Source organism: Culex quinquefasciatus, chromosome 3 (assembly GCF_015732765.1).
Source record: "Culex quinquefasciatus strain JHB chromosome 3, VPISU_Cqui_1.0_pri_paternal, whole genome shotgun sequence".
Lineage (NCBI taxonomy): Eukaryota > Metazoa > Arthropoda > Insecta > Diptera > Culicidae > Culex > Culex quinquefasciatus.
In genome coordinates this window covers 161,448,660-161,574,397 of record NC_051863.1, presented here as the reverse complement: position 1 = coordinate 161,574,397, position 125,738 = coordinate 161,448,660, and the positions used below count along the sequence as shown (strand labels likewise).

The 125,738-nt window shown below is 36.5% G+C and overlaps 4 protein-coding genes across 5 annotated transcripts; 3 read left to right on the top strand and 1 right to left on the bottom strand.

Annotated features, from left to right (window-relative positions):
* Positions 1-10,102: 10,102 nt before the first annotated feature.
* Positions 10,103-26,762, top strand: LOC6037309. Its single transcript, XM_001847183.2, has 4 exons — positions 10,103-10,638; positions 11,211-11,318; positions 25,368-25,450; positions 25,650-26,762. Exons 1-4 carry the CDS (start codon positions 10,630-10,632, stop codon positions 25,738-25,740), a joined length of 291 nt encoding a protein of 96 aa, XP_001847235.1. The 5' UTR covers positions 10,103-10,629; the 3' UTR covers positions 25,741-26,762.
* Positions 26,763-34,742: 7,980 nt separating this feature from the next.
* On the top strand, positions 34,743-41,521 carry LOC6037310 (peptidyl-alpha-hydroxyglycine alpha-amidating lyase 2). Its single transcript, XM_038263674.1, has 5 exons — positions 34,743-35,028; positions 35,494-35,796; positions 39,762-39,934; positions 39,999-40,499; positions 40,565-41,521. Exons 2-5 carry the CDS (start codon positions 35,563-35,565, stop codon positions 40,857-40,859), a joined length of 1,203 nt encoding a protein of 400 aa, XP_038119602.1. The 5' UTR covers positions 34,743-35,028; positions 35,494-35,562; the 3' UTR covers positions 40,860-41,521.
* Positions 41,522-45,839: 4,318 nt separating this feature from the next.
* Positions 45,840-115,399, bottom strand: LOC6037311. 2 transcript variants are annotated; one of them, XM_038259606.1, is made up of 7 exons: positions 115,036-115,399; positions 110,033-110,198; positions 65,950-67,335; positions 58,730-61,026; positions 47,149-48,267; positions 46,556-47,086; positions 45,840-46,494 (listed from the first exon to the last, which is right to left on the bottom strand). In XM_038259606.1, the coding sequence occupies exons 1-7, from the start codon at positions 115,069-115,071 to the stop codon at positions 46,108-46,110; spliced, it is 5,922 nt and encodes a 1,973-aa protein (XP_038115534.1). In that variant the 5' UTR covers positions 115,072-115,399; the 3' UTR covers positions 45,840-46,107. The 2 variants fall into 2 exon arrangements, with proteins under 2 accessions (XP_038115534.1, XP_038115535.1); XM_038259607.1 differs by lacking the exons at positions 110,033-110,198; positions 115,036-115,399 and adding an exon at positions 67,447-67,560.
* Positions 115,400-121,437: 6,038 nt separating this feature from the next.
* On the top strand, positions 121,438-123,110 carry LOC6037313 (ATPase ASNA1 homolog). The gene is made up of 3 exons (XM_001847187.2): positions 121,438-121,575; positions 121,639-122,261; positions 122,336-123,110. The coding sequence occupies exons 2-3, from the start codon at positions 121,649-121,651 to the stop codon at positions 122,767-122,769; spliced, it is 1,047 nt and encodes a 348-aa protein (XP_001847239.1). The 5' UTR covers positions 121,438-121,575; positions 121,639-121,648; the 3' UTR covers positions 122,770-123,110.
* The last annotated feature ends 2,628 nt before the right edge of the window (positions 123,111-125,738 follow it).

Below are 125,738 nucleotides of genomic sequence, written 5' to 3'. Positions count from 1 at the left end.
CAATTGAAAAGTGTGATACGAACCATTTGAAAAATTGTTAGCAAACCCTACATTAACATGCAATTGATAGAACAGTTACTAAGAAGTGAATGCAGCAAAATTTTAAATGATGTTAACAAATATCAGTCAAAGAAAAAAATATAATCTCGCATTTTTTTTTAAATTCTGTATTTTTCAACTAAAACTTGTTTAATTTTATTTTATTGTGATATTTTCTTTAATTTTTTTTAGCAATAAATTACCTAATAGCAACGAAAAAAAACCTAGTAGCAAACATTCTTGTAAAAGTAACATCAAGTGGAAAAAGTCGTATTTCCCTTTTCTTCCGGTCAATGATTTAACCGGAGGAGCAAAAAAATTGATTGAAAAATTGAATTTCATCAGAATAAAGAAAAATATTGAGTTAATAGATTGCTATTTACTAGATAATCTAAAAAATGTTTATCAATTTAAGAAAATAACTTAATTTAGCAATATTTTCATGACCTGTAATAACAGTTTAATCATTATTTAATTGGATATTTAAAACATATAATTGTATAAGAAATTAAAAGAGTCATGCTTGGTTTATTCAACATTCAGTTAATATTTATTTGTTAGTTTTTTTTTCGATTTAGTTTTTTTTATCTTTTAAGTCACTTTTTAAGTACACTTCACCTGTTTAATGTTTACGATATTTGATTATTTGCGTGAATGGCTCCCGTGGAAATTAAAAAAAAAATGTTTGTTTTCTGTTCGGATTTTTTATAGCATTTTGAAGATTTCGTTACAGATTAAATTATTTATGCCTAATGATTTTAAATTTAGTTTTTGAAAAGTGAGATGAATACTCAAACTTTTCTTATAACCTAATAGAGTTTTGGAGTTTCTTTAAACTATGTTAATTAAGTTCATTTTGTTGTAATTGGTATTGGATATTCTAACAATGGATTTGGCAAGCGAATATAAAAAATACGGATCTTATTATTTTGGCTAAGAAACCCCTATGAGCAATTCTTTACAAAATCTGTTGATTTCGACCATTTTATTTTTTTGTATTTTTTTTATTTGGCTCCAACTCAAACACCAAAGACGCCATTTTGTGCCATTGGTTCATCCCTGTTCATCCATACAAATCTACGTACAATTTTGGCAGCTGTTCGAAAATCTGTAACTTTTCAAGGAATTTTGGATTGATTTGGTGTCTTAGGCAAAGTGTAGGTATTGATGACAACTCAGAAAAAAAGGAACACGGAAAAAATTGGTGATTTTTTAATTAATTTTTTCACAAGAATTAAATTTTCAGGCATTCGTTTTTTTAATTTTTAATTTTATTTTATTGTTTTTGGGGACAAAACCCCCCATTTTTAAGCCGTTTAAAAGTATGAACCAAAATTTGCCGACAAGTTATGATTATTTTTAAAAGTGATTTTTGTAAAAAAATAAAATCTTGAACTTAAAATTTGTTGACCTCATTTTTTATGTAAAACAAGCTCTTCCCGGCAAACTTCGTCCTGCCCTTTTTTGGTTCCTGACGTTTCTTGCTTGTTTGCTAATTTAGCCTCCTGTGATCAAAATTTGATTTTACGCAGCTTTTACCATACAATCTACAGATTTTCCAGAATCGGTTCCAGAGTGGCCAAAGTTGTCATTTTTTGGCTTAAGAACCTTCTTTGAACTTTTACGAACCCAACGCTACAAAAAGCATCTCGATACGACGCTCCGTATGGAACTGATTCGCGTTCGAACAAAACCGTCGAAATTTTTTATATATATAAAATATAGATATAGATGGATTTGCAATCGAAAAGTACTTTGCATTTTTTTTTATTAAGTGCGCCGTTTTGAAGATAAAGCCATTTAAAGTTAAATTTGGTGTGATAAATTTTGTCCGATAAATTCCAGTTTTTTGACTTTTAGAAATAGTGTCCATGATTGTCCATTCCGGATAATATTTTTTTTCGAAATGTTCAGAAAATTTCCTACTTTCTTACAACACGAGATATCTTGAATTGCAAAAGTCAAATTTTTAAGGAAAATCCATAAATACCCCAACAAAATTCGAAAATTGTGCAAATATATGATTTTTCATGTAATTTTGCCCGCTGAATCTAAATCTGTCCTTAGAATTGAGCCAAATTGTCAACAAATCGATTTTATGTTTTTTTCGGGTTTGAATGGTAGTTTTACATACACAGCAAAACAAAAAAGTTGAATTTTGGAATGTTCAAAATTTGGTTGGTTGAATATTACCCATTTTTTGAGTAATATTACTCTCACCTATGTGAACCTCATGAATAATCATCAGAAACTTTTGAAAATTCACCAATTCCTGATTTAATATAACTCATTTTTTGACACAAAATCTTTAAAATGGCTGTAACTTTTGATCCTCAAGTCCAAATTGACATGTCAAAAAATAATTTTTTTTTTCCAGAGCTCTAAAAGTGCCCGAATATCACTTTTCAATAAAACTTAAACCCGAATTGTCACGTTCAAAAAAATAATTTTTGAAGGTTTGCTCAGATGCTTTCAATAAATTTGGTCGTAGAAGGCGTAGATTACGAGATACAATTTTGGTGTCTTCGACAAAGTTGCTTGAATTGGCAAGCCAAACAATTTTCTTGAAAACGAAAAAAATCCCAAAAATATTCCTGAAAAGTAAGGCTTACAAAATCACCCTAATCGTGAACCACCCTTAATTTCAACCAAACCAAAAGTTGGCCCTATTCATTTGCAACAATTCTTCTGAAGACACCAAAACTCCAAAACTTCACCAATTTTCGGAATATCCATCATCCACTAAATTTTTCGATCTGGACCACTGTGCACTGATTGCTGAGATACAGCGGATAAAAGATAAAGAAACAGGAAAATTGTTTTAAAAGTCTCACCCAAACGACCCTCCATTTTATAATGTCGATGTCTCAGCAACTAATGGTCCGATTTTCAATGATAAAATATGAAACAGTCGGGAAATTTTCCGATCTTTTAGAAAACAATATTTTTTTAATCAAGACTAACATTTCAAAAGGGAGCAATTCCATGTCAAATAGGGAATCGGTTGTACCCGACCCTCTCCGATTTCAATGAAACTTTGTAGACATGTTATCCTAGGCGTATATAAGCCATTTTTGTGTATATGGAGCCAGTAACACTCGATAATGACATTTGAGAAGGGCCTAAGTGTTTTCAATATTTTTGTATTTCGTAATTTAAATACTGCTGAATCTCGAAGCCGTTCCATCGTATAAAAAAGTGGTCAAAGACAAACTTGTAGGAAATTTGACGGGCTTTCCGAAAAAAATACACTGAAACAAAAAAACACTCCACTTTTATGAGATTTTTTGATTTTTAAGTGTAAATGTTAAATTTTAAGGTAAGCCCACGATTTCTTTTCGCTCAAATTTTTGTGAAAATAGCCTCCCAAGTAGCACTCATAACTTGTCGACTGTTGAATAATAGTTAGACAATTGTTTTTGATAAACATAGGAGAAAAAATCTGAACATAACTTAAATAACAGTTTGTTTCACTGCTTGTATAACTGACTTATGTAACTATCGTGTTTTGTGCCACAAAAGTGTTAAACAGTCAACTTCACTCTTTTCCAACAAAACACAACATAGGAAAAATTCTCACCTTTTTGGAGGGTTCCATCCAATTTGCTGATTTACACTGTTTAAACTACTTATGATGGAACACTTTCGATAAAAACTTGCTTGCTCACTTCCGTTTGAGGTATTTATCACTTGATTTTAGTCGAAAACGCTTTTTATGAGCTGTAACTAAACGTCAAAATCCTAAAATGCCATTTTGCTGTTCCCTCATCTGCATTGTTTTCCTCGAAAACAGTTTGTTGAATAAGAATAATATTGCACTGTTTGTTTCACTGCTTATCTAACATTGTCATGTGACGGCATCTTCTGAAAAATGGGCGTGTCCAACCATTCTATAAATAACCTTAGGTTTTCTCGCTTTGTTACACAAATGTTATCGGAGAATAGGTTATATAACTGATATTCAACAAACATATTCAACTTGACATTGCGTGTTGTTAGGTGGTGTAAATTTGTACGTGAGGTATTTAGAGTTTCAATAATGTTTATTTATCGAAGATTGCAATAATTTTTATTGTTGACCGATTATTTATAAACGTATCGCCGGCAAAAGCTACAAAAAATTATCAGCTTACGGAGTTCATGATAGAGAAAACAGCAAATTAAAATCACACCAATTTTCAATGTTACTCCATGGTACGGTAATCGAAATGACAGTTGAAACGGTTTGTTATAACAAAGTTACATAATGGAGTTATAACAACTGACTTGAAACAAACTTATGTAACTTTATTTCCAATGACAGCCTTTTCTGGAGTTAAGTTGTATGGCTCACTGCAGTATAACAAAGCTGACAGCAGCCTTCTTATTGACGTTTAGGCCAACTTGTTTACTATGAAACCTCGCGGAGAGATGTGGAAGCGCGCCTGGATCTGCCGTGGAGATAACAACAAGTCGTCGAAGTAATCGGATCAAATCTTGGGAAAGACGAAGTTCATCAAAAAATGAAAATCTAAAAGTTCGCCATGAAGAGGGTTTCACAAGAATCACAGTTAGAGAGTGCGAAAATATTATTTTTTTTTTCATACAATTTCAATTTTTTTCTAAATAAATCGGGCAGAAATAAGCGTACCAAAATAGTCACACATACTATTCATATTGGCTTCGTCTTTGATTGAAATTCTGATAAGATCTGTTTGTTTACATGTAAGTTGGATAACGGTTAGACAACTGTTTTCAATGTATCTTTCCTTTTCAGTGTGCGCTTTGATTTGACAGCCCCCTTTTTTTCGTTGAATCTCTTGTTAGCTAGCACAGTGTTGTCAAATACATTTGTACAACTTACTCTGATAACTTGCATATTATTCTGGCAAGTTATACAACAGAAAAAGTGCGCTTTTTCCAATGCACAGGAGTTGTAGAACAAGTTGTGGTAACGAGGCCGTTCGGTTATACAACCAGTTTGGAAATACGTTTATCTGACAAAGTGTGTTGCTTGGGCTAAGATGTTACAAAAAGACTCACGAAAAATGCAGGATGGAGCAACTCACCTAAAAAAATACAAAAATCATTTACTGAAACTGTTTTTTTCAAAAGTGCTCTAAGCGTTAAAATTTTAAAAAGCCGAATACGGGAATCGATTTTACAGACAATATTACATGAAAGTCTCCATATTGATCTTTGTCCTAAGTCCAATCCTTGTGAAGTTACAGCGGTTTTAAAAATAAAAATGTTGAAAAAATAGGTTTTTTGATGTTTTTTGGTAATTTCTATATGACTGACTTGATTTTTCAGTTTCGAAAATATTTTTACCGAAAAGCTCGTCCAATTTCCCATAAGTTTGTCTTTGACCACATTTCAATTGGATGTATGAGCTTACTAAAATAAATGCTTTCAGGAATAAACAATCATGGACACCTTAAAAAAAAAAATCAAAAACCGTAATAAAAAAAATGATAAGTGTTGTTGTTGTTGTTAATTTATTTATTTCTGGCAGCTTTAACCTTCTTGGTCATTCGCTGCCCTAAATGATAAGTACTTTTCGATTGCAAATTCGATTTTAAATAAAAAAGGAAGTCATTATATTTTAAGTACAAAAAATCACTATTTAAAAAAATCATAATTCGTCAGCAAAATTTTGGTCCATACTTCGGAATGGTTTAAAAGATGCGGGGTTCTGTCCCCTAAAACATTGAAAAAAATGGATTTTGGGAATTAGATTTTTTGTGTTAATTAAAAAATCACAATTTTTCGTCCATGTACCTATTTAATCTGAATAGTCATCATCAGAATCTACAACTTTGCCGAAGACTTGGTGTCAATCAACCAAAAAAAAAAATCGTGAAAAGTTACAGATATTGAAATATTACAAAAATGGTAGGTACTTTTGTATGAACAGCTGCCAAAATTTTATGGAAATTTGTATGGGTGAACCAATGAACCAAAAATGTCTTCTTTGGTGAAGTTTGAGCCAAATCAAAAAATTGCCCCAGTGCCAAATTTGAGCCAAATCGGTTCGCTATTTAGACAGTATAATGTTTTGTTCATAGAAAATGTTATGTTTATGTTACTGGTAGCATGCAAATTTGTGGTCACCCTATCCTTCAATCCGCCAGTACACCTATAGTTGCGCTACAAAAGGATTGCGATTGCTTTGTGTTCATTACGCCAAACAGCTCAACGATGGTTTCAGTTGATTGAACCTTTGCTGACCCTGAACCCGGCCGGGTGTCATCCGGATGAATGGATAAAATGTAATCTATGATTAGACAAACCCCGTAATTATCAATGCGCTTTTCGAGTTGATCAATATTAATTCAACTTTCAACCCAACTTGACATTCGTTTGATGGTTGCATTTTTGGCACGGTTCAAATTGTTGGCACTCAAAACTAACATCGGCAATGTTTGATGTTGCCAAATGATGCGGGAGGATTGTTTTTAAGCGGGCATTTCAAATGAGCTTTTTTGCTACTATTTTAGTTATTGAGGAGCAGCTCGTGACCCGAATTGAAATGCAGCTCGATAGCTGAGTGCTTAGTTTTTTTGTCAGATTTACCAATTCTCCCTCGATGGTGTGGCAATCAATCAATCAAAAAGTGATTTCATTTTTTTTCTCTCTCCAAAAAGAGGAAACATAAAAGCGACAGGCTTAATTGCACTCGTTGTTTGATCCTTTGATTGTTCTTAGGGCGAAGTGTTGCGCAAGATTTTTTTTCCACCTGTTTTGTGACGCACGTTGAAAAGTTTCGCATTTTTTCATGCGTCAGCTGGTTTGAAACGTTTTTGTGTGATCAAGTTTAACAAGCCAGCATTGATACTTTTTAGAAGAGTTTTTTTTACGCACGCTACAGGCTCGTTCTGGTGAATAGAAGTTGTGAAAAATGAAAGAGTTTCTCGATTAACCTAAGAAGATGTATGTAACATTTAGAAGGATAAATGAAAAAAATGGGAATGCTATTAAACAAATTTGCTGACACCTTTTAAGAAAGCCAATTCGTTTGGTTTATCAGAATAAGTAATTTTTCATTATAGTTTCTTCGCTTATAAAAACCCCATTTGATTTCAGAAATTTTCATAAATACTATAAACTTGAAATCTGAAATCTGATTGATTTGATGCCGTAAGTCGCCGTTTAGAAAAGTTATCAATTCTAGAGTGTTTTTAAAAGCCCAATAAACACAATTTTAAATTTTTGCTTTTTAGTTTTTTTTAAACCGCCTTGAGTCACCGTGTATTCAAAACACCCAAAATGCAAAACACAAACATTTTGTTTATTGGACCTTAAAAAAAACCTTTGCATAAATAAATAAATTGCGCTAAAAAATATTGTATGGAAACGCTTAGTAAACAAAAAAAAAGATTTGAAAATTATGTTAAGTCGAGAAGATCCATGGGAAATTTTAACATTGAAGATTGTGTATGACTCAAAATAAGTTATTGGTAAAAAATGGGTTTTACAGAAATAACGTGTTTTCCCAAATTAGGTGCACACAAGCTGAACATTATTTCTTGAGCTATTTTATAACTTTGGGTAACATCGGTTAACATTTACCCATTCATACTCGAATCTGAAGTTTGTAAGAGAAAAATACGAAAAAAGGCATAACAAATCCAATTTACTTACAGTTTTGTCTGTATTCTTAACTCGGTCCTGAAAAAATATTAGTAATTTTAAAAAGTCATTTCAGAATGAAAAACATTTTTTTCACGAACTTCTGGCTCAGGTATCAATGGGTTAATCCAAACCAATTTTGCTCATAATTTGCACAGATCTGGAGTTTTTTTAAAAGGTCCAATAAACCAAATTTTCAGTTTTTGCATTTTAGGTGTTTTTCAATACCCCTGACTCACGGCGTTTTCAAAAACACCCAAAAAGCAAAAACTGGAAATTTGGTTTATTGGTCCTTTTCAAAAAAAAACTCCAGAGATGCCGTTTTCTGCTTGTTGAGCATGGCTTCACTTTTCTGGGCACCCTAATGGTGGTTCAAGTTAACGTATTGTTTGAAAATAAAGTACCGTAAACCGGGATGACTTTGATAGGATTTCAATTTATTTTTGGATTATTTTCTAACTGTTAAGGTTTTCCTCATGATTATTATTTTTTTTAAACTTGTACTGTGGTAGGTCACGCAAAGTCCATGCACATTTAAAAAAAGTTACGTTAAAAAATCTCAGTTCAAAATCCGGGGTGACTTTGATAGTCATAGTTTTTCCTCTTGAAATCAGATTTAAGGTGCTCAAATTTTATTTTTAACGCCAAATACACCATCACTAAGGTTGCTGATATAGTTTTCAAGAAAAAAAAGTTTATATTTAGTTAACTAAGTTTTTAAGCTTTTTAGCAAATACATATAAATTTTAAGAAAAAATGTTAAAATGTCAGAATTTTGCCTGACATTCGTTTAAAACTATTTTTTTAAAAAAAATTATCGATTTATATTACTTTTTAAACTGAATTGGAAGCATGAATCACATTTTAAGTAGAATTTGCCTATAAATTTGGATATTTTTTATGTTATGTTTCAAAAACTTATTATATTTATTATTAACAAACTTATTTTGTTTTTTACCAGTGGAAAATTGTCCAAAGAATCCGAAAATGCATTCCGTTTCCGATTCAAAATCATGTTCATTGAGAAAATTATGACACTTTGAGAAGATTAAAATAATGCTATTAATCAACTTTTTGTTAACTAATAGTTAACTAATTTTTTAAACTTTTCAAAATATTGAGAAAAGTTTTCTTGAGGTACCGTAAACCGGGGTGACATTGATAGAATTTCAATTTATTTTTGAAATATTTTCCAACTGGTAAGGGTTGTCTTATGATTACTATTTTTAAAACATGTACTAGGGTAGGCCACACAAGGTGCATGCGCTATTTTTGAAAATAAGTGTTTTCAATAGTGTTTAAAAAATAGTTGAAAATTTATTTCAGGGTGACTTTGATAGTCATAGTTATTCTTGTAAAAATCAGATTTAATGTGTTCAAATTTTATGTTTATTTCAAATGTACCATTACTAAAGTGTCTGAGACGGCTTTTAAGAAAAAAAAAATCAATATTTATAAATAGTTGTTGGAACCCTAACATCTCTAAGTTTTCAAGCTTTTAAACAAAATAACAAATTGTTAAATCAAAATTTTGCCTAAAATTCATTAAAACTAGTTTTCTTTATAAAATTATTGAATCGTATTACACTCTAAACTGAAATCGAAGCAAGAATCAAAAGTTTTTACATTTTATATGACATTTGTTCTACTGAAAATGCCTATAAATTGGGAGATGTTTTTGAATTATGTTTCAAAAACACATAAATTGTCCGAAGAATCTGAAAATGCATTCCATTTTCCAATTTGAAATCATGTTCATTTAAAAAATCATAACACTTTTTGAATATTAAAATAATGCTATTTATCAACATTTTCTTAATTATAGTTAACTCACTTTTAAAACTTTTCCAAATTTTATGAAAACTTCTTCTCAGAGTACTTTGAATACTTCTCTATCACGGTCAGAATGATTCCATACCATTCCGTACGATTTTTTTTGTGACTATTCCGTCCCTGCTCTGGAGGAATTACTAGTTTAGAATTACTAGACTTTTGACACTAAATATTGAAATGCAATTCCTTTGTAAACCATCAGTCTATCCCCCCTTACTTGACGTGAACTGTCACTTGAGCAAAAGGGATTGACTGCTTGTTTACAAACGCCGATTCGCCCTATTGAACTATTACTACGGAGTTGATCAAAGTAAAATTGCCATCAGAATTGTTAAATCAACCCTCTTCTTTGATATGGTCTGACATAAGTGTTTTAGAGCCGGCTGTATTTGATTTTGATGGAGACGCATAGTGTTTCATATCCATACCAACTTTATCAAAGCTTGAAAAGCTTTCAAGTTTCTCCCCAATCGAGCTTTTGATTCTCTCTCTTTTGCCACAACAACAAAAACTCTTCGAAACTTTTCGTGTCGCATTTTCCGACATTCCATTTTCTCTCTCTCTCTCTCATCATTTTCCCGGCCGAAACTCGGTGCTTCTTGTACATAAAACACTGCGAACCGGGTTTCCCAGAGTCAGTGACGTCGAAGTGTTCGCCCCAAGAAGCTGCCCTCCTTTCGGGAAGCAGTGTCTCCTTTTCGTGTCCGTGGCGTGTGTGTGTGTGTGTGTCTTTTCCGTATTATTTTCACACTGAAAGATTACAATATTTCAATCCAGCGCGTGATTTCTCTCTCCCGTTTGTGTCCTGCTCGAACTCCTTCCCTGTTGCTTATCTGTGTCGTGTTGTGTACATCATTCGGATCTCTTCGTCGTCGTCGGATTTGTCGCCATTATCAACAAGTTGTTGGATTGATTTTCCTGTGTTTTTTTTTCTTGTGTTGCTGTGGAAAAGCGCTGAACTTTCAAATATTGTCATCGCTGCCGACGGGAGATAGATTTTAATCAGCAGAAGCAATTTCCGGTTTCGGTCAACTTGACTTGGAGTGTCCTTTTGGCAGGACCCTGGGACGAGGGTTTCGAACCCAGCTTAAGCCACAGATTTGCACTTCTTTTTTCACTTTCTTTTTTTGGTTGGTGGATGAAAATATGAACAAGGTAAGCTTTAAGTGCTTGTTTTTGGGTTGAGGACCTGGCTTTCGGGGTGAAAAGGGTCACCCATTGAAACCGTCTTCTTGTACCTGGACGGTACGAGGAAGGGAAGGGAACGGGACTGCCGAAGCCTTGAGGATGCCGAGTATCGATCAGAATGCTGTGATGGCCGTTTCAGGCTGGAATGTTTCTATAGACACATGATACGTTCTATCTGGAATAACATTTGGGAATGTTCTATGGAAAGTTTTAGAAGCGGTAAAAATTTCAAAATATGAATAAATGCAATTGAAATGTTTTGATAATAATAATTTTAAAAAATGATCAAATTAAACCTTTTCTACTAGTAATTCCTTATGTACAGCATCCTCACCAAAGGCACTGCAGATCATTAAAAAAAAGTCATAATCCCGGGTTCTCACCCGTTCTCTATGTGTTCGTCGGCATGTGGCTCACAGCCACACACAGACAATAATCCTTTCCGTACGTTGTTTCCGGTTTCCTCTTGGTGCTCAACCGACAACCCGTCAACGTCAACCGTCAACAATTGTGATATCCTTGGCAAATGCTCCATCTAGATATGGGTTGCCTTCGCGGTGTTTGGCGCAATATCGGTGCTGCCCGCGAGTGGTCGGATCGTCAAGCGGAGCTACTCGGACCAGAGTGTGCGCGGATATCTGACGGAGGTGAGAATAATTTGATGGTCGGTGACAGTCTTGGGACTTATAGATATATCTGATTTCATTATTATTTTGATTAAATGTTCATTAAAATACGACTCGTGAATATTTTCAAAGGGATTTATAATTAAATGTTTTAAGCACTTTAGGGACATTTATGCTATGGAGATACTCTGTGTCAACATTTAACATTAGGAATGAGCAGGACGAACTGCTTGTTCTTACTTCGACTTTGGCCCATTTACATTGTTAGGCTTTTATTGGTTGAAACCTCAGCCAACTAAAACCTGAATGTGAGTTTCGAGAAATCGTGTAATGCCAAAAACTTTTGACCAGTATAATATTAAAGAGCGTCCACGAGCAAAGCATACCCATCTCGCATCGACCTCACCAATCTGCCTGAAATTTTCAGGGGTTGTTTGTACATATAAAACGAGCATCTGGCCAAAATATGAGCACTCTAGGTTAACGGGAAGTGGGGCAAATCGGGATAAAATGTTTGAAGGTTCAAAACGTCAAAAATCTTTAAAAGGCTATAATTTAGGCAAAATTCAATTTAATTTCAAAATTCAAAATGCATCTGAAAGGACTTAAAAAATGCAACAAAATGCAGGAAGAAGCATCCCAATTGGTTAAATTAAAAGGGAGTTATTGGCATTCTAGTGAAAAAATAGCATAATTTTCAAACTCAAATAAAAAAGTGTTCGATCCAGATATCAACTCGGTTCGACCTTTAGCTTGTAGGGGACATCTGAGACTACCATCTGTGATTGAGAACGCTTTGGGTAAGTCAGTTTAACAAATTAAATAGACACTTTTACTTTTAGTGAATTTTTTTAGGGTGTAAATTTTTGCTCGGGGGACCCCTTAGATTTCACAATAGAAACATGCATAAAAATGTTTGTGTTCATCCATTTTAACCCTTTAAAAATGAAAGTTAAAGATGATACCGTATTAACCTTTATTAAATAGCACTGCTGAAGATTCTATATCTCCAAACTAAATTTTATGTTTTTATTTTTTTCTTTTATTTGAATAACAATTTTTCAGATTCCTTGAGCTCATTTTGGAGCTCTATAAATAAGTTTTTTTATAGTATTGTGTTAAGTAAATACCTGAAAAACATGCATTACGTTGTGTGGCGATTTATGGGAAAAAGTTAATCATTTTTATTTTATTTTAAATATGACACAATGGATTCGCTAATTCAAACGGAGCTGCCATTCGCATATTGGAACGCCTGACAGCTGTCAAATGCTTGAAACCACTGGGAAATCGTCGAACTATTGCGTTTGGATGGCAACATCGGTTTTAAAGATGAGCCGTATTGTTGAACTGATTCGGTAGATCCGTGGTAGATTTTCTCTAGTCTGTATAATATCCAACAATGACACATTCGTGAAGTTTTCCGATCTTACTTAAAACAATATTTATTTGTTTTAAATCAATACTAACATTTCAAAAGGACGTAGTATTGAAAGCTGACCCTTTTGTAATGTTAGTCTTGATTTAAAAAATGGAAATATAGTTTTCCCGAATGTTTCAAATTTTAACATTGTAAATCGCACCATTAGTTGCTGAGATATCGACATTAGAAAATATTGGGTTGCTTGGATCAGACATAGAAATCATAAATTTTCTTGTTTTTAAACCTTTGCATGGCAATATCTCAGCAACTAATTAGTTATGGGTCGTATCAACAAAGTTATACAAAGCAAAATGTAGAGAATTTACTCAGCTTTTAATTTTTTTTTAAAAGTGAGCAACTATTTTCAATAAGGAAACCTAAAAATGGCTATAACTTGAAAACGGTGCACTTTATCAAAATTTCACTGAGTACTTTCTGATTACAAATTCGATTTTACGTCGGAAAATCATGTTGAAAAACTTTTTGCGACCAAAATTTTGATTTTTTCAAAAATGATTTGGTCAAAGATTTTTTGCCCATTCAGGAAATTTCTAGTAAGTTGGCATTTGATGTCCCCTAAAACATATCAGAAAATAAAAAAAATAAAAATAGTGATTTTAGCAAATTAAATTTTAGTGACAAAAACTGAAATTAAAAATTAACAAAAAAATTACCGTGTATAATTTTTTTTTAGTGTAGTCCTTATCCATACCTACAAGTTTTGCGAAGACACCAAATCGATCAAAAAATTCCTTCAAAAGATACAGATTTTTGAATTACCATACATTATTTTTGTATGGACAGCTGCCAAAGTTGTATAGAAAATTATATGGACAAACTAATGATGCAAAATGGCTTCTTTGGACATACGGAAGGGTCGGAAGGCACCAAAAAAGTTTCAGCTGGATTAAAAAATACAAAAAATCTCTGAGAATTGAACAGTTGTGAAAAATTGATTGATTTCAATCTACCTAGGTAGTTGCAATCGATGAGATTTTTTCTGGATATTATCAGCTTTGGAAAAATGGTTCCTTACCAGAGCTATTTTGAGTTTCTGGAGGTGTTTTTGAGGTCCTCACATTTATTATATCCTTCAGATATTAAATTAAGGTCCTTAAGATAATGTAATTAAAATTAATTTAAAATAACAATGACAGCAATCAACTTCTAGCCACCCTGTCCAAAGATGCCATCACGTGCCTGTTATCCTCTCCACCGCCAAGCTCAGCTTCTCCGAAATCACTTCAGGCAGACCCAAAACAAGGATGTATCTATTCTCCACACTTTTCTGTCGTTCTGTACTCTTCTCAAGTAGGCATCCATTATGCCCATCTCGTCGCGTTAGAAGAGCCTATTTTTGGCTCCAATGGCAATGACGGCGACGTTTCCACCCTGCCACTGCCTCCCTCCCCCCGAAAGCTCAGCAGCCGGAGATTACCGCCACCAGATTGCGCACTGTTGCTCCGGATTTCGCTCGGGGGACAAACTCATCCGAGTGGAAAATGGCTGGCATTATTATTTGACTTAGTCATTGTGCCTGTTACAAATCTTTTACTGCGAAGTAGGCTGTTGCTGTGTTTGAGCTTTTGCGTTTCCTATGATTAAATAGGGTAAAGGGTTATTGATTGACCTTTTAAAGAATTGGTTCGGTAAATGTTTGAAACAAAAACGAAAATAGATTTTTTCGATAATGCAACAAATTTGAAAAAAAAATGCAAATTTTAACCACTTTACCCTCGCAGCAAAAGTTGACACAAGTTTCTGCGAGAAAATATTCCCGACGCGTGCGAGCGAAGGAAAATGACAATCGGAAAAATCAATTTCCGTTTGGCGTTAATTACGCCTGAATGAGCTCGCTCGCGAGGCGAAAAGTTTATTTGTGAAAGAAAAGTTATTTGCCGTGGGATGGGGCTGGAGATGGAAATTGAAACCTGGTGAAGCGAGCGTTTGGCGGTGCTGGGTGGAGAAGGTAAATGGCAGCCCATAAAACTCCAGAGGACAATACGGGAACAATATGTGAAAGTTAGATTAATTTTTCTCAAAATTTATGCATTTGTATAGTTTTTTTGGAATGATTGCAATCGTAATGTAAAAAAAATACATAGTTTTCAATTATTTTTTTTCTTTTTTAGCATTTTAATTTGACTCTCAAAATTGTGGATTTATCTTAAAATGGTTGATTTTGGTTAAGGAGTTTCTAAAATCTACAATATTTGCACACATTTTCTAAATATTATTCCACTTATTCAATTCATAAAAAAAAAACAAAAAAAAAAAAACAAATTGAAATTCTACAAGTCTTTTGCTTTTTCTTCACATTTTTTCACACCCTGCCGCATGGTGTACATAAGCACGCGCCGATCATAAAGCGAGAATAATAAGACTTTGAGTTTGACGTAAACCACCATCCACCAAAAGGGCAGACGAGAGGAAAATTCGTGACGAAAATGGGATTTTCCTGGCGCGAAAACGTAAGAGAGCGGTGAGATAAACCGGGAAGCGGGAAATTAATGTTTGTGATGAATTTATTGAATTCTTAATTTTATTAGGCAACCGTTCGCTTTCGCTTTCGCTTTCACTTGTGAAAAGGTCGTATACGCCAAATGTACATTGTGACCATAAAGGTTGTTTTTCTTGTTTGTTTTTAGATAATTTTTGTAACTAAAAAAAATCTTGTTTTGAAAATGAATATTTTTTCAAATGATTTGTAGGACACTTTCACAAAATAGTACACAATTTCATGCTGCGATTCCGCGAAGGAAGAACGCAAAAGGATGCTCATTTTGTTGAGGGTTTGTTTTCGAAAGGGGGTCGGTCGAGACGAAGTTTTGATAAATGGGTGGCATACCGACCGGTGTGGGTGGTGGTAGATTGAGGGGAAATATAGCAAACGGTATTCGCAGTCGTTCGTTTTGCGTTTTTATTGGGCAATATCGTCGTTCGGGGCGGGAAGAGAGTGTAATCCTATTATAAAAGCGTTTAATGAGGGTCTTATTGTGATTTAATATTCATGATCACGATCGGGATCAATCAACCTAGGAGGGAGTTATCGAGCACTTGAAAAAAAGATGGAGGTTATTTGAGGTTAGTTAATCAACCACATTGAAGAAAAAATCGGTTCCACGTTAAATCATCAGGATCCACATCATCAGGATTTTTGTGTGGCAAATAGGACCATCTTATCCAAAACAAGATGGTCAAAAAAATGTTTTTTTTTACAATTTTTGTAAAAATTAAACATTTAAAAAAATCAGTCTTCGGGACAGCTGGAACAATTTTAGCTCGCCACATTAAAAAAAAAAGTGAGCCTTCAGTAAAGAACCTAAGACATTTCAAAACCATAGCTGAATCTACATATCTAGAGGTCCTATAAACATATGAATCACAATAGCTTATAGGACTTTTTCAAAATGAGTACACTTTGCTGAAGACATATGGTGCTTTATTTTTAGTTAATGCAGAACATTTGAATATTCACCATTTTATCCACTAAATGCTTTTTAAAGATAACAATAATGCTGCTGCTGTTAGAAAAAAAATCGATTAAAAAATCGATTAAAAATTGTTAATGGCAGTGTACGAGTTTAAAATAAACATCATTGTTAGGTAGCCCCTTACAGCTGGCCGCGCAAAAATGGACAGTTTTGGGCGCTAATGACTTCGCGGGAAAAAAATCCTAAAAATATGGTGTCTTTGGGAAAGTTGTTCTAAATTTAATGAAGGTTCCATATTTGAGAAATGGGACGAATCGGATAATTATGCCGCCTTCCACAGGTAAAAAAGTTAAACAGTTGCTTTTCTCCATACATTTTGACGATTGGAGGGAGGGGTTCCCGTGGTCAGAATGAGCTCAAATTTGGAATTTAGCCTAGTGATGGGTCGATCTTTGATTTCAGGGGGTAGCTCCAAAAAAGGCCGGATTTGGACCACCTTAGTATACATAAGGGATTTGCTTATAAACATCTTACAAGGTCTTCGACCTTGTAAGTGATATTTACCGTAAACCGGGGTGACTTTGATAGGATTTCAATTTATTTTTGGAATATGTTTCAACTGGAAAAGTTATTCTCAAGATTATTATTTTTAAAACATGTACTGGAGTAGGCCACACAAAGTCCATGCACTATTTCTGAAAAAAAAGTTTTTTCTATAATGTTTAGAAAAATAGTTACGTTAAAAATTCTCATTTTAAATTCCGGGATGAGGTAAAATTGTCAAAAGTTGAAATTTTGCCTGAAATTTGTTATATCTAGTATTTTTCATAAACTTTTCGATTTATATTGCCGTTTAAACTGAACTTAAAACCCGAATCACAAGTTTTTACATTTTATATGAAATTTGTTCAACTGAAATTGCCTATAAAATTGGAGATTTTTTTTAATTATGTTTCAAAACATATATTATTTTATATTTACAAAATTATTTTGCCTTCTCCTAGTGGACAATTGTCCAACAAATCCGAAAATGCATTCCATTTTCCGACTCAAAATCATGTTCATTAAGAAAATCATGACACTTTGAGAAGTTGGAATAATGCCTTATATGTATCAACATTTTCTTATTAATAGATAACTAACTTTTAAAAGTTTAAAAGGTATTTAAAAACGTAGGTTTTCAAGAAAACGTAGATGTTTGGGTATCAAAAGATCGGAAATTTTATGCCCTTTCCGATTCCACATAGGTTGACTTGTGAATCGTGGACCGGTTCGGATGCCGGCGGATTTTCCTACGACTTAATTCCGGGTTGGTACGAAATTCCAACGAAAAATCTATTCTATCGATACAAATACCCCCAAAACGGTGTTATACCCACTCCAAAATGTTTATTTAGCAATTATATGGTAATATATTGACATTTAGTTGAATTAAAAGTTTGCAAAATTAAGTTTAGATAAGATTTATATAGAATTTCCAGAGTTATATAAACTTTTATACTAAGTAGTTAGTAAACTTTATATTCAATTCAAATTATTTTTTTAATCAGTCAAGGATGCCTATTTGGAGTTGGGAGACTGGATTTATGGTGATTTGTCAACAAATAACATTATTTATGTTAATTTTTTGAAAGGTGTACATACTTTTTTTTGCGCCTATTTTATTTTCGTAATAGTATTTGTTATATAACTTTTTATAGAAATCATCTTTTCATGAGCTTTTTGTAGCAAAATGTTCAGCATGAGTTTTTGAACAAAACGTAGTACTAGGTTCTTGTCAAACTTTAAATTTTTTACATGTTTCATCACAAAATGTGCATAGTGCCCAAGGGGTGTAAATACTTTTTTTACATACTGTATTATGGGCAGTTACAATTTAGTAAAAAATCAAGTGCTTGAGTCGTAAAATCATTTTTTGTATCTAAAATAAAGTTTACGTAGTTGATAAACAATTTTAGACATCTCTCTACATTTGCCATTCTTATTGCCCTGAATTCAGGGATTTGAAAGTTTTTGAACTCTACTCTTCGGTCCAAAATGGATTCTAATTTTGGTTTAAGGTGGTTCCACAAATGGCTTATTTTACGGCACTTGCTTAGCTTATGTTCTAGATCTTCTGTTTCGTTCGGACAATGAATGCAAAAAGCACTACTGATCCGATGTTGCCGGAACAACAGGGCCTCGTGAGGCAGCTTGCCATTCACAAGCAGATAGAACGTGGATTTTTCCAACGACGTGAGACTCCTTGCTCGTACGTTTCGCCACACGCTTCTCCACGATGCTCTGGGGTTGTTCACCACTACCTTCGGGGTTGGCAAAGCTTGCAGAAGATGACTTTCGATGCTGCTCGAACACGGGTTGTCTCGTAGCTGCTGGGGAAACTCTCGAATAGTGGTCCACGTCGGCCGTAGACAAGGGTATGTTGCTGGTAGGGATCCTCCATTGTTAACCTGGCCGTACAGGTGCTCGGCGAAGGGAGTTTCGGCAATCGTACACAGGAATCGGTTGACCAGTAGTGCTCTGCATTTGTGCATGGGAAGATGCAGATTCAGCCCTCCCTTTGCAATAGGTTGACAAATTTGCTCCATTGGAACTCTCAGCTGGCGACCCCATAGGAAGAACCCAAGTTGTCTTGTGATTCTTGCTATGTCTTGATTGCGTATGCTCAACACAGATGCCACGAACCACAGTTTTGAGGTCACAAACATGTTCAGCACGGTAACCTTTTGGATCAACGTAAGGTTTCGCGCTTTATACATCCACATTAGCTGCGTAGTTTTCCGGATCACTTCGTCCCAGTTGAACTGTATCATCTGCTTGTGGTCATTGAAGAAATTGATTCCCAAGATCTTCACACGCGTTTCCATCGACGGCCAGGGTAGGTTTTCGCTGCTTCTTCCTATGTTCATTGCAACTGTTTTCTCGAGGTTGAGGACGGCCCCAGAATACCGTCCAAAGTCAAAGAAGAGTTGTTTGAGTGTTGGTAACTTCGTGTTATCAACCACGATAACAGATATATCGTCGGCATATGCGGTGGAGAGGTCTAGCTGGTCGTTGCAGAGTGTGCGTATTTTCTCCAGCAGCGGGTTCAGATGGAGAACGAAGAGATGCATGCTCATCGGATCCCCTTGCCGAACCGAGCGCCGTATCTCGAACTCTGGAGACAAATGCCCGTTTACTAGCACACGAGAGCGTGAGTGGTCCATGATAGTGCGCAGCAGCTGTATAAGTGCCCTGTTGAAGCCCATATCGTCCATAACCCGAAACAGATAAGAGTGTTCAACTCGATCGAATGCGTGATCAAGATCAAATGATACGAGCGTTCCTTGTATGTGTGTGTGCTTGATCTGGGCAATTCGATCTTTGACGGCAAGAAGAGCTTCAAATATATTCCTTTTGCCGTTTGAGCACTTTTGAGAGGGTGTGAGGATGTCGTGCCGGACCATGATCTCCTCAATTCGGGTTTTGAGTATTCGGCTTAGGATTTTGTAGTCAAAATTGAGCATCGTGAGAGGTCGGTAGGATTTGATAGTATTGTTGCCACCTTTTTTGTGGCACAATACTATAACACCTTCAACCAGCTTCTGGGGGATGTTCCCGTTCAGCGCTTCATTGATCACCAGATTTAGTTGTCTGTGTATTACGTGGAAGGTCCGCACGTAAAACTCTTTGGGTATTCCATCGTTCCCCGGAGCTTTGCGCGATGCACTCGTTTTGATGATGTTATACAGCTGCTCAGTTGTTATTTCCTCCATTACCTGCGCGTTCGGCACCGAGTCAGATGGAATAGCCCGGTTGGTTGTTGCACCGTCAGGATCAGCTACGTCTCCAGCAGAGTACAGGGACTGGAAATACTGGTGAATGTGTGCTTCTATTTCTGCTGCATCCAAAGGCTGCGTCTGGACTCCGTCGGTGATTTTAGAGATGAACGAATTTTTCTTCCTTTTCATCCTGGCTCCAAGTTGAAAGGACGAGATGTGCTCCCCGGCAACGACAGGATCATTAAGACGCTGGTAGCTCGAAGAGAAGTCACGTTGCAGTCGCAGCATCCTCCCTTTAATGTGGTTTATATCGGCAAGAGCATTCGGGTTCAGGTACAAACAGTCATATGCCTCCCTCAGTTGAGCGTACAGGTACTCATTTTCCGCGTTGAATGCACGGAATGCTTCGTTGGTTTTTCTCTTGAAGAAAGTCTTGATGCGCGGTTTTGCGTACTCAAGCCACCAGCTCATCCAGCTGTTATAGTCCCGTCTTTGTCTTGTCCACCAGTTCCACTTATGCTCAAACTCGATTATGTTCTCGTCAGTGAGTGTGTGCGTTCGCATAGACCAGTAGCCATTGCCAGCTGCCCTTCCAAGATCTGGTAAACAGACTCTTGTTTTGTAGACTTTGTGGTCCGAGAAGGAGTTCACATGGAAGGACGTTGTGCGCACCTGTGAGCAGATGTTTGACGACACGTAAATTCTGTCCAAACGAGACATTGAGTTTGCTCGAATGAAGCTGAACTCCGTCCGAGTTCCATTCATAATCTGCCAAGTGTCCTTCAGGTTCATGTTCTGTACAAGGACTCTCAGCGCGATGCTTTGACTGTTTGTACCCGTGGCATCCCTGGCTGACACGACACAGTTGAAGTCACCCCCAACAAGTACATACTCCCCCGCGTTTTGGAGATAGAAAGGCAAAGATTGGTTGAACATACTCTCTCGTGACTGATAGCTTTGGACTCCAGAAGGCGCATAGACATTGCAGATCGTAACGCAGTTGTTGACCTTGAGTGTGAGTATTCTACTGTCCAGGCTACGCTGAACATTGCTCACCAGCATGTGTTGTTTCACGGCAATTGCTGTTCCTCTTTTAGTTTCGTTTACATTTGTGTAGGTGTTGAAGCCAGGGATCGAAAATTGGTTGTTCTCGACCTCTTGCAACAACACTACGTCAAGGTCGAGTAGTCGGACAAGTGTCCGTAGTGCGTTTAACTTGTTTTCGTTGGATATTGCGTTAGTGTTGATGGTGGCTACGTTGTAAGATGTTGTATTTTGCATGTCTACTGGGTCCGAATCTTCTTCGGCCTACCCCTTTTGCGCTTCGGTTTTACAGGGGTGAACCCGTTCCCTGCTGAAGTGCTCAAGTCAGAGATGTCCGTATCATTGCCAGTGTAGCTTGTGTTTTCTCCCTCGGAGATTTCTATGTCTGGAATGGGCAGCTGTGGTACTAGGAACTCAACTCTCTGAGCGAGTTCGGCTGCACTGTAACTCGTTGAGGGGTCACTCAGCATCTCCAGGTTGGGTTGTGTGTTTTCAGGGATCTCGCGGTCAGTGCTCTTCGACGCATCAGCAAGGCTGCTATCAACGCCCTGACCTGCTGGCAGCGCGTTTTCCACAGCAGTTGATGGTTCTTGGTTGTGCGTGTGTGGTCCTTCTGCAGTGGTGGTTTCCATAGGAACAGCGATGAGGTCATCAGCTGCTGGGGCAGCTGTAGGGCTGGTTGGAGAGGCAGGTACTTGTTCAGCAGCTGGAGGGGCAGCAGGGAGATCAGCAGCCAGAGAAGGTGCTGGCGACGCTGCTGGAGCATTTGGAGGCACAGAGGTTTCATCAGATACAGCAGTTGTAGTTGTGTTCTTCCCCTGGTTTTGTGCAGATGTTAGTGTTGTGAAGACCGGCATGAGCGCTGCGGCAGCATCTTCGCCGAGGTTTTGACCTTGGGGCGTTGAAGACGATCCACCAGCTACGCCAGCGTAGCTTTGTGCCAGTTTGAGCCTATTGTTCAGGTCAGACTTCTGCGTCACCAGCTTTTTGTTCTCCGCACATGTCATGCCCGCGTGTAGAACGTTGGCACAATGCTTACATGTGCTGGGCTGACCGAAGTAGCTGACGTATGTTTTTTCTCCGAGAATTGTAACATACGATTTGATATGCTTTCGCAACATCATTTTCACAACTCTGGTACCAGTAGGAGCATTTTTGTAGATGAACTTTTCACCCCAAATAAGCTCCTTTACTGCTAGCACTTCACCGTACTGCTTCAGATGGTCACAGATTTGTTCATTGGTCACGTTTTTGGACAGGTCGTGAATTTTCACTTCCACACCGCCGTCATCCATGCACAGTTTCACTTTGTACTTATGTTTGTTCATTTCCACTTCATGCTTTCCATTGTGCTGCATCACAGTTTCTTGTGCGATCCGCAGCTCGCTGCATTTCACTTGAGCACAATTGAGAGCATGGTTCACTTGCAATCGTTTCACGGCATCGATGCCCAGTCCAAGGTTGTGGTACACAAACGCGTGGATCTCCTCATAGGTCATCCGTTTGGGAAGATTGGAAAAATCGACCCGGAAGGTGTTTTCTCGCGATTTAACCGACGACATCTCGATTTCACGGTTAAAATATCAGGAGGCGTCAGAAATCTTTCTGACATAAAAAAAGGGATGAAAAACGCGAGCGAACGATTGTTCTCGATTCTTAGCTCGTCAAACACTTCTGGGTAATATAATTGATATAATTTAATTATTTTTTCAAATATTAGAATTTTCTCATGATTTGTATGTTTAAAGTGTGTACTGGGCTAGATCACACAATGTCAATGTACGTCTTCTCAAATAAATTCAAAAAAGATTTAAAAATAGTTACTTTGAAAATTGTTTTCTTTCAAAACCAGGGTATCTTTGATAGTTACTGCACACCAATTTCTCATTACTGAATTCAGTTAAATTTACTGAAATCTGCACTACTGAAATTTTCAGTAAATGAAAACTTGCTGAAAAAAAAAACAATTGAAAATTAGTGAAGCTAGCTTATTAACTTAAAAAAAATAATTTAAAGTAGTTAAATCAAATGTTCCAATTTTTCAAACAACAAAATACAAATTTACTCAGAAAATTGTTGTGCTGAAAATGCATTTTTTTTTTAATATTTCAAAAACAGATTAGGTGTCGGAGTCTGAGTCGGAGCCGGAGTCAACAAATTTTGGAAAGCTGGAGTCGGAGTCGGAGTCGGTGTCGGCTAGAGTTGGTAGGCCGAAGTCGGAGCCGGAGTCAACAATTTGTGGAAAGCCGGAGCCGGAGTCGGAGTCGGAGTCGGCTTAACTCAGAAAGCCGGAGTCGGAGTCGGAGTCGCTTGAAATATGGCCCGACTCCGCAGCCCTGTAAAAAAGTACAAAAAATGAAATTAAGAGCCATGGTTTCAACATTTTAATGAAACAAATGTTTTAAAATGCATTATACACCTGTCCAGTTGTTTTGCCATCATTAGTTTCCAAAATATCAAAGTATAGACGAAATTTTTTTTTTTTTTTTGCGAAAAATAAAACTATTGCGATGCTGTACATTGGAATTTCATAAAAATTCCAAACATTTTTAAACAAGCTCAAACATGCTAAATATGATTATCAATACAGAAAAAAGCTTGTTAGATTGTTCTCAGTTGATTAGACTTTTATTTTCATGGAAATTTTGAAGAAAAAAAAATTTGCCCTGTGATTTTTCTGACTAATTTTGAACCAAAACTAGTTTTTTCGGGTGAATAAAAACACTGAATCATTTCATTTGATTGATATAGAATTACCAGTAGGGGAAAGTGGGGCAAGTGTAACAAGCTAAGGAAATGCTCGTTATAACCCATTAAAAACGTTAAAAAACTGTCGGATTTTTTATAATCATCTTATTCCAGGTCTTGACTGAGACTTTGATAGAACAAGTTTTTAAAAAATCCTGTTTTTAATGTAAAAAAATCGTTTTGATTTTTTTGATTTTCCGAACGTTCCACTCAACTAGTGGGGCAAGACGAACAACCCGTTGGGGCAAGAGGAACAATGCATAAAACAACATGTTAATTTGCTAACAATTGAACTGTTATTACTTAGATACATCAGATTAGAATGTTTTTGAAACGTTTCTTTAATTTTTAGATAAAAAAATAATATTTTACTAAAAATTTGATCGTTTTTATGAAAAAAAAAATATTACTTAGTAAATTTTCTTGATATGTATCACTATATTTTGTAAGGACAATTTTTTTTAAACAATTGTTTATCAGTTTTTTAGTACTGTTATGTATTTTTTTTCACAATAAAATGTGTTGTTGCAGCAATTCGTAATTTTTTCCATATTAAAAATCCATGTGGTACTTTTGCCCTCTGAACATGATTTTTTAAAAAGCTCTCAACAAAAATAACCAAAAGCTAAATCATACTTTATAATAGATGCAAGTCATTGGTAGGGACACTACTAATCTAGGAAAAATAGCATTTTGATAAAATGAGCCTTAAAACGAACCCTAAGTCTAATTTTGTACTTTCTCAATATTATAAGAAAACAAAGGTTATGAAAAAAAATTCATTCAATCTTATGCCCAGTGGCGTTTACGCCGTTTTGGCGGTTATGTGGTAATAGAATCAGCTAATTGCTTTGCTAGCAACAATTCCTCATACTGGAAATAATTGAAAAAATTACTGCCGTACGAGCGATTGTTCCTCTTGCCCCATATGGTCGTCTTGCCTCACCTTCCCCTATGTATTTTTTTCTATCGGGACATTTTTACGCATTAGCGTGTTTTTAAGAAAATTTTACCTTAGGGTTAGTTTTTATTTGGGCGTTTCTTTTAAATTACGCGAGATATTGATCTTTGTTTTTATAAATATTGATGTTTATCAAAAAGGCATAATTTCAAGTTTGTGGAGCGTATGGAGAGTGGGGAAATTTGGAATAATATCATTTATTGATAACCCCAAAAGAAGGGACCGTGGTGTAGGGGTAAGCGTGGTTGCCTCTCACCCAGTCGGCTTGAGTTCGATCCCAGACTGACCAGGTAAATAGGCAAATAAAATTTATACCAGCCCTTTTGATAAACCATGAATACTTATGACATTTAATGAGTGTTATTGGTTTATCTTTTGCAGTTAAAATCAAATTAAGCTATTTCCACACACAGTACTTTTTCTAAAAAAATAACCTTACACATCGTATGAATATTCTGATGAGCATCCCATCAAAACATACCAAAGTTCATCTCATTGCGGGCACCACCTTCAAGTGCGAAGTAATTCCCAGCTATAATTATTATCAAACCCACAGCCACCAGCCACTAACCTGCTGACGGCTGCCAAAACCACATTTCCCACGAAACTTTTCTCATAAATCCGAGGCAACGCAATAATCTCACAGCTAACCATCCGGTCCCTTTCTTTCTTCCGTCCGCTCCTGTTAAAATTACACAGAGAACCTGCTGGTGGAACGAAGTCTGCAAGGAGGAATTTCAGCAGCTATTCCGCTGTAGGTGCCCCCAGTGGTCCTATTGCAGGTAAGTTCTAGCAACGGCCAACCACTTTCCGGCCGGCTTTTCCCTCTAAAACAAACAGCACAGACAAGTGGATGAGAACTTTTGATGATTTTTTCAATATTTCAAAAGTACCTGAAATAGTGCATCCAATTGTCTGTGAAACTTGTAAAGTACCTGCTATTTATGACTCCGATTCACACATCTCCCTTTTTCCGCACAGGTCCCCGGGTCGCTACTACAACGCGTACTGCTCCATGACCAACACCGGCTACATCTGGACACAGCCCACCTGGGACTGGGAAACGGCCTAACACACTGCCGGGGAAGTGTCTTCGTTATTCCTGAATTTGTAAGCTCAGCTCATGTTTTTCGTGAAACAGATCCAGGTGTGTTGAAAGGTGGCTAGCACCGGTAGACATGTACTCACAGCCAAAGTTTGAGTTATACTTTTCGGATGTTTTTAGTTATTTTGAATGGTTACAACAATAATAGTTTTTATTTTTGGTAGTTCATTTTGCGACCAAATTAGTAAGAGCATAAACATCATCAGCGAAATATATGACAAACAATGCACATTTGCGCGTATTACATAGAGACCAAATATTTTAGATAGATTTATAGGAAACAAAAGAAGAATGCTGCAAAAATCAGACCATTACCGTAGGACTTGATCAGAGCGTAGGCTAGTGCGTTATATACACATGATATTGCAATTATCATTATTCGTTGAACGATACGTTTCACAAGGTGAAAAACTAAATGGGAATCAACTAATGGATTTAATCAATTGGCTAATTATAATGAACGTTGTAAGAATTAATCATATCAGGCAGCAGATTACAAAAAAATAAAAAAAAAATGTTCAGAAAATATTCAACTTAGCTGTTTTGTTCAACGACATATCTCGGCTTATCAAAGAATAAAACACATCATCGAAAAATTAGAAAAAGAGTGCAAAATTCAATCCAAAAAAAAAATCATTTCAAAAATGTTTCCTCACTCAAAACAAACAATACAAAAAATCAAATCAAAATCTATATCAAAATCCACAAAAAAGGAATGTTTCACTGTGAGTAGAATAGCGTTGAGTTTGGTGGTTATACGCAGAAACAGTATTATGAGTACCCTTGCAGGATGAGCTGGAGACCGTTTGCACTAACGATTATGGCCTATTAAAGTGCAAGCTTTGAGCGCCCTCCCCATGACACACAAAAGAGCCTCAGCAAACGCGTTTGTGCAAGCAAATTATTAAAGACAAAATAAACGATTTCGATTATAAGAAACGATTCAAGTGAAGAGATTTCAAATAATAAATCCATTATATATGCAATTAGGTAAATTGTTTGTCTTTCTGAAAGAAATCTCTTGTTAAAATTGATAAAACTATTTTCAATTCTAATGATATTCGTAGTTAAGTTTAAATAACACACTTTATTTTTTTATCAGTTGGTCTTCTTGGGAGTCCTTCGCTAAATGACATAACGTCATGATTCGAATTCCCGGAGGCTTCGAAACCCGGACACCTCATCTTGTTTTATCAATTATTTAGTTATAAGTTCACATAATTATTGTCAAATCTTTGTCATTTGATGAATTCTAACATCAACTAATTTCAAACATGTTTAGACGCTGTAGCCAATGCTAAAACAATTAAATTAAATAAAAACATAAGTTTACCAAAACAGTGAAACATTTCGCTGAAATATTTCATAGGCGTTCGAAGCACCGGGAAGGCAAAGCTGAAATTTAATGTTCTGATTTCATTAAATTCTAGCAATTGTTATACAAAATATCGATTGTTTTGATGTAAACAGCTTATTTGAAACCTAAAGAATGCCATTCACTTAAATTTCAGTCCAAATTTGTGCTATTCATAAGCAAAATCGAGTGTCCGGAATGTGAATCAAAAGTGTCCGGATTTCGAGTCTGGCATTCTTTTAAAATTTACTGTTTGAACTACATCTTGATGATATTTTTTTATATTTCCAGCTTTTTACACGATTTTTTGCCCGCTCTAATAAAAACGATATGCTACTAAGTGTCCGGATTTCAGATCATGACGTTATCATCTGCTTCCTTCTACACTGAATGACATACGAGTTAACCCGGAAATTTTCAAATTTAACTGAATCTGATTTTGAAAACATAAAAAAATCAATATGATAACAGAGATTTTAATTAATTTCAGTACATTAACTAACCTGTAATGAAAATACCATTGATCACTATTGACTTTCTACAACCCAACCCTGCCTCTTGACGGGCCTCGATCTTAAAAAAATATCAAATTCTAATGTTCATCCAATTTGGAATCATCAAAATGCATTGAAAGGTAAAACTTATGCATGTTGAGAAAATGTTTGGTTTCATGAATTGACTGGTTTCATTTAAATTTATCAGTGTTTTAAAGAAAAACATACACAGAAAAAAATAATGTAAATTTGGAAGCTGTTATTTTGGATGGTTGAATATTACCTCTTTTATGATGTAATTTTACCTCAATTCAGACTGAAAAAGTGACATTACACCAGAAAAGTGGTAAAATTACACATTTCCAGAGGTAAAATTACACCTTTTTTCTGACATAAAAGATGTACCCCTTCCCAGATGTAATATTACCATGATTTTTTTTCTGTGTAGTTTTATGTCGCAGATTATGTTTTACCAATTCGTTGAGACTTAACAGCTAATGGTTTAAGTATTTACTAAAAAATGTATAAAATTCTTAACAAGCGAAAGACTTATTTGGAAATAATGAAAAAAGAAAATAGCAGAAAAATCCAAAACTAAATATTGAAGCTGATAAACATTATAAAAAAAACCTATTTAATGAGATAACATAAAACAAGAAAAGTGTACAGCAGTTCCTTAGGAAGGCTAAAATCTTTCTTTCTTCTCTTTTCTAAAAAAATAAAAGTACTTCAATTTGACTCAAAATTGGAGTGGGGGTTCTTTAGCAGAAATAATTCGACCCTCATTTTTTGCTTCACCATTACGGTGACCTACGTTTGCCAATTTCATCGATTTTAGCAAAAACAAAGTTTTCGTTAAATAAAGGTGGCTCAAAATAACCTCCTGAGCATGGAAAACGGTTAAATAACAACATATATTTGTTTTTTCAGATGAGAAAAAAGAAGTATTAGTTACAGAAAATTAAAATCTAAATTATTTGCTCTACAGCAGCGATTCTCAACCTTCTTCTAGGCTGGTACCCCCTACCGTGTAAATCAAGTAGGCCCGGTACCCCCGTTGAGAATCGCTGCTCTACAGCATTGCCTTGGCGTTCTCGATTCCGAGATTCCTACTCGAAACTAGGTGTCCAAAGGCTTGATTGTTGAGGCAATTGCAAACCTCTTTTTACACCTTAGCTTCCATCCACCCCGGGATTCGAACTGACGACCTTTGGATTGTTAGTCCAACTGCCTACCATCGACTCCATCGAGACAGGACCCAGGGAGACGACTCCTACACCTGGACTGAGCTAACGACCTAACCCTTAAGGTTAGACCGGGACCAACATTTACTTCCCTGTCGGGACATTCTGGGATCGAACCCAGGCCGACTAGGTGCGAGGCATCCAAGCTTACCCCTACACCACGGGTCGCGGAATTGTAAACTACACCTACTTAACTAAATCTGCTTTACTTCTGAACTTTTACAAAATTAAGGCATGATGCTTGATCAATATTTGCAATTAAATTAAGAAGTTTTCATTCATCAACCGGTTTAACGGTATGCAGCAAGGCGAAAACATTACACTTAATTCCATCTTTCGCTTAACCCAAAATAAATTATCCCCCCACGAAGGTACGTACAAGCTTATAATAATATCACCCTGCTGGCTGCACTTTGCCCAGCAAAAGCCACCGCGGGCAGCACTGTCGCTCGGATCCAAAAAACCGGAAAATTAACTGGCTAATGATGTTTTGAGAGGTTTGTGTTTTTGGCAGTTTCATTTTTGACTCCTTGTCCTGTGAGCTGCGTCTCTTGGTTTCTCTTTTTGAATTCTGCCCGGACATGCGCAGATTGGGAAAGGATGATTTATAGGAGAAAGCTGAAACTGTTAACTCAAAGTGGAGCTTTTATACTGGGACACGAAGCATTGGCGGAGAAGAAGATTTCTATTTAAAGTGAATATAACTGAAAAAATTAAATTTGCTCGGACTAGAAATGTATTTAATCACACTCAATAACATTTTTTTTGTATATTTCACATGCCAAGCACGGACGCCAATGAATTTTCCACTTATCCTGCTCTTTTACTGAATTGTAAAGCTTTCTTTTCAAGACACAATATTATGTTTACGTTGTTCGTAACGGAAAACGAAAGGAAGCACGTCGTTTCATTTTCAAGGGGAGAACAGATCATGTAGTATCGTTTTCTGAAGCTTATCGCTAAGCTAAATTTCTTTAATTTTGTTGACACTTGACTAATTTTATATGTTATTTTTTATTTCATTATTTATAAATCGTGTGCATTACAATACTTGCAAATATATATTTTCTAGATTACTTTTTCAAAACCAATGCGCCATGGGTTTCCTATGTACATAGGACCTTGCCTTAAAAATATTAAATATTAAAATCAGTTATTATATTTATTTATTTTTACTGCAAAAAGTACAGTTAGCATTATGTCATTTAAAGTTAGCGCAGAAATTAAAATATGAATTTTTAATGCAATTATTTTCAAATGCGCTATTCAACAAAATTGTATTGAACAATTATTTACTTATTCGTGAATTAGTTCAACGATTGTTATGTTTGTATCTTTTGACTTGTCCATCGATGACAATTTTGATCGAAAATGGTCAAAAACTACCCGAGGCTAAAGCTGGTGAAAACAATATTTTAGGATCAAGTTGTACATCTTTGGTATATTGGACAATGTTGTAGAGCATTAAATTCCCGATCAGAATCTCATTTTTGAGAACATTTGTGTATAAGCAGCGACAATTAAAAAATACACCGTAATTTTTTATTTGAAAATCGTCTTACATCGTAGTTGAATTTGCAATTGCAAAAGACATCAATTGAAATTTGATAATGTTTTTGTGATGTAACCATAACAATAACAATAGTGGAGAAGGTACTTTTTCGTTTTTCGAATTAATTGAATTCTCAACTTGCGATTCCATAATTTAAAGATCAGTGCTCTAATTGATATGGCTTAACCTGGACTGCATTTCCTCTCCCATCGTTTGAAGCACGCTGCATGCTCATAAACATAGGGGCAGGGGGGGGGGGCAGAATGGGCCACCCTTGGTTTTGGGCTTTAGCATGGATTTAAACCAACTGTAAGGCAAGGGTCTTATAAAGGACGTCAAATAACATCATCACACCGAAAACCATGAATGAATTCATTGTATTTTTCGAGTTATAAGCAAAACTGTAAATTTATTGACAAAACCACGCAAATGTTGTTTATTTCGAGTTTCTTAAATAAGCTTTCTCGAAGGTAAGATTGTTTGAAAAAGTTTGTTCAATGTTTATAATGTTATCAGGAGCTATTACGAAGGTAATCAAACAACAACGGAATCTTAAATCAGTTTAGAGGCTTGGTGGTGGAAGTGTTAAATTAAAATCCAATTGGGGGCAGAATAGACCACCCTTTTCCTGCCTTATAAAAACAAACAAAAGTTATGAAATTTTGGTTAAATGGATTATGTCGCTCCTGGTAGGTTCACAAATCACGTTTAATGCAACATTAGTTGATTTTTTAGTTGTTTTGATGCTTATTTGTAAAAATAGTATCTTATTTCAACATATTGAAACTATTTTCAAAAATGTTTGTTTTGGTAAGTGACTATTTTCATAAAAGTGGTCTAACTTCATGGAAACTATGTTAGAAAGGTCCCTTAAATTATTTATTATCTCCCTTCAACGTTTTATTAGAAAAAATGGCTTGTTTTCTAAGGTGGCCCATTCTGCCCCGCACCCAGGAAAAGTAGCCGAAACAAACTTTTTTTTTCAAAGTGGCTCAAAAATAGTTTTAAGCTAAAAATTAACATCCCAAAGCATAAGCCTATTACACTGAATTCATAAATTTGTATGTTTTTCAATGGTTTTTGGCGCATTTCACTTAGGCGGACAATTAAGCTTGATTAATTAACAATAAACCATTAACCTCAAGCTTCTAGTATTTGCTTTGCTGTACAGCGGAGAAAAAAACTAAAATATTTTCAAACGAGCTCAAACATGCTAAATATAATTCGATGCCGAATAACGCATTTTAGATTGTTTTCAGTTTATTAAAGTTTATCTTTATTTTAACTATCTTTATTAAAACTTTTCAGTTTTTTGAAAAAAAAAATCTGCTCCCAGATTTTTCGGATCAATTATTTGTGGTTTCATAAACTTTGATAAATATGATCATCTAATTTATAAAAAAAATATTTAATAGATTGCCTATTTACAAAATTCGTTTATGACCGTGTGTATACGTATCGCAATGCCAAGATTTTGTTTGATTTTTTTTAAGAATGGGCTGTTTTTCTCGGTAATTAACATATTTCTTTGATATAAAGAAACATATCTAGTTATTAAAAATAACAAAAAATATGTTAAATGTTTTTCCTCAACTGGCATGATTCTTCATGAAATAAATAATTTTGGTGGGATCTTAAACATTTAACCATTTCTATCATTTAGAACACAGTTTTGAGTAAAGCACAACAACGTTAAAAAATCTCAACTTTGTTCTGACTCAGAAGCCACTAAAACAATGTTTTAAAATATAAAATAGACATTGGGTAATTCTCTACCAACTCACACGAAATCGGGAAAAGTTGCCCCGACCCCTCTTCGATTTGCGTGAAACTTTGTCCTAAGGGGTAACTTTTGTCCCTGATCACGAATCCGAGGTCCGTTTTTTGATATCTCGTGACGGAGGGGCGGTACGACCCCTTCCATTTTTGAACATGCGAAAAAAGAGGTGTTTTTCAATAATTTGCAGCTTGAAACGGTGATGAGATAGAAATTGGTGTCAAAGAGACTTTTATGTAAAATTAGACGCCCGATTTGATGGCGTACTCAGAATTCCGAAAAAACATATTTTTCATCGAAAAAGACACTCAAAAAGTTTTAAAAATTCTCCCATTTTCCGTTACTCGACTGTGAAAAATTTTGGAACATGCCATTTTATGGGAAATTTAATGTACTTTTTGAATCTACATTGACCCAGAAGGGTCATTTTTTCATTTAGAACAAAATTTTTCATTTTAAAAATTCGTGTTTTAAAAATAACTTTGCCGGGTTATTTTTTAGAGTGTATCAATGTTTTACAAAGTTGTAGAGCAGACAATTACAAAAATTTTGATTTATGGACATAAGGGGTTTGCTTGAAAACATCACGAGTTATCGCGATTTTACGAAAAAAACGTTACTTAATCCACCCTTAGGTGGTTGGTGCCTTCCTCTCATTCAAAGGGTAATGCTATCCAAAATAGACACGCTCGTGGGAAGGTCTTTAAATTACCTATCCAAAGATAGGTCGCATGATATGTTTGGAATACGTTTTCATCTAAATATCTGAGAACTAGCCTCCAAAAAGTGTATAAATAACTCTTAAGTGCTAATAACTTTTGATAGGGTTGTCAGATCTTCAATGTTTTGGACGCGTTGGAAAGGTCTTTTGATTACCTGTTCAACGACGGGTTGCATGATAGATCCGGACAACGTTTTCATCGTGATATCTGAGATCCGGCTTCCAAAAAGTGCATAAATAACACTTAATTGCTAATAACTTTTGATAGGGTTGTCAGATCTTCAATGTATTGGTTGCGTTGGAAAGGTCTTTTAAATACCTTTCTAAAAATGTATAACATGTTGGGGTTTCTTACAAAAACCACCTCTTTTACAATCTTCCGGACTTTAGTCAAAATCGGTTTTTTTAGCATAACTTTTGAAGTACTTTACTAAACTTCATAATTTTCAATAGGGACTTATGGGACCCCAAGACGAATCGAATGAGACCAAAACGGTCCAAATCGGTTAAGCCAGTGCTGAGATAATCGAGTGCATATTTTTTGGTGCACAGACCCACATCCCTACACACACACACACACACACACACACACACACACACACACACACACACACACACACACACACAGACATTTGCTCAGAATTTGATTCTGAGTCGATAGGTATACGTGAAGGTGGGTCTACGAGGTCAAATTAAGAAGGTCCAAATCGGTTAAGCCAGTGCTGAGATAATCGAGTGCATATTTTTTGGTGCACAGACCCACATCCCTACACACACACACACACACACACACACACACACACACACACACACACACACAGACATTTGCTCAGAATTTGATTCTGAGTCGATAGGTATACGTGAAGGTGGGTCTACGAGGTCAAATTAAGAAGTTCATTTTTCGAGTGATTTTATAGCCTTTCCTCAGTAAGGTGAGGAAGGCAAAAAGTTTTGAAAAAATTACTTTTTGCGTTTCTCTTTGTTTCGTCGTCCGTGTCTGTCGCGGGTGACCATGAACGGCCATGATCGATGACGACCAACTTTTTCAAAACTTTTTTTCGTAAAATCGCGATAACTCGTGATGTTTTCAAGCAAACCCCTTATGTCTATATATCAAATTTTTTGTAATTGTCTGCTCTACAACTTTGTAGAACATTGTAACACTCTAAAAAATAACCCTGCAAAGTTAGAAAAAACACGAAATTTTAAAATGAAAAATTTTGTTCTAAATGAAAAAATGACCCTTCTGGGTCAATGTAGATTCGAAAAGTACATTAAATTTCCCATAAAATGACATGTTCCAAAAAATTTTACAGTCGAGTAACGGAAAATGGGAGAATTTTTAAAACTTTTTTAGTGTTTTTTTCGATGAAAAATACGTTTATTCGGAATTCTGAGTACGCCATCAAATCGGGCCTCTAATTTTACACAAAAGTCCCTTTGACACCAAATTTCTATCTCATCACCGTTTCAGGCTGTAAATTATTGAAAAACACCTCTTTTTTCGCATGTTCAAAAATGGAAGGGGTCGTACTGCCCCTCCGTCACGAGATATCAAAAAACAGACCTCGGATACGTGATCAGGGACAAAAGTTACCCCTTAGGACAAAGTTTCACGCAAATCGAAGAGGGTTCGGGGCAACTGCTGTGTGAGTTGGCGGAGAATTACCCCATTCTACGTATAAATCGCAGACAAGATATTTTAATATTTAATTTATTTTTCATCGCAATTAATGAAAGCTTCCTTCGTGACCAACTCTCCCTTACACATCCCTTACCCTGTATTGCTGTATACAAACAATTCACTGTAGCAAAGCCGAGTAAAATCCCGTGTACTGGGGTAGCTTTAGTGGATCCCCCTTCGTTTGAAGCTGCCTCAGCAGCACTACAGTCGTCGTTTGCCAGTGGGAAAGGTCGGACGCTTTGTGCTGCCCTTTCGCCCATCCCCAACAGGAGTAAAAAGAAAGAGCGTGTGCGTGTGTGTGAGAGTGAAGGAAAACATGGAAAATTTGGTGGCTAAAGCTCTCGATTGATTCGGGGCGAGAACACACAACATTTTTCCCGTCGATTTTCGTTTTCCGTTTTACGTTTTTTCTTTGAGTTTTGACCTGTGGTAAGTTGAATTTAGTTTAGCCAAAAGAGATGTGAGTTTGCCTTATGTTCATGTAATGGTGGAAAATCTAAACTCGTGGCATGGCCAGCATTAAAGTGGAGATTCGATGCTTGAAACATATGTTTCTGGTGGCGACGCAGGCCAGCGAGAGGTGGTGTTTTGTCGTCGTCACCATAATTTATCGATTTATTTCACTTATGTTGCGGGAAGGCAGCTTATCGTGTACCAAATACCGCAATAGCTTGCATAATATTGGCAGCATGTTTGGGACGATAACCAGGCACCGTAATTGCGTCGTGTTACAACGAGTGACACATCCTCGTATTGAAGTGGGAAACCACTCACCTGGCAAGGGTCATATATCACCTGGAATGAAAGGAAACTCGAAATGAGGAAAAGCCATTTCCCGACACTTTCTGCCCTTTGTAACAACCCCACTTTACCTCGCTTTACCTCCCTCAACAGCAAGTGTGCAGCACAGTGATAAGAAGGTTTCCGAGTGCCAGAGAGTAGAAGACCACACACATACGGAAGATGATGGCGGCAGCAGCAGCACAGAAGCAGGTTTCAATAGCGGCGGTGATCCTGATGGCGGCCCTGGTGGCCATGGTGACTGGGAGGGAAGTGCCCCAGGCGCTGCCCCAGTACGAGGCCATGGGTTCGCGGTTCGCGGATAACCCGCTGCGGCTCATGAACCAGTACTACGAGCTGATGAAGGCCCGCCGTCTGGAGGACGCCATCAACGAGCTCGAGCAGGAGGAGTATCAGGTGAGGAAATGTTCACTATTGATCAAGAAATTTCATACTGCTCTGATATTCTACAGTAAGTACAATCACGTTTCATCTTTAAGTAGTCTTAGTAAGAACTACTAGTTCTTGCAACTATATATTACTTACTCATGGTGACTCAATCTCTCGGAAGATTGTTTTTCATATATCGCTTTAAGTTAATGAAATTTATGCAATTTTTTTTGTTTTTTTTACCTTTTTCAGAACAGAAAATGACAGTTTTCATTAGATTCTGTTGATGGTATTTTGTTGAATATACTTGTGTTATCATTGATTTTTTTATTTTGAAAATTGTAACATAAAATCTAAAAAATGTAGCGGAGTATTTTTATCTATAAATTAAATGTAATGAAAAGTCGCTGTAAAATAATTTTACAACAATTAGGCCGTTGCAAACATTTCAAAAAAGTTTTTATTCTTCGATTCTAGACATGGTCGAGGAAGGGCAAAAATTAAAAAAATTTAAATAAAAAATGTAGTTACAAGCCAGAATTGAAATTCCGAATCATTTCAAAGAAAATATTGTAGGAAAATTAACAGATTTGTAATCGCTAATTTTAAAAAAAATCCGATTTTACTGTACATCGAAAACACACTAAAATAGAAAAAAAAATTAAGGAGAAGGGATAAAAATTTTGTTAAATATTTGCAATCGCCTTATTCATCTGAATTTTATCAAACTTTGTTTGCCTGAATAAGACTACACTCAACCCCCGGTAGTTGGTCACTTTTTTAGTTTGTATCCCGGTGGTTGGTCAAAGTCAAACTAAAAAGTGACGAGCTGTCACTTTTTACACGGCTTATTAAGTTTGAGGCTCAGTTCATAAAAAGGGTCATTATGACTGTACTTATTATCAAAATTTTCGTAATTGAAAGACGCAACTTTTGGTTCCCAAACATGTATAGGTCATCGCTGAAATTTTAAAGTTGCCGCAGTTTTAGAGAAAAAAGTTGATTTTTTGACTATTTCGTAATTTTCCTGTTTCCTGCAAAAAACTCAGTTTTTATTTTGATAAAATCATATCATGGAAACGTAAAGAGCGGCCGTGGCTGAGTGGTTACGGTGTTCGCTTTGTAAGCGAATGGTCATGGGTTCGATTCCCATCTGCTCCCAACGAGAAAGTATAGGAAATATAAATCTTGAAACTCTGAACATTAACGAAAAATCAAAGTCTCTCGAGTCGAGGCTCGATCCCCCGTCCTTTGGATTGGTAAGCAAAAATGCTAGCCACTAGGCCATCGCGACTTGGTGAGCTATGACTGAAATTAGGAATACTGTTACTATAATCAATTATATACACGCTGGGTCCTTGTCCATTTGACAAGGGTTCGGAAGTTCTAAATAACGTTTGAATCCGATTGGTGCAAACGTTCTTCAGGGCCGAGGAAGGCTATGTCAGATAGCTGGTGAAACGTACGCGTCAAGCATACTTTTCGGCTAGCCATTTTAAGCTCTTTGGTCCAAGACAGCTAAAATTGGATGTCAAGATATGAGACAAATTTATTAATAGCACTAAGCAGGTCATCCTAATGGCCATTTTTCCCCTTTTTTCATTTTACAAAGAATTGAATCATGAGAAAATAAAAAGTAAAGTAAGTAAATCTTTCCCAGTTCCTGAGGGGAACACCCTTGAAGAGTATCGGGGCCGGCATTTACAAAGCGGATTCAGTGGCAATTTCATTCTCAACTTAATGTTAACATGTTAAGGTTAATGATAACATTCCATAGGGTGCCTCCCTAAGGTGTCGTGATAAGGTCCAGTTTGTGACGATACACTACCTTCCCTTTACTAAGCAATCAATTCCAGAAGGGAAAAGATCACCAGTTGTGTTGATCCGAGCCGGGATTTGAACCCCGATCTGCCGCTTACTAGGCGATGGCATTTTTAAAAAAAATGTATCGTCAACAGGAGTGACATTGACAGGATTTCATTTTATTTTTGGAATATTTTTCAACTGGTAAGATTTTTCTCAAGATTGTTATTGTTTAAATATGTACTGAGGTAACACAACAGTGTCAAACAGTGTTAAAAATAATTTGAAAATTCTTATTTTGGTGATTTATTTTTGTTAATATCAGGTGTGCTAATTTTATTTTGATTTAGATTGCAGATATAATTTGAAAGAAAAAAAACAATGTTTATATTTCGTTAACTAGCTTTAAAATAAAATGCTTTTTGACAAAATACATATAAATTTTAGGTAAAATTATTTAAAAATCAGAATTTTGACTGAAATTTGTGAAAACTAGTTTTGTTTAAAAATCGTTTCTAATTGCATTTTAAACTAAATTTAAAGTGCGAATCAAAAGTTATCAATTTATACTTGAAATTTGTTTTTTTAAATGCCTATAAGTTTTAAGATTCTTTTAAATCATGTTCAAAAACACATAATTTTTATTATTTACAAACTTATTTGCCCTTCTTCTAGTGGAAAATTTTCCAAAAAAAACGAAAATTGCATTCCGTTTTCCGATTCAAAATCATGTGTAATCATGAACATTCATCAACATTTCTTAGTTATAGCTAATTAACTCATTAAAAATTTCATTTTTTTTTGAAAAATTCTTATAGAAGTACTTTGAACACTTCTCTACCACGGTCAGTATGATTCCATACTATTCCGACCGTATTTAATTTGTACTCTTCATTTTGCAGAAAAATCTCAAACCTACCAAAGTCATCCCATTTTATAATATTTTATGCGTCATTTTGTGGAACTCGAAAATCAAATCAAATTATTCGCTCTACAGCATTGCCTTGGCGTTCTCGATTCCTACTCGAAACTTGGTGTCCGAAAGCTTGATTATTGTTGAGGCAATTGCAAACCTCTTCTTACACCTAAGCTTCCATCCACCCCGGGATTCGAACTGACGACCTTTGGATTGTTAGTCCAACTGCCTACCAGCAACTTCCCCGAGGCAGGACCCAGGGAGACGACTCCTACACCTGGACTGAGCTAACGACCTAACCCGACGGAAGGCGTGGTCCGACAAAGCTCGTGTCGAAAAATGCCTCCGGGACCGTCTGGGATCGAACCCAAGCCGACTGGGTGAGAGGCTACCACGCTTACCCCTACACCACGGTTTTGTGGAACTATTTGTTTATTTTTTTTTTAACCGGTGCTTTGAAGCCTAGTTTATTATTTTTTTTTTTTGGTTTATGGGTTATAAGATTCTGAGGACCTCTAGTTCGCGAAACTTATCCAAAAATGATGAATACCCAAAAGTATGATTATGGGATATTATTCTTTTAATGAGAAAAGCTTTTTGTGTATTTAAATTGAACTACAGTCGACTCTCTGGCTTTCGATCTCCTCGATATCAATATTTCTCCATCTATCGATGGATTCTTCAGTCCCTTCAATCTGCATACTTCAATTATCTTCATTCCTCGATATTTTCTCTTGCTTGAAGGATCTCTTCCTCGACGGTCCCTTGGATTATGTTTACTTTGAAAATCTCTTCCGGTTGTCAATAATTTCACTTTCTCATGGCATGCATAGACATTTTTCTTGGCGAAACGAAGCTTTGAAGGGTGTTTGACATTAGTTTGTTTTTGTTTGATGGACGTTGCCATGATTCTCTCCCATAGCTGGGTATCAAGAAAAAAATATTTTCAATCGAGTCTTCATTTTGCATCGTTCTGTAAACTGATGATTCTCTTCCTCGACGGTCCCTTGGATATTGACAACAAAACTATCGTGCGCCTCCGTCAAAGTAAGTCATCATATTATTTTGCTGGAGACGCATGGTGTTCAAAGCTTGTTCGATGTACTGAATTTAAGATTTTTTGCTCCAAAATATTTTTTATAGATAACTCGATGCCTCTGTGCTAATTTTATGCTGCCTTCCATCATTATAAATGTTATAATTCAGGATTTATGAGCACTATATTGTGTTAAAAAAAATATTGCTCATAAATATGTAAACTTTTAAATTTTAGCCCGAACCGCTCAAACCCGTCGACACGTCGCACCTGGACAGCCCGCCGAAGCCCCGCGCCGTCGAGAACTGGCCCCACGAGAGTCACGAGTTTGGCCAGGTGACGGCCGTTTCGATCAACCGCGACGGCAACCCGGTCATATTCCATCGGGGCCACCGCACCTGGACCGCCGAGTGAGTCTGCTTTGCGTATTTCTTGTAATTAACACAAATTGATCGAAATTCTTAACATTTTCAGGAGCTTCAACGCGACCAACCACTATCAGCTGATTGCGGATGGACCTATTGAGGACAGTACCATCCTGACGCTGAGTGCGGCCACCGGGGCCGTAATCGACGAGAGTGGCGGCGGGATCTTCTACATGCCACATGGAATGACTATTGACCGAAATGGAAACATGTGGCTGACGGATGTGGCCCTGCACCAGGTGTTCAAGTTCATGCCGGGCCATGACTATCCGAGCATTACGGTGGGACGCCGGTTTGAGCCGGGTTCGACCCGGAACCATCTGTGCAAACCGACTGCCGTGGCGGTGGCCACCACCGGAGAGGTCTTCATCGCAGACGGGTACTGCAACAATCGGTTGTTGAAGCTGAACGCCGCTGGACGACTGATCAGGACCATTCCGCAGCCGCCGGAGTTTCTGTCGCTGCAGGTTCCTCATGGACTAACGCTGCTGGAGCATTTGGATTTGATTTGCGTGGCTGATCGCGAGAATATGCGAGTCGTTTGTCCCAAGTAAGATTTGTTTCTTTTTTTTTTGTAAATCCAAAGATGTTCACAACTGTTTTCTCATCCACCAGGGCCGGTCTGAAAACGACCTTCGGCGAGGGCACCCAAGCGGCCACCATCCAGGAGCCCGACCTCGGACACGTGTACGATGTGGCATCCTACGGCGATCTGGTTTACGCGATCAACGGACCCACGGCCGACATGATTCCAGTTCGTGGCTTCACCATCGATCCCCGATCGGAAACGATCATCGACCACTGGGGCAAGTTCCAGAACCCGCACTCGATCGCGTTCTGCCCGAACGGATCGGCCATGTACGTCACCGAAATTGGCCCGAACAAAATCTGGAAGTTCGAGCTGGTGTAAACTGGGTTAGAGAAAAAAAAAGCACACAACCAAGAACCAAGTCAATCGAGGATTTATTCATGCTGCAGTTTAAGAACAATTCACAGAGAAAAAACAATGTAACCAGCCACAATGTTTATAGAAATAATAACAGTGCGTGGAAAATAGCAACAACAATAATGTGTAAATCATCAAATATTCCAAGCAAACTTGTCTACTGCAAAAAAATAAAATGGTATGTAATATTCATCAAAAATAATATCCACTAAGAAGTAGAATCAAATATCCACTACAAAAAGGGGAATGATGGCAGATGAAAAATGACCACAAAACCATCGTGGTCATCGATGAAGAACGAACAGAGAACTGTAGCTAAACAAAAAAAAAAAACATAAATTTCCAGTCGTACTTTTATACGCTTTTTCCTTTTAAGTTTTCTGAAAACGTTTTGGGGGTCATCATTATATCTCAACAAATATATTATCAGTAAAATGAAAATAAATATGATATATTCCGTTACTGTTTTCCGTTAGATTGCTCGGTTTATGAAACCGGCTAGTATTAAACTCACTCTTACATTCAGCGATTAATCTACACAGTAGTGTTGAACCAATTTGTATCAGTGTTAGACATGTTACTGCAAAATAAAAAAAAAAAAACAAAAATGAAATGTATTTAGACAATGTTGGCGTATCAACTCTTATATTATAAACCTGTACTGTGCACTTCTGCAAGAGAACAAAATACAAAAAACAGAACAAACAAACAGATATCAAATGTCATTAAAAAAATGCTGCTATTATAGAGCAATGTATAATAAACATTTATACGTAGTATACAAAAAAAATGGTTTCAGTTGAATTAAATCACATTTCGTTGGATTTTGGACAACAATTTGTCTGCACATTTTCAATTCATGAAAAGAGAACATCGATTCTTCTTCCTTCTTCTAGGCTGGCACTCTGCAATGTATGTACCTAGTGCAGGTAGATTGTCACTCGCATTGAGATTGAGAGTTGGTAAAGGTCCTCAGAATCAAGTGCAATTCGGGTCAAAAAAATTCTACAACTTAACGGTGCACATCAACCAAATCTTTTGCACCCAGATTTGTGTTACAAACATTTTTGTATCTCCAAAACTATGAATACTATTATGGATTTAGCTCGTAGCTGGATTTTCTGGCATCTTCTCACGGTCATTGGAAACGGTCGTGGATAAACCTAGGGGTTCCCAGTTGGAGTGAAAAAAAATTTGTAGAAAAATTATGGATTAAAAATTTGCTTTTTTATCACTTCTCCGACATCAGGAATAATTGTTTGAACATGCTCGCAATTATTCGGTCGGAAAATATTATTTTTCTTGAAAAAACTTTCATGTTAATTACATGATCACCCCTAATTCTGGCTCGATGCCGCCATCATGCGACCGCGTGCACGAAGAACTCCTTGAAGTCATAACCTGGATATCTACCTGATCAACGACGGTTTATATGGGTGAATTAACCAAGGTATAGCTTCAGGTAGCTTCAGTGGACCACGATGGATACCCTTCGCCATGTTGGATTATTATGGGTCCTCCAGGAACTCCCGGGAGTTATGATCTGATGATCTACCAGATCAACGGTGGTCTATATGGGTGTATTAATCATCCACTGAAAAAAACCAGCATAGCAAAATCAAATGTTTTTTCACGTGAGCTACTCCAAAAACCAACACGATAACTTTACGTGCTTTTCCTTTGACTCTCATATGCTTTTCATTTCAAATGAACGTGAAATTCATTCAGCTCCAACTGATCATTGGCAAACAAGCATTCACTCATTTTTCGCATGGTGTTCACGTGAGACTCAAATGAATTTCACTTGAATTTGCCCCAATCGGCTTGTCCTTTGGTTTTGAAGTGTAAGTCACGTGAGATTCAAATGAATTTAATTTTGATTTGCTCCAATCGACTTGTTCTTTGTTTTCCAAGTGAAATTCACGTTAGTTTCAAATGCTATCGATGACGAAAATTTATCCCAAAGCAAGATGGCCTGTTTCATAAAGTCCGAGCTAGAGCTCGCGTTCTTAATTAGGATTTCTTCCTAAAAAAAAGTGGATTATTTTTAATAATATGGTAAGTAATTCCTAATGACAGAATTCAATATTTAATACTAAGCAGAAAATTTCTAATAATTCTCCAGGTAATCACGGATAGGATAATTTCCGGCGAAACCTAGGGATTCCCATGGAAGAGGACTTTCGAAGACCCCCGTCCAGGCTTGTTCCGGTGTGAGAGAGATCCGCTGATCGTCCAGAATCTTTTTTTAAGTGTGAATCGTTCTCTGAAAAGTGAAGTTTTTGATTAACGCCTAAACTCCCAAGCTCGAGAAAAGGGGGGAATTTCCATACAAATTCCCCCTATTTCTTGAGCTTGGGAGTGCAGGTGTTGATCATGCAAAAGTGTTTGTTAAGTGTTGTTTATGTTATATAAATAAAGGCAAAAATCTAAAAGATATTACATGTATTTTTATTTTACAACCACAAATATAGAATAGACAAAAAATATGCTCTATAAAACCTTCACTTGAAAATGAAAAGAAAATCATTTGGTTTTAATGTGCAATCCATTTCTATCCCATAAATATTTCATGTGATAATCATGTGGGATGACACGTGAGGTTAACGTGTTTTGCATTTGAATTCATCGCGTCTTGCGATGACAAATTTCTAAGTGATTTGCACATGACATTCACATGTAAAGTCGTATGGGGCAGATTCACGTGTGAAACATGTGATATTGCTATGTGACTTTCTTTCAGTGTCGGTATAGCTTCAAGTAGCTTCAGTAAACCACGACCCATAACAATCTAACACGGCGAAGAAAATTGTTTTTTTATTTATTAAATAAAAAAAATGTTTTTATTTTTGATTTTTCTTAATTTTAATTTTTATCCAATTTTTAAATGTTTTTAATTTTTTTTTTATTTTTTTTGTAATTTTTTTATTTTTCTTATTTTTTTATTTTTTTTATTTTTAACTAGTGTAAAATGCATTTTAAAACACTTTTTTCATTTAAATGTGAAGACTATTATTTAAATTTTTATATTTTTTTATTTTTTTGCCCCCCGCCTTGACCTCGGCCAGGGCCGAGGGACAAAAACTTTTTTTAAATATTTGCATTGGCCTAAATTTAAAAAAAAAATACATCATTTTAACTTTTTTTATTTTCTTAAATTTTTAAAACTTTTTAATTTTTTTTAAATTTTCTAAATTTTTTAATTTTGTTTTTATTTTTTTTAATTTTTTTTGTTTTTTATTCTTTTTATTTTTTTTAAATTTTTTTTTAATTTAAAAAAAAATTGAAATTTTTTTATTTTTTTTTTAAATTTTTTCATTTTTTTTTAATTTTTTAATTTTTTTTTAAATTTTTGATTTTTTTAATTTTTAAATTTTTTAATTTAATTTTTTACTTTTAAGAAATTTTGTTAATTTTTTATTTTTTTCATTTTTTTAATTTGTTTAAATTTTTTTATTTTTTTTTATTTTCTTAATTTTTTAAACTTTTAAAGTTTTTATGTTATTAATTAAATTTTTATTTTTTTTTCAATTTTCTTTTATTTTTTAAATCTTTATATTTTTTATTTTTAATTTTTTTATTTTTTTGACTTTTTAATTAAAAAAAAAAATTTATGTCTTTAATTAAATTTTTATTTTTTTTTTCATCTTTTTAATTTTTTTTTTATTTGGATTTTTTTTTAATTTTTTTAATTTTCTTAAAACTTTAATTTTTTCTATTTTTTTTTTAATTTTGTATTTTTTTATACACAAAAAACAATTTAATTTTTTTCCGTGCATGATTCAGTTTTCCGTGCAACATTTCTTTTGCCGCAGTAGCAAACCAGCAGAATAGCGGGTAGCAAAGTGAAATCCCGAAGAACTGAGAGCAAATTTGCTACCGCGACAGGTACCGCAGTAAGGTTGACGTCGCGTGCAAATTTGATTTGTTTCGATGTTTGCTACCCGCGCTGGAGATGCACTAAATGAGATGAAGGCACCAACAACCTGTCTGCCTTTGTGGATCAATCGGATCGCGCACTGGACTCACAAAATTCTCTACAATTTTTATTTTTGGACTTGCAAAGAAAAAAATAAATCCCAAAATGAGTTTTTCTACGATTTACCAATTCGACTTTTAATTTTCAATCGATTGATTAAATTTCCAATGTTTTTTTTAATGTTTTTAGATTTTTGAAATTACGACTTACGTTTCAAAAGGACTTAAATCATTTTTATTATTATCATACTACATAATAATAATAAATTGTGCAAATTTTGAGCCCAATCGGTTAAAGTTCAGGGTCGCTTCTGAGCGTTGAAGATTTAATTGGATAAATCACAAAACTTTATGAGGAAAAATATCGCTTCAGGGTTATTCATTGAATACTTTTCGGATTTAGAGTACAAAGAAGATCAGCGATTTTAACAGCAATATTTTGAATATTTGTTTTATTGAAAACATTTAATCACGAAGAGTCGAAATTTCGGTGGTCGTCACTTCAAGTTCACTTTTTTTACCAACTAGACTTTTCTAAACTAGAGCTGCCCGCTGTTTCTAGCTAATGTTTGATTTTTAAAATTCTTCGTTCCGTTACTAGCTACCAGCAATTATCTTAATCTTAAACCGAGTAAAAAAATGTCTGCTTCTTTTTTTTTGCATCTTTATGGCATTCAGCTCACGCTGCCTTTTTTAAACAATTCCAATGAGATCATTTCGATTTGAGATGGATTAATTTTTTTGCTCGTGTTGTTAGTAAATTTCAAGTCTTTTGTTCAGCTACTAATTGTAATGTTTTATCAAAATCGAAACGGATCAGTGAAAAATAATTTCTTATCTTGACAGGGAGGCACGTTTTTCTTTACAATTGGAATGTATATTTGTTTTGATTCTGGTTTTGTGGAATGCATTTCGGTTTCTAAAAATTATAGAATAAAAATTACCCTATACGTCTACTAGCTATTGCCCCCGAAAAGGGTGTCACTCGTTCGGTGGTCGGACTCGGGACACGAGGAAAAGTTTGCCTTTTCCCGGTCCGATCCTGTCGAAATCTGTCGTTAGGAATGAAAGGCACTTATTGCATTTTTACTATACTATACAACAAGAAACGGCTTTGAGATTCGTTCGTTTGCTTAAAAATTCTTACGCGATGACTTAAAATCCACATTTGTTTCTGCTTGCTGGCAATTCCGTTTAAGCTATTTTATATTGCACACGCGCCGCGTTTCTAAATCTAAATTTTCCACTCTTTTAAAAATTTCACCACCCGATTGAGTTCGTTGAGCCACGCTTTGAGCTCGTTGTTTGTGTCGGCCGAGAGTAGGTAGTTCTTAGTGTTATCACATACTTGCTGATTTTGCTGCTGCTGCTGCTCTTTTTGCTGCTGATGAAGATCGTGACTGTGGCCACTGTCGCTGCCGTTGTGGGTCTGATGGTGCTGCTGCTGCTGGTTGGCCGAATCCGAGTCCTTGTAGCTGCCGATGCCGCTGCTGCTGCAGCTGCCCGTGCCCTTGACGAACACGTCCAGCCGGAAGGTGCGCGGCCGGGAGCAGGTGGCGCGGTCGGCCGGGGTCACCTCGTCGTCCAGGCACTTGGCCAGGTCGATCTGGAGCGTTGGAAGCTGAAACGGATCAAAAGTAGAGTTAAATTTCTGGATTGATTTGAAGTGTTTCCCAACTCACCTTCTCCTGGCACTCTTGCGGGTAGTTCCAAAACTCCAGCACGAAACCGTTTACGCGGCACCAGCGCCGGTTCCAGTCCGTGCGGCCGTTCCGGCCGTTTTCCCCCACCGTCAGGAAGCCGCTCATGTCCGAGTCGACGAAGACGATCTCGCTCTTGATGCTCATGCCGAGACTTCCAAGCAGGTTCGAGCTGTACGCCATCGAGTCGAGCGGAAGGTATTTGAAGTCTTCGACGAGGTAGACCAGATTGTGGTCGTCCCGTCGGCGGACCATCTGCTGGAAGTTGTTGGACGCGGAGTAGTAGGGCGAGTGGCGGAACTGTTCCGCCAGCTGGTCGCTCGGCGAGGGGTGGCCCTTCGAGGGGAGCAGGCTGAACGAGGTCAGCGTGATGAAGCCTTGCGATTTGAAGCGGCTGAACTCGTTGTCGTAGTCGAAGTTCTTGGGCGAGCCAGAACGGTTGAGTGAGAGTAGCTTTGAGGGGCTAAGGAGCTTTGGAGGGCTCGGGCAGGCGCCGAGGATGTTCTTATTTTCCTGAAGAAGACAGAAAATTGTTAGAACTTTGTTTGAGGACATTCTTCAAAAGTCGAACTTACCTTTTTCAGGTGATACTTGCTCTCGAAGCTGTAGTTCTTGGCGTTCTTCCGCAACCTCAGCACAAACACCTCCACCCGAATCTCGTAGTCGGCGTCCAGCTCCAGAAACTTAATCTCACAGTTGCGGAAGTACACGCGATCTTCGCTGCGTTCCTTCGCCAGCGTGGCCTTCACCTGGTTCTTGTACGAACACACCACCACGTAAAAGTAGTTAAACAGCATGTCGCGCACGGCGGCGTCCTTCAGTGGGAACTCAAAGTGATTCAACGCAACAACGCCAACCTTTTTCGAATCGCACGGAACTTTTCCGTTCGCGTTGTAATCGATCTTGCTGAGCTCGTTACGGGCGGCTGTTTCTTTCAGCGTCGAAAGTAGCAACAACCTTTCGGCTTCAATCAGCTCAGAAGAACACTCAAACTCTCGCGTGTTCCGGCAGATCGCCAACGCTTGCTTCAGCTGCTTCTTGGTGTCGCACTGCGTCTTAATCTGACCAACTAGTTCCGCCAAGTAAGCATTGCTCAGCTCAACCAGCGATCCCTCGTTGCTCAGCGATTGGTAAATCTCCTCCGTCTCCGAATCCTCAGCATACTTCCTCCCATAAGCACTCACATCGAACCCCACCCGGTCCCGCTCCTCCCCCTTCCTCGGAGTCCCCCCACCACTCTTCGTCTCGAAATAATTCTCAATCTTCCGCTGCTCGTTCTTGATAAAGTTGCGACTCTTCCGAAACGACGACCTCAACCGATCCTTAAAGCTCCGATAGATGCCACTCCCATTAACCCTGCCCTTCCCGGAAGAAGACGACGGTGACGACGCCGGCGAACTCTCCACCGGCGACACCCCAACCGAATACGCGTCCTCATCCCCATGCCCACTCATCAGCTCGGAAACGTTGTCCGTGTCGATGCTACCCCCACAAACCTCCTCCCCATCACCACCAACCTCTTTTTCAAGCGTCATCGCGTCAACGGTGTCGATTCCCGTGGCGGTTGCGGTTACGTACGCGGCGCCGTCCGATTCCGTGTCGATGGTCCCAATCTCCGAGATGGTGATGTGCTCGTGCAGCGAAACGATCAGCTCGTCCAGGCCGCGGTCTTCGTACTTCTGGAGGGATTCGGCCTAGAATGGGAAAGTGGTCAGCGGTCAGCGATCAAAGTTGTGGCATTTTGTGGGGGGGAGGTAGAGAGTTGATGGTTTCACTACCTCTTGAAAGTGTCTACCTTGGATCAGATGACCGTTACAATAAAATATGCACCGCAACATTGGGGCAAAATGCACCAGGTAAAAGCAGTTTTCACTAGTCACCACTAGATGACACCGCTGTTTTTACAAAAGAGCTTCACAGCGGTGCATTTTGTCCCGATTACGCTTTTTGCAGAAAATTTAATTAAAAATGCATTTTTTATGTTTTTAGACTCATCTATCTTGTTTAAAAATCCTAATGAAAACACAACAATTTAATGTTTTGCAAATATCTCAAGCAAATTTTATACTACGAAGCTCAATTTTTTCCAGCGTGGTTAAGCAAAAATAAGCTTCCAATATCTATGATTTTTTTCCCGGACAATTCTTCCAAATACCGAGAAAAAGAGAGGGTGCATTTTGCCCCCTCTCCCCCTACAAGTTCAAATATGTACAATTCAAAACTCAAAAATAAATTAAATAAATCAAAAATTCTAAATTTTAAAAATTCTGCAATGTTACAATTAAAAACGTTACTTAATCCACCCTTAGGTGGTTGGGGCCTTCCTCTCATTTATATTGTAATTTAGTCTGATATATAAATTATTTTATTTGAAAAACTGCACTTTGCACTTTTTGTCAAGTCTGCAGATTTCTATCAGAGCCTTCATAAGCCAATTTTGCCTTACACAATACTACCATTCAAATTTTCCTTATCTGTCAGACAACAACAGCAGAATCCACCTCCTTCACTTCCATACTGTTACTAAAAATTGCAGTTGCTGAGTTCGTTTTCACACTTTGCGAATTTTTCAGTTCGTTTACGATTACCAAAAAAAAGTGATGGTTGTTTTGATGTCTTTCACTTCACGGTACAGAAAACGTCAGCCGTGATGGATTTTTCAAAAAATATCGTAGTTGTGCCGGTGATGATTCTTGTGAAGACTCTGCTTAATAAATAAGGTAGGGGAGCAAAAATTGTCGCAAGAAAAACCGTTTTCGGAGTGAAAATCCGGCGCGAGTGGCAGAGAACGGTGCCGAAACCGACAGCGGGCCGGAAGTTGCAGCATTTGGCGTTGGGAAGTGTTGATTTCTACGAGAAACTGAGTGCAAGAGGAAGTTGGGAATCGTGATCCACGATTTGGAAAAGAAGAAGATTAAACATTGTATAAGAAAACCATAGAGAAAAAATATTTTTAAGTTGTAAATATAGTTTTAAGGAAAGAGAAAATTTTAAGTGATAAGTGATTTCTGTAGAGTAAGAAGAGATGAGTAACATGCGATTAAGAGGAAGAGGAGGTTCGACGACCGGAAGTGCTGCAGCTGGGGAGTGACTGCTGGAGGCAGCGGAACAGGAAGAAGCAGCGAACAGAACAGGAAGCAGAAAGAGTGTTTCCTGACGGCTTTTTTGGAACCGATCGACTTCGAAAAGGAATTCCCGAAACAGCCCGTGGCGGTTGGGAAAATCCTGAAGGATGCCAAGTTCGCAAAGGCTAAGGAGATCACGATGGTCGGAAGGATGCGGTACAAGATTGAGTTGGAGAAGAAGGAGAACTACGCTGAATTCGCGAAGATCAACTTCGAGCAGCACAACCTCAAGGTCTTCATGCCGAAAAGTAGCACGGAGACTATCTGCTTCGTGAAAGGTGTCCCCAAGGAGTACAACGAGAAGGAAATCAAGCTAAACATCCAGGCTGGAACGGAAGTACTGAAGGTGGAGAGGATCAAGCGGCGAGGCCCAGGTGAGGACGAGTTGATCGATACGAACAACATCAAAGTTACGGTCAAAGGAACCCTGGTGCCGCAGTCCTTGAAAATCTATGGATGTCCGTTCAAAGCCGAGTTGTATGTGTTTCCGGTGAAGCTCTGCACAAAGTGTTGGAAATACGGGCATGGTACCAAGAGCTGCCGAGGTAAGCCCATATGCAGACGCTGCGGAGGAGGACACAAGGAAGAGGAGTGCGAGGGTCAACCAAAGTGTCCGAACTGCAAGAAGGATCATGTGGCAGGAAGCATGGATTGTCCGGAGCGGAAGAGGAGAATGAAGATAAGACAAACAATGATGGAAAAGGGACAGTCCTTCAAGGAGGCGGCGGAGCAATTTCCTAGATCATCCGGGAACAGATTCGAGCTGCTGTCGCAGGAGGATTTTCCGGAGATGAACGGAGGCTTACGTGACGATGACAAGGAGGCAAGCGGAAGCAGTAACAGGAGAAGGACGAGCTACTCGGAAGTGCTAGCGGATGGGAGCAAGCGGAGGAATGAGGAATCGGAGGGCATGACACAGGAAGGAGGACGGTCGGAGTGTATGCTGAGCGTGAAGGTGGTAGAAGAGATTGTGTCTCAGTTCCGGCAGGATCTGCTGAGGCAGCTGAGGGAAAAAACGTGGCTCAAGCCGCTGACCGATCTGAAGGAGGAGATTGAACGCAAGCTGAGTGGGTCAGGCTCCGAGATTGACTCCGATCAGCTGATTCTACAGGTTTACGACGAAATCAAGAACATCATACAAAACACCGCCGCAAAAAAAAGAACACAACACCCCAGAATAGAAGAAGGACCTCAAAATGGCCAGTAAACATCTGAAAATGATGCAGCACAACATTCAGAGTATCAGACCAAGCGATACCAGGGAAGGATTACAATATTACATGGCGACCCAGAACATACAAGTAGCGATTTTGCAAGAAATTTGGCTGAAGGAGAAGGAAACGTTCAAATTGAAAAACTTTTCGATGTTTTCAAAGAGAAGAGCAGAAGGTCACGGTGGAGTAGGAGTGTTGGTGAGAGCAGACCTCAAAGGAAAGCAGATAAAGATGCCGGATTTGGAATGGATCGAAGCGGTAGGAGTGAGGATTGTGGACGGTTCTGTTCCAGTGTCGATTTTCTCGGTGTACATCCCCGACAAGAACAACAGAACGGCAATCGCGGAGCTGGAAACCCTCTTCGGGTGGATGGATCAGGTCAACGGCGAAATTGTTGTGGGAGGCGACTTCAACGCACACAACACTAGCTGGAGTCCAGAATTCAAGGACTGCGCGAGGGGGCGGCGACTTCTTGAGCTGATTATGGATTCGAAGCTGATACTGCTGAACGACGGGAGTCCCACGATGGTGGCAAGGGTAGACGAGAGAAGATCAGCCATCGACCTAACACTGGCTACGAGCGGAATAGCAAGGAAAACAAAGTGGAAAGTGGTACAAGAAGAATTTGGAAGTGCACATCTAACAGTGGAAATCGATGTTGATACGAAGATCCCAGTGGTGTTAAGTAAAAAGAAGATGATAAATAGTGAAAAAGTGATCGAAGCGCTCAACGGTATCAGGCCACAGTTTCTGTACAATCCGCAAGAGATGCAGGAGATCTTCGAGGGAGCGTTAGAGGAGGCAAGCTACGTGGTGAAGAACAAGAAGGCGAACTATCTGAAGAAATGGTGGACACCCAAGATCGGAGAGCTGTACGATGAAAAAAGGGAAGCACTGAGAAATTTCAACGCGCACAAGTCAAGATCGGCGCAGCTGGAGTGGAAAAAGAAAAGAGCGATCTACAAGAGAGAGGCTAGGAAAGAGAAGAGGAGATACACTACGGAGCTCAGCAGGAACATCGATGAAAACACCCCTGCAAAACACATGTGGAACATTGTCAAGGGGATAGACACTGCGCTATCTGGAGAAAGCCGAAGAAACATTTCGTTGTCAACGGAGAAAGGCCAAGAGTTCATGGACTTCTACTTTGGAGACAAGAAAAAAGAGGTCAAATGTCCGGAAACCAGCATGGCGGAGGAGTTCGAGGCGTACGGAGAGGCGATTCAGGAGGCGGAGGTGTTCAAGGTTCTAAAGAAGAAAAAGCTGCACTCGGCTCCCGGGAAGACGGAATGTCTTACAGAATATTGAAGGGACTAAATCTGGACATGAAGGCCAAAGTTGCAGAAATGCTCAACGAAGTGTTCCTGACTGAGGAGATCCCGGAAAGGTGGCGGAAAACGAGGATAAAACCTATCCCCAAGCAGAACGCGGATCCAGAGTTGGTGAGCGCAAAACGTCCGATCAGCCTGATGAACGTTAATCTCAAGATCATCAACGCAGTAGTTAAGGAGAGGATGGAGGAAATTGTGGAAATCAAGGGATTGCTTCCTGAAGGCTCCTTCGGTTTCAGGAAGAACAGATCAGCTTCGACTTGCGTAAACTACGTAGTTAACTCAGTTAAAGAAGCTAAGGCTGCAAAACTGGAGTGTTTGGTAACCTTTCTGGACATTTCCAAAGCTTTTGACTGCGTTAACACGACCAAACTGTTGGAGATTTTAGCCAAAATGGGTTTCCCACAAAAACTCGTGAGCTGGTGCCATACCTTTCTTAAGAGGAGAGTACTGGTGCTGGACACACAGGATGGGCAGATTGAGATGGAAGTCAGCGAAGGGCTCGCGCAAGGCTGTTCAACATCCCCCACCTTCTTCAACTGCTACACGGCGGGACTGCACACTCTGAACAATGAAAATTGCGAAATGGTTCAGTTCGCGGATGATCTTGCAGTTATAGCTACCGGAAGATCACTGGAAGAAGCCGAAGCCAACCTCAACGCCTTCTTGGACAAGTTGGTCTTGCTGCTGGAAGAACTCGAGCTGAAGGTGAACCCAGCGAAATGCGCGGTGATACCGTTCACCAGAAAGAGGACTGACCACCTAAGAATTAAGCTGAAAGGTCACAAGCTGGAGCTGGTCAACACGCACAAATACCTCGGATTCACGCTGGACAGAGAACTGACTCACAGGAAACACATCGAGGAAGTGGTGAGGCAAGCAGCTAAGAAGATCCCTCTTCTCAAGATGCTTGCGGGGAAACGAAGCGAAGCAAATCCACTTACGGTAATGAAAATCGGAAACGCCATTGTGAGGAGCAGACTGGACTACGGGGCAACAGTGTACGGCAGTGCAGCAGAAACAAACCTACGGAAAATCCAAGTTGTCCAAAACGCAGCGATTAGAGCAGCAATGGGGTACCTGAAAACAACACCGGTGCACGTGATGATCTCCGAGACGGGCCAGGTCTCGATGGCCGTGCGAAGGAAAGCGCTGACGAAGCGAGAGATGATCAAAAGCGTGTTTCACCAAGATCCTTTGGCAAGATTCATCCAAAAAACTCTGGACACGGACGAAAGCAACGGTTCATTTCTTTCGACAACAGCCTGGGAAAATGCTGACATAGTAGCGCAAACGTATCCAAAAGACAAGAGCATGGCGGAGCTACTAAGGAGAAGAAGATTTGGAGGAATCGATCTACATCAGGTAATCAAAACTAAGCTCGAAGGAATGGACCAACGGAAAGAGGACATGGCGGCGGAGCAATGGCGAGCGGTGGTAGCGGAATTAACGAATAACAAGTACAGGGAGTACACGAAGATCTACACGGATGGCAGCAAGATCGCAGAAGGGACAGCTTTAGCTTTTTACGACGAAAGGAAGGATTTAAGCCAAGGAGGAAAAGTCAACAACAACACGACCATCACGAACGCAGAACTCATGGCGATCAAGGAGGCTGTAGACTGGTCCAGCAAGCAGAAATATGACAAAACACTAATCCTGACGGACTCGGCGAGTGGATGCGCGATACTAAGAAACACCAAGAAGATAGTGAACAACAGTGTGGCAAGTGAGATTTACAAAGTGCTAACCAAAGAAGAACACAAACACACAAGGATCCAATGGATACCAAGCCACCAAGGGATAAAAGGAAACGAGAAGGCAGACGAGAAAGCTAAAGAATGTGCGAGTGGACCGCAGAACATATTTAATACCTTGACGATGGACGACGCAATCAAAGTAGCAGAAAATGAGTCATGGGATGAATGGGAGAGAGAGTTCGAAAAAACTAGTGAGGAAAAAGGAAAGTGGTACAAACACATACAACAAAAGCCAAGAAAAAAGATCTGGTTCAAAAACCTGATTCTGACGGTAAAGGAGATAAGAACACTAAACAGGATAAGATCTGGACACATGCTAACCAAGGACCGCAGAGCTAGTTGGAGGTGGGAGGAAAGCGGACTCTGTGAGGTGTGCGAAGAAACGGAGAACATCGAGCACATTTTATATGTATGTCCCCGATTCAACAATTTAAGAAGCAAATTCGACGCGTTAGAATACTGCAAACCACTCAAGGAAATTTTCGAGCAAGAATGCGACATGAGTATGTCGCAGATAGCACAGTTCCTGGAAGAAGCAAAAATACAAATATAAAAAAGGAAACAAAACAGCAACATGTGAAAGCCGACATTGCGAGATGGACCAACTATGGTCTCAGCAGTCGTATGACAGAAACAAAAAAAAAAAATAAATAAGGTAGGTGTTGACATTTTTTAAAAATGTGGACAGAAATAAAAATTTCGAGTGCTTAATTACAGCCAAAAACATTTTCTCCCTTTTTCCGAACGGACAAAAAGAGCTTTGGATCAGGTTCGTGATTGGGTACACGGAGTACTCGGCGGAACGGACGGAGACTGGTGGTTGACGGGACGAACTTGGATTCCTTGGTGTCCCAGCTATAGACCAAGGTTGAAAGTGCCGCAAAAGTTTGCGACAATCTGTTGGTGCAGTCGGCGGATTTTGCAATGGAAATGACATCCCGGTACTGGCACCGGTCAACCGACGAAGCTAACCTGCACGTGGTCGTTAAGCCTGGTGGCAAGATGGAGTCAGGGCTCAAACACGAAGATGAACCAACGACACACGCAGTATTTGAATTGATCGGCTGGGATCTCGCCAAGGTCTCCCAAGATAAATGCATCAAGCTGAGGGACACTCCGCTAATCAACACTTCGATGACGCAGATTGATCCAAACAATCAAGAGATTGCAAGTGCGAATCAAGCGCGAGTGTTTCTGAGTTAGCTATCGGTTCCCTGCGTGGCCCAAATAGAAGTGCTTTAATAATGACAAAGTGTAAATAAAAATGGTAAATTTCAGCATAAATCTTGTGTTTTATAATCATTTCAATAAATTCATGTGGTATACCACACAAAACACTTATATTCAAAAACACGAATCAAAAACTGGTTCCGAAAAACCGAGAAAAAAACATTTCCAACCAGTTCCGGCCGAAAGCCGATGAGACTCCGGTCGTTACACAACTACGGGAAACATTCCGGCCCATTCCGGCGAAAATGCTGGGTAAAAGCGTAAAAAAAAACACTCAAAACATGCGCACCACAGAAACGAACCGCACTCGACTGCAACGGCTTTTTAATTTCTTAGAGATACGGCCTCCAAATAGTACATAAATAACAATTAGGTACTAATAACTTTTGATAGGGTTATCAGATCCTTGATGTATTAGGCTCATTTGAAAGGTCTTTCGATTATCTAACTAACGACAGGTTGCATGATGGACCCTGACATCATTTTTACTAAAATATCTGAGATCCGGCCTCCAAAAAGTGTATAAATAACACTTAAGTGCCAATAACTTTTGATAGGGTTGTCAGATCCTTGATGTCTTAGGCTCATTTGAAAGGTCTTTTGATTATCTAACTAACGACAGATTGCATGATGGACCCGAACATCATTTTCATTGAAATATCTGAGATCCGGCCTCCAAATGTATAAATAACACTTAAGTGCTAATAACTTTTGATAGGGTTGTCAGATCTTCAATGTTTTGGGCTCATTGGAAAGGTTTTTTTAATACCTTTCTGAAAATGTATAGCATGATAGGGTTTCTTGCAAAAACCACCCTTTTTACAATCTTCCGAACATACGCCAAAATCGATTTTTTAGCATAACTTTTGAAGTACTAAACTAAACTTGCTGATTTTAAATAGAGACCTATGGGACCCCGATACGGATCGAATGAGACTAATATGGTCAAAATCCGTTCATCCAGTCCGGAGATAATCGAGTGACAAATTTTTTGTCCACCCACCTACACACATCCACACAGACATTTGCTCAGAACATGATTCTGAGTCGATAGGTATACGTGAAGGTGGGTCTACGAGGTCAAATTAAGAAGTTCATTTTTCGAGTGATTTTATAGCCTTCCCTCAGTAAGGTGAGGAAGGCAAAACTTCAAAAAATTATTATCCTTAGCACGATATTTTAACATCCTGCGGTTATAATTTCAAAAAGGGACCATCCATAAACCACATGGACACTTTAGGGGGGGGGGGAGTATGTCGATTGTCCACGATCCATACAAACAAATTTTTTTTGTATGGACAATTGTCCACGAAGGGGGGGGGGTTACAGTTTCTCAAAAAAGTGTCCAGGTGGTTTATGAATGGTCCCAAAATTTAAAAAAAAAATAAAAATTTAATTTAAACACTCAAAAATTTTAAATTCCAAAAACTAGGAACTTGAAAATTGTAAAACCAGTTCGTACTCTATTGCCTAATGTTTCCGTCAAAATTTCCAATCTCTAAATTCTCAAAATTTGAGTTTCTAACCTAAAACACCGGTGCCTAAAATATGATGAGATGGCGGCAAAAATGGCAGAATTAAGGAATTTAAGAATTTAAGACTTTAAGAATTTAAGAATTTAAGAATTTAAGAATTTAAGAATTTAAGAATTTAAGAATTTAAGAATTTAAGAATTTAAGAATTTTAGAATTTAAGAATTTAAGAATTTAAGAATTTAAGAATTTAAGAATTTAAGAATTTAAGAATTTAAGAATTTAAGAATTTAAGAATTTAAGAATTTAAGAATTTAAGAATTTAAGAATTTAAGAATTTAAGAATTTAAGAATTTAAGAATTTAAGAATTCAAGAATTTAAGAATTTAAGAGTTTAAGAATTTAAGAATTTAAGAATTTAAGAATTTAAGAATTTAAGAATTTAGGAATTTAAGAATTTAAGAATTTAAGAATTTAATAATCTAAGAATTGAAGAATTTAATAATTTAAGAATTAAAGAATTAAAGAATTAAAGAATTAAAGAATTAAAGAATTTATTAATTTAATAATTTAATAATTTAATAATTTAATAATTTAATAATTTAATAATTTAATAATTTAATAATTTAATAATTTAATAATTTAATAATTTAATAATTTAATAATTTAATAATTTAATTATTAAATAATTTATTAATTTAATAATTTAATAATTTAATAATTTAATAATTTAATAATTTAATAATTTAATAATTTAATAATTTAATAATTTAATAATTTAAGAATTTAATAATTTAATAATTCAATAATTTAATAATTTAATAATTTATTAATTTATTAATTTAATAAATTAATAATTTAATAAATTAATAATTTAATAATTGAATAGTTTAATAATTTAATAATTTAATAATTCAATAATTTAATAATTTAATAATTTAATAATTTAATAATTTAATAATTTAATAATTTAATAATTTAATAATTTAATAATTTGATAATTTAATAATTTAATAATTTAATAATTTAATGATTTAATGATTTAATGATTTAATAATTTAATAATTTAATAATTTAATAAATTAATAATTTAATAATTTTATAATTTTATAATTTTATAATTTTATAATTTAATAATTTAATAATTTAATAATTTAATAATTTAATAATTGAAGAATTTAATAATTTAATAATTTAATAATTTAATAATTTAATAATTTAATAATTTAATAATTTAATAATTTAATAATTTAATAATTTAATTATTTAATAATTTAATAATTTAATTATTTAATTATTTAATAATTTAATAATTTAATAATTTAATAATTTAATAATTTAATAATTTAAGATGACATAAAAACAAAATATTAGCAAACTTTATAATTTAAGATTCAAATTTTCCGCTAAATAATTGAAACACAATGGTGTAAAGTCTCTATAATAAAACAAATAAAATAATTGCCGTTCAAGAGCCAAACGACATGCGACACCTAGTGTTGAGTTATGTATGCGAATTCTGTTTTGTTAAATTCCAGCGTTTAAAACAACTTTTGAGCAAAAATTCGAGCTGATACTTTGTTAACTTTTGATGCTCTATCATTTTAAACAATATTATTGTTTCAAAATTATTTTTTTTTTAAATTATTTTCATTGCGTTAATTGATAGAGGGCAAAAAGTTTACACTCGTACTGCTTGATTTTTTTCTCAAAAGTTGTTCTAAGAGCTGTAAAATCAATTTTAAGTTTGCATTCCTATGTAACTGAACAGCGAAAATTTGAATCGTCATTCTTCGATGCTTTGCGCCATCTGTCGGAATTTTTGAGCTTTTAATCGCGAATCGGCCAAAATGGCAATTTCTTGGACCACCCAAACACGGCGTATAGCACCTTAATGGGCCAATAAAAAATACGGGTCTAATTATTTCGGCCAGGGAACCCCTTTCATTTTTGGGATATAGACTCAGTATGCCCACCGATCATACTTTAACACCAAATTTTGTTTCTCTCATTCAAAGACTCACCTCATCATCGGTATCGATGAACCCGAGTGGCGCCCTCCCGATGGCCTCTTCCACCAAGCCCGTCTTCCTCAGCACATCCTCCACGTACGCCAGCGTCGCATCCTTCTTCGCCGCCGCCGTCAACTTCCGTCCACCAAAGTCGTCTTCACCGTCTTCTCCCGGCTGAATATCGCTACTAAACTTCCGGTACCCTTCGTCCTCCTCCTCCACCGTCTCCTCCACAATCCGACTCCGCCCAGCGCCCTCCACCCGCGCAACGCGCTTCTTTACGACGACCTCCTCCACCACCTCCGCCCTTCGCCGTGGCCTCCTCTGCTGTCCGGGATTCGCTGCGTCGTCAGTATCTCGGTCGCCAGCGTCGTCCTGCAAAACCAAGATATCATCATTGTCACAGCGTTGCTCCGGCGAACCCGTCGAGGGACCATCGTTCGAACCACTGCCAGCCGCTACGTCAAACAGCGATCGTCGGGTGTTGTGGTGTCCTGGGGGCGACGTCGACGATGACGGTTCGGCGTTGATTTTTTTTAACGTGCTAACTTGGAGCAGATTGTCTTGTGAGTTGTTGAGCGATTTGGGCTTGATGAGCGTTTTGGCGGTTTTGTTGACGGTCGTGTAGAGGGCGTTGTTGTTGACCATGGTCCGTTCGGGAGATTCTCCGCTGATGAACTCGTTGATGAGGGTTTTGTTGTTCTTGGGGGAGATTTCCTGGTAGATTGGTTCTCGGTGCAGGTCGGCGCAGACTTCGACTTGGCGATGGTGGTCCAGGAATTCGCTGCTGGTGGACACGGCGCGTGGTCGTCGACGAGGTGTCGAGCTGGTTGCTTTGACGTACCGTTCAGCGCAGAACCGGTTCACGGAGCGATCGTGGTCGTCAGTTTCGACTGCTTGGCGAACGTTGTTCAGGAAGTCTCCCATTTGGGCGACATTATCCAGGTTGAGGTCGTCATACGATTGGAAATTGCCGTACTGTCGAGGGGAGGATGAAGTTCCTGGTTGAGAATGCTTGGGAGTTTCTTCGTGGGACGGCTTGAACAACTTCTTCGGCGAAATCTTCAGGTTCTTCAGCGTCTTCAAGAACTTCATCTCGTGCGGTTTCTGCTGCTTAGCCCGATCATCGTCGGTTTCCGTGGTGCTGGAAAAGTTCAACACGGTCCGTGCAGGGAGTTGCGGCTTGTCACTTATCCTACTCGGTGCGGATTTCGTCAGAACCATGTTGTTCCTCACCATCTTCTCCTCCTTCGCCGGAGGCGTGAATCCCAAATGTTTGTGCACCTGCTTCTGGACGGAACTCTCCGCCGAGTTGAGATTCGCTCCCAGCTGGTACTTTTTAGGCGTCTCGTACAGATTCCGCTCCTTCGCATTTCTCTGCAGCAGCCCCGGCAGCAGAATCTTCTTCTTAGACGCCTCAAAAAACGACTTCGTCCTGCGAACCGCCGCCTTCCTGAACGAACTCTTCTCCTTGTCGTTGTTACACTTGCTGCACATCTTCGAGGACTGTTCCATCTCGTAGTCGTGGTCACTACGCCGGCCATCGCCTAAAAAATGAGCCGATCGCTCGTGGTCCAAAAAGTCTCCTACCGTCCTTCGCCGATCCACCTTCTTCTCGCTACGCTCCGTCGTTCTTCTTCGCACAACCTCCGCCGGTTGTGACCTTCGCTCCTGTTGCTTCCTCTGGCCTCGCTCCGCCTCCAAAAACTGTTCCGTCCGCTTCGTTGTCAGCGCCGTCGGTGCCGACCTGCGCGGTGTACTCTTGATCCTCGAGTTCTCCACAAACCGTTCAAACTCCGAGTTGGAGAACCGTTTCCTCCTCGAACTCTCCACCGGAAAGTCAACGGTGTCAATGTCCAGCTTGTGACCCAACAATTCCTCCCGGTGGTGACAGCACGAGGTCGTCGACGACTGTGGGGCCGCCCGCGAGTGGGACGTCTTGATCAGCCGACGTTGAGTTTCGTCCTCGGAGTAGTGCAGCATGTTGTAGATGTGCGGAGGAATTCCGTCCTCGTTCTTGCGCTCCTTCGCCACATCCCAACCGATTTCGTGGGATTTCACCTGCTTTAGTTGCTCTTTCTTCTTGGTCGTGTCAAACTTCCAGCCCATCAGATCCGGGTCCGAGTCCAGATCTTCCAGCTTGGGACAGCTGGGCTGTTCCGAGTCTGTTTTCGTGGAGCGTGACTTGGATGAAACGACCCGGTCAACCCAGCCGACCTTGGGGTGTTGCTTTTTGACGGTGGACGCAAATGTCCGCGGAGGCTTCTTCGGACCGTTGGCGTAGTTTGAGGTGGACGAGTCGGAGTGACCTGTGGGAGAGAAGAGGAAGTATATTATTGTTGTGTTGATTGGTTTTGTTTTGTCCCTCTCGTGGTTTGTGAATGATCCGTAATAGAGTCCTAAACTATCCATGTTCGCATAAATGCCCAATATGCAAAAACAGCATGCTGAGAAAAACGCATCTGAAGTTTGTCCCACACATAAGGCTACGTGTTAAGTTTTCGCGAAAATACTGGAACAAAGTACTGGATGTTATAGGCTTGTTTGAAAGAGCAGACGATTTTGAACCTATCTGCATCAATAACTCAAATTCGATGAAAATGCATATGGGACATTTATGCGATCAGGGGCTGTAAAGCCTTACATAAATTTTTATGTAAAACGGTAAAAAACACGATTCAAAACCATTTCTGACTACTTTTTATCATTTGAATGCAAAAAAAAATGAGAAGACAACATTTTTTCGATGGATCAACTATGGTTTCCTTGGAACTAGCTGTCAAGTAGGAACTTTTCCGTCAAAAAGGGCCACAAAGCTTATTAAAAAAATATTTTAAAATCCATTTTAAATATTTTGTTGTTGTACAAAGGGTCAGTATTCTCAGAAAAAATAGTTTTCTCGTTGTGAACAATAATATCACAAAATTAAGCTTAAATTTAAAATAACAAAATTTGCAGTAAAAAAGGTATGTAGAACGGTGAAAACACGATTAAAACCCACTTCTGATCACTTTTTTTCATTCTAAGGCATAAAAAATAAATGGACAAGACAACTTTTTTTTTTCAATGGATCAACTATGATCCCTTAGAAAGAGCTGTCAAGTAAAACCTTTTATGTCAAGAAAGACCGCAAAGTTTTTTTTAATTGGTTTAAAAATTTATTTTAAATCCATTGCGGTTGTACAAAGGGTCATTGTATTCATAAAAATAAGCATTATTGCTGTGAACAATAATATAACAATTTTAATCTTAATGTTTGAACCCAATTAATTGAAAAGACGACATTTTACGACGAATCAACTATGGTTCCCTTGGAACGAGCTGACAAGTAAATTTTGAAGAATTAAAAATCTATTTTGAATCCTTTGCAGTCGTGCAAAAGGTCATTATACTCAAAAAATAAGCTTTATCGTTATGAACAATAATATGAACTATTGGGTCCTAAAATTAAGCTTAAATTTGTGATGTTATTGTTCACAACGAAAAAGCTCATTTTTCTGAGTACAGTGACCTTTTGTACGACCGCAAAGGATTTAAAATGGAATTTAGAATCAATTAAAAAAAAATCACTTCGCGGCCCTTCTTGACAGAAAAGGTTCTACTGGACAGCTCGTTCAATCGAAAAAATGTTGTCTTGTCAATTTATTTTTTTGCATTAAAATGGAAAATAGGGATCAGAAATAGTTTTAAATCGTTGAACATGAACATTTACATAAGGCTTTAGGACCCTTTTGGAGCCTAACATTTCAAAAGGGCACATAACTTTTGTAAACAATAGAGGAGAAAAGCAACTCGCGACAAAATTTTTAGGCTAGGAATTTTAACAGGTATGATTTTCATAAAGTATTCGCCTCCTTTTCTCTCCCACTGAAAACTGCGGACAATGTAGCTGTCAAACTAGGCCAAACTGTTAAAGTCACTCACGAAATGAACTGTGAGTGATTTAAGTTCATTTCTGACGTCACGATTTTCTCCTCTATAGTGTATCCCTTTCACTCAAATGACAGTTTCCATAAGGTGTGAAAGGGACACACTCTTGGTTAGAAATGTTATGAAATGGCAAGCACTAATATAAGCCACATATCAGCACCCAATAAAATAAATAAAATTTTCATTTTTTTAAACTTTCAAGTTCTTAGAACATTTTAATATAAAAAAAACGAAAATTTATCCAAAGTCCTCTGAAAAAATTACTACGGATCATCGATGCATGATTTTTATTTTTTGACACCATGATCGGAAGTGAATTGCAAATTTGAAATCCAGAATGGCCAAAATGGCGTTTATGAATCAACTGTATTCCAAAATAAAAAAAATCCAACAAATTAAAAGTATAAGATCAAGTAAATTGGAACTTTGATACCCATTAATAGTGCAAAAAATAAAAAATATAAAAAAAAATATCAAAAACTGTTGCAAATTTATATCACAAATTTGCAAAAAAAAAACTCCCAAATTAAGAAACTCCAAATAAAAAAAAAGCAAAAAAATTAAAATTTAAACATCAAATTAATAAACTCAGGGTGACCGATCAAATTCCATTTTCAAATTCCCGACTTTTCCAGAACTGCAAATAATTTTCATTTTAATCTGAGAATGATTTCTAACAGTAAAGTAAAAAAAATCATTACTAACCATTTAAAAAAAACTAGTTAATTTAATAAAATCAAACTATTGACATTTTTTTTAAAATACTTTGTTTATGTAAATTGTCAATTATTATAAAATACAGAAACTTATCACAAATTCCTTTAAAAAAAATCAAAAATGGAAGCACTCCTCATTTTGATTCAAAGTGGAAACATAAACAATTAGTCTTTGAAAAATAACCGAAAGCCAAACAATACTTCAACTTCAACTGGAAATGGCAAAAAGTTAAAGATAACTGAATGATTGTAGTCTATATTCAGTTTAATTTCATTTTAAATAAAAGCACACTGTTTTTATTCTTTCAAATAATTTAGAAAAAATATCTAGGATTTATTTTAAAAATGTCTTTACCAAGTTTCTTTTTTAATTTTGTAAATGGAATTTTTTAATCAATTTTTATTTTTCTTGTTGTCAGTATTGAAATATTTTTTTTATTATTATTGTTTAAATAAAAAACAGTTTGATAAGATTCCATGTTTTACCATTTATTTTTCACAAAATGTTGTGCGTTTTTTCATGTTTTCAAGGAAGCTTTTAATTTTTTTTCATTCAGAACGAAAAACGATTGGTTGGAGTTTTCCAACTGAGAATGCTTTATTTATAGTAATCTATACTCACTAAAAGTTCAAAAGTAACATTAAAAAAATGAAATGGCCTTATAAATATAGTTAAAAAAATTAAAAAAAATACCCCTAAACAATCATCGGCAAACATCGATTTTTTTCAATTATTCAGTCATTTTGACAAAAATAAAACAGAATCATAAATTTACGATGGAAATAGTCGTTAAAATTTAGCTCTGTGTTTAAATTAGCTTTTCATTCATTTTTGATTGATAAAAAACATTCTGAGTAAAATATTTAAAGTAAGTTACCTACCAAAGAAGAATCGAGTGAATTTGAAAACTATACAAAGTATTACAAAGTTATGCAAGAGTTAGAAAATAATGTTTAAACAAGTATGCTTGGATTTCCCGACTTTTCCCAACAATTCCCGACTTGAGTGACCACCCTGTAAACTAAAAAAATGAAAATTAAAAAAATAAGAATTCCAGTGAATATGAGATGTAACCAATATATTTCAGGAGTCAAATAAAATAATATATTTTGAAAATTCAGATATTTTAATATATTAAATTTAAAAAAATCAGAAATTTTAAAACATGAAAAATCAATTTAAAATAACAATTGCAAAACAAAAACAATTCAAAAACAAAATCGGGATGTGTCAAATTAAAATTATCAAGGACAGAAAAAACAGAATTTTGTCATTCAAAATTAGAGCGTCAAATTTCCCGTCCCGAGAAAAAAAATCCCGGGATTTCCCGGAAAAAAATATTTCCCGTTTCCCGGGAAATTTGTAAATTTCCCGGGAATTCCCGAAATAGAAATGGAAGTATACATTTTCTTACCTTTTTGGCACCAATAATTAGAGAACCTTATTTGATTTTATTCATTTAATGTTCATATTGAACTATGTCTGTTAATTTCATGCCAAGTTTTAATTCAGATAATATTTATTCCTGAAGCATTCACAACTAGGAATATTGTTTGGTTATATGTTGGGCAAAACAAATTACGCTATTATGGCATGAATATTGCCTATTTTTTTTCGACAATTTATTTTAACGACTGTTTTTGTTATATCATTTGAAAATATAATATTCACCATTTTTGTTTACCTTGACCAAATTGGATGAAAATTGAATTGATAGGATTAAATTTTTCAAAAAGGTTTGTTCAAGAAGAATTTGTTTAAAAGTATTCAAGATATAATCGTTAAATTTAAAATATGAAAAAAATATCGTTTAATTTCAACCACTTTTACACTATGAAAATTATTTTAATCTAATTAATTTATAAGGACATTTAACCATATAACTAAAATCGTTCCATAAACGGAACCATGAAAAATCTTATGAAGTTTACCCAAAGAATCCAACCATTATTTCAAAAACTCGCTTCAATTTTTGTAAAACTGTGAGTTTGGTATCAAGAAACAGTGATTATCTATTTGTTCACAAGTTGAAAATACTTGTTCTGAAATAAGTATTTTGCCATAAAAAAACATTATTTCTACATGATTTTTTTTTTTCGTTTCAACGTTATGGTCACTGAGACAAATTTAAAAGCAATTTTATTTTTGTGGGGCATACATTTTCACTGTCCAAACACTTTGATTAAAAAAATACTTTTTAACAAAAAAATAATAATAATATTTTGTTGATTTGGTACGATTTGAAAGACAGCATAAAAAATAAGAAAACTTTTACTATTTTCTCATAGCTTCATAATTTTTTACAAGCATTCAAGCTATTCATTGATCCTCACACTGATTTTGGACATTAATGATGCCGTTCTATACAATTCTGTTGCAAAATATTAACCAGAAACAGGATCAGAATAATTTTCGTCATATTTCAAATTTCCCGGGAATTCCCGGGAAATTTGTTGAAAATTTCCCGTTTCCAGGGAATGTTGTAACCCCGGGAAATTGGACGCTCTATTCAAAATAATTGGAACCAAGCAATAGAAAAATCTAATTTTTACATAGCTTTGAAAAATAATGAAAACCAAACTCACCTTCCGACCTGCACTGCACCTCCCTCCTTTCATCCTTTCCACCCGTTTGCCGTTCGATCTTCTTCAACCGTCGCGCCATCAGCTTCCCCATCGGCCGGCCCGAATACCGCGGCTGTCCCTCCAGCTTCCCAAAGGACACGGTCGAATCGAACGATTCCTCTCCCACGGACGAGGGCGGACTCTGCAGCGCCGAATCGCTCAGCACTTCCGTCGGCCTTTGCCGCCTCTCAACGAGTGCCGCTGAGTTGCTGTTGCGCGTAATTCCGTACAACCGATCGAAGTGAATCGTCGAGTCGAGGATCTCGTTACAAAAGTTGTCGTCGATGATCTTCTGCCGGCTGAGGTGCGAGTTGTCGAGCTTCTTCTTTTCGCGTTTTTGCTGTTGAAGTTGCTGCTGCTGCTGTTTTTCGGCACGAGCTTTGCGGTGCTGCTTGAGCTTGGCCTTGTTCACGATGACCTTGGAGGTGAGTTGCAAATCGGCGGTCAGCTCTTGGACGATGTTGATCATGTGGTCTTCGGAGTCGATGTCGGATTGTTGGTGCGGCTCGTGGATGAGGACTTCGTGTTGCTGATTGACGGCGTCAACGCAGTCAATGTCCTCGGCGGAACTGTCGTCGTAGCAGGAGTTGGACGAGCTTGACGTTGGGCATTCCTGGAGTTCGAGCAAGTCCTGACTCTGTGCCGTGTAAAACAGCTGACTCTCTTCGATGACTTGATCGTTTTCCTCCTCATCCAGACCGCCCTCGTCCGAGGTAAACTCCGGAATCTGCGTCTGCACAGCCTTCTTCTCCGGCGTGGACGTCCCCGTTGACGCCGTCTTTGCCGGTTTATCACAATCGTCGCACTCAGTCTTGCTAATAATGTTGATCGTGATGGTGGCCCCGCCGGCCGTCACCACGTGACTTTCGCCCTTGCCCACAATCTCCGGCTCTTCACGACCCTCGACACTGGTCGCCCCATCCCGACTTCCCTCATCACTAAACACGGAACTGGTCCGGACACTTCCCCCCGTCGTTCCACTGTAGCTGCTAATGCTGGCCGTTTCAAAGTCACTGGTTTCGGTTTCGTCCACCCGCGCCGATCCGGACGGAATCTTGCCGCCTCCACCGCCCGACTCGTACTTGGCCACCATCATCATGACGCGGCTTGCGGGCGTTTCGTTGTTATTCTGATCGCGACGGTACTTTACGAGCTCGTCGAGGCCGTCCTGGGCCGTTTTCCCGTCCAGATGTTCCCTGAACTGCGCCGGAGTCAGCGTCGAATCTTCCTCCTCTTCCGTTGCGGACGACGGCCGCCAGTGGTACTGATGGTGGTCCTCGTCGTCGTCGTCGTCGTCTTCGTAACAAGTGCCACTTCCACTCATGCTGCTGCCGTTTGCGTTACCATCTGCAATTGAAGAGAAGAGAGAAGGGGGTACAAATGAGAAACCATATGAGTTTTGTGTGGATTAATCGGCCCCGAAAATTAAGTGCCCCCCCTCAATTGAAGCGGAATTACTGTAATTTTCCCGGGGCTCTCGAGCAGCGTGTGCCATCTCTCAACGAAAAAAGAACACTCAAAATTTCAAAATGTGCTGCTGCGCAATTCGAAACCGCGAAACCGCAATTCCCGAACCAACGTCAGAAACGTGCCAATATTTTGCCGCAGCAGCAGGCAGAGGCGGAATCTGCTACCCACCCGAGTTTGGCCAAGTCTGACTGAGGCTGGATAAGGAGAGACCGTAGAGAAAATGTGTTGGATATGGCCTGCGCGTTCAAGTCTAACAAATCGGGCATGGACGAGATTTGCCAGAGCGCGCAGAGCGGCCCGGTCTGCCTTCGCAGTTTTTCCTACACGTTTTTCCATAATAAAAATGAGAATTGCACGCTGCGTGGAACCCGGTGCAATGACGACGGCCAGCAGGTGTTGCCAGAAGTCTGGATTTTGTTAAATTATTTAATTATTATTTTCATGTTTTTTTTTAAATGAACTTTTTGACACTTGACGAGTCTTCAGCAAAATATAAGCCGATTTGGCCATAATGAGATGTCGCGGAATCTGTAATCTTTAAGTTGTCATATCTCTGACTGATTTAAACTGAATTCAAATTTTGAGCAGTTGAAGATTTATATTTTAATAGGGTAGATGTCCCTATTTTGGGCCATAACACAATTTTCTCAATGGCTACCATACACAGCCAATTCTACTTAATATGATTATGTAGGTATTGTAATGCTAAAACTCTAACATTATCTTTTTTTCTTTAATTAAAATTACAGTACTTGTCCGTTAACTGGGCTCATTCATTTTTTTTAAAATCAAAACTAACATTTCGAAAGAACCAAACATTCAATATTACTTTTTTTTTTGAATAATATTGTTTTCGAAAAGATCGGAAATTAGTAGCTGAGATATCGACATTAGAAAATGGTGGGTTGTTTGGGTGAGACTTAGAAAACATCAATTTTCCTGTATTCAAATCTTTGCATAGCAATATCTTAGAAGCAACTAAGCGTCGTATCAACAAAGCTCAAAAAAGCAAAATATAGAGAATTTTCTCAGCTTTTCCAATAGAAAGTGGGCAAACATGTGCACTTATTTAAAAATTGAATAACTGCGAATATTTAAAAAAAAAAAACATAAAAATAGTTATAACTTAAAAACGGTTTACTTCATCAAAATTTCACTGAAGTACTTTTTGATCGCAAATTCAATTTTTCATCGAAAAATGAAGTTGAAAAATTTTTGCGACCAATATTTCGATATTTTGAAAATAAAAAACCGTATTGATTCAAAAATTCATAACTCTGTCAAAGATTTTTTGCCCGTTCTGGAAATTCCTGAAAAGTTCCTGGCATTTAATGTCCTCTAAAACATCAGAAAAAAAAATTAAAGGCAAAGTGTTTTTTTTTGCATATCAAAATTTAGTAACAAAAGGTGAAATTAAAAATCACCAATTTTTTTTACCGTGTATTATTTTATTAATGTAGCCCTAATCCATACCTACAACTTAGCCCAAGGCACCAAATCGATCAAAAAGGTCCTTCAAAAGATATAGATTTATGAATTTTCATACATCATGTTTCTATGGAAAGCTGCCAAATTTTTACGTATAATTATATGGACAAACTAATGAAGTACGGTCGACAAACAGGCATCATTGTGATGCCCTTCCAACTTCCCAATAGACGAATTCAGTTTGAAATGGCCGCTAGGTGGCCAATGGTGTTAGAAATGACAGCTTCCATGTATTTGAATATGGGAGCTCAGGTATTGATTGATTAGGTGCACAAAATGTGTCTAGAATATTATTAAAATAAAAACTGTTCGAAAAATTTGCAATCGAGATAAGTACACCATTCGATTCAGCAGGAATTTTGGGCACCAAAAATATATAGTTTTCATATGTTAAGTATTTTATTTTTAAAGAAAATTAACAAAAAGTATGAAAATCGAGACATTTAGTATGGGAGCTGTCAAATCTCTCACCATCAAAAAGCAGCGTTGAGCTTTCGCTGGATTTGTCTATTCGAAAAACTGTGCAAGAAGGGGTCAAGCTCATTTCCCCGAATGACATTCCCCCGAATGCCATTTCCCCGAAAATCATTTCCCCTAATTGGCCACATCCTCGAATACAACTTCCCCTAATCAGCCACATCCCCGAATGCCATTTCCCCGAATATCATTTCCCTTAATTCCCCTAATAATCCAAATTCCCCCACGGCCAAAAAGGGCCGTGAAGTTAATTTTTAAAAATTGAATTAAAAATCCATTTTAAATCCTTTGGGGTTGTTCAAAGGCTCATTGTACTTAGAAAAATAAGCATTATCGTTGTGAACAATAATATCACAAATTTAAGCCTAATTTTAGGACCCAATTACAGTCCAGACTCGATTATCCGAAGCCTCCATTATCCGAAGATTCGATTATCCGAAGTTCGATTATCTGAAGGTTTGTATGGGACTTCGGATAATCGAATCACAATTTTTTTTTCGTTTTTTTTCTTTTCCTTGTTTTAAACATCAAATTTGAGTTCTGCAACCCCATTTTAGTCTTATTTGAATAGTTGATTGCCTATTAAATAATAAAATGCATTTTTTTAATATTTCAACATCGCCATATTGGTCGCCATCTTGGATTTAAAAGTTATAAATCACTTTAACGTAGTTTAGGGTTCATACCGGGCGCACCACCGCGTTTCCGCTTGACCGCGTTCGGGGAAATGGCATTCAGGGAAATGACTATGCAGGGATATGACTAATCGGGTAAGTCGCATTCGGGATTGTGGCCCATCCGTGAAAACTGCATTCGGGGATGTGGACGATTAGGGGAAATGGAAAATTCGGGTGAATGGAATTCGGGGAAATGACTGTAAGGGTAATTGTCTTTTCGGGGAAGTGGCATTCGGGGAAATGTCCCTTCGGTAATATGGGTTTCGGGGAAATGTCATAGATTCCCGCCTTTAGACACTGTAGCGTGGTTCACGGATATATGAAAAAGACAAAAGTGTTCAATTTCGTCCTGAAAATTTTAGCTTATTTGGTTATGGTTTAGTTGCTCCAGTTTTGATATGAAGTTAGAATGGAATTTCAATAAATTTAATTGATTTATTTTTCACTTTTTAACTCTTCTTCTAGAAAGTTTTCCTCAACCCGATAAAACTTTATCATGTAAGAGTTTTCTTATAGGTTTTGATTCGGGGAACAACTTTGTAGAACATCGCAAAGCGCTAGGAAATGATCCCGAAAAGATACAGATTAATTTTTTTAGCATATTTTGAAATTTTGCCGAAAAAAGTAAACTCTAAAAAACATCCTGTATCTTTCCAGGATCAATTCTTAGCACTTTGCGATGTTCTACAAAGTTGTTCCCCGGATCAAAACCTATAAGAAACCTATGAATAGGAAAATTTGATAGGGTTTTGAGAAATTTTCTATAAGAACATGTAAAAAGATACAATTCTCCATATTAAATTGAATCAAGTTCCATACTAACTTCAGATCAAAACTGGAGCAACTAAACCTTAACCAAATGAGCTCAAATTTTCAGGCTAGCTTCTGGGGTCATAGAACTTTGAAATTCCGGTTGATGCAAACGAAATAGAACACTTTTGTCTTTTTCATATATCCATGAACCACGCTAATAGACAGGTTTCGATTTCAAAAATCGCCAAAAATCCATTTTCAACCAATTTTCGATCTTTAAAAAGCATTGGAAAGAAGACCTCTTAAAGTTTTAGAAAATTTAAGGGTTTGAAGTTTTAATTGTTTTATATGACTGCCAATGTTTTTAAAAACGTCATTTTTTAGGGGCAATTTTGGCTGTATATTTTAGGTAAAAATAAGTTTGCAGTAATTTTTCTAGTGTCCCAGACCATGCCTCTACGCATTTTTTTACAACTTAAATGATAATGGTGCCATTTTATAGCAGAAAATGTAAAAAACAAGCAAAAACTTGAAAAAGTAACTGAAAATCATGAAAATATTAAATAGGCAAAATGTAATGATAGAGGTGGTAGAATAGGCCAAATACTACCAAAAACAAACATAAACTAACCAAGATAAATGCGAGTTAAAATACTAAAAATAAAACAAGAGAACTTAAGATTAACTTAAGATTCGGTCCACATTTTTGGTGATGGCAAGTACCAGTGATTGCCAAATATGCTTGACCAAGTTGAAAAAGCAAGAACGGCATGATCACCAATTCATCAGTTTGTTGCAATCATGAAGATGCCATCGTTCCTGTCCCAGATGCTCTTCCAGCAGCTAGAATTTACCGTCCGTCATTAGCTGATCAAGTCCAGAAGTCTCAGAAGAATTGCGAATCAAGTGGCATTTTTTTTTATACGTTTGGATACAGCTTGAGCTGTAGAATCCTAATTAGGTAAGATCATTCCTTTTCATTAATCATTATTTACCAAATGATTTTTCCCTTATAAATACGATATTATATTCTATTAATCAAATGATATATCCCTATAACCCTTCCCTTCCTCCAAACCAAATTTTCTACCACCCCCCCCTTCCCCTCTCGCCCTCACCCCATAAAAATATAATTATTTGCCAAATTTACACTAACACACCCAACCACAACTGATCCGGAGCGTTTGGTACGGTATGTCCACGCATCTTTCCTCCCCTGTTGATTCTGTGAAATGTGCTCCGTTCACAGAATCTGTCTCTGCGGATAATGCAACGCAGTAGGCCTGACCGCTTTAATTTTTGCAATACATCTTCGGGGTTACTCAAGTGTACTGCAATAATTAATATTGACAAGAAAGAACTTGGGCGTAATCTAACCACAAGTTCTTCCAGGATGCTTTCTTCGGACTGGCTGCGCTTGTGTTCAATTAGATTAGATTAGATTAAAAATAAAACAAGAGAACTTAAGTTTTTCTAAGAACAAAAGTTGCTTAAAATGACTTCCTGAACACGGGAAAAATAAAGGATTAATAGGATTAATATTGATAATCAGCAGAGGATGGAGGGTAAGAATTTCCCTTAAAAACACAATCCATCATGTTTTACATCTAATACTTGCAATCGTCTCAAGACTTTACTTGCTCAACTATTTCAGCTTCAATTAACTTTTCTATTTTTGTGTAACTTTCCTCCCTCCTCCTAATTGGAAAACAAGCCACCACCGTCACCTAATCAAGCACAAATTAACCGCAATTTGAGGACCGGTTAGCCCGCATCAACTCGCTCCCTCCCCGCTCCGCCGATCCGATGTCAATCTGTTACAAACCAGCAGCCAACAGCATCCCAACATCTATCCATCGGCAGAGCAGCAACGTGATTCGTTGATAACGTCAAAGCACAAAAACCACTCAAGTGCAGCCAGCCAGTTCAGTTCAGTTCAGCTCAGCGGTATCATCTTCCAGAACCGGCTTCTCCGACACGAACTATCCCCAGATCATCCAGTGTTGCAGAGTCAACAAAACCTGATACGATGAAAGAGCGAGCCGCAGCGCAAATAACCATCAATCAATAATACCTACAACAATACGCCCGAGTTGCTTGTGCACAATTGTTCCACACTGAAAACATCAGAGATCTTGAGCAAGATCTTCAGAGATGGAGAATTAAAGATTCCGGCTCCGGGGGCCTACCCCTTTCGGAAGGAGAGATGCAATTCAACCACAAAATTGGTCTCATTATCGCATTAGCGAAGCGCTTCTTTTGGCCAATAATACCCACCACCTGACTGACTGACTGGACTGGCCGTCCGTCAGTCCAGCATTATGAGAAAACCGGCCAGCGCAACTCGTGTTAGTTTCGCTTTCTTCGCAGGTATTCTGCAAAGTGCTGAAAAGAGCGATCTCTTCGCCCCACTGTGGTGAGGTGTTTATGTTCTGGAAGAATTGGTGAATGCACAATTGCGCAGCACGAAGCAAGGAATTGTTGGAAATTGCTTTATTTGTACAATTAGCGTATGTTCGACTTTCAACAACAACAGCAAGTGTTTTTCAACAAGTGGAATATCTAACGCCATATGGTGCGACGAACGCAACCCCCGTCCGGAGGGGTTCTTCAAGCGGTTCTCCGGAACTAGCACCGCAGACTCTCAAGTGCACCACTTCGATGGACCCCTCGCGGTCCCATTAGCCTCCTCAGACGTTGAAATTGCTGTTGAATATCAATGGATATTGCTACACATTGGTATTGCTTCAATCTCCGAAAAAACCTCGGATGGCGCGGGATTCAATTAGAGAAGGAGGCAATCTGCTTCGATCAATTAAAAATGGTGCCTCTCGAAACGCCACAACCGCTGCTGGTGCCGAATTGAATTGATATACGAGGCAACGAATTGAAGCAGAGCACAGATTGCGTGGAGGATCTTGCTTGAATCATACGGAGGTTTGCAATCGCTGCGAGAGGAGAAGAAGTGTGGATGTTGTTTGTGCCGAAACAGTGCGGAGGCTGACTGCAGTTGCGCGGCAGGGTTGCCGAATTGGTGCTTTTTAAAATAATTTTTTTGCAATTCCACTGTGAAACTGTCAACTTTTCCTGCTCTTCTGGAGAAACGAAACGGCCTACTTTTCCCTACCAAAAATAACAGAATGGAAAATTAATACCTTTCAATAACAGTGCTGAAAAGTTCTACTTTTCAGCACTGAAATGGGTGCTGAAAAGTTGAACTTTTCAGCACTAGTATCGAAAAGTAACATTTTTCAATATTGTTTTGTTTTGAACGATGAATTTACTAAATGTTTGACATAAAATTCCATTCAATAAGCGTTTTTAAGCAACTCGTTGCAAAACTTGATTTTTTCAGCACTCGTCGTATTTATCCAACTCGGTAAACCTCGTTGGATAAATGTACAACTCGTGCTGAAAAAATCTTCTTTTTGCAACTTGTTGCATAAACTACTATATTTTACACATCAACCAGTCACGAAATATTCTAGCAGAGATCTGTCAGAATCCTGCTAGAACCGGCTAGAACGGTGGAACATTTCTGCTAGAATGCTGTAAGAATATCCAGCTCTGTAAGAACTCTGCTATAGAATCCTGCTGGAACTTCGTGACTGGGAAGACATCACATTTGATATATTTTTTGATGATGTAGCAAGTTTCAAAGCATAAATAGTTTAAAAAAAATCACAAAATACCGTTTTTTTCGAAAATACTCAAATTTTCATAATTTGCAAAATCAAACGTAGCAAATTTTTTTATGTTTTTTAAGTAAAAAACAAATTCTTTAATTGGATTTTTTTTTGCAAGGTACTTATGATCAGTTCTCTGTGAGAAGCGGAGACGCGTGGTTGAAGTTTCGAGTTTTTTTTTATTTGTGATTCTGTTTTGCATTCTAAGGTAGTTGTGTTACAAAAAAAAACATTATTTCATTACATACCAGTCTTATGTTTGGTCCTTATTATTTTCACAGTTTCCAAATTTGCTGAAATCAATATTGTATTCCAGTTTTGGTATTAACTAATCAAGCTGTTCGACTTATTGAAGACTCAACCGATTTTATATAGTATTTTTTAAAAGAGCTCAAGTTATCAATAATTTAAATCCTTCCCATAGCACTACTGCTCGGTTGGCACGCGCTCGATTAAAACACTTTTTTACTATAACCAACACTATATCCTTTCGCAGCCGCCTTCTTAAGATTTTTAAAATTTCAACCGATAACACATTGCTCAAGATCGCACCTACCATAGTGAATCCTGACTTCATACTCATCTTACTAACCCTCATGTGATACTTTGTCGAAGACGCAGCCGGTATAGCGGTCTTCATCACTCAAGTATCAGACTAACATTTCTATCCACTTCCCAGTGATCTTACCACTGCTCGTGGCTGGCGCCGTGATTGATCTGCATGATCAATGATTTTTGGGTATGATTGGGTCCTACTTTCCATCTGTGTTCCATGGAGCATTTTTTGGAGTTCCTGGTCAATAACGGAATAGCAACTACGGGTAACCTAAATCTGAAAAGTACTTTACGATTGCAAATTCAATTTTACATCTATCTATAAACAGCAAAAAAATCCGATGGTTAAATCGCATGCAAAAGCATGTACATCACCTTCGTCAAAAAAGACACCTAATAGGGGATGGCGTCGCTATTTTTAGACCACTTTTTCTCATCGAAACCAACTACTTTATCGACTTCATTTTGCTTAGCGAGATAGGACGCCGTCTATTTTTAGACGATGACTCAGCACTTTTCCACTCTTGCACTTAAAAAAAACAGATGGCAGCACGATGTAACGCCACGTTCCTATATTACACACTGCATGTACAATTTTTGTAAACTCAAAAAAAAAGTTGCAACCGACGGGATTCAAACCCAGCACCATCAGTAAGGACTGGCGCCGTAGTCCGCTCGGCCATCAGACCGACGAAAAATTGGAAGGATAAACGTATATATCAGCTTGAGATTTCGGTCTAGTAGGTTTTCCATACTGATGGGCTACAAATTTCAGGGTGTACACCCAGGCCTTTTACACGCAGCTGGATTACTACTTTATTTGCTGTGTATGTATAAAAAATTTCGACGGATTTGTTCGAACGCGAATCAGTTCAATACGGAGCGTCGGATCAAGGTTGAGCATCCTATTTCCCGAGGTTACAAAATTCCCGGGAAACGGGAAATTTTCAATAAATTTCTCGGGATTTCTCGGGAAATTTATCGAAATGTATTCTGATCCTGTTTCTGATTAATATTTTGCAACAGAATTGTATAGAACAGCAACTTCAATCGTCAAAATGAGTCTGAGGATCATTCAATGGCTTGAGTGCTTGTAAAAAATCGTGCAACTTTGAGAAAATATGTATACAGATTTTCTAATTTTTTATGCTGTCTACCAAATAAAAAAAAGATATATTTTTAGTATTTTTTGTTGAGCAGCATTTTTTTATTCAAAGTGTTTGGATAGTGAAAATCTATGCTCCACAACAATATACAGTCGACTCTCTGGTTGTCAATATCCAAGGGACCGTCGAGGAAAAGAATCATCAGTTTACAGAACGATGCAAAATGAAGATTCGATTGAAAATATTTTTTTCTTGATACCCTGCTATGGGAGAGAATCATGGCAACGTCCATCTATCTAATCTAATCTAATCTAACACAAACGCAGCCAGTCCGATGAAAGCATGCTGGAAAGTCTTGTGATTAGATTACGCCCCAAGCACTTTTCTTGTCATTATTAATAATTGTAGTACATCCGAGAACACCCGAAAATGTATTACAAAAATTAAAGCGGCCAGCCCTACTGCGTTGTGTTTACCGCAGAGAGGATTCTGAGAACGGATCACATTTCACAGAATCTACAGGGGAGGAAGGATGCGTGGACATACCGTACCAAACGCTCCAATGTCATGTTTCATGTGTGTTATTTAGTAGTTATTTATGTTCAGATAAATAAAATATATAGATAATATATCAATTGCAGTTTTACAAATTACCTTGATTTTTCCTGAAAAAGAATGTTAATTAAAAGAAAGTAGAAGGGAAACGAAGGAAGAGTCATTAAATACTTGATCGTAAGCGGTAATTTAAAGACCAGTTAAATATTTTTTGAAATTAGCTAAACCTTATCTTGAAATAAATCGTATTAAGTAAAAAATAACTTGTTCTGAACTTTGATTGATTTTGAAAGAAATATTTACGAAGTAATCGCAATGCAAAGAAAAAAATGTCGAGGAAATAGGGAAGCAAATATAAATAATTGCAACAAAATATAAAACATTAATCCGGCAGCACTGTCGACTCCCGCGTCACTCCCAACAGCATTAACCGTCAGCAGTCTCCCCGTTGGCTTCTCTCTCCAGGCAATCATTATCCCCGCTCGCAATGATTCCAATGATGACACAGCCGCTCTCGCTCTTGGAAGCGGGAGCGTGTCTGCCAACACCACACACGCGATCGCGAACACTATCAGGCCAGCAAGAGCGCACGAACACAACTACAGTTTTTCTCTCGATTTTTCTCATCTCTTTCGTTTCCAAATCGAAGCAAACGACGCCGTTAAAATTGGCAAATCTTGTACAAAATCGTCGCAAAACCCGCATTTTCACGGTTCCCCGACCGATAACCGACCAAATCACGATCACCTTGACAATACTCGGAACATGGTCAATCGAAAGAACACGGACAATCCACAAAAAAGAGAAAAAAAACGCGAAAAATTTAACAAAAAACACGGACGCCAAGCAGAACGAACTGCTCCCGATGACGGCCACGAACGAACTTTCAAGAATCATGGCAACGTCCATCAAACAAAAACAAACTAATGTCAAACACCCTTCAAAGCTTCGTTTCGAAAAGAAAAAAGTCTATGCAAGCCATGAGAAAGTGAAATTATTGACAACCGGAAGAGATTTTTAAAGCAAACAGAATCATAGGAACCGTCGAGAAAGAGATCCTTCAAGCAAGGGAAAATATCGAGGAATGAAGATAATTGAAGTATGCAGACTGAAGGGACTGAAGAATTCATCGATAGATGGAGAATTATTGATATCGAGAATATCGACAGCCAGAGAGTCGATTGTAATTGCTTTTAAATTTGCCTCAGTGACCATAAAGTTGAAAGTGAAAAAATCATGCAAAAATAATTGTTTTCATGGCAAACAACTTATTCCAGCACAAGTATTTTCAACTTGTGCATAAATAGATTATCATTGAATTTGCCTTTAAAATGTAATTTCTAGCGCTTTTCAACTTGAAACACTATTTCATAAAATCACAATTCAAAGTTTTAAAATATTTGGAGCAAGTTTTTAAAATATGGTTGCATTCTTTGGGTAAATTTTACATGATACGAAGTTGTTTTTAATTATTTTCCATGGTTTCAATTATGGTATGATTTTAGTTATTTGGTTATATGGCCTAATTAGTTATTTATATTTAAATAATTTTCAGAGTGTAAAAGCGGTTGATCAAACGATATTTTATATATATCTAACCCTCTAATGCCCTTGGTAGCTCACGTGATTTATAAATTTATAACAAACAGTAATTTCTCCAATACTTTCAAACAAATTCTTATCCAAAACTCTTTTTGAATAATTCAATTATATAAATTCAATTTTCAACCAATAAACAAAAATGTCAAGAGTATCGTGCAAGCAGTGGTGATGGGAAGATGGATTTTGTGGTGTTCTCTTTGTGCTGTGTTCGTGTTCGTGTTCATGTTCGATTCATGCATGCAGTGGGGGGTCATTGTGGTAATTAATATTATTGCGCGTCAGTATCGTGTGGGCAGCAGGGCCAGGAAGATGATTTTATTGTTGTGTTTGTTTTGTAATGTATTTGTATTAAAATCTAGCATGGCTTTTTGTGGTGATGCTATTGTTTTGGTGGTGGTGGTGATGGTGTTAAAAAAAGCAAACGTTCAATTTACTAACATTGAGTTTAAAACCTCCCAACAAACATCTATACCACTAGGTGACGTAGAGATCTCTGCGCATTCTAGATAGATGTTTACTAACATACCTTCCAATCCCCGAGGTTAGCAAGGTACCGGCCAGGAGCCCCTTATCTTACTGGATAGTATTACACGCTCATCTAAAGAGGAAAACATGGTATCTCCCGTGTTGGAATATTGTAACCGGATGAGAGTCTAGTGCTATCATACGTTTAATTACAGTTAAACAGCAAGATAAGCGTTGTGCAGCCATCCGGAATTGTGCGACCTTTATTGCTAATGCTAATGCTAATGCTAATGCTAATAAACAAAAATGTCAAACAAATCTCAATTGTAATCCTGACCGGAAGAGAGTAATATACACAAAAAAAGTTGAATTTTGGAATGTTGAAAATTTGGTAGGTTGAATAATAACTCTATTTTTGAGTAATATTACATACAAAATTTGTAAAAATGTGAACCTGATGAATATTTATCAAAAACTGATGAAAATTCATCATTTTCTGGGGTAAAATTTATCACTATTTTTGGCCACAAAATCTGTGTATATGAATAATATAACAAAAAAAATCGTTAAAATAGGTTGTCGAAAATAAAAAAAGTTTATATTCAATCCATAATAGCATCATTTTTGTTTCCCAACATAAAAGCAAACAATATTCCTAAATAATAAATAAATATTATCTGAATTATACCTAGACATAAAATTTACAGAAAAGCTTATTAGTTCAATATGAATATGAAGGTTGAAATGAATTAAATTCTCTAATTATTATTGTTTGTATAATTTCAAAACATTGATGCCAAAAAGGTAGGAAAATGTATACTTCCGCTTGCATTTCGGGGATTCCCTTGAAATTTACAAATTTTCCAGGAAACGAGAAATATTTTTGCGGGAAATCCGGGATTTTTTCCCGGGACGGGAAATGGACGCTCTAGATCGAGGTGATCTTTGTTGCGTTGGGTTTGTATAAGACCAAGGAAGGTTCTTACGTCAAAAGTGATAACTTTGGTCACTCTGGAACCGATTCCGGAAAATCTGTAAATTGTATGGGAAAAGTTACCCAAAATTAAATTTTGGTCACAGGAGGCCGAATAAGCAAAACAGCTAAAAACGTCAACAAACGAAAAGTCAGAACAAAGTTTTTCGGGTTTAGCTTGTTTTATATAAAAAAATTGTTGTGATGAAAAATGAATAAAAATCCTAACGTTCCGAAAGAGTTTATCTTAAAGCTACAGTTAACAATCAAACCACCACCTAAAACAGTCAAAGCGGCCCACTTCTCCAGCGGCTTGTTTGTTTTGGTTTGGCTTTGTGTCTTCACTTGTACAAACACAGCTCGCCAAGTTTTGCGCATTGAACAGCATTTTAACGGAAAAGCGTCACGTTCCAACAAGCTTCTCCGGTTGCATTCTTATCTGATTGAAAACCAAACACCCTCCATTTCGTGTCGGTGCATCTATTTTGCGTCTTATTTGAACAAGGTTAAAGAATTTCAACGGTTTAATTTTTTTCTTCGCAAAACATCTTGTAAACTTGAGAAATTTAGTCCTAATCGTGGAATAATGAAGCAATCAAATAGAGTTTGAACATTCAAATCACATTAGACTACCATGACACGCGGGTAATAAATTTAATTCCCACCATCATCGCACGCAGCTCATCGCAGCAGCAGTGCGATGATTAAATTGCTATTCAAACCTTGATTTGACACGCCACCAACGAGGCCCACAATGCCCACCGAAAAGCCAATAAAACCCAATTCTCAAGTCTAGCCAGCAGAGCTTAGGAGCTTAGGGCCTACCCATCCCGATCGCCCCATGGGAAAGAAATCAAGCGTTTCAATTCATCGATTCGTATTAGCTCCACCAGTTGAGCTAACAAAGTGAGTTGTTGCGTATGGTTTGGCGGAGATCTGTATGGTTGGGCATGGTATGGACTCCATGTTAAACTCATGCTTATTGACTTTTTTCCTTCGAAAGGTTCAACCTCAATTCGACACCATGTCCAAGTCTGCACCGTAAGCCTAGTATTTGATCAGTTGGAGTTCTCCTCCTCAACGCTGTCGATCGGCGTCTGGTCTTCATTGCCCCATGATCATTAGCCTACAGCTACCGCTGTGCCAGATCCATCCAACTCAACTCGACGGATTTATGCTTCTCGTCAGCATCAACATCTTCATAAAAGTCACTTTAAGCCACTACGCACGAGCTGCAAGACGGAAACAAACATAACAAATACACATGTTCCACCAGCGTGCAAGAAAGCACTTACAACTCTTGGGAGTTGTAAAGAGGTGCAGCAAGCCACGTGTTCGAGGTCGTGAAGATGTTGAGCAAAAGCAGAACATTGCCTCCCTGTTAGACTGAAGTCCCGCGGTCGTGCAATTCGAAGCGTTATCTGCTGGATGTCGATTAAGTCCTGCCATTTTCGAGCGATTGTCGTGCGTTTTTCAGCGTTTGCAAAAAACTAGGCAGGCGATGACACAGTTATGGCTATGACAGTTCATTTTTGGATGGTTGCCATTGTGATAAGTTTTTTTTCGGTGTTATATTGTTTCAATTTTCTATTAAAATTAGTGCATGTCAGCTTTGCGGAATAATGGAAAAGGTATACAAATGCAGCGTACAATTTTTGATTTCATTTTCCTCAATCAACATTCTCTTTCAGACAAAGTCAAAACATGCAACTTTTGCCACCGAAGACAAATTCTGAGTCGTCTGAGATCTTGAAGGCTCGCCTCTGCACTTATAACGCCTATTATATTGTTATTTAATTTATGATGAGAAATAAAAAAAAATGCAATTTAAATCTGTTTTGTAAACATCTAATTATCGCAAAAATTCGAAAATCAAACGTCAGACAATGGCAGGACAATCTGAATAACAAAGTCGCCCGAAAACGGCCCGACAACGGCCCGTCAACGTCGATTTTCTCAAACGTCGATTTCGACGATCGTCGGACAAAGTGTTGCATATACGCACGAAAAGGGCCCGAATTCCGTCGGACAAACCGTCGGAATTCGGGCCGTTTTGTCGAGCCGTCGGGCCGTTTTCGGGCCGTTGTCGGCCCCGTCTGTCAGTCAGGGCTTCTCGCGCGGTACTCAAACATTCAAATTGCTCGCGTAACGTTGAGCTCCCCCGAAAAAAAACCCTACTTCGAATGCCAAGTGCCTGACGAATGTTGGTTTGTGCGTTTTTTTTTTCGGTACAAGTCAGCACTTTTTGGCTTGAGTTGGGTGTTTTTTTTTCGGGTGCTACCGAATATGATGGTTTATATAAAACATGCTACGGTTTGGTTTGGCTGCGAACTCCGAACCTCGTCATGACCGGAAGAAGGAGTAATTTCCCTTGTAAATTATACTTCCTTGCGTAAGGTCGATCAATCGGAGCTACGCGCTTCATCACGTATTTTTGTGTGCGTCTGTTTCATCATGCAAAATGGATTGAAAGTGCGTGCTGAGGAGGGTTTTGAAAAGGGCATATCGCATTTGAGTAATTTTCTTGATATTCCAAAATTTTCTAGGCAACTGTATCATTGATTTGAAATGTCAAAATATTAAATTTTTAAGAACTTTTCTTCTGATCATTTAAAAAAAAAAATAGTTAAATTACCGTCTAGGTATTTATTTTGTTTTTAATAAATTTTGTTCTTAATTTTTCTTACTCTTGTCACAAGCTTAGTGATTTTTCACGCTTCAAAATTGCAAATTTCACGGGGACCTCCATATCAAAACACAAAATTTCACGCAAATTTCGCGGAACGTGAAAAATGTTAAAATAACTCTGAAAATCTTATGTTTAAATCACAGAAACTACTTGTTATGCTTCATTATAAATTATTCTTCAATAAACTAAAAAAAACTTCACTTAACGTGACACAAAAACAAAATTCTCCAAATTTTCAAAAAAATTTCCACTCTTTCCAGTTTTTAGCTCTTTATATTTTTTGAAACAAAATGTAGGGTATGCGTTTTCTCATTTACTGAACTCCTATTTTTAATATTCGACTAGTAAAGATAAAAAGTTTTCGTTTCGCATTTTATTGAATTTCATATCAAAGCAAGTTTAAACAATCTTGTTCAGCCAAAATGAGTAAAAATATTTGAATTTTCTGCGACAGTTAACCCATTAATTTTTTTTTAAATTTCATCTCACTTATGAAAACTTTAAAATCAATAGACAAAAATAATATGATAACGAAATCGAATTTTTTAATTCAAAATGAGAATAGAAAAAAAAGAGTTTTTTTTAAATTAAAAAAAACTCTTCATTTTATTTTGAATAAAACAAAGCTGAATTATTCGAATTTCTGTTGACACAATACCTTTCAAATAAAATAGCAGCATAATGTGTATTACTAAATTAAGTTCGTTTCTAAAAAACTGAAAATAAAACTAAACAATTCTTCAAATGGTTCATATCAAGCTTTTCAATTGAAAAATACAAAAAATTACTTAAATAGTCTTTATGGATCAAATTTTTATTATTTTGATATTTAAAAAAAATATTTGAGAAAATTGATAAATTTCACGAAGTTTAAGCCGTACACGAAATCATCGAAAATCATAACCTTACATTAGTAAATAAACCGCTGAAGTTTGCAGTACACAGTAAAAAAACATGGTAAAATTACATCTATTTATATTGTATTTTATCTCTAATAATGTGTAAATTTACATCTGGCAGACGCTAGGAAAAAATATCTGTAATCCTAAAAAAATATCAAACCGGCAATAGTTATATCTAGCTTACTAAGTCCGCGCCCCAACCTGCACGGCCAACTCACCGCTGTGAAAACTGGACGATCAAAGCCAATAGGGGGATGGCGTCGCTATTTTTAGACCACGTTTTCCACTTTTTCTCATCGAAACCGACTACTTTATCGACTTCTTTTTGCTGGGCGAGATAGGACGCCGTCTATTTTTAGACGATGACTCAGCACTTTTCCACTCTTGCACTTAAAAAAACCAGGTGGCAGCACGATGTAACGCCACGTCCCTATGTACCTCTCTATGCAGTAAATACAGTATACAATGTACGGAGCACATAGAGGTACATTGGCTTTAATCTTTCAGTTTTTACAGCGGCGAGTTGGCCGTGCGGGTAGGGGCGCGGACTTAGTAAGCTAGATATGACTATTGCCGGTTTGGTATTTTTTAGGATTACAGATATTTTTTCCTAGCGTCTGCCAGATGTAAATTTACACATTATAAGAGGCAAAATTAAAGCTTTTTTTCTGACATAAAAGATGTACCCCTTTTTAGATGTAATTTTACCATGTTTTTTTTACGGTGTAATTATTAAGATTATTTTCATTCCTATTTGAGCTTGATAAATTATTTTGAGAAATATCGTGAAATTTCACTAACCCTAATTATGATGTAAAACACAGCTGAAAGCAACTCCAAAACTCTGTTATGTACTTCAAAAGAACTTATTGTATCGCGATCATTCATCAATAAAACCGAATTAAATTGAAAATGGTATTTATAATTTGAAATTTCAGAAATAAAATAGTAAACATGTAATTTATTTTGGAAATTTCCGATACTATCCTGGTCTTTGCGGCTGAGAGGACCTAATACAGTACTTGTTCGGTAACTGGGCTGCTTTTAAACTGGGCGCTCGATAACTGGGCTGTAGGCCACTTATAAAACAGACAAACGTCAAAAAAAAACAAAAATGAGCGTTTGTATGCAATTTAAAAAAAATATTCAAACAATCACTAAAGTTTAGCTTGTGGAAAAAAAATCGAGTAACGTTCATTTAAATATTTTAAAAGAAAAATGATTGTGCATCGGTGGTTAAACCCTCGTCATTTTTCGTTCGGCCCAATTAGCGAGCAAGTACTGTAAAGAAAATTTGTCACGCCCATGAGGCTACGTGTTAGAATTTAAAGAAAAAATGGATTTTCTCCGGTTTTCTAGAACAAAGTACTAAATTATATTTGTTTTTCTGATAGTTTACATGATGAATCTAAAAGACAAATTACAGACGTTTCTATTATCATTTTTATGTTTTTTATGAGAACAAGACAAAGTATCACCGAATCCTATTTTTTTTTAATTGGAGGCAACAATATAGTAAAATACATATGAAATGATACAATTTATTTAATTATCAGATTAAGGAAAATTGGTATATCAGAATTTAAATAATAAACAGTCCAGACTCGATTATACGAAGGCCTCGGTAAAATTTCACTTCGGATATTTGAAAACGAGTCACGAAAAAAAAACATATTATATAACTTAAGTGATTTAAAAATTTTAAATCAAAGATGGCGACCAATATGGCGGTGACGAAATATTAAAAAATGTTTTTTTTTTATTTTAATGTGCAATCAAATTTGACTAAAATGGGATCGCAGAACTCGAATTCAGAAAAGGAAAAAAAAAACAAAAAACATTTTTGTTCCTGATTCGATTATCCAAAGTCCCATACAAACCTTCGGATAATCGAACAAAATTCATTAATCTATCTTGGATTAATTTACCAACAATTTTAAAATTTCAAGTTATCAGACATTGTCGCATTTAAAATGAAATGTTTCATATCGATAAATTTTTCTTCCATGAATTATGTTATGATGATGTTTACTCTTATTAAAAAAAATTAAAAAGAAAAGGTACAAAAAATGTTTGTAGGCTTAACAAATGTAAATAAATTTGTTTTGAAATTTTGCTGAAAAAACGTCGAAGTCCAAATTAAAATCAATCGTTTGGTCAAAACTCAACTGAGCAATTCTCTACGAAAACGGTCTTTTTTCTTCAATTTTAATTTTTGAATTTTTTAATCCGGCAGAAACATTTTTGATAGGTACCTTTGGTATGTCCAAAGAAGCCATTTTGCATCATTGATTTGTCCATATAATTTTCCATATAAATTTGTCAGCTGTCCATACAAAAATGATGTATGAAAATACAAAAAAATCTGTACCTTTTGAAGGAATTTTTTGATCGATTTGGTGTCTTCGACAAAGTTGTAGGTACTACACTGGAAAACAATATACACGGTAAAAAATTGTGATTTTTTATTTAATTTTTTGTCACTTAAACTTGATTTGCAAAAAAAAACACTATTTTTATTTGTTTTTTATTTTTTGATATATTTTAGAGGACATCAATTGCCAACTTTTCAGAAATTACCAGGTTGTGCAAAAAATCTTTGACCGAGTTATGAATTTTTGAATCAAAATATTGGTCGAAAAAAATTGTCCACTTCATTTTTCGATGTAAAATCAAATTAGCAATCAAAATGTACTCAAGTGGAATTTTGATAAAGTGCACATTTTGCAAGTTATAGCCATTTTTAGGAAACTTTTTTGAATATAGTCGCAGTTAGTAATTTTTTAAATTAGTGCATATGTCTGCTCACTTTTGAAAAAATATTTTGAAGAGCTAAAAATTCTCTATATTTTGATTTTTGAACTTTGTTGATACGACCCTTAGTTGCCATGCAAAGGCTTAAAAGCATAAAAATTGATGTTTTCTAAATCTCACCCAAACAACCCACCATTTTCTAATGTCGATATCTCATCAACTAATGGTCCGATTTTCAATGTTAAAATATGAAACATTCGTGAAATCCGATCTTTTCGAAAAAATATTTTATTTTTTTAAATCAAGACTAACATTTTAAAAGGGCGTAATATAAAATGTTTGTTTGAACAGAAATTGTTAACAATTTTGTGTTTATTTTTAAGTTTATTTGTAACATTTTGAAAGTGAAGGAAAGAAACAATTTAAAAATAATTCGTAACGACCTAATTGAAAACAAAATTTATTGTTTGACTTTCAGCGTGTCTGAATAAATTATGTAATCACAAGCGGATACTTTTAAAACAATATCTAAACATTGAGGATGTAAACAGCGCAGCATATCAAATGGAGCCCAAGAGCACCCATTTCAGATATGATAACTTCAAGTACCCGAATATCTGCCCTCTTCAAAAGTTAACCCTTGTTTTAATTGCCCGACCCTCAGATAGCAATTAACCATTCACCTCAGCGCCGAACTTTCTTCCAATCCTTCCAGCCCGAATAACCGTATAACCAGCACACCCAATCCTGCATCTCTCACGCACATTATACACGCATTCAGCAGCAGCAGTTGCGTTATTGGAACAGACACTTTATGAAGTCGGGTCAGCCGAATGCGTAAAATGAGTGGAAGGTTGAAAAAAAAACGAACAGATAAAATTCAACACCAAAAGAAACTTCGAGGAATTACACCCCGAAAACAGGCATTAGTGGAAGAGTTCAAGATTTTTACTGTTTTTTTTTTGACTCTTCCCCAGGGACTGTCCAAGTCCTTTGGGGGACAACCCTGTATTACGTAACGCTTTTAGGTAAAGTCACGCAAAAGACTTAAATATAAAATTCGACAATTGAAGAAGACAATTCCAAACGTTACGTTATGAACGAACGCTCCCCCGCTCAGAACTTCTTTAACGATGCAGCAGTGATTTCAACTTCCTTCTGTTTGCTCCTGCTTCTTCGCTGCGGCGCTCCACCGCGGTTCCTTGTACAGAGTGGACCTTTCGAGACCCCGTCCGAAACCACGTGGTGACCGTTTGAACTAAAAACAAAGCAAAAAAAAAAAAACTCGAAGACACAAAAAGTGAACCAACATTTCGTCGGTGCTTTTCTGCATAGTAATTAGAGGTGGGGAGGCCGCGAAAGAAGACCCCCGAGGGCACGCTAAAGATTTCATCCGGCCAACTCGGGGTCAGAAAAAGAGATGGGTTGTGTTTGTTGTTTTTTATCGTGTGTTTTCTTGAGGGAGAGATCAAGGATTGTGTCAAGTCATGGCGTAGGATGATGATGGAATACACCTTCGACGGAGTTGATGTCCGTAACAAGGATTCTCAGTTTGATGGGATCGTAAAGGTATACAATTTCGGTCCTTTTGCTGGGTTAAGAAAAGGGCAACCAGAACTGATACCATCAATTTCTAAGAAGTGCAGGGTCAACAGAACATTCTGGAAGTGACTTCATTAACATTTGAATGTTATACAAGATTTGAATGATCTTATTAGAGGAATCTCGTATGGAACCCAACTTTGGTCATCTCAAACCGGACAGATTGCAAAAAAAACAACGGTTCTTCGATCACCGTGAAACCGCACGAGCCTCTTTTTTCCGTAAAAGGAGCCCAACAGCCGTTTGACGAGTCCGTAACGGTCGCGGGCGCGATCAGCTGCAACAGGTTCGCGTGGGATGCTACTCGGTAGTGAGTCAAGATCACGGCGACGGCATAAATATCCGGTCCGTTGGTTTGCTCAAACTCAACTTTGCTAGATCGCCCACGGATCCCCAACCGGACGGAATTTGCTGGGCTAGACAGCACGGCGCGCGCGTTGATAGCCGACGGCGAACCTCCGACCACGTGGGACGTAACGAGCCACTACCGGATATGTGTCGCCCGAAGATACAAACACGCGACCGCGTGGTCACCACTTGTACATGACACTACATTCTGGTGCTAGAGATAATGGGTCTTCAACGCTTGCGGTTCATCGTTGACGCGGGAAGGTCGTCGGGAGATTGATGGATGGTTTCGTTTGCTTAATTCAGCGTGGCGTTTAATGGGCTATTAAGCCCGTATCGCCTACCAACGTATCAGCAGACCCCAGCGGAGATGGCCAATTCATTTGGGAGATTGCGGTTCCGGCGCGCCACGGAACATCGGGATGGTGTCAAGTGATCGCGCCGCTATCGCGCCCCATCGAATCTTGATACCAGCATTGGAAAAATGAGAGATGTAGAGTAGAGCACGAGCATGAACCGTTTCGGCGTGTGGTTTCACAGCAAACGCCCCGAAAAAAAAATTATGGACGAGGAGTTATCTTATCATGTTTCATTGGAGGACTGGCCAGTGCGCAGCATAATCCGGAACGTCTGGTTCAGCAACGAAATCCACTATCGGTGCTGGCCTCAATTTCTCTTTGAGCATGGCAATATGCCACTTGAGGGGCTTGTCGAGATGGAGTTGTATAGAATTTTTTGGACAATACCATCACAACCGCTGGGAACCTCAAAATTTTAGTCTTAAATGGAAGCACCCTTCAAAACTAGTGATTGACCAAATAAAACATATAAACGGACTAAAGGGTGCAGAATGAAGACTTCATTTGACAAAGGAAGATCACGAGGATTACAATTAGCGGTCTAGATTCTTTGAAGTTGATCAAAAGACCGGATGCATCAAAGTTGTGAATGAGATGAGATTATTATTTTTCCATACCTCACCTGATACTCATGGGAACTTGCAAAATTTAAGAAGGTATTAGTTTTTAGAATCATTGGGTCATAGTCATAGGTCAATAGGTCATTGGGAAAATTTCTCCAAAAAAGTGAGAAATATCTGGAGGAACTGAAAAAAAATCAAACATCTACTAGGGGAAATTCTCGTATGTTTGGCAGGTTAAGCCCTCGCTCCTAACTCCATCCAATTAGCTGATTTTCACTATTCAAACAACTAATTTTGCAAAACTTTTGATAGAAACTTGCTTGCTCACTTCTTATTGAGGTATTTATCACTCGAGTTCAGTTGAAAACGCTGTTAATTAGCTTTAATTGAATGTCAAAGTTCTGACCTGCCAACATTAGAGGCACGCTGGAATTAGATACTGTTCCCCTAATTCGAAACACCCTGTATCAACCGAAATATATAAACAAGAAATAAAGCACACGAGGATTTGATAACGCAGCCACCTCGCAGTGACAATCGGCCCGCATATGGAATTACCATAATTAGCTGGAGCGCCTTCAAGGCGGTTAGTAAATAAGCCACTGATCGAGCATGATTATAAAAGCGCGTTTTAAATACCGAAGAAAAAAACGGCGGCCAATAGCCACTATTGCTGATGGCGACAAGTTTCTCTCCGGCGGGTCGTCGATAAAGCTTTGAACAGGTTGTTGGTGTGATGCTCTGTTGGCCCATTTGGCCGAGCTCATCAAGCTGATTAGTGCAATAATAATCATAGCAATACAATCACTGCAGAAGGTTGAGAGCGAAACGCTCACGGTTGGGATCGAGAGGATTATCTCTCAAACACAGAGGAATATTCTCCCAAAGACCGAGATTGAGGTTGACATCTCTACGAAATTTGAATAAAATGCTTCAAAAGTAGTAACATGACGTTGATCGTAGCAATTGAGCCAAGAGATCATCTCACCAACTAAGTATATAACGGGGAGGACAACGATTTCCAACTGGTCGTCTGGTAATATGTCAACAACTCCTTAATACACACGCAAGCTCGAGCGATGCAAATTTTGTGTTTGTGTTGGCAGCAGCGCAGTGACGATCGCTTAACTGCTGATAGTGTCGTTGTTTTTTTTTTTTGTAGGTACGTGTGCCTTGTTTTGTTGTTGTTGTTTGCTGAATACCGACTTGTCTCGCAAGTATAAGGTTTACGACGTTTCTTTTTAATGCGCTTAAAACACGTCTCGACACGATCGGGCCCCGGTGATGGTACTCTGGTACTTATTTTGCGACTCGCGCGTAACCAGTCATTTGTCAATCGCTTGTATTGAGGACAACGACGGTCAGCGTGGCGAGCAAGACGTCATCTGGTGGAGAAATTTTTGCGGCCTCTGAGTCGTTGAGAGTTGGCTTTCGGTGAGGATCCTGACTTAAGTTTGTTGGAATTTTAGTTTATTGATTTACAAAATTACTATAATTACGAAAGCGAGAAAATCCTCTGACCACCTGGACAATTAATTTTGATAAAAAAAATTGGATCAAGACTAACATTTCAAAAGGACGTAATATTGAATGTTTGGCCCTTTGAAATGTTAGTCTTGAACATTATTTTTGAAAAGATCGAAAAATTTCACGAATGTTTCATAATTTAACATTTAAAATTGGACCATTAGTTGCTGAGATATCGACATTAGAAAATGGTGGGTTGTTTGCCTGAGACTTAGAAAACATAATTTTTCCTGTTTATAAGGTGGTAGATGGTGTCTTTTACTTTTGGGCAATGACTGTCAATGATGGTTCTGAATTCAGGTCCCAGAAACGTTACTTAATCCACTCTTAGGTGGTTGGCGCCTTCCTCACATTTAAAGGGTGCTATCCAAAATGCAAAAAGTGCGTAAATAACACTTAAGTGCTTATAACTTTTGATAGGGTTGTCAAATCTTCAATGTGGTCACATGAGAGATCCGGACAACGTTTTCATCAAAATATCTGAAATCCGGCCTCCAAAAAGCGTATAAATAACACTTAAGTGCTTGTAACTATTGATAGATTTGTCAGATCTTCAATGTCTTATACGCATTGGAAAGGTCTTTCCAATACCTTTCTGAAAATGTATAGCATGACGGATTTTCTTACAAAAACCACAATTTTAACAATCTTCCGGACTTTTGTTAAAATCGTTTTTTTAGCATAACTTTTGAAGTACTTAACTAAACTGCATAATTTTCAATAGCGACTTATGGGACCCCAAGACGGATCGAATGACGCCAAAACGGACAAAATCGGTTCAGCCAATGTCGAGATAATCGAGTGACAATTTTTTGATCAACATCCCACCACACACACAGACATTTGCTCAGAATTTGATTCTGAGTCGATAGGTATACATGAAGGTGGGTCTAGGACGTCAAATTAAGAAGTTTAATTTCCAAGTGATTTTATAGCCTTTCCTCAGTAAGGTGAGGAAGGCAATAAACACTATATGTAATATGCTTCTAAAAACCACACAAAGAAAACCATTTTTTGATTGAAACATTCTGAACCAAGATTCGAATGTTTTTTCTAAAACAAACATGGCCGCTGAATGGCCAATCGGGAATGATACCTTCCAGAGACTTAAATCTTTACATGGATATATCTCAGCAACTAAAGGTCATATCAACAATGTTCAAAAAAGAAAACCTGAAAATGGCTATAACTTGAAAACGGTGCACTTTATCAAAATTTTACTGAAGTACTTTTTGATTGCAAATTCGATTTTACATCGAAAAATTACGTTGAAAAAATGTTGTGCCCAATATTTCGATTTAAGAAAAAAATCAGTGTTAATTCAAAAATTCATAACTCAGGCAAAGATTTTTTGCACACTCTGGAAATTTCTGAAAAATTGGCATTTCGTCGCCGTCGCGCTAACTTGTCGTACGTGCAGGTAAGAACTCTATTTTATGCATATTACAATGCCACATCTTTTGACCTTCACGGATCCCCAAAATTCGATTTCAATCCTAAGATATTCAATGAAAACCAAAAATGCTCCGAAAATTTTTGTCACTTTTCATATGAAAGTAGTTTCAATCTTGTCGTGCTATCTTGTCACTCCCTGAAAATTGATGTAAGTGCGACAAATGGCCAAAGGGATTTCAGGTCAGGATGCGTTTGACGCACGTACAAGATAGACTACCGTAAACATTTGTAATTATAACTCGGGACTCCAGCAACCAACTTCAACCAAACATCGGGACAATGCACAGAATGGTCAGCCAAACAAAACGTGTTAGTTTTTGTTTACATTGCATGCTCTCGTTTTTGTTTATTCAAGGTCAAACATTAAAACGCGTTTCTCTCGGAACGTCGAAATGGCGGGTGTGACGAGATAGCACGACGACGTCGATTTGATGTCCCCATATCAGATATTACATATCAGAAAATAAAATTTAAAAAGTGTTTAATGCAAATCAAGTTTTAATGACAAAAAGTTAAACCAACAAAAATTTTCCGTTTATAATTTTTTTCAGTGTAGTCCTTAGTCATACCTACAACTTTGTCGAAGACATAAAATCGATAAAAAAAAACCTTCAAAAGATACAGTATATTGAATTTTCATATACAGTCTAGACTCGTACGGTATGTCCACGCATCATTTCTCCCCTGTAGATTCTGTGAAATGTGATCTGTTCTCAGAATCCTTTCTGCGGCAGTGCGGCAAACACAACGCAGTAGGGCTGGCCGCTTTAATTTTTGCAATACATTTTCTACTGTTCTTGGATGTACTACAACTATTATTCCAGTCAAGAAAAGTTCTTGGGCGTAATCTAATCACAAGACTTTCTAGCATGCTTTCATCGCACTGACTATGTTTGTGTTAGGTTGGATTAGATACAAGCCAGACTCGATTGTAAGGCCTTGGAAAAATTTCACTTCGGATAATCGAATTACGAAAAACATATTGTTTCGTTGTCTTTTTTTTTGATTATTGAGCTTTTAAATCCAAGATGACAGCCAAAATGGCGATGTTGAAATATTGAAAAAAGAAAATGCATTTTTTTAACTTTACATGCCATTCAACCTTTCAAATTTGACAAAAATGGGGTCGCAGAATTCGATATTTAAAGTAAAAAATAAAAATGTTCGTGGTGTGAATATCCAAAGTCCCATACAAACCTTCGGATAATCGAAACTTCTGATAATCGAGGCTTCGGATAATCGAATCTGGACTGTATCATTTTTGTATGGACAGCTGCAAAATTTGTATGGGAAATTATATGGACAAACTAATGATGCAAAATGGCTTCTTTGGGCATACCGAAGGCACCAAAAAAGTTTCAGCCGGATAAAAAAATACAAAAAAAATAAAATTAAAAAAAAGATCTCTACGAAGTCGAGGTTTTCTGTCCTATAAAAGATATCTGAAGACGATAATCTAACATTGCCATTTCGCACTGGAAAGAAGTTAAATGAGTAATTGCGCAAATATGAGTAAAAGGTTTGGTTTCTACACAAAGAATACAACCAACCCAAAAGATGATTCACTTATGGGTCATTCCATCTCAACTGTGCACGAAAAAGTGCAAATTTGAAAATTACCCTCTCCGATCCTGCTCAAATTTGGCTGAGCTGTTGATACTATCAAAACATGCAAGAATCCCGAATTTCATCCAAATCGGACCACTCCCCTCCATTTTTGTACCTCCCCAAAAAAATGACTTTTTGGCGATTTTTGGCCAAACCTCCTAGTTTCAAACGGCGATAGCTCAGGAACCACAAATCTCAGAAGGTCGTTCTTGGACTCAATTTTGAAGGAAATCGGACGTAGAATCCATTTCCGTGATCATAATGTTGATTAATTTATTTTTCTACCTGTATTGCGCAATTGAAAACATTAAACGGCCGTATCTCAAAACACCCCAACTTATTTTTTTTTATTTGACCTCACCATCGTGTTCTCCGGCCAATTTTACATAAGAATCACCTATCGACAGAAATGAATATGTTTCGTTCCAGAGATATCGAATTTTAAAGTTTTGTGTTTTCGAGATTACCTACATCAGCTTCATTCGCCGCATCTGCTAGAAGCACACAGGCGGGCTGATCAATAACTGCTACCTGGCCATTTATTGAAATATTATTTCATCATAAATAATCTTCATCAAATTGAGCAAAAATTAACTGTATAATACTGTAGGAAACTGAAGTTTAATCGCAAATGTTTATCTGCTCAAAAAAATTAATGAAGTGGAGCAAAATAGTGCCATTCAGCAAAAACCCCAAAACCTGCTTTATTATTATTATTATTATAGTTTATTCAAAGTTTATTATTGACACTTTACCATAATTCTGATTTATGGTTTAGATTGATCATATTAAATCAATTTTTATATAGTGAGCCAGCTCCATTTCATTAAAATATGATTTTGGTCAAGGTACATTTAATTAAAAAAAATCCTTATACGTGAGGACAGCAGCCGTATTGTGTGCCAAGAATCCAAGAATGATAGATGAAAAAAAAAAAAACACTGTTGTTCGGACGGTGTCGAAATCATCGCAACTAAATTTGGAGAATTAGCCGCTTTGCAGCAGATCAAACTTAGTGATTTTCTTACATTTTTCACTTTTATACATTCCAGAAATCTTTTTCCTACTCTTTGTGATCTTCCTTCACTAGAGTACAACGTATCAACAAATTTTATTCATTTTAATTCATATTTTTACTCAATAATGTATCGTGCACTTATTTTTCAGTGTTACTAACAAGATTAATTCTCGGGTGAGTTTTTAAAAAGCCGTAAGTGCCATTGTGACCTCTGACACTAATTTTCGTTTTTCTAGAAAATGAAACAAAATTTCATTTATTTTAAGTTTGGGGCACTTGAAGGACGTGTAAATGAACAATCTCGAGCATTTTGATATTGGTTTTTCGTAAGTAGGTCGAATACCGATGCAAAAAGGACTTTGTTTAACAATGGCTCTTACGGCTTTTTGAAAACTAATCCGAGAATTGCATTTTCCTCTCGCTCCGTCGGAATCCAATTCTGCCCTTTACTGTGTGTCGTCACTGCTCTGTCCAGTGGGTTAACACAGAAATTCACTTCATTAATTTTTTTTCGAGGAGATAAACATTTGCGATTAAACTTCAGTTTTCTACAGTATTATACAGTTAATTTTTGCTCAATTTGATGAAGATTATTTATGATGAAATATTATTTCAATAAATGGCCAGGTAGCAGTTATTGATCAGCCCGCCTGTGTGCTTCTAGCAGATGCGGCGAATGAAGCTGATGTAGGTAATCTCGAAAACACAAAACTTTAAAATTCGATATCTCTGGAACGAAACATATTCATTTCTGTCGATAGGTGATTCTTATGTAAAATTGGCCGGGGAACACGATGGTGAGGTCAAATAAAAAAAATAAGTTGGGGTGTTTTGAGATACGGCCGTTTAAAGTTTTCAATTGCACAATACAGGTAGAAAAAAATAAATTAATCAAAATTTTGATCACGGAAATGGATTCTACGTCCAATTTCCTTCAAAATTGAGTCTAAGACCGACCATCTAAGATTTGTGGTTCCTGAGCTATCGCCGTTTGAAACTAGGAGGTTTGGCCAAAAATCGCCAAAAAGTCGATTTTTTGGGGAGGTACAAAAATGGAGGGGGTGGTCCGATTTGGATGAAATTCGGGATTCTTGCATGTTTTGATAGTATCAACAGCTCTGCCAAATTTGAGCAGGATCGGAGAGGGTAATTTTCAAATGCTGTTCCGCTTCAGATGGAATGACCCTTATACTGAGATTCGAACAAGAGCTCTTTGAATAAGAGTCTTTGTTTCAATATCCATTGGTATAGCTGTATTGGGGACAAAGTGGTTGGCATAAAAACTGACAACAATTGTCAGTGGCTTGGTCATCCTCGGATGTCAGTGAGGTTTGATTTGGGTGTAGAAATTGGAAGTTTGTTTTACTGCACCTGACCTAAAATATGCAAAAAATATATCATTTCTTGGCGAAAGGCACGTGCTCGCGAAAAGTGGAGAAGAAAAGTCCATTTCGAAGAAAGTACCCCATCGAGGTGGAACTCATTAGAAACACTTTGTACTAAACTGACCACATCAGTGTGAACAATACAAAAGCTCCCTCTCTACGGGACGCAAATATATTCCGCTCGCAAATCGAATTGATTTTCAATGCAAGATTCAGACCAGCTACTGCGACCGCCTGCTGCCTAGTTTCAAGCAATAAAATTCGCAGTTTGTTCATTATGCTTTCAAAGTATGGGCAGCAGGCATCGAACAGACTCGAGTGCTCAAAGTTTGAAATGTGGCGGCCACATTTTGATTTGCGCCATGTCACGCTGCGATACAGCAAAAAAAACCTTTAAAGACGGAACAGTACCGAACTTGGAGATCCGCGTGCTACCGTCGAGGAGGCGATTATTGGCCACTTAAGATTTTGTTTTGTTTTTTTCAAAAAGCTCAATGGAAATCGGCTTTGCATTTTCCTCGACCGATCAAACCAATTGTCTTTCGAAAAGGAATCGATGATTACCTTACTTTTACTGTTTCTTCGTGGGCTGGCCAGATGGTACGCCGGTCAACGGCGGTTGAGGACCTCCGAAAACGGTCAAATAGACGAAAAGGGAGGCTGAACATGTGGCATCGAGGGAGTCTGCATCAAGGAGGCGAAGTTTGACACACGACACGATTTTTGACCGGTCTCGCTTCTCCCACTTCCCTCTTTCCAGATCCTCACTGGGGCAACCGTGTTCGCCACTGCCTTTCATAGACTGTCTGTGAGGCTCGCGTGAACACGCGTCATTTCGCGAAGGTCAGCCCGGACCTCCGCTCATGGGCATCAGCGCCACGCGATTAAGACGCGCGATTGCGCACCAGATGAAGTGGCAGTTTTGACTATTTTAGGGCAGTATTCGAACGAAACGTGACGTGTGGTTGCAAAGCCGTTAGACGGAGTCTGCTCGATTTTTTTGTGGGTGCCCCAGACGCCCCGAAATTTGTGCGAATCACCGACTTTATGTTGTGGGATTCATGCGAGTTTTAGAGAAGCACTTTCATTGAGTATGAAGATTCATAAGCTAAAAATACACGTGTATTACTCAAAACTTATTTGAGAAAGACAAATCACTTCTCAACAAAGTCAAGGAATTTCCCGCCCTCGGAAAACAGGTCCAACCTCTAATCGCATTGTCACACACACGAGGTTCAACGCTTCTGTTTGTCTAATCTGTTAGTCCGCACGTCGAAGGGAACGAAACTGTAACAACCGGAGCAAACTGACCGGTTCGGCGGTGTCGTTCTCCCTTTTTTGGCCTTCTTCCCCGTCTAGGCGCGGTTAAGGTGTTGTTTGTGTGTCCATTTTTTCGAGTTATTTTTTTTTTCGGGCTAAATATATACATGGTTATTTGCTCAATTTGTTAGCCCTGCTGCTGCTGGTGAGGACGACGGTTAAACTATCTATTTACCCAATTGATACTGATGTAAAGCGGGACATAAACCAGAGCATATCGCGCTGGAAGGGTGATAATAGACAGCTAGAGGAGTGGAGTAAATCATTCTCGCTTTGGGGTGCTGAACTTTATGTTTGGAATGGATGTGGTTCTGGATTTAAATGCTGGGTAGGAAAGCGATGGGAGCTGGATTTTGAGATAACAATTTTGGAGTCGGTGCAAAGAGTCAAATCGACCTATTTCGACGAAAGGTTGGCAGAGTTGATATCCTATGGTTCAGCAGATCTCATTATGTTTACAATTATTTATTAAAAACTGGAATTTCCTGCTTTACTGCGACATTTTCTGTTAGGTTTCTTCAATATATGATTTTTGTTATGTTGGTTTTTTAGTCCTACCTTCACGTATATCTATTAAAAAATGTCGACTCAGAATAAAAAAATAAATAAGGGTTTATTCGCAGTACTACAGTAATTGTTCGGTAACTGGGCGTTGATTAACTGGGTTGCTTTTTAACTGGGCGCTCGATAACTGGGCCGTAACCCAGATAAAAAGCAGACAAATGTCAAAAACCAAAACAAACCAAAATGACCGAGGGGTTAATGGATGCAAAAATCATACTTAATAAAAAAAAACTTTTTTCAAACTTTGGTTTAATTTCAAGTTACAATTCAAGAAATATAAAAAGTAAGCATTGTAAATAAATTTGAGTAACTTTTATTTTTATATTTCATCTGGAAAATATTATGCATTGGTGGTCTCCTCGTTATTTTTTGTTCAGCCCAGTTACCGAACAATTACTGTATTCCATAAGCAATACCATTTATAATTTAATTTCATTAACACTTAATAAAAAACATTATTCAAACAATTTTTCAACTTCAAGATATCAGCTAATAATTTTTTACTTTTTCTGGTGTATAAATCCATGTATGATAATTAAAAATAGAGGTGCACAGCTAAAAAAGTAGTAATCCAGCTGCGTGTAAAAGACCTGGCTGTAAAATAAATATTGCATTATTTTATGCAATTTTATGTGATTTTACATCCTAAAATATGTAGCCCATCAGTATGGGAAACCTGCTTGACCGAAATGTCAAGCTCATATATGCGTTTATGCAGGCAACTTAACATCGGTCTGATGGCCGAGTGGGCTAAGGCGCCAGGCCTTACTGTTGGTGCTGGGTTTGAATCCCGTCGGTTGCAACTTTTTTTGTGTGTTGCAAAAATTGTACATGCAGTGTGTAATATTAAGTGTTTATTTTGACGAAGGTGATGTGCATGCTTTTGCATGCGATTTTACCATCGGATTTTTTGCTGTGTGGGCAAAACCGCTCTTTTTTAGGAGCCGAACATTTTCTTTCGCTCATTAAAAGAGCGTTTCTATTGAACGGCTCTTTCACTCTTTTTTTTTTAACGGCGTTCACTCTTTCTCTTAAACGGCTGAAAACCATATGTTTGCGGTCTCAATGTCAAGAATTCTACTCGAACCTAAATATTCTAAAAATTGAATTGCATTCATAATCCTAGATTTGAGAGTTAATTGCTATTACTTTTACAAAATTGTGTTTAGAGCAATTCCATGCCAAATAGGGAATCGGTTGTATCCGACCCTCTCCGATTTCACTTTGTAGACATGTTATCCTACGCTTATATAAGCCATTTTTATGTATATGGAGCCAGTTCCACACGATAATGACATTTGAGAAGGGCGTAAGTGTTTTAAATATTTTTTAATTCGGAATATAAATATTTCTGTATCTCGAAGCCGTTGCATCGTATCAAAAAGTGGTCAAAGACAAACTTGTAGGAAATTTGACGGGCTTTCCGAAAAAAATACACTGAAAGAAAAAAACACTCCACTTTTATGAGATTTTTAGATTTTTAAGCTTAAAAGTAAAATTAGAGGGGGAGCCCACGATTTTTTTTCGTTCAAAATTTTTGTGAAGATAGCCTAAGATGTTACAAAAAGACTCACGAAAAATGCAGGATGGAGCAACTCACCTAAAAAATACAAAAATCATTTACTGAAACTGTTTTTTTTGAAAAGTGCTCTAAACGTCAAAATTTTCAAAAACTGAATACGGGAATCGATTCTCCAGACAATTTTACATTAAAGTCTCCATATTGACCATTGTTATAAGTCCAATCCTTGTGAAGTTACAGCGGTTTCAAAAATAAAAATGTAGAAAAAATAGGTTTTTTGATGGTTTTTGGCAATTTCTATATGACAGACTTAATTTTTCAGTCTCGAAAATATTTTTACCGGAAAGCTCGTCCAATTTTCCATAAGTTTGTCTTTGACCACATTTCAATTGGTTTTATGAGCTTACAGATATAAGCTAATTACATTGCTCATAACTGAAAACAACATTTTTTTTTCAGTGTAGTATAGTAACCTGGATAGTAAATTAGCTTATATCTGTAAGCCCATACATCCAATTGAAATGTGGTCAAAGACAAACTTATAGGAAATTGGACGAGCTTTCCGGTAAAAATATTTACGAGACTGAAAAATTAAGTCTGTCATATAGAAATTGCCAAAAACCATCAAAAAACCTATTTTTTCAACATTTTTATTTTTAAAACCGCTGTAACTTCACAAGGATTGGACTTAGGACAATGGTCAATATGGAGACTTTTATGTAAAATTGTCTGGAGAATCGATTCCCGTATTCGGTTTTTGAAAATTTTGACGTTTAGAGCACTTTTCAAAAAAACAGTTTCAGTAAATGATTTTTGTATTTTTTTAAGGTAAGATGCTCCATCCTGCATTTTTCGTGAGTCTTTTTGTAACATCTTAGGCTATCTTCTCAAAAATTTTGAACGAAAAAAAATCGTGGGCTCCCCCTCAAATTTGACTTTGAAGCTTAAAAATCAAAAAATCTCATAAAAGTGGAGTGTTTTTTTCTTTCAGTGTATTTTTTTCGGAAAGACCGTCAAATTTCCTACAAGTTTGTCTTTGACCACTTTTTGATACGATGCAACGGCTTCGAGATACAGAAATATTTATATTCCGAATTAAAAAATATTTAAAACACTTACGCCCTTCTCAAATGTCATTATCGTGTGGAACTGGCTCCATATACATAAAAACGGCTTATATAAGCGTAGGATAACATGTCTACAAAGTTTCTTTGAAATCGGACAGGGTTGACAAAAAAGTACCTGAAAAATTCCTGTTTTGGGCTGGAATTGTTCTTTATTTCTTTCTATTTAGTGGATTTTTGTTAAAATTATCCAAGTTAAGCAATTTGAAATGCTCAAATTTGTAATCGGGTAATACTGTAATGTACGATCAGTTGCACAATGAACAGTTTTTTTTATTTTGTTTATTCACTTTTTGGAATTTTAAAGAAAACTAGGATAGGTACTTAAAACATGAGTTTGGAAACTGTTAAAGGGTTTTAAAATATTGGTATCAATGTTGTTTGTATTTATTTATAGATGAGAAGATTGCAATTTACCCCTCAACGAAATATGACGATTCAGCTATCAAAATGACGGGAAATAGCCCATATTTAGCCTGTTGTTTTTATCCTTAAGTCTTTCAAAAAGTATACCATGAGAAAATTTTGGCAATAATTTTTTAAAAGCATTGAAATATTTGAAATTAAATTTTCAATCATCCAAAACCAATTTAATACTGCAATTTGTTGAATAAATCATATTTTTAAACATAAAAATAGACACTAGTTTAAAAATCATTCCATGTTGGAATGGTTCTTCCAAAAGGCCTTTGTGCGGATCGCTCTTTTTTGCCACCTCTAATTTAAAAAAAATGAAATTGACTCGATTATCCGAAGGACTTTGGAACATTTCACTTCTGATAATCGAAGCACTGTTTTTTTAGCTTTTTCTTATTTTTGATTGTTCAGCTACAGTCTGGAGCAGTAAGAGAAAAGGACGGTGATGAAATATTGAGAAAATGCATTTGGTAATGTACCAGGCAAGCAACGACTCAAATTTTACTGAAATTTGGGCGCAGAACTCAAATTGGCCGTTTAAACAAAGAAAAAAAAAACACTGTTTTATGTTTTGCCTTAATCAAGTTTGAGCTGTACTTCATCAACATCTTCTAGAGAATATTGATTTATTATATCTCTGCGTCGATCGGATATACGTCTTCAAAGCACTCAAGAAAGTGTCATCGTCAACGTGTCCCATAAAGTCGTTTCTGATTCGAATATCAATTCCGTTCAACAAGCCGAGGCGAAATTTGAAATTCGATAAACAGGGTTGTTACGGGAGAGTCGAAAAAAAATCCGCGCCAAATCCGCGCTGACCTAAAATCCGAAACCGCGCAAAATCCACGCCATATAAAAAATTATCGCGACCAACATTTAAGAAATTTTATTTTTTGATAAAGAAAAACTAATTCAGAAGGTATTTGATTAAAAAAAAACTCCAAAAGAATGAAAGCAATAAATCCATTTAAAAAAAATCTTCAAGAGACGGTCAAGGCAAGGGTCATGAAAAAAAATCTTCAAAATAGAAAATACAATATATAAAAACCTAAAAATTTAAACCTTAAAATTATAATATGATAAAATTATAAATTTCGGAAGTCTAAATATTCAAAATCTAAGAATTTTTATACAGTTTGTAATCCAAAATCCTCGCTAAAATTTCACTCCGAAAGAAATTTAATTTCCGATATTTAAAATAATGTCTTCTCATAATTTCAAAATCTCTTACATAAAAGGACTTCAAAAATTGTGGAATTCAAGAATTTTTAGAATTTAAGAATTTTAGAATTTAAGAATTTTAGAATTTCAGAATTTTAGAATTTTAGAATTTTAGAATTTTAGAATTTTAGAATTTTAGAATTTTAGAATTTTAGAATTTAACAATTTAACAATTTAGGATTTTAGGATTTTAGAATTTTAGAATTTTAGAATTTATAAGCTTAAGGATACTAAAATCATTTTAGATTTGAGATTTTTTTTTCTATATTGTTTTGAATTTGATATTTTTTAGTTTTAAATTTTGACTTTTTAATTTTGATTTTTTTTTAATCTTCAAATTTTCGACTACCCAATTTTTTTGTATTTTGAATTTCAGATTGCTAAAATTTTGAATTTCGAAATTTCAGATTTTTTAAATTACGATTTTAGAAATTTCGAAAAAAATTAATATGTATTTTGATTTTTTTTTTGTTATTATAAAAACTAATAAAACTATTTTTTTTCGAAATTTTGAATTTTTGAAGCTTTGAATTTGGAATGTTCTGATCGTATTATTTTCGCCAAGAATGTTTGAATTTCGAAAAAAAATATTTCTACCGATTAAATTCCATTCCAAAATTCTAAAGTGGAGGCCAGCTTCTGTTACGTCCAATCAAGCTCATATTTGGAGCCCACCAGAACAAGCCCCAATAATAGTTTTTGTTACACATTGTAATGTCTATATCTTCGGGAAAAGTTTGTAATATTTGATTTACAAAATTAAAAATTTAATAAATCCAGTATCAAATTAAAAATAAATAAGGTTAAAAATCATTACTTAAAACTCAAAAGAAATTAAATATTCAGAGCCGGAGATTTTAAGAAATGACAAGAAGCATATAAAACATAATTTCTACATAATCTTCATCTTCATTTTTCGACGTTTCGTACTAAGAAAATACGAACAAACATTTTCAGAAGAAAATTCAATTAATAAAAATTATGAAATTCTTGCACACAAAGGAAAAAAAACAAATTATCGTAATTCCTGATAATATTTTTCTTAATAACTTGAAAGTAATTCTATCTCTCTCAATTAATTTATTTATCAAAATTGCCATCCGCGCGAGATCCGCGCCTGAGTAAAATTAGCCAGCAAATCCGCGCCAGATCCGCGCTATCCGCGCGAAACGCGCCGTCCGCGCGATCCGCGCCGTCCGTAACAACCCTGGATAAACAAATTTAAAAGTCTACCAGGCAAAGCTTCACAAACCAGTGCAACAACCCCCTCCCTCCATAGCCGGGTCAAGCCTCATTCGAAGGCTAATTTCCATACAAAATAAACATTCGCACCCGTATCTAAATACAGCCATCTAACTGTCCAACCGCGCGCTCGATCTGGTATTTATGCAAATCAATTTTCGCTGCCATGCCGGGTCTCTCCCGGTGACGACGCGACCACATCAGAACCAAACAACATTAAACGTTGATCCCTCATAATACGCACAACAGGTTCTTCTCGTAAAATCTCTCTCGATGCGCAGGTGCTGCTTCCTAATACGATCACCAAAGCTGTATTGATTTATTCTCGTTTTGGTAGATTTACTGTGACCAGTTTTGAACTGGGTTGGACCGCGCAACAGAAGGTGTAAAATGTTATCAACTTTCTTCCCTGGGTCACACAGTCGAGGGATAGCTGTGGCGATACCTTTTGTCAGCCACGTTGTCTAAAGTAGAATGTGACCCTGTAATGTCCGGCTGATTTAAAGAATTGAACTTACTTTTTCATGTTTAAACTATAAAAAGTGCAAGTTTACTTTGGGCCTGCAAGGGTTAAGGGGGAATGCCAACAAAACCGAAAAACAGACCCCTCTCGTATCGTCATCATTAAATCTCGACACGCGTGAACAGGTGAAACGCCGCGCTCGAGGAACCAGCACCGAAATACCAGGGTAAAGGAGAAGCATTCAAACTTCAAGTCTTTTTTTTTGAAAGCAAAACGTGTTTGGAGCGCATAATCGCGCCGAGAGTATGGTGTCCCTTGGCCGGCGAGAAGTTTCAGGCGAATCTTGACCTGGCTTGAGTGGATCGAAACGCGCGGAACGGTTGAAAGAGTTGCAAAGGGGGAAAAAAATAGCTTAGACAATCAATAAAGCAAAATGATTGAACCACTTAAGGTGGGAATAGCCGCTTCAAATATGTTTGGAAGAATCTTATTTGAAATTTGTTGAGTGAAAATTTTATTTTATCCAATTTTTATTGTGTTCAATTGTCCTTATGACCAATTGTTCGTATGACCAATCATCTGTATGTCCAATCGTCCGTTCATATGTCTAATTGCAATTCTTTTCAATCATCCTTTTATTCAATTGTTCCTATGTCCAATCCAATGTCCAATGTCCAATGTCCAATGTCCGTATGTCCAATCGTCTTGATGTCCAATGTCCAATGTCCGTATGTCCAATCGTCTTGATGTCCAATGTCCAATCGTTCGAATGTCCAATGTACAAACGACCGTATTGTCCTTATGTTCAATTGTCCTTATGTCCAATCGTTCGAATGTCCAATCGTCCTTAAGGCCAATGTCCTTATGTCCAATGTCAAATCATCCGAATGTCCAATCGTATTTATGGGAGCGTTCTTTTATTACGTAACGCAGTTGGGGGAGAGGGGGTTGAGGCCGCTCCATACAAAATTTTATAAATTTGTATGGAAATTTTGTTACGGGGGAGGGAGTCTAAAATCCGATTTTCTCAGTTACGTAATAAAAGAACGCTCCCTATATCCAATGTCCAATTGTCCGTATGTCCAATCGTCCTCATATCTAATGTCTAACTGTCCGTATGCCCAAACGACCGTTTTGTCTTAATGTCCAATCGTCCTTATGTCCAATCGTCCTTATGTTCAATCGTCCTTATGTCCAATCGTCCTTATGTCCAATCGTCCTTATGTCCAATCGTCCTTATGTCCAATGTCCAATTGTACGCATTTTTTGAAAAAATATTTAATGTTTCGTACGGATTTTGAAGGGGGATGTCAAAAACTTATTTTGTACCAGTCTTAGTAAATATTTGGAATACAGTCATGCCCCGGTTTTACACTGCCTCTGGTTTTGATTCGATCAGCTGCCTCGGTTAAGCACGGCCCAGTACTTAAGGGGTTACATACATGTAAATTGGCAAAAATGTCAAGGGTTGGTATGAGCAAACACTATTTTTTTAAACTTGTTTTCAGGGCATTAAAATATACATTTTCATCTATTAACAAAATAAATATGAAGACATTTGGATGTACCATTGCTGAGATATGGGTATTTTAAGTTGGCAGTTTAAAAAAACGGGTGCCACGATATCTCAGAACCGTTGACCAAATCGGCTCAAAATTTTGGAGAAGATTCACTAAATAGTTTTTTTCCTGTATTTTGAAAATGCATTGTTTCTCAAAAAATACTCAAAATTATTGTTATTGCAATATGGGTATCAAATGATCGGGATTTTTTCATACATTTCGAAAGTTATAACACAAATGTTTGAAAATGCAGTCCAGACTCGATTATCCGAAGGCCTCGGAAAAATTTCACTTCGGATAATCGAAACTTCGGATAATCGAATCACAAAATTTTTTTTTTTGCATTTTATTATTGATTATTTATTCAAATTTGACTAAAATGGGGTCACAGAACTAGAATTTGATGTTTAAAACAAGAAAAAGAAATAAACGAAAAAAAAAATTGTTCGTGATTTGATTATCCGAAGTCCCATACAAACCTTCGGATAATCGAACTTCGGATAATCAAGTCTGGACTGTACTCAAATTTTTCATAAAACTACGTATTTTTGAAAAAAATACCCACATTTTTTTTTACAATACCCATATTGTATTGTCAAATGATTGGATTTTTTATACATTTCGCATTTAATAACAACATGTTTTTTGAAAATACTAAAAAAATCACAAAACTACGCGTTTTCGAAAAAATACTCAGTTTCAGTATTTTTTCAAATGATTGGGATTTTTCATACATTTCGAATTTAGTATAACTTTTTTTGAAAATAGGTAATCAAAATTTTCATAAAATTACATATTAAAAAAAACACACTCAATATTTCAGCTTTTACAAACGATCAGGATTTTTCGTACATTTCGAATGTTCTTACACAGTTTTTTGAAAATACATAATTTTATTTCAAAACTACGTATTTTAGAAAAAAAATGCTCACAATTTCAGTTTTTTCACAATATGGGTATCAAATGAGCGAGATATATTAATAAATATCGAAAGCTATATATTTTTTTACAATACTCAAAATTTTCACAAAACCACGCATTTTCTAAAAAATACTCAAAATTTCAAAGCTTCAAAATTTATTACATTAGAAATGTTTGAAAAAAATTCGATCATTTGTTACACAACTGAAATTGGAGTGTTTTTTTTTCTCAAAAATACTTAGTTTTGTGAAAATTATGAGTATTTAAAAAAAATGTTTTTATTACATTCCAAATGTATGAAAGTGTCCTGATCATTTCGTGCTTGCCATTTCATTAAGGCACATAACTTTTTTGCACAAGAGTGTGTCCCTTCAACTTCAAAAGTTCCATGAAAATAGAAAAAAATAAATTTTCGTTCAAACTAAGATATATTGGAAACTAACGATGGCAAAACAACTGGACAGGTGTATAATGCATTTTAGAACACTCTTTTCATTAAAATGTAGAAACCATGACTCGCAATTTCAATTTTTAGCCTTTTTTGCCTGAAAATTTTCAGTATTTTCAAAAAAAATGTATGACATTCGAAATGTATGACAAAAACACGATCATTTGATACCCATATTGTAATAACAAATATTTTGAGGTTTTTAGAGTAAAAATTTGCATTTTCAAAATACAGGAAAACTCATTTGCTCTACACCCAAAGGAAAAATATATCTCAAAATCTGCAACATTGGATTTGCTGCAGAAAATGTCACATTTTGTAACATTTTTTGCAGCAAGCCCGTGATCATTTTTGCCCGCGTGTAAAAATTTCAGCGATCTGCAGTTCTCACCAACACATATAATGCTGGCCCGTCCCCGAGCAACACTCCAAAGAGAAGCATATGTTGGTGCTCTTTCACTCACTTTTCATCAAGCGTCCATAGCGCGGTGATAGCGTGTCGGATCAATAACCAAGAAGTTGGTGGTTCAATACTCGTTCTGCTAGGTGTTTTTGTGAAATACAACCAAAAGCCGTCGGTAATGTCGATAATTGTCGGTAACGGGCAAAATGTCATACTCCTATATCGCAAAAAATGCATGAGGACAGATTTCATGCAGATTCTGATATACTTTCATGCCGCCATGCATCACAATCATGCGACTGTCAGTTGGGTGTAACTATCCCACATCTATTAGCTATTTCGAAGGTTATTTTTTGCATTTTTTTTTCCTACTCTGTTCAATTCGTTCTCCTTAGTACCAGTAAACGCTCTCCCTATTTCGAACAAATCAGCTGTTGAAAAGTTAGTCCATATCTCAGCTCAGGATAACAACTGCACCAATGTAATTGTTAAAGTAGGGGTGCCCAACCTTTTGGTCCTGCGGGCCAGATCTAATTGTTTTTGAAGCAGTGGCGGGCCAGAACTAATGTTTAATACAAGTTGAAAAAGTAAACATTTGCTTTTATGAAATTATTTCTTTTAAAGTCAACAAATAAATTAACTAGTGTTGCAAAAAAGATTCATTATTGTTTATTTGAATTATTTTTATTTTGCTTTTTTTGAAATTTTAAAATTATTTGCAGCGATCCTTATCTTTAGTACGACTAATTTACTGTTTAAAATATTTTTTTCACTGCAAAATTGTACTAAAATACATTATTTTTTGCTTGCTCACTTACTCAAATCAAATTTAATTAAGTTCCTCAAAAGAAAAGTTTTAATTTGGAGTAAACACAGTAAAACTGTAAGAAAATTTATTGTCATATTGTGCATAGACAGCATCCAAGTTTTTTTCATTTCACATTTTTACGACATGGGTAATTTTGACTCATTTTTTTTTAAATTAATTCAGCAACTATCAATATAGAAATGACATGAATAAAATTCAAACATAAAGCATTTTTGAATTAAAAAAACAACACTTAAAAATTAAATGCAAAAATATAATGTATCAATTTAAAGTTTTTGAAGCTTATTTTTGTAATTTAGACACCTAATTTATTTATTAAAAATGTAATGATCAACATAAAGGGCCGGTAATAGAACATTTTTAAAAATCCATCGCGGGCCGGATGAAATGACTTCACGGGCCGGACGTTGTGCAGGCCTGTGTTAAAGCAACCTAATAAAATGAAATGAAATTAAAATGCAGGAAAAATACGTATTTTTGTAAAAAAATGATGTTTGATGTTTGCGCTGTGCTTCAGTTATGCACGCCTCGGTTTTGCCATATGTGGTGCTAAACCGAGGCATGACTGTAATTCATTTCTAAATTTAGAAACAACTCTGTAACTTTTCAGCTTGCAAGAAAAGCAACGAAACCGGCGTTGACGATGCATTAAACTGCCAAGCTGTGCGCAAAGGTGTGCTAATCCAGCCCAGAAGGAACAACGCGACGTGCTTCGTGTGGACGATCTATGACCGAGGGCTCACTACCACCGTCGCGTCGTGGCCGTGTCAATCGAGTCAAGTTCAAGGCAGTGGGTTTTCCTGTTTAGAAGAACGCCGCGCGCCCGATGTTGTTCACAGACATCTGGACAATACCTTAGCGGGTGCAACAACCGCTTGGAATCTTTCACGTTGGCCACGTCGCATCCAAGTAGAGTCACTTTTCTCCTTCGGGATTTTCTCGGGAGTTGCAAAACCAGAAATACCTCTCTCCTTCCATGCCAAAAAGAGCCAAGCACACACACTTTTATCGTCGCACAGACACATTAAACTGCGCTGAAAAGCAGTCCATAAAACCAGAATATCTGCAAGATAAATAATACCCCGCAGACGAGACGCGACGCGACGTGTTTTGCAAACGTGGAGCGAGAAATTATGCTTTTGCATGCTCCGAAGCCGGTGTCGGGGTGGTTCCGGGTATGGCGGCAGGAGAGAGGACACGGGACAGGACAACACCTCCGCGGAATTCACTGGATGAAAAGAAACTGAACGAACAACGGCAGATTGTAAATTTACTTTTGCAATATCTACTGAATAGGTGTATGTGCACTTAGCCGGCGACTCACCGGCGAAGCTCGGAATTCAACGGGGAGGTTAATTGGATGGACTATGGGTGGACAATCGGCGAATTGATTGTGCTGGAGGTGGAACTTCAGGTTTGAAGGTTTCTAGTTATTTATTTTATTTTTGTTAATATTCCTCTTGATTTTGTGGATAAGCTTATTTTCACGGAAAATTAATAAACTCTATTCAAAAATAAATACTTTCATAACGCATAAACCTCTCCTGATCCCATGTCCGTTGGACACGTTCAAAAGATAAAACAACTCATAAAAAATCACATAAACCTCGCATCTTATCCACTTGTTTTCGCAACGTCACCCAAAAGGAACAAGAAACAATCAAGAAATCAATTCCGCAGCTTCAAGTTAACAGTTAAAGCTCGCCTCAACCAGACATAAAAAATAACCTTAACCAACAGCAGCACAAACAGCGCCATTAAATGAGTCTTTTTGCGGCTTTGCAAAAATTTACAACAAATTACACCGCTCCTGGCCCCGTTCCAACCCTGTTCCTCCTCGCAACTTCAATTAACGCACACCTCTCCCGACAGAAACCGCTGGTCAAGCCAACGAAGCAACGAAATCAACCTTTTCTTTATGAAAGTCACCGACAAAAGGTTGATGATAAACCTTAATATGGAAATAACTTAAAAAAAAGCTTGGAACTTACCTTGGCGGTGGCCATCGAACTGGAGGTTCTTGAGCAGCAACGACCGATGCAGCGAGTCCAGCGCCAACAGAATTGACGGATTTCTTTCTAGACCAGCATCGGCAGCCTTCCCGGCTTGCTGCTCATCCTCGACCTGGTCGTCTTCTTCGTTGCTGTTGTTGATGGCCTTTTAGGGTCCCCGCCGAATGATGCGCGTTGAAATCGTCGTGCAGGTCGTCGTTGGAGCAAACAGCCCCGGAGAGAACCGGTAAGTAAAGTTCGAAAAAGAAGAGCCAAATAAGAAGTTGCGGCAAAACCGGAATCGTTTGCGAATTCTTCTTGACTTGCGGGGCAATTTTTAAAGGTTTATTGGTAACAGGGTGTCGACTTGAATTGAACTGTTCTTTAATGGATTTATTTACATTGTTTCTGATTATATCACATTATTTTCCATTAGTATAGAACCTGTTAACAGTTTTGGAGTTGCTTTCAACTATATTTTTTTATATTGTTTAGCAATGGATAAAAACGTCACAATTAAAAATCCGGACACATTGTAGAACATCGTTTTTGTATCTGGGAACGAACTATCAACAGTAAATTTTAAGAAAATGCTTGCATTTCTTTTATCAAACCTTCAAAATTACAATGACTTGAAGTGATTTAAATCCCTGACACTGATAAGGCTGATTCGACACTCGTTTTAGCTTAAGAATCGCTCAAAATTACACTAAAATTTTAGTAAACGGCATTTCTTTGGCCTCAAACAAGCTGTTAACAGCAAACCAATCAATACTTTGAATAACAATTTTCTAGGATTTAAAGAATTCAGAAACACATTTTTGGTAAGCTTCCCCGTTTTTGGGACGACATTTTAAGCACACTCATTTTATTTTAATTCAAACAAAATTGGCATCGCCTAGAGCCTCCGAATAAATGAAAGCTGATTTGAAAATTCTCCACATAACACAGTTTAGATAATTTGAAGTGAAGTAAAATGTCCAAATAATTGATGAAGCAAGATGAGGTGTACGGATTTCGAAGATTCTGCAAATTCGAACCATGACGTTATTAGATCAAAGAAGGAAAAAATATTTTAAACAACGTTCAAAATTTTACATAGAAATGGATCTAAAATTTACTAACGTTTAAATAGTTGTTATTTCTATGTAAAAAAAATTGATAATTCAGAGCTGCCTCATAAGGCATAAGCCGTTTTGTTTTTTTTTTTTGCTCAGAATGAAGAGGAAAGCCATACATATAATCATTACATTTCATGGCAAAACAATTAAAATTAAGAATTATAAAAAAAAATCTGTGGTAAAAATATTTTAAACCAAGTTCCAAACAGAAACGATTTAAAAATTCAAGAATCAATAAGGCTGGTACAAATATTTTTAAAAGTTTTTGTCACCCCCCCCCCCCTCCCCCTTCAAAATTGGCCCGAAAAATCAGGGGGCAAAAAAAAATATTTTTACAATAAACTTCAAAATTTCAATGAAAATTCAAGTGCAACCAACTGAAATCAAATTAAAATACATTCTCCTGCGTTTAAAATCATTTTAGCATGTTTGGGTTTATTAAACAATCCTAAGATTTTTTGAAAATTTTCGATGCAAAATCTTTTTTTTCGATACAATTTTTGTTTTTGTCAGATCTTAGATTTTTTGAAAACTAATGATTGCAAAACAACTGAACTAGTGTAAAATGCATTTTAAAACACTTTTTTCATTTAAATGTGAAGACTATGGCTTGTTATTTAAATTTTTATATTTTTTTATTTTTTGCCCCCTCTTGACTTTAGCCAGGGCCGAGGGACAAAAACTTTTTTAAATATTTGCATCGGCCTAAATTCAAAAATAATATTCTTAGCTTCATAAATTGAAAAATTACTAAAAATGTAATATTTAGAATATCGAAAGACAAATCTATAGTACATTTTCAATACTACCTTTGTGCTAAGGGTTTCCTATGCAGCATAGCACAAAATTAAAAATCATAAAAAAAATTCAAGGATTGAATCCTTGGATTTACATATTGAAAAAAAATCAAAAATTTCAAGACTCAAAAATTAAAAAAAAAATAAGAATACAAATATTAAACCATTCAACAATTTAAAAAAAGTTTAAAATAAAAAAAGATTCAGAAATTTCAAAACAGCTAGAAATTGAACAATTCAAAATTCAAAACTCTAAAAGTCAATTATAAGAATTATTTGAACCTACTTTCACGTTTTTCAAGATTTTTCACAAATTTCTAAAGAAAGTAAAACGTAAAAATTTTATAGTTTTAAAAATTTAAAAAGAATTCAAAACTCTAAAAGTCAATTATAAGAATTATTTGAACCTACTTTCACGTTTTTCAAGATTTTTTTCACAAATTTCTAAAGAAAGTAAAACGTAAAAATTTTATAGTTTTAAAAATTTAAAAAGAATTCAAACCCTTAGAATTTGAAAACCTTAAAATTTTCAAATTCATGAATTTTGATTTACGTATACTCAACAATTCAAAAATTGAAATATTTTAAAATGTTAGTGTAATATTCAGAGTTTTTTATAAGGTCCTATAAACATATCTGGAGTTTTTTTAAAGGACCAATAAACGAAATTTTCAGTTTTTGCTTTTGGGTGTTTTCAATACCCTGACTCAAGGCGGTTCTAAAACACCCAAAAAGCAAAAACTGGAAATTTGGTTTATTGGACCTTTTAAAAAAAAACTCCAGATATGAAAGACAATAGCTTATAGCTCGGGTGAGTTTTCAAAAAGCCGTAAGAGCCACTGTGACCTCTGACACTAATTTTCGTTTTTCTCGAAAATGAAACAAAATTTCATTTATTTCAAGTATGAGGCACTTGAAGGACGTGTAGATGAACAATCTCGAGCATTTTTGATATTGGTTTTTCGTAAGTAGGTCGAATACCGATGCAAAAAGGACTTTGTTTACCAATGGCTCTTACGGCTGTTTGAAAACTAATCCGAGATAGGCTCTTTTCAAAAAGACTGTAGGTATGTATTGTATTTAAAAATCTAAGATTTTTGGAATTTTCAAATTGTTATGAATTATACAATTTTTTAAATTTGTAGAAATTGTTTTAGAATTTTTTTAAATGAATTTAGGCTGGTACAAAATTGGCCCGAAAATCAGGGGGCAAACACAATATTTTACAATAACCCCCCTTCAAAAAAAAATCAGGGGCAAAACAATATTTTACAATAAACTTCAAAATTTCAATAAAAATTCAAGTGCAACCAGCTGAAATCAAATTAAAATACATTCTTCTGCGTTTAAAATCATGTTTAGCATGTTTGGGTTTATTAAAAAATCTTAAGATTTTTTGAAAATTTTCGATGCAAAATCTTTTTTTCGATACAATTTTTGTTTTAGTCAGATCTTAGATTTTTTGAAAACTAATGATTGCAAAATAACTGAACTAGTGTAAAATGCATTTCAAAATACTTTTTTCATTTAAATGTGAAGACTATGGCTTGTTATTTAAATTTTTATATTTTTTATTTTTTGCCCCCCCCCCTTGACCTCGGCCAGGGCCGAGGGACAAAAACTTTTTTAAATATTTGCATCGGCCTTAAAGGATTCTAAGAATTTAAGAAGTAGGTAGGTCCTAACATCAAGCTTAAACAGCTAATATTTTTATTTACAACGATAGAGCTTATTTTTTATTTGCCCAACGACAAGGGTTTTAAATTAATTTAAAAAAAACACACAGATTTTTTAAATAGCGAAAAAATGTTTTATATTTTGAATTATTGTTTTTTTTAGTTTTATTTAATAAAAAAATCAAGTTTTTTGAGTATGAGAATTTTGGAATTTGAGTTTTAAATTTTTAATTATTTCTATAACTTTAAATTCTTGCAATTTTTATTTTAATTTTTTTATTTAGAAAAATAATTATGTGTTTAATAAAAATTAAACAAAAAGAATGCGCAACTTTTCTTGATGGCGAATTTTTCAAAATTGTTAAAATTCAATCCAAACTGCAAATGGTATGGAATGTAGTTCCCTAACATTGTATTTAAGCCCATTGAAGTTTGATTATATTCTACAGTTTTTGTGAATACGAGCCGAATAAAAAAAGGAATAGCAAAAAAGGCAAACAATAGGTTAAGCACAAAAATAAACAGCAAAGATATTTTTTGAATTTAGATAAAAGGAATAAATTCTGGAGTTTTTTTTGAAAAGGTCCAATAAACCAAATTTTCAATTTTTGCTTTTTGGGTGTTTTTAGAACCGCCTTGAGTCAGGAATATTCAAAAACACCCAAAAAGAAAAAAATGAAAATTTGATTTATCGGACCTTTAAAAAAAAACTCCAGAAATCTGGATATAAAATAAAATAAAACTGACAAAAAGCGGTTTCCAAAACACCCAAAATGGAAAAAAATAGTTGGTTGTTTATTCTACATAATCAAAAAAACTCTATAAATAAGAAAAGCTTGCTTTAAATTTATATCTACAGTTTGTTTTTTTAAAAAAAGGTCCCATTAACATATAAAACAAAAATAGCATATAAAACAAAAATAGACTTAAAGGAAAAAACTCTAGATATGTTTATAGGACCTTTTCAAATAAAACACTAGCTATGTCTAATTTAATAAAAACGCAATGTTTTGCAGACTTTTTTATGGATAGAATAATTTTTTAAGCAGAAATGAAAAATAAGAAAAAAATATTTGAAAAATATAAATAAATAAAAAATGCGGCAGTCGACACCATGTTACCATTTTTGTAGTTATTCCTTGCTGATCGTTAAAGTCCAGCGCAGCGAGTCCTTCCAGCGAGTTGCGTTGAATCGCTTTGGCCCTTTCACCCTGGAGGGGCCATTCAATTTTGCGTTTCTTCATTCAAACTTCTTTTGCACAACCTTCCTTGCATCTGACATTTTTTCTGGCCAGCTCAAAATCCGTTGATGTTCTAACCTCACTTTATTGATTGGTCTTCTTGTTTATGTTTTCTTATTGCACTGCACCGACTCTTATCAAAAATCATTCACAGAAAAAAATACTTACAATTGCTGAATGCTTCTTCCCAAAAGTTGCATCCATTAATTCACCACAGATTTTTTTAAAACTCGGAACCACCACTAAAAAACCGTTTCACCAAAAAAAAGCCACCGCTCAGCACTAAAACACGGTGTTTACGTCCGCGAATAAGAAGACAACGGCAGCGAAAAAGTCCTTGAGACGGAGCAGCATAAACGCGCGGCGATCGAACGAAGGAGGCACACGGCGAATGAAGAAAAAAAAAACTCGAAAACTTGTTGATGAAATCGATCAGCCAGCAGCGTGTGTGAGCGCGAAAAAGCCACCGGCCTAAGTAGATGCGTGTTTACTCGACCGACGATCGGATTTGAATGAACCGCGAACATGAACGGAGAGAACGCCGAAGAGAGAGAGAAAACGATCAACGTACGAAAACGTCAAAATTTGTTTGTGCCGGTTGCGTGTGTGGTGGTGCGTTCCGGTATTTATACCAGATGGAAATGTCTGCAGAAGGTGAGCACAAAAGTTTGTGGTTGGGCTACAGCGGACCATGAAAAAAATTGCCAAAACTTCAAAGTTTATAGAGTGGATTTAGTTTATTGACAAATTTAAAGCGCAACATAAAGTTAAACCAGTGGTTAAACTTTCTGTCAAACTTCTGTTAAGTTTTCGACGACAGCTGGGAAAGTTTCGCTTTTTGTAACCAGCTCACATCTCTCTTTTTAATTTCTCGATAGATAAATTAAGCTAAACTATTTTCAAAAAAAAAGTTTTGAAGAAAAATCAAATATTTTTAATTGGGTCCTAAAATGAAGCTTAGATTGCTGATATTATTGTTAACAGCGATAAAGCTTGTTTTTCTGAGTACAATGACCCTTTGTATTGCGCGTATCGAGAAAATATCAGTTTTGGTGATTTTCTTGTAGGGGTCTCAAAGATACGAGCGCAAGCGTTTTTCAGATTCATCGCAGCAACCGAGGCAGCAACCGTGTTGATTTCTATTTCCACTTTCCATCACTGTCAATTTATAAAGGTTAAGAAAATAATGTTGGAATTCCGCTGGATGCAGCGGTTCCGGGGCCTTCGCGGTAGGCATGGTCTCCGTACCGGGTCGGATGAACGCACTGTGGCTGGTGATGGCTTTGTCGGGCCGATTTGTCCCTCGTTGGTGAATCGGCGGCACTTGCTATACGAGCCCACACCCGGACCAACGGATGCTAGGTCTACTGATTTAACGAAAGCCAAAAGATCACCAAGCCCGCCGCGAAGGCCATAGAACCGCTGCATCCCCCGGTGACAACATCCCCGGTGGGAAAATGGGAACCTGTCCTGGAGATGAAATTGCACTAGAGACACTCTCAATTCAAATTCCAGAAGTTCTTTATGTTGCATGACGAGTTTATACAGATTTATCAATACGGTTCTGGATGTGGCCACCGGATAGCTTGAAACCGTTTTTTTAATTCCAGGATTCTTCTTAATAAAAATTCTTGGTAAAATAAATGGAATCCGTTTGTCTTTGAATAAACTTAATGAAAATTTAACAAATCAGGATCTCTTGGTGACCCGTACTCTGGTTCGTGAGGGGTGATTTTTCATTTTACATTTTGTTTCTTGGAGAAAAAAAAACAAGTTTTTGTAGTTTGCATGGAACCATGTTTCAAAGGACTACATGCCCTCAGGCAGCTTAACCTTCAAGGTGGGTCCCCTCATGGCATGCCCCGAAGAACGTATGCCTGGGCAGGTTCACCAATGGGGGAAGCCAACCCGACGAAGAAAACAACGCCCGCAGTTCCTCCATTCGACGATACGATACAGCTTGACGCGAAGATCGCAGATTCCGGCATAGGTACGGATGCCAGGTGCCGGATTCCACAGGTCGCAGAACCGTTCCCGTCACCGAACATCATTCAGCTGAAACCTACAAGCAATCGAAAGCCAGCACCAAACGTCCCTACGATTTTTTTTCAGTTTGACAATCTAATGTTTTTAATTTTTTTGTCTAAGCCTACTCTCTTGACTTCTCTATAGGTTTTTCCATTGCGACGGTATCTTTCTGCGGCGATTAATTGAAGCGGAGGATTCTAATTTTTCTCGAAATTATTAATACGACCACAAAGAGTTTAAATTGGATTTTTAAATCAATTTTGAAAAATTTATCTCGCGGTCCTTCTTGACAGAAAAGTTCCTACTTGACGGCTCGTTCCAAGGGGACCATAGTTGACTCATCGAAAAAATGTTGGCTGGTCAAAAAAAAAAATAATTTTTGCATTAAAATGAAAAAAAGTGTTCAGAAATGGAGTTTAATTGTGTTTTTTACAGTTGTACATAAAAATTGACATAGGGCTTTAGTACCCAATTGGCTTTTTGAATGCGTCTGAAAATTACAAAAGTTCAAATAATATTGTAATTCGTTATATTAAAAATTCAGAAGCATCATAACACCTAAACTCCCAAGCTCAAGAAAAAGGGAAAATTTCCACACAAATTTCCCCTTTTTCTCGAGCTTGGGAGTTTAGGTGATAAGAACGCACGCTCACCTCATCTCAAAATGCAAAATCTAGAAATTGTAATGAAAGATTTAGTTTTTTGCTCAAAATAAAGTAAATCAGAAGAAAAAACCTAATAATTATTAAAAATCAATAAATATCCGGCACAAAAAAAATAATAATAAAAGATAAATTTTGTTACTCAAAATACAAATACTTTAAGATTAAATCGACGACATTAAATTAAAATTATGTTTTCAAGCAGAACAGAATTAAAAAAATAGTTTTGAAATATTTACTTAATAAATTTTAAGAGGCAGTATTTGTAGATTCTGCTCGGTTTGTTCTAGAGGTCGTATCGAGTTGCTCCGATTTGGATGAAACTTTCAGCGTTTGTTTGTCTATGCATGAGATGAACTCATGCCAAATATGAGCCCTCTACGACAAAGGGAAGTGGGGAAAACGGGCATTGAAGTTTGAGGTCCAAACACATGAAAAATCTTAAAATTGCTCGCATTTCCGTAAAACTTCATCAATTCCAACTCTTAGATGCATTCGAAAGGTCTTTTGAAGCACTTCAAAATGAGCCATAGACCTCCAGGATTAGTTTAACTTTTTCTCATAGCTTTTGCAAATTACTGTTAAAAATGGACTTTTTTAAAACCTTAATATCTTTTGGCAACAGCCTTCAACACCCATACTCCCATAGGTCAAAAGTTAGGTAATTTCATGGAATATAAGCCTACGGTATTAACTTTTTGGCCAATCGCAGTTTTTCTCATAGTTTTTCGATTTTTCTTGAACAAACATTTTACAACGTTAGTTTTTGCTCTGTAGGCCTCCATAGCGGCACTTTTTGGTCTCAATTTTGACATATTCGGAATCCTCAGAAAATTTTACATTAGATTGAGGTGTTGGAATTTTGAATTTGATTGTAAAAATGCCATTTAGAATTAATTAAAATATTATTTAGAATTTTGTCGGATTAGGGGTAAACAAGTTTTCGCCTACTTGATACAGCATTTGACGTATTGATCATAGGGTAAATAAGATCTATTTCTTTTTTCAAACATGTTTTATTTAATTATTTTTTAAATCAAAATTAAAACTCCAATACTTCAAACTTACGTGAAATTGACCGAGGATTCCGAATATGACAAAATAGAGACCAAAAAGTGCCGTCTTCTCCAATAAAACTCCAATACTTCAAACTTACGTGAAATTGACCGAGGATTCCGAATATGACAAAATTGAGACCAAAAAGTGCCGTCTTCTTGGCCTACAGGGCAAAAACTAACGTTGTAAAATGTTTGTTCTAGAAAAATCGAAAAACTATGAGAAAAACTGCGATTGGCCAAAAAGTTAATACCGTAGGCTTATAGTCCATGAAATTCCCTAACTTTTGACCTATGGGAGTATGGGTGTTGGAGGCTGTTGCCAAAAGTTATTAAGGTTTTAAAAAAATCAATTTTTAACAGTAATTTGCAAAAGCTATGAGAAAAAGTCAAACCAATCCTGGATGTCTATGGCTCATTTTGAAGTGCTTCAAAAGACCTTTCGAATGCATCTAAGAGAGTTGGAATTGATGAAGTTTTACGGAAATGCGAGCAATTTTAAGATTTTTCATGTGTTTTGGACCTCAAACTTCAATGCCCGTTTTACCCCACTTCCTTTGTCGTAGAGGGCTCATATTTGGCATGAGTTCATCTCATGCATAGACAAACAAACGCTGAAAGTTTCATCCAAATCGGAGCACCTCGATACGACCTGTTTCACATCGGTGAAAAACTCGCTCTTAAATTTTTAATTTCAGAAAAACAAAAATATATTTCCAAACATAAAAGTTTAAAATTTCAAATATTTAATAATTTGAAAATTTAAATATTCAATAACTCACAAATTTAAATCCTTGAAAATTCAATAATGTAAAGGTAAGAATTTCTAATATTCTCAAATTTAAAAAAAGTTGTAAACAAAAATTAAACTATTCAATAATCAAAATTTAAAATTTCAAAATATCATTGATTATATGTTTCATAATTCTACAAATAAAAAATTATAAAATTTCAAAAATTAAGATAAAATGAGGAAAATGAATAAATCAAAACATTTAAAACTTCAAAAATTGAAAAATATAGTGATTTCAAAAATTAAAAACAAATCATACTCATTCAATCAACAAATCAAGTGCTTGTCAATTTTTCTATCCGGATAATCGAATCACAACTTTTTTATTCTTTCTAAAAATTTTAGTTCTGAACCTAAAATTAAACTCCAAAATAAATTCAAAGTTGTTTAATTTCAAGCATGTTGCGATGTTGCAAATTGAAGGATTTCTAAAATTTAATAATTTGAGAATTTAAGAATTTAAGAATTTAAGAATTTAAGAATTTAAGAATTTAAGAATTTAAGAATTTAAGAATTTAAGAATTTAAGAATTTAAGAATTTAAGAATTTAAGAATTTAAGAATTTAAGAATTTAAGAATTTAAGAATTTAAGAATTTAAGAATTTAAGAATTTAAGAATTTAAGAATTTAAGAATTTAAGAATTTAAGAATTTAAGAATTTAAGAATTTAAGAATTTAAGAATTTAAGAATTTAAGAATTTAAGAATTTAAGAATTTAAGAATTTAAGAATTTAAGAATTTAAGAATTTAAGAATTTAAGAATTTAAGAATTTAAGAATTTAAGAATTTAAGAATTTAAGAATTTAAGAATTTAAGAATTTAAGAATTTAAGAATTTAAGAATTTAAGAATTTAAGAATTTAAGAATTTAAGAATTTAAGAATTTAAGAATTTAAGAATTTAAGAATTTAAGAATTTAAGAATTTAAGAATTTAAGAATTTAAGAATTTAAGAATTTAAGAATTTAAGAATTTAAGAATTTAAGAATTTAAGAATTTAAGAATTTAAGAATTTAAGAATTTAAGAATTTAAGAATTTAAGAATTTAAGAATTTAAGAATTTAAGAATTTAAGAATTTAAGAATTTAAGAATTTAAGAATTTAAGAATTTAAGAATTTAAGAATTTAAGAATTTAAGAATTTAAGAATTTAAGAATTTAAGAATTTAAGAATTTAAGAATTTAAGAATTTAAGAATTTAAGAATTTAAGAATTTAAGAATTTAAGAATTTAAGAATTTAAGAATTTAAGAATTTAAGAATTTAAGAATTTAAGAATTTAAGAATTTAAGAATTTAAGAATTTAAGAATTTAAGAATTTAAGAATTTAAGAATTTAAGAATTTAAGAATTTAAGAATTTAAGAATTTAAGAATTTAAGAATTTAAGAATTTAAGAATTTAAGAATTTAAGAATTTAAGAATTTAAGAATTTAAGAATTTAAGAATTTAAGAATTTAAGAATTTAAGAATTTAAGAATTTAAGAATTTAAGAATTTAAGAATTTAAGAATTTAAGAATTTAAGAATTTAAGAATTTAAGAATTTAAGAATTTAAGAATTTAAGAATTTAAGAATTTAAGAATTTAAGAATTTAAGAATTTAAGAATTTAAGAATTTAAGAATTTAAGAATTTAAGAATTTAAGAATTTAAGAATTTAAGAATTTAAGAATTTAAGAATTAAGAATTTAAGAATTTAAGAATTTAAGAATTTAAGAATTTAAGAATTTAAGAATTTAAGAATTTAAGAATTTAAGAATTTAAGAATTTAAGAATTTAAGAATTTAAGAATTTAAGAATTTAAGAATTTAAGAATTTAAGAATTTAAGAATTTAAGAATTTAAGAATTTAAGAATTTAAGAATTTAAGAATTTAAGAATTTAAGAATTTAAGAATTTAAGAATTTAAGAATTTAAGAATTTAAGAATTTAAGAATTTAAGAATTTAAGAATTTAAGAATTTAAGAATTTAAGAATTTAAGAATTTAAGAATTTAATTTAACCAATGTCTGTAACGCATCTATTTTATACAACTTGCACAACTTGTCTAATCGACAGCCACCAATCCCTCGAGATTGGTTTTAATCTGTCAAACTGGTTTTGTCAAAATATTTCAGCTGCTGACGAGACGATTGGAATTAAAAAGTTGCTGCTGCTCCGTTCCAGAATAAAAAACCGTAATTTCAATCAAAATTACTTCTGATTTCGGTTAATATCTTGTAAATTACAATAATCCTCAGGCACGCGGAAATGGAAGCCGACTTTGAGCCGCTAGAGCCATCACTTCGGAACATCATCGATCAGAAAAGCTTAAAATGGATCTTCGTCGGTGGCAAGGGCGGAGTAGGAAAGACCACATGCAGCTGCAGCTTAGCGGTCCAGCTGGCCAAGGACCGGGAATCGGTGCTGATCATCTCGACCGATCCGGCGCACAACATTAGCGACGCCTTCGACCAGAAGTTCACCAAAGTCCCGAGCAAGGTGAACGGGTTCGACAATTTGTTCGCGATGGAAATTGATCCGAACGTCGGCTTGAACGAACTTCCCGATGAGTACTTTGAGGGTGAGAACTCGGCGATGAAGCTGAGCAAGGGCGTCTTCCAGGAGATCATCGGTGCGCTGCCCGGAATCGACGAGGCGATGAGTTACGCCGAAGTCATGAAGCTGGTCAAGGCGATGAACTTTTCGACGGTGGTGTTCGATACGGCTCCGACCGGGCACACGCTGCGGCTGCTTTCGTTCCCGCAGGTCGTGGAGAAGGGACTGGGCAAGCTGCTGCGGCTGAAGATGAAGCTGGCACCGTTCATCTCGCAGATGGGATCGCTGTTTGGGATGCAGGATTTCAACGCGGACACGCTGACGGGTGAGTGACTTTGATTCTACTTTTTGCAACTGGACAGAAAGTTAACTCGATTGTTTCACCCTTCCCCCCTTCAGGCAAGCTCGAGGAAATGCTCACCATCATCCGGCAGGTGAACGAACAGTTCCGCAACCCGGACCAAACCACCTTCGTGTGCGTTTGCATCGCCGAGTTCCTCTCGCTGTACGAAACCGAGCGGCTCGTCCAGGAGCTGACCAAGTGCGGCATCGACACGCACAACATCATCGTGAACCAGCTGCTGTTCCGGCGCGAAGGCCAGGCCCCGTGCGCCATGTGTTCGGCCCGGTACAAGGTGCAGGGCAAGTACCTGGACCAGATTGCCGATTTGTACGAGGATTTCCACGTGGTGAAGCTGCCCCTGCTGGACAAGGAGGTGCGCGGCGCGGAAAAGGTGAAAAAGTTTTCGGTGAACCTGATCGAACCGTACTCGCCGGAAAAGGCGGCGGCGGAGGCGGTGGCGGAGGAGGAAGAGGAGGGAACTTCGAAGTAAATTGAGTGTGTGTGTGGGGAAATTTGGTTAGGATTGTCGAGCTTGGGACACACATAATATATATTTTGTAACATTTCATCGTGGTTAGATCTAGAGGCTCGCTTGGGACAGAGACCTTTTTTTAGGTTTGAGGAATTTTGCAGACTGATCGTCTTTGAAGTTTTTCGACAGGTGAGAAGCAGTTTATTTACCTAGGTAGACGTTATTGAACAACATTACATTGTTTGGTTGGTTTTAAGAAAGTTTTCCGATAGCTAAGTTAACTTTTATTTCTTATGGAATGTAGCATCTCTGTCACATGATCGAGAGAATGAAATAAATCTTGTCTATCAAAAAATATATAATTTGTTGTTTTAATACCGTAAACCGGGGTGACTTTGATAGGATTTCAATTTGTTTTTAGAATATTTTCCAACAGGTAAGGTTTTTCTCAAGATTATTAATTTTAAAACATGTACTGGGGTAGGCCACACAAAGTCCATGCACTATTTTGGAAAAAAAGTTTTTTTCAATAGTGTTTAGAAAAATAGTTACGTTAAAAATTCTTGGTTTTAATTCCGGGGTGACTTTGATAGTCATAGTTTTTCTTGTTAAAATCATATTTAAGATGTTCAAACTTTACTTGTACGTTAAATGTACCATCACTAAAGTAGCTGATATAGTTTGTAAGAAAAAAATCAATGTTTATATTAAGTTAACTAAGTTTATAAGCTTTTTAACAAAATACATATAAATTTTATGTAAAATTGTTAAAAAGTCGGAATTTTGCCTGAAATTTGTTAAAAATAGTTTTGTTTATAAAATTATCGATTTATATTGCATTTTAAACTGAATTCGAAGCACGAATCACAATTACATGAAATTTGTTCAACTGAATTTGCCTATAAATTTGGACATTTTTTTTTAATTGTGTTTCAAAAACACATATTATTTATTATTTACAAACTTATTTAACCTTCTCCTTGTGGAAATTGTCCAAAGAATCCGAAAATGCATTCCGTTTTCCGATTAAAAATCATGTTCATTGAGAAAATCATGACACTTTGAGAAGTTTAAAATAATGACTTTCATCCACATTTTCTTAACTATAGTTAACTAACTTTATAAACTTTTCAAAAATTTATGGAAAGTTCTTCATGAGGTACTTAGAACACTTCTCTACCACGGTCAGTATGTTTCTGAACCATTCCTTACGTATTTTAATTGTACTCTTCATTTTGCGGAAAAATCTCAAACCTATCAAAGTCACCCCGGCTATCAAAGTCACCCCGTTTTACGGTATTTGAAGCAGAAGTGATTGCAGCTATTGTCGTGAACGTGGACTTTCTTTTATAATAAAAACACAGATATTTTGCAATTAACAAGCAACACGTCTGATTCCACACAAATTAACCATAAAACTGATTTGACAATCTTCATTCTCTCTTTCGCCGGCCGCTCGCATCTCGTTGTTTTCTCGCTCGTTGTGCTCTCTCGCAGCTCGCCAGCACGCTCGCACTCAATCCGCAATCTGTTTGCTAACAAGGCAATATTCAAGAAGGTGCGCACTTTTGTTGCGCTCTTAAATGTTTTTTTATGAATTATGTTTATCTTATAATAAATACTCATTTAATAATTTATTACATATTCAATCCTGCAACCCATAATCGCTACAGCTATAAACGCCAAAACTCATGTTTTTCGCTAACGTTCATAGATTCGGTTAGTGAAACTCTTTGATCCACCTTGCGACGACTTCTGAAAATTGTTCAATGAATGTAAAAGCACAGACTGTCTGTGGTAAAAGTTTTCAAGTACAGTAGTTGTTCGGTAATTGGGCTGAGATCGTAGCCCAGTCACCGAATGTTGCTCGTTAACTGGGCTAAACAAAAATAACGAGGGGACCACCGATGAATAATATTTTCCAGATGAAATATAAAATAAAAGTTACTCAAATTTATTTACAATTGGGTACTAAAGTCCTATGTCAATTTTTATGTACAACGGTACATAACACGATTAAAAACCATTTCTGATCACTTTTTTTCATTTTAATGCAAATTTTTTTTTGACAAGACAACATTTTTCGATGGATCAACTATGGTCCCCTTGGAACGAGCTGTCAATTAGGAGCTTTTCTGTCAAGAAGGACCGCGAGGTTAATTTTTCAAAATTGATTTAAAAATCCATTTTAAACTCTTTGTGCTCGTACAAAGGGTCATTGTACTCAGAAAAATAAGCTTTATCGCTGTAAACAATAATATCAGCAATCTAAGCTTCATTTTAGGACCCAATTCTTACTTTTCATATTTCTTTAACTGTAACTTGAAAATAAACAGAAGTTTGAAAAAGGTTTTTTATTTATTGAATATAATTTTTGCATCCATTAACCCCTCGGTCATTTTGATTTGTTTTGGATTTTTGACGTTTGTCTGCTTTTAACTGGGCTACGGCCCAGTTTTCGAGCGCCCAGTTAAAAAGCAGCCCAGTTAAACAACGCACAGTTACCGAACAACTACTGTGATATTGTCTAAAAGTTTCTTAGGTTTTGTTTTTCAATCAAATTTCTTAAAAATTAATTTAAACTTCTGAGGGCTGGTTATTGAAATTTTTAAGGCAGGAGGAAGCGCACTAAAAAGATATGTTTTAGTCCATACGTTTCTTTTTTAATTCAATTTAATTTTTAACTCGGGCAGAATTCTTTTGAAGCCCTCCTTAAACCCAAAGAAATCATTTTGCGTTATCAGTTTGTCCATATCATATTTAATTTTAAAATAACTTTTGTCACTAAAAATTGAATGAAAGCTACCATTTTTGATTTTTTTAAATTTTGTTGTTTTCAATTTTTTTTAGAAAATTCCAGAATCGGCAAAAAGGCGATTAAATGAAAAATATAAAAACCAAGATCAAATTTCCTTTTGAATTTATTTATTTTATTTGAAAATCTAACTAAAAAAAATAAAATGTGAAAAAAGTGTTTTTTGCACTTG

Bases quoted from the DNA above. Each gene is read 5' to 3' on its own strand.
- LOC6037309 (XM_001847183.2), top strand. The intron at 11,319-25,367 runs GTGAGAATAATT...AAAATTACACAG, and splicing joins TGCGCGGATATCTGACGGAG to AGAACCTGCTGGTGGAACGA. The intron at 25,451-25,649 runs GTAAGTTCTAGC...TTTTCCGCACAG, and splicing joins CCCCAGTGGTCCTATTGCAG to GTCCCCGGGTCGCTACTACA.
- LOC6037310 (XM_038263674.1), top strand. From the start codon at position 35,563: ATGATGGCGGCAGCAGCAGCACAGAAGCAGGTTTCAATAGCGGCGGTG. The intron at 35,797-39,761 runs GTGAGGAAATGT...TTTAAATTTTAG, and splicing joins TCGAGCAGGAGGAGTATCAG to CCCGAACCGCTCAAACCCGT. The intron at 40,500-40,564 runs GTAAGATTTGTT...CTCATCCACCAG, and splicing joins ATGCGAGTCGTTTGTCCCAA to GGCCGGTCTGAAAACGACCT.
- LOC6037311 (XM_038259606.1), bottom strand. From the start codon at position 115,071: ATGGATGCAACTTTTGGGAAGAAGCATTCAGCAATT. The intron at 110,199-115,035 runs GTAAGTATTTTT...GGACCCTAAAAG, and splicing joins GGAAGAAGCATTCAGCAATT to GCCATCAACAACAGCAACGA. The intron at 47,087-47,148 runs GTAAGTTCGACT...TGTCTTCTTCAG, and splicing joins GCAAGTATCACCTGAAAAAG to GAAAATAAGAACATCCTCGG.
- LOC6037313 (XM_001847187.2), top strand. From the start codon at position 121,649: ATGGAAGCCGACTTTGAGCCGCTAGAGCCATCACTTCGGAACATCATC. The intron at 122,262-122,335 runs GTGAGTGACTTT...TCCCCCCTTCAG, and splicing joins CAACGCGGACACGCTGACGG to GCAAGCTCGAGGAAATGCTC.